General features: G+C 43.8%; 1 protein-coding gene across 1 annotated transcript; it reads left to right on the top strand.

Moving 5' to 3' along the window:
• The first annotated feature begins 15623 nt into the window (after positions 1–15623).
• On the top strand, positions 15624–121733 carry AATF (apoptosis antagonizing transcription factor). The gene is made up of 12 exons (XM_069971478.1): positions 15624–15725; positions 28618–28809; positions 39426–39716; positions 51993–52130; positions 78103–78217; positions 79858–80068; positions 80145–80312; positions 81712–81795; positions 90301–90368; positions 93173–93253; positions 98128–98199; positions 121360–121733. The coding sequence occupies exons 1-12, from the start codon at positions 15641–15643 to the stop codon at positions 121388–121390; spliced, it is 1536 nt and encodes a 511-aa protein (XP_069827579.1). The 5' UTR covers positions 15624–15640; the 3' UTR covers positions 121391–121733.
• The last annotated feature ends 8034 nt before the right edge of the window (positions 121734–129767 follow it).

The following is a 129767-nucleotide window of genomic DNA, read 5'->3' as shown; positions in this document are numbered from 1 at the left end:
AAGAGAGTGCTACACTGTGCTAGTAAGAGAGTGCTACACTGTGCTAGTAAGAGAGTGCTACACTGTGCTAGTAAGAGTGCTACACTGTGCTAGTAAGAGAGTGCTACACTGTGCTAGTAAGAGAGTGCTGCTACACTGTTCTAGTAAGAGAGTGCTAGACTGTGCTAGTAAGAGAGTGCTGCTACACTGTGCTAGTAAGAGAGTGCTGCTACACTGTGCTAGTAAGAGAGTGCTGCTACACTGTGCTAGTAAGAGAGTGCTGCTACACTGTGCTAGTAAGAGAGTGCTGCTACACTGTGTTAGTAAGAGAGTGCTGCACTGTGTTAGTGAGAGAGTGCTGCTACACTGTGTTAGTAAGAGAGTGCTGCTACACTGTGTTAGTAAGAGATGGCTACACTGTGTTAGTAAGAGAGTGCTGCTACACTGTGCTAGTAAGAGAGTGCTGCTACACTGTGTTAGTGAGAGAGTGAGGTACCAAATCCTACAATAAGAGCACAACCCCCGCCATGGACATGCGCCATTTCCGACCATGTGATAGCCTTTCATTATTGGTTCTAGAGACCCGGACAGGTTTTATTTTTGTGTCCTTGAAGAAAAAGTCCAAAATATTTAAATTTTATGGTCAAAACTCTGCGGTTCTTCTTTCTATCTGCCGTCTTTTCTTGTCCTTCTTCTTACGCCGAAGCTTGTGTGACCTCCAGTGCATATTAGACCATTCACTGTATGAAAGGAAATGTGGAGAATTTGTGGATTTTTAATAAAAATAGAAAATCTCATGTTTAGATAATTAGTATTTCATTGAGTGTATTGGCTGGCCAAGCAATGAACAATGAAGAGAATATTTCTATGGATTGTGTCTGTTTCCTCTGTGTACGATCAGCAGCTGATCCGGCTGGTGGGAGGAGGAGGAGGAGGAGGAGGAGAGGGGGAGCATTATGTATATGTGTATATATATATATATATATATATATATATATATATATATATATATATATATATATATAAAATCGCTGGTTGGGAAGGTCGCGCCGCTTTCTCTCCTGTAGACTAGTAATGTGCTAAAAGTCGCACAGACAGACTGCTAGTGTAGAAAAGTCGCATTTGTTTCATAATACAGTGATACCACGTGTGCACACATTTCTCTAGTGTTTATATCACGCGTGCACACATTTCTCTAGTGTTTATACCACGTGTGCACACATTTTTACAAGTGTTAACAGCAGACGTGCACACATTTATCCCCTGGTGTTTCTGTGTTGGTGGGTGCTGGAGGGTGTAGTCATGTGGGCTGCGGTACCGCAGCTCGATGACATGACCTACCGCATGCTGTAAGACACAGCAAAGGGACGACACGCGGGACCCGTGTATATAATGTTTCCTGATGTGGACGAGATGTCACGGGTGGATGCGAACACATCATCATTGTCCTACAAGGAATTCCGAATTAGCTCTGAAAACGCATCCTGTATATGTATATACTGTATAACGCATCCTGTATGTATATACTGTATAACGCATCCTGTATGTATATACTGTATAACGCATCCTGTATGTATATACTGTATAACGCATCGGTCTATAGATGGGCTGATATCGGAATCTGAATCTGTTCATCTATCTATGTGCACACTATGTGCGGTCTACTGCGTTTGCTCGATAAGCACATATGCTACATACTGATATACTATATAATTATCATATAGTATATCAGTATGTTATATATATATATATATATATATATATATATATATATATATATATATATTAGTGACACATAGAGATTATATATATATATATATATATATATATATAATCTCCCCATCAGCAGCCTGCCTATTCTCCTGCACACAATACACTGCAGGTAATAGGACAGAGCCCGGGAGACCGATGCAACATGTAGAGGAGGGAGAGGAGGAGGATGTATCTGCATGGAGGAGCCGGGCAGCAGAAGGTGGAGACGCTTCCAATTTGCACTTTGCTGATAACATTTGTAATCTGCATTGGTACAAGGCCCCGAGTCCCGGCCCTGAGCGCTAATCCCGCATTACACGGCGCCCCCTGGCGGTACACGCGGAGATTGCGGCGCCCGCTCCTCCTCTGGCTTTGGAGAGCTCAGCTCTGAAGGCTGCAGTAATTAATGATGCACCTCTGCCCTCTGTAGGACAATAGGCAGCAGTGAGCCGGCTCCAGCAGCCATACTCATGTCTTCCTGCTTCTATTCGCTGCTGAGCAAATTACAATTTCTCTATTTATTTCCAGACGATTTCTTGATGTAAAAGAAAGCAAATCCGACAGCAAAACGAGGACGGAGGGAGGGGATGCCTAACCTGCTCAGTGCTGCAGGTGCCTGATCCTGGGGCTGCTCAGTGCTGCAGGTGCCTGATCCTGGGGCTGCTCAGTGCTGCAGGTGCCTGATCCTGGGGCTGCTCAGTGCTGCAGGTGCCTGATCCTGGGGCTGCTCAGTGCTGCAGGTGCCTAATTCATGGGGCTGCTCAGTGCTGCAGGTGCCTGATCCTGGGACTGCTCAGTGCTGCAGGTGCCTGATCCTGGGACTGCTCAGTGCTGCAGGTGTCTGATCCTGGGGGGAGGGGATGCCTAACCTGCTCAGTGCTTCAGGTGCCTGATCCTGGGGCTGCTCAGTGCTGCAGGTGCCTAATTCCCGGGGCTGCTCAGTGCTGCAGGTGCCTGATCCTGGGGCTGCAGCTGCCTGATCCTGGGAATGCTCAGTGCTGCAGGTGCCTGATCCTGGGGGGAGGGGATGCCTAACCTGCTCAGTGCTGCAGGTGCCTGATCCTGGGGGGAGGGGATGCCTAACCTGCTCAGTGCTGCAGGTGCCTGATCCTGGGGGGGAAGGGGATGCCTAACCTGCTCAGTGCTGCAGGTGCCTGATCCTGCTCAGTGCTGCAGGTGCCTGATCCTGGGGGGGGGGGATGCCTAACCTGCTCAGTGCTGCAGGTGCCTGATCCTGCTCAGTGCTGCAGGTGCCTGATCCTGGGGGGAGGGGATGCCTAACCTGCTCAGTGCTGCAGGTGCCTGATCCTGGGGCTGCTCAGTGCTGCAGGTGCCTGATCCTGGGGGGAGGGGATGCCTAACCTGCTCAGTGCTGCAGGTGCTTGATCCTGGGGGGGGAGGGGATGCCTAACCTGCTCAGTGCTGCAGGTGCCTGATCCTGGGGGGGAGGGGATGCCTAACCTGCTCAGTGCTGCAGGTGCTTGATCCTGGGGGGGGAGGGGATGCCTAACCTGCTCAGTGCTGCAGGTGCCTGATCCTGGGGCTGCTCAGTGCTGCAGGTGCCTGATCCTGGGGGGGGGGGGATGCCTAACCTGCTCAGGGCTGCAGGTGCCTGATCCTGGGGGGGAGGGGATGCCTAACCTGCTCAGTGCTGCAGGTGCTTGATCCTGGGGGGGAGGGGATGCCTAACCTGCTCAGTGCTGCAGGTGCCTGATCCTGGGGCTGCTCAGTGCTGCAGGTGCCTGATCCTGGGGCTGCTCAGTGCTGCAGGTGCCTGATCCTGGGGCTGCTCAGGGCTGCAGATGCCTAATCCTGGGGGGAGGGGATGCCTAACCTGCTCAGTGCTGCAGGTGCCTGATCCTGGGGGGGGGAGGGGATGCCTAACCTGCTCAGTGCTGCAGGTGCCTGATCCTGCTCAGTGCTGCAGGTGCCTGATCCTGGGGGGGGGATGCCTAACCTGCTCAGTGCTGCAGGTGCCTGATCCTGCTCAGTGCTGCAGGTGCCTGATCCTGGGGCTGCTCAGTGCTGCAGGTGCCTGATCCTGGGGGGGAGGGGATGCCTAACCTGCTCAGGGCTGCAGGTGCCTGATCCTGGGGGGGAGGCGATGCCTAACCTGCTCAGGGCTGCAGGTGCCTGATCCTGGGGGGAGGGGATGCCTAACCTGCTCAGGGCTGCAGGTGCCTGATCCTGGGGGGAGGGGATGCCTAACCTGCTCAGTGCTGCAGGTGCCTGATCCTGGGGGGAGGGGATGCCTAACCTGCTCAGGGCTGCAGGTGCCTGATCCTGGGGGGAGGGGATGCCTAACCTGCTCAGTGCTGCAGGTGCCTGATCCTGGGGCTGCTCAGTGCTGCAGGTGCCTGATCCTGGGGCTGCTCAGTGCTGCAGGTGCCTGATCCTGGGGCTGCTCAGGGCTGCAGATGCCTAATCCTGGGGGGAGGGGATGCCTAACCTGCTCAGTGCTGCAGGTGCCTGATCCTGGGGGGGGGAGGGGATGCCTAACCTGCTCAGTGCTGCAGGTGCCTGATCCTGGGGGGGGAGGGGATGCCTAACCTGCTCAGTGCTGCAGGTGCCTGATCCTGCTCAGTGCTGCAGGTGCCTGATCCTGGGGGGGGGATGCCTAACCTGCTCAGTGCTGCAGGTGCCTGATCCTGCTCAGTGCTGCAGGTGCCTGATCCTGGGGGGGGAGGGGATGCCTAACCTGCTCAGGGCTGCAGGTGCCTGATCCTGGGGGGGAGGGGATGCCTAACCTGCTCAGGGCTGCAGGTGCCTGATCTTGGGGGGAGGGGATGCCTAACCTGCTCAGTGCTGCAGGTGCCTGATCCTGGGGGGAGGGGATGCCTAACCTGCTCAGGGCTGCAGGTGCCTGATCCTGGGGGGAGGGGATGCCTAACCTGCTCAGTGCTGCAGGTGCCTGATCCTGGGGGGAGGGGATGCCTAACCTGCTCAGTGCTGCAGGTGCCTGATCCTGGGGCTGCTCAGTGCTGCAGGTGCCTGATCCTGGGGCTGCTCAGTGCTGCAGGTGCCTGATCCTGGGGCTGCTCAGTGCTGCAGGTGCCTGATCCTGGGGCTGCTCAGTGCTGCAGGTGCCTGATCCTGGGGCTGCTCAGTGCTGCAGGTGCCTGATCCTGGGGCTGCTCAGTGTTGCAGGTGCCTGATCCTGGGGCTGCTCAGTGCTGCAGGTGCCTGATCCTGGGGCTGCTCAGTGCTGCAGGTGCCTGATCCTGGGGACCTCTGACTATTGCAGGTTACTCACACACCAAAGAAGATTGGATCCCACACAGGAAAGTAAAATTTAAAACAAAAGGTATCCCCATGTTAAATAAACTCCTACAATTACATGATACCCTCAAAAACATGGTTAGTAAGCTGATATCATATAATATATCTTGTATTTCATGAATTCATCACATATATTAAAATAAAACATAACAATATGAGTAGGAAGGAATGGAGACATTACATGTGCACACACACACACACACACACACACACACACACGTTGTCTTCTTATATAGAGGCAATAGCAGCTATATCTCCAGTCATATCATCAGCTGTATCAATAGTCAGATTATCAGATATATCAATAGTCAGATTATTCGCTATATCTCTAGTCATTTTATCAACTGTATCCATAGTCAGATTATCAGATGTGTCACATGCTCAGATTATCAGATATATCCATAGTCATATTATCAACTATATCCATAGTCATATTATCAGCTATATCCATAGTCAGATTATCAACTATATCCATAGTCATATTATCAGCTATATCCATAGTCAGATTATCAGATATATCCATAGTCAGATTATCAACTATATCCATAGTCAGATTATCAGATATATCCATAGTCAGATTATCAGATATATCCATAGTCAGATTATCAGATATATCCAGTCAGATTATCAGATATATCCAGTCAGATTATTCGCTATATCTATAGTCAGATTATCAACTATGTCACATGCTCAGATTAACATTGGTTTCACCATCACAATTGACTTACGCTTTTTGTTGCAAAATTGCAGAAAGTAACAACTAAAGAAATAGTGATCAGATTTTTCGTATTTTACAAATATGACAATCACACCAGGGGTTTCATCCTATGATGTAATAATATTTTATTCTATTATATCACCCAGAACATGGGTTTAAATGAAGTAGATATTTCCCGTAGAAGCTTGTTATGGCGCCCTCTCCTGTTCTGTCGATTCATCCCCAGAGTGTCCACCTGATTCTGATTGGCTGCCTGCACAATAGCTGGAATCACTCCGCTGCCCATATACAAAATGGCCCAGGCTGTCCACTGAGCATGTGTGACCGCCCCCCCGCAGTTCTGACCAGTTGGCGTTTCCCCCAGCAGGTGGCGCCATAACAAGTTTGTAAAAGCAATATCTACAGACAGGAGCATTTCTTAAAATTGTTAAATTGTGAGTAAAAGTAAACTAATTTAAAAAATAAATTATTTGGCAAGTGAGTTCTATACACGGCCCTGTTCTGATTTACAAGGGCTCCAGCACGGAACTCACCCAGCGTGGACGTATCCATGGTAACACCTTCCTTCAGCGGCAGTAACGACTGTGCGCCTATCAGGAAAAGCTGACAGGTGCATGATATAGGGATTCAAACAAGCCAACCATACACTACAATTGTACCTCTCCCTTGGGTCCTACCATAGGTACAGCACATTATGGTATACCTTTACACCATCTCCATATAAGCAGGATCAGTAAATCTGACTCATGTATTCCTTTAATAGCTCCCTGGTGGGCACGGGGTGCGGAGGTTTGTCTGTTACCTTCATCCTCTGCACTGTTTCCGTGCCGTTTATTCTGAAATCCTCTGCCCGGTAAGGCTGGGTTCACAATACAATTTTGCAATTCATATTTTTCATCAGTTTCTTGCAAAAAAAACGGATAAAAAATAAATGGAAAAAATGGATGCATGTGTGCATCCGTTTTGATCCGTTTTTCCATTGAATTCCATTCTAAAAAGAGAACATCCATTTTTTTTTTAACAGACAAAAAAAATAAGGTCGACTATGTTTTGGTGTACGTTAATACAACAGATCCACTTCGATCTTTTTTATTTTTTTAATAATGGTATTCAATAAAAAATGGATCAAAACGGATGCATGTTTTTTTTCCAGCCGTTTTTCCTCCGCTTTAGGAAAAAAAACGGGTGAAAAAAAGGATTGCAAAAACATAGTGTGAAGCCAGCCTAAGCCGTTAGGGGCACTGGGGGTGGGGCTACGTGATCCCACATGATCCCTTACTTTTTGCGACACCAATTACACTTTGCAATGACAAACATGCAGCGAAACCGGAAAAAACTATTTGCGTAATGAGATGGTGGTGGTTTTGGTGTTTACATCGTTCGCCCTATGGTAAAATGGACGTTATATATGTTCCTCAAATCAGTACGATTATAACGATATGTAAATTGTAAAACTTTTATTTTATTTGATGGCTTTTAAAAAAATTGAAATCTTAAAAAAACCCTAAATGTTCTGAAAATCGCTCCTTTCCCATCCTTATAACGCTTTTATCCCGTGTTCTATGGGGCTGTGTGAGATGTCATTTTTGCGCCATGATCTGTACTTTCTGTCGGTAAATTTTCTAGAATTTTTCTAGATTTGATGTGACTAAAAATCTGCAATTTTGCACATTGGCGGTTTTTATGCTTAAGCTGTTTGCCATGCAAGATCAGGAATTATATTTTTATAGTTCAGGCAATTGCGCATGCGGCGATACCAAATATGTTTTTTTTAATGAATGAAAACTTTTTTTGCAATGCAATTTGAAGTCTCCCTGGGGGACTTCTATTACTACACTACACTGATCTCTCATTGAGATCTATTCAGTACATATGTGCCGCATAGATCCACGAGATCAGTGATGCATTGCTCTGGGCTGTCAGATCCCAGAGCAATAGAGTGTCCAGCCGGGATCAGCGCCATTACAAGCAGGGATCCTGCCACTAGACCACTATGGATGGGGGACAGAGGACATTTAAATGCAGCTGTCAGTTTTCACAGCTGCATTTAAATGGCTAACAAGTCAGGTGCGGTGATCGGACTGTGCCTGCTAATAGCAGCCAGGAACCGTGTGATTCAGAGCGGGGTCACGGCATGAAAAGAACATTTTTCCTGGACAACCTCTTTAAACTTATTTACAGAAAATTTAGCTCATAAACTTGATAATTTTCAAAAGAAACAAAGGGGTACGTGTGCCTCAAAATGTGTTCCGCAATTTGTAACCATACACTGCTGTTTGGCAGGAGGGAAGGAGCCCCACATAAAGGACGGATGAGCTGGCTAGGTTTTTTAAGGGAACCGTATGCAGTGAAAACCCCTGCAAGTGACGCCCCTCAGAGAAGTCATCTAGGGCTGTAGTGCCCCCTGCTCGCTAGGCCTCCTGCCTGTATACTGAAGAGGAGGAGACGTGTATACATCTATATACTGTGTATACTGAGGAGGAGGAGGGTTGTATACATCTATATACATCTGTGTATACTTGTGATACAAATGCTAAAATGACTGCCGTGGCATATAAAATGGCGGTCGGAGTCCGCCAAACTACACAAAATGGCGCTGAACCATACAAAGATGGCTGTTGTGAAACAACATGGCCGGTCATAAGCTAGCTCATGTAACCTTGTTTTTTCATCCTATTTTTAGTCTTATGTAAGTGAACAATATTTTGGATCACTCTGTCAGACTTGATATGTTATGGGAAGCAGTCAGCAGAATTAGGCCAGTCTTGTTGACAACATTCTAGTAAGATAAGTAATGCCTTACAGATGTGGGAACCTATCTGTAACTGCCTACTTTGACACAAAAATGGGTATATAACATGTTAGATATAGCCAGGCCTGATGTGATCATCTATTGACAGCAGTGATTGGGGACGCCTAAAGCTGCTTGAAGTGACCTGTCGCTGAGGCTTGGTGGTATTTTCCTGACGATACCCATTTCGGAATTCATCAATGAAGTGTGACAGTGTGGTTAGTGATTTATTATATTTTCAATAAACTATGTTTAACTATTGCTGATTTGTCTGACTCTCTTCTCATGTTCTATAACGGAATCCAAAGAACCTAACTCTAAGCAAAACAATACTGAGGAGGAGGAGGAGGCGTGTATAAATTAAATTACTCTTGTGACCGCAAGCATTGTTTTGCTTGCGGTCACAAGAGCGGCTCGTCCGGGCCCCCGGCTGATGCGTGGCTGCCGGGGGTGTCCCAACCTATCCCTGGCAGCGTGGCGCATCAGTGAGCTCCCTGTGCTGCCTGGGGCCCTGATTTCCGGCACAGGAAGCGCACGTCAGAGAGTTCACTGATGCGCCGCGCTGCCAGGGATAGGACGGAACACCCCCAGCAGCCGCGCATCAGCCGGGGACCACACAGCGCCTGGAGAAGAAGAGGATCGCCGGGGGAACGGGTTGTCAGGTGAGTTTGTGTGCTTGTTTTTTTAAAATACTGCTTAGCATAAGGGAGAGGGTGGTATCTATAATGCGGGGAAGAGAAGAGGGGGGCATCTATAATGGGGGGAAGAGAAGAGGGGGCATCTATAATGGGGGAGCGGGGGGCCATCTATAATGGGGGAGAGGGGCGGCATATATAATGGGGGGAGAGGGGGGCATATATAATGGGGGGAAGAGAAGAGCATCTATAATGGGGGGAGAGGGGGGCATATATAATGGGGGGAGAGGGGGGCATCTATAATGGGGGGAAGAGGGGGGCATCTATAATGGGGGGAAGAGAGGGGCATCTATAATGGGGGGAAGAGAAGAGGGGGCATCTATAATGGGGGAGCGGGGGCCATCTATAATGGGGGAGAGGGGCGGCATATATAATGGGGGGAGAGGGGGGCATATATAATGGGGGGAAGAGAAGAGGGGGGCATCTATAATGGGGGAGAGGGGAGGCATCTATAATGGGGGGAGAGGGGGGCATATATAATGGGGGGAAGAGAAGAGGGGGGCATCTATAATGGGGGAGAGGGGGGGTATCTATAATGGGGGAACAGAAGAGGGGGGCATCTATAATGGGGGGAGAGGGGGGCATCTATAATGGGGGGAAGGGAAGAGGGGGGCATCTATAATGGGGGGAGATGGGGCATCTTTAATGGGTGAAGAGGGGGGCATCTATAAGGGGGGGAGGAGAAGAGGGGGCCATCTTCAAGGGGGGGGAGAGAGGGGGCCATCTTCAAGGGGGGGGAAAGAGGGCCATCTATAAGGGGAGAGGGGGCATCTATAATGGGGGGGAGAAGAGGGGGGGCCATCTTCAAGGGGGGGAGAGAGGGGGCATCTATAATGGGGGGAGAAGAGGGGGCCATCTTCAAGGGGGGTAGAGAGGGGGCATCTATAATGGGGGGAGAGGGGGCCATCTATAAGGGGGGAGAGAGGGGGCATCTATAATGGGGGTAGAGGGGGTCATCTATAAGGGGAGGGGGAGAGGGGGCCATCTATAAGGGGGGTGCAACATGCAGTGGGGGCCATCTATATATACTATAAGGGGGAGGCCACATAGAGTCAGGGCTACCCACTAAATGAGGGTGTAAAGGGGCCAATACAATGTGCAGTGTGTAGAGAGATGAGAATGGTGCCAGTGTGAGGAGCCATATATGTCTGTCTGGCAGATTCGGTGGATTCGTGGCTTGGAGAAGTTCTCATAACGGCCCAGGACAGATGGAGAAGAAGAAAATGAAAAGGGAAGAACTCCGATCAGAAAAGACGCCCCCTGTGAGTCACCTGATATATCTGCGCTGTAATTTATATCGTGTATACAACCTGTGTGGAGCTGCGTCCACCTCTATATGACTGGATGAGGTGATAGTGTTCTGTGTACAGTGGATTCAGTAGCAGCGGTGGTGTTAGTCAGTATGTGGCGGTGTTAGTCGGTATGTGGTGGCAATATTTGTTACGTGTTATCTGGTAGTGTTTTATTGGTCTCAGTATACTGGATTTCGTCAGTAACAATGTGGTGGTGATGGTAGTGGTTGTGGTGTTAATATTTTCCCCTTGTATACTTGTATTATTGGCAATATTGGTCTCAGTATACAGTAACAGTATGGTGGTAATATATATGGTGATAATATTTTCATTTCCTATATGCTGGTGTTATTGGTAATATCTGTCTTGGAGTGTGTGCATTATATATATATATATATATATATATATATATATATATATATATATATATATATATATATATATATACACATATATACACACACACACACACACACACACACACACACACACACACATACACCTACCAGTAGCATCACTTGGTCGTGAAAGGGGGGGGGGCCCAAGATGACCTCTCGCACCAGGGCCCAGGAGACATTAGCTACGCCCCTGATAGTGTGTATACTGAGGAGGAGGAGACATGTATACATCTATATACTGTGTATACTAAGGAGGAGGAGGAAGCGTGTATACATCTATTTGCTGTGTATACTGAGGAGGAGGAAGCATGTATACATTTATATACTATGTATACTGAGGAGGAGGCGTGTATACATCTATATACTGTGTATACTGAGGAGGAGGAGGCGTGTATACATCTATATACTGTGTATACTGAGGAGGAGGAAGCGTGTATACATCTATATACTGTGTATACTGAGGAGGAGGCGTGTATACATCTATATACTGTGTATACTGAGGAGGAGGAGGCGTGTATACATCTATATACTGTGTATACTGAGGAGGAGGAAGCGTGTATACATCTATATACTGTGTATACTGAGGAGGAGGCGTGTATACATCTATATACTGTGTATACTGAGGAGGAGGAAGCGTGTATACATCTATATACTGTGCATACTGAGGAGGCGTGTATTCATCTATATAATGTGTATACTAAGGAGGAGGAGGCGTGTATACATCTATATACTGTGTATACTGAGGAGGAGGAGGAGGAAGCGTGTATACATCTATATACTGTGTATACTGAGGAGGAGGCGTGTATACATCTATATACTGTGTGTACTGAGGAGGAGGAGGCGTGTATACATCTATATACTGTGTATACTGAGGAGGAGGAGGCGTGTATACATCTATATACTGTGTGTACTGAGGAGGAGGAGGCGTGTATACATCTATATACTGTGTATACTGAGGAGGCGTGTATTCATCTATTTGCTGTGTATACTGAGGAGGAGGAAGCGTGTATACATCTATATACTGTGTATACTGAGGAGGAGGAGGCGTGTATACATCTATATACTGTGTATACTGAGGAGGAGGAAGCGTGTATACATCTATATACTGTGTATACTGAGGAGGAGGAGGAGGCGTGTATACATCTATATACTGTGTGTACTGAGGAGGAGGAGGCGTGTATTCATCTATATGCTGTGTATACTGAGGAGGAGGAAGCGTGTATACATCTATATACTGTGTATACTGAGGAGGAGGAGGCGTGTATACATCTATATACTGTGTATACTGAGGAGGAGGAGGAAGCGTGTATACATCTATATGCTGTGTATACTGAGGAGGAGGAAGTGTGTATACATCTATATACTGTGTATACTGAGGAGGAGGCGTGTATACATCTATACACTGTGTGTACTGAGGAGGAGGAGGCGTGTATACATCTATATATTGTGTATACTGAGGAGGCGTGTATTCATCTATATGCTGTGTATACTGAGGAGGAGGAAGCGTGTATACATCTATATACTGTGTATACTGAGGAGAAGGAGGCGTGTATACATCTATATACTGTGTATACTGAGGAGGAGGAGGAGGAAGCAGCGTGTATACATCTATATGCTGTGTATACTGAGGAGGAGGAGGCGTGTATACATCTATATACTGTGTATACTGAGGAGGAGGAGGCGTGTATACATCTATATACTGTGTATACTGAGGAGGAGGAGGCGTGTATACATCTATATACTGTGTATACTGAGGAGGCGTGTATTCATCTATATGCTGTGTATACTGAGGAGGAGGAAGCGTGTATACATCTATATACTGTGTATACTGAGGAGGAGGAGGCGTGTATACATCTATATACTGTGTATACTGAGGAGGAGGAGGAGGAAGCGTGTATACATCTATATGCTGTGTATACTGAGGAGGAGGAGGCGTGTATACATCTATATACTGTGTATACTGAGGAGGAGGAGGCGTGTATACATCTATATACTCTGTATACTGAGGAGGCATGTATACATCTATATACTGTGTATACTGAGGAGGAGGAGACATGTATACATCTATATACTGTGTATACTGAGGAGGAGGAGGAAGCGTGTATACATCTATTTGCTGTGTATACTGAGGAGGAGGAGGCGTGTATACATCTATATACTGTGTATACTGAGGAGGAGGAAGCGTGTATACATCTATATACTGTGTATACTGAGGAGGCGTGTATACATCTATTTGCTGTGTATACTGAGGAGGAGGAAGTGTGTATACATCTATATACTGTGTATACTGAGGAGGAGGAGGCGTGTATACATCTATATACTGTGTATACTGAGGAGGAGGCGTGTATTCCTCTATATGCTGTGTATACTGAGGAGGAGGAAGCGTGTATACATCTATATACTGTGTATACTGAGGAGGAAGAGGCGTGTATACATCTATATACTGTGTATACTGAGGAGGAGGAGGAAGTGTATATACATCTATATGCTGTGTATACTGAGGAGGAGGAAGCGTGTATACATCTATATACTGTGTATACTGAGGAGAAGGAGGAAGCGTGTATACATCTATATGCTGTGTATACTGAGGAGGAGGAAGCGTGTATACATCTATATACTGTGTATACTGAGGAGAAGGAGGCGTGTATACATCTATATACTGTGTATACTGAGGAGGCGTGTATACATCTATATACTATGTATACTGAGGAGGAGGAGACATGTATACATCTATATACTGTGTATACTGAGGAGGAGGAGGAAGCGTGTATACATCTATTTGCTGTGTATACTGAGGAGGAGGAAGCGTGTATACATCTATATACTGTGTATACTGAGGAGGAGGAGGAGGCGTGTATACATCTATATGCTGTGTATACTGAGGAGGAGGAGGCGTGTATACATCTATATACTGTGTATACTGAGGAGGAGGAGGCGTGTATGCATCTATATACTGAGGAAGAGGAGGAGGCGTGTATTCATCTATATGCTGTGTATACTGAGGAGGAAGCGTGTATACATCTATATACTGTGTATACTGAGGAGGAGGAGGAGTGTATACATCTATATACTGTGTATACTGAGGAAGCGTGTATACATCTATATACTGAGGAGGAGGAGGCATGTATACATCTATATACTGTGTATACTGAGGAGGCGTGTATACATCTATATACTGTGTATACTAAGGAGGAGGAGGCGTGTATACATCTATATACTGTGTATACTGAGGAGGAGACATGTATACACCTATATGCTGTGTATACGGAGGAGGCGTGTATACATCTATATACTGTGTATACTGAGGAGGAGGAGGCTTGTATATATCTATTTGCTGTGTATACTGAGGAGGAAGCGTGTATACATCTATATACTGTGTATACTGAGGAGGAGGAGGCGTGTATGCATCTATATACTGAGGAAGAGGAGGAGGCGTGTATTCATCTATATGCTGTGTATACTGAGGAGGAAGCGTGTATACATCTATATACTGTGTATACTGAGGAGGAGGAGGAGTGTATACATCTATATACTGTGTATACTGAGGAAGCGTGTATACATCTATATACTGAGGAGGAGGAGGCATGTATACATCTATATACTGTGTATACTGAGGAGGCGTGTATACATCTATATACTGTGTATACTAAGGAGGAGGAGGCGTGTATACATCTATATACTGTGTATACTGAGGAGGAGACATGTATACACCTATATGCTGTGTATACGGAGGAGGCGTGTATACATCTATATACTGTGTATACTGAGGAGGAGGCTTGTATATATCTATTTGCTCTGTATACTGAGGAGGAAGCGTGTATACATCTATATACTGTGTATACTGAGGAGGAGGCGTGTATACATCTATATACTGAGGAGGAAGCGTGTATACATCTATATACTGTGTATACTGAGGAGGAGGCGTGTATACATCTATATACTGTGTGTACTTTGGAGGAGGAGGCATGTATACATCTATATACTGTGTATACTTTGGAGGAGGAGGCATGTATACATCTATATACTGTATGTACAGTGCAGTCCAGCAGAGTTCCGATCCCCGACTGGAGGAGCAATGCTGCCTCCAGGCCACAAGAGAGGCGGGGCAGGGAAGTAGGAGCTGTAGCTACCATGGTGGCAGACCACACTTTGTAGGGTGGTTTATGGGCCGCCCTGATGCATGGGCCCCGCAGCAGTTGCGTGGTCTGCCTCCATGTCACAACCCACAGACATGTGAGGAAAGTTTCTGTCAGTAGGGGGCGCCAGGCTGCAGCTCACTCTGTGATAAGCACTGTACATTGCAGAGTATGGATCTATCTGTACTATAAAATACACGGTGGTGTAGACACGGCCTCATGTCCTTCCAGTAACTGTGAGATGCGGTAAAAAGCCAAAAGCCGCAGCTGGGTCTTCAAAATAAACAGAGAAGACTTCTGACCCCACCAGGTGCTCTACAGAGAAGGGAAGGAAATACTTCTTGTTTTATATCCTCCTCCTAGTAAATTTTTAAATACCAATTCCAAAGTACAGTGAATGCTTCTCCCCCCCCCCATCTCCACAGAGAAGCCTTTCCCGCTGCTACACAGGATTTCCCTGCAGTTATCACTACTAAATGACAACTCACCCCCGGAGCAGCACTCTCTGCGCAGCCGCACTCCGACTCCTCGGCAGCCCGGCTCAGATGCCAGTGACGTCAGCTCGGGGGGCGTGGCGCCAGGGAAGCGTGACTGAGGAAGATGGCGGCGCCCTTGTCTCAGCAGCTGGAGAGTTTATTGAACCCACAGCCCCGATTCTGGGACCCCGAGGATGACCCGGATGAAGGTAATGTAGGCGGGCGGTGCGTGGGTTACATAGTTACACTGCGTGTGAGGTGTTTGTGGGGCACAACCATAGAGCTGGGGGGCAGAGTGAGCTCCACGTGTACCGGCTACTGGGCAGATGGTCTCCCCCCACAGATCACGTGATACTCGTGTGTTATAGTATATAGCATAGATGTCTGCGACACTGGTGGTCCTTACAGAGACCCTGCAGGCAGAGACCCACCATGTCTAGATGGTTACAGTAGGGTGGTCAGCAGCCCCCCCCAGTAGCCTACTCTAGTCGGTGGACCCACAGTACTAGACTTTAGTCAGGAGCTCCCCAGCAGCATGCTCTAGTTGGAGGCCCCCCCCCAGTAGCGTGCGCTGGTCGGCAGCCCCCTTTGTACCCAAGGCCGCCATCAGGAATTTCGGGGCCCCATACAACCAAAGTGTCTGGGCCCCCCACGTTAATAAAAAAAAATTGTGTGTTGGCCCCACGCCTTGCTGGGAGGTATAACTTGGTTCAGATCAATTCTAGAGAACTGGCGCATATACACCATTTTCCCCAGTGGCTTAAAATGTAACCTCTGTTATACAGTTCTATAATTGTAGAAACTAAATGTGAATAAGGTGCAATTTAAATGTCACCATACTGACACTTACTTGTATAGCTGTGTCTTGTGCTCTGTATGCAGTGCGTTATACTCACCCCTGCAACGTACAATTTATAGCGCGTCTACAAGCCCAGCGGGGCTCATTATGATGGAGACTAAAACTTATACAAGAGTGGGGTAGGGGTTCCCCTGTATTCAGAATGCTGTTGAGTGCTAGGCAATGCCCCGTCTGGGATTATTGAACTTCGAGGGTCTATGCAGAGCAGGATAAAGACACCTCTGCTGCACAAACAGGATCTCCTAGAAAGCGTTCTCACCGCCATGTATTTGCTATCACTGTCTTGGGTGAGCTAAACTAGTCTGCCTGGGGGGGTTGTGTGATTTGTATATGTTCACCAATATCCCCCCCCCCCCCGGGTATGCTCACTAACATAGAATATGTTGATAAGGCTAATATGAGGCTTTCCATGTTAGTGAGCATATTCAAATCACCCCCCCCCCCCCCGCAGGCAGACTAGTTTAGCTCACCCAAGCCAGTGATAGCGAATACATGGCGGTGAGAACGCTTTCTAGGAGATCCTGTTTGTGCAGCAGAGGTGCCTTTATCCTGCTCTGCATAGACCCTCGAAAATTCAATAATCCCAGACGAGGCATTGCCTAGCACTCAACAGCATTCTGAATACAGGGGAACCCCTACCCCATGCAGGAATACTTGTATAAGTTTTAGTCTCCATCATAATGAGCCCCGCTGGGCTTGTAGACATGTTATAAATTGTACGTTGCAGGGGTGAATATAATGCACTGCATACAGAGCACAAGAGACAGCTATACAAGTAAGTGTCTATTTGAATTGCACCTTGTTCACATTTAGGTTCTACAATTTTATAACTGTATAACAGAGGTTACATTTTAAGCCACTGGGGAAAATGGGGTATATGAGCCAGTTCTCTAGAATTGATCTCACACACACACACACAAGCACACATGTATACAGACACACACAAGCACACATGTATACAGACACACACAAGCACACATGTATACAGACACACACAAGCACACATGTATACAGACACACACAAGCACACATTGTGGGAGATTAGCTCTGTAGAGCCGGGCAGACAGCAGGATTGGCAGTCAGAGACAGGGACACAAACTTGTATAAAACAGAGATTCTCCTGTTTGTTTATGGAAACCAAAAGAAATTCAGCCTTACATACAGGCACAAAGTAAAATAAATCCTGCTCGTCTGAGCTCTAACACAGCAAATCCTAGCTATACAGGTGACTTGCTACCAGTCACCCAACATAAAACAACAACAGTTGGTACAATACCAGTGTGGCTCAAAGTCCCAGCAGAAGCTTTAGCAGCCCTGACCCTCTCCACAGCCAGGGGAGACCTCCATGCACAGCCACAGCTCTATACACTCTGTGCATCCTCTTATGAGACCTGTGATCAGTGGCCTCCAGCACCTGGGCTGACTTGGCCAGATAGAAAAACCTGGACTGGCCAGAAAGGGAATGACAGGCCCTTTTTCAGCAACTAAAAACAGTCCCATAGCAAGTAGTTTGCTATGGGTTTTAACTTTCCTGGATTCCTCCATATCTCACCCAGCTTTCCCTGGATGAGGTATGGACTTTCTGGAACCTAGTGTTCACATATGACAGGTGCCTCGGGGAGATATAGCGATTCCCAACCACAATCCCTGTCACTGTCTCACAACATGTATACACACACACATACATACAGACATCAGCACACATGTATACACACACACATACATACAGACACCAGCACACATGTATACACACACACATACATACAGACACCAGCACACATGTATACACACACACATACATACAGACACCAGCACACTTACTCTGACCAGGGAAGCTCCAGGTCCCAGGTGCTGCAGTCCCTCTCCTCACACAGCGGCTCCTCGCCCCTCCCCCTCCTTCTCCAACATCCCAGCACAAGTGAAAGCAGGAAGAGGAGATGGGGAGGGGGCCCTGTGTCTCTACTGCTTCCTGCCTGTGCGGTACAGCTGTCAGGAGCCTGTATGCAGGGAGGCTGGATGGCCGGGCCCCCCTGGATCCTTGTTTGAGCTGGGGCCCCTGACAACTGTACCAGTAGTAATGCCCTGATGCCGGCCCCCTTTGTACCAGGCGCTGGTCGACAGCCCCCTCTGTACCAGGCTTTGGTCGACAGCCCCCTCTGTACCAGGCTCTGGTCGGCAGCCCCCTCTGTACCAGGCTCTGGTCGGCAGCCCCCTCTGTACCAGGCTCTGGTCGGCAGCCCCCTCTGTACCAGGCTCTGGTCGGCAGCCCCCTCTGTACCAGGCTCTGGTCGGCAGCCCCCTCTGTACCAGGCTCTGGTCGGCAGCCCCCTCTGTACCAGGCTCTGGTCGGCAGCCCCCTCTGTACCAGGCTCTGGTCGGCAGCCCCCTCTGTACCAGGCTCTGGTCGGCAGCCCCCTCTGTACCAGGCTCTGGTCGGCAGCCCCCTCTGTACCAGGCTCTGGTCGGCAGCCCCCTCTGTACCAGGCTCTGGTCGGCAGCCTCCCAGTAGCGTGTTCTGGCCGGCGGCCCCCGTTGGACCGGGCTCTGGCCGGCGGCCCTGATCACATCTTTTACTGGGTGGGCTATTTCCACAACATGAGGCTATTCCAATCTCACTGCTTGCCCACATGACTGTGGTGTGGACTGGAGTTCACTTTCTCTATGAAATCCTAGAGACTTGTAAGGGAAGTACTTATGGTTCGCACTGCAGTCGCTGTGAGATTTGGATAATCACATAGATGAGCAGCGGGATCAGAGTTCGCAGTCTCATCTGGTAGAATCGAGACCACAGGTCATAAAGGGAACCTGTCACATTGGCACTAAGGGCAGCCTAACATCGGGATAGACTCTGTTTTCATGGTCTGTCCGCTCCACTGGCATGTGCGGTGAGGGGGAAGCCTGAATTAGTCTCATAACTGGGGTAGCTCTGGCGGTGTTGTGGCAGCTATGTGGGTGAGGGGCACTTATCATGGTAGCCTGGAGTGGTGTTGTTACCCACCCCTGGTCGGTTGGCCTTCAGTCCCGCAGGTTTGGGTAGCCCAAGTATACACTGGTGTGTTGGTGCAAGTAAAGTTACAGAGTCCAATGACCAGGATAACGTCCATTTGCTTAAAGTGAATGTACCATCAAGCCCTGGCTGAAGCACTGGAGGCAGGCCGACCCACCCCCAGTGGGAAGAAACCCCACCCCTCTATGGCGCGGCTCCATTGATTCTAATGGAGCCGCTTCATAGAGGGGCAGGGGGTTCCTCCCACTGTGGGTGGGTCAGCCTGCCTTTAGTGCTTCAGCCTGGGCCTGATGGTACATTCACTTTAAAGTGACTGTACCACCAGGCCCAGGCTGAAGCACTGGAGGCGGGCCAACCCACCCCCAGTGAGAAGAAACCCCAGCCCCTCCATGACATGACTCCATTAGAATCAATGGAACCCTATCATAGAAGGGCTAGGGTTTCCTCCCTCTAAGGGTGGGTCGGCCCGCCTCCAGTTCTTCAGCTTGGGCCTGATGGTACAGTCACTTCAAGACTTAAATGCAATATACAGAACCAGGTTTCCGCTTCAACGACAGTAGGTGCAGACAGAAGAGCGAAGAAGTGGTAGTCTGTGAATGGAAGAGAGAGGAGTAGTGGAGCATCTTGAGGGCCCTGCCCAATGTAATGCTCTATTCCTGGGAAGATCCTCATACTCACGTTTACTGAACTGCCTAATGCCCTACAGTGTCGAGGTACCCGTCCTGTGAGGGTAGTACTAGGCTCCAGGTCCCTGCACTGGGTTGAGCAGAATTCCTGAGTGGTTACTCTTCTCTGTCCACATTCTGCCTGCTTTCAGGTATAGGTTCTCCTAATCTTTTGTCTTTATTATACAAAAAATAGCCGTGGGTTTAAAATACCAGCTGTTATTTTCTGTTAAAGTGAATGTACCCAGGGTAAAGCACAGGAGGCGGGTCGACCCACCCCCCAATGGGAGGAATCTCCCGCCCCTCTATGACGTGGCTCTATTAGAATCAATGGAGCCGTATCATAGAGGGGCAGGGTTTCCTCCCACTGGGCGTGGGTCGGCCCGCCTCCAGTGCTTCAGCCATGGCCTGATGGTACATTCACTTTAAAAGTTGGCAGTCATTTCAACGGTATGTGAACCAAAAACTGTAAAGTGAATGTCTGCGATTAACACCAGATATGGCAGCCAATAGAGGTTCCAGCACTCGTGTCTTTGCGGAATGCCGAATCCTGGCGTCTATCAGTTTGAAGGGAGGGAGGGATTGCATGCCTCTCAGTTTAAAGAATTGACATCAGTAATCTGGTCTCTATTTAGCAGTTTGTTTCTGAGCTGGAAGAGTCCATTGTGTGGGGGGAGATCCGTGCGGTTCTCTTGCTGGATGACTGTATATGAGCGGCAGTGTAATATGAAGATATCCTGTGTAATATAGAGGAGGAGGAGGAGAAGACATAAGTATTGTAGCAGTAACCTCAGTCTTCAATGTGGTGTTTTCTTCAGTGTGCTATGGCTGCAGCAGGCTGTGTGTGTGCGCGCTATGGCTGCAGCACTCTGTGTGTGTGTGTGTGTATGCACCATGGCCGCAGCAGGCTGTGTGTGTGTGCGCTATGGCCGCAGCAGGCTGTGTGTGTGTGCGCTATGGCCGCAGCAGGCTGTGTGTGTGTGCGCTATGGCCGCAGCAGGCTGTGTGTGTGTGCGCTATGGCCGCAGCAGGCTGTGTGTGTGTGCGCTATGGCCGCAGCAGGCTGTGTGTGTGTGCGCTATGGCCGCAGCAGGCTGTGTGTGTGTGCGCTATGGCCGCAGCAGGCTGTGTGTGCGCGCGCTATGGCCGCAGCAGGCTGTGTGTGCGCACTATGGCCGCACACACTTACTGTGTCCAGGTCCAGTCTCCTAAAGACAGCTATATAACAGCTATACTTACTGTATCAAGGTCTAGTCTCCTGAAGACATGCTATATAACAGTTATACTTAATGTATCTAGGTACAGTCTCCTTAAAGAGGCTGTACCACCAAACAGCTTATATTGAAATATACATACCACCGTGTAGGCGCTGTAATGTATAACCCAGTGATGCGGAGCTTTTTTCAATCCGTTGCCCGGTTGCCGTTAAAATTGCCGATAAAGTAATATGCTAATGACCTGTGCTCAAGCACAGGAGGCTGACCCTGCTCCGGTTATTCACATCCCTCTCCTCCCCCCTCCGTGACGTGCCAGCTTCTCCTCATGCTGGCACGACTCCTATTCTAATGCTGAAACACCTCCTATGCCATTTCCCGACCTCCTGCTGCACAGCCCCACCTCCTAAATCTCTTCTGCCCGGCCGCGGCATCTCTTCTGCTCGTCCGCAGCGTCATCACGTGATCAGCGCCGGGATCACGAGCTCTGTCAGCAGGAGGTTGGGAAATAGCATAGGAGGCGTTTCAGCATTAGAATAGGAGGCGTGCCAGCATGAGGAGAAGCTGGCACGTCACGGCGGGGGGAGGAGAGGGATGTGAATAACCGGAGCAGGGTCAGCCTCCTGTGCTTGAGCACAGGTCATTAGCATATTACTTTATCAGCGGTTTTAACGGCAACCGGGCCATGGATTGAAAAAAGCTCCGCATCACTGGGTTATACATTACAGCGCCTACACGGGGGTATGTATATTTCAATATACGTTGTTTGGTGGTACATCCTCTTTAAGGCCGCTCTTGAGGCCCCGTTCACACTACGGAATTGGCACAGAGATTCTATGCGGAATGCCGAATCCTGGCATCTATCAGTTTGAATGGGAGGGATTGCATGCCTCTCCGCTCAAAGAAAAGACATCAGTAATCTGGTCTCTATTTGGCAGTTTGTTTCTGAGCTGGAAGAGTCCATTGTGTGCGGTGGGATCCGTGCGGTTCTGTTGCTGAATGACTGTATATGAGCAGCAGTGTAATATGAAGATATCCTGTGTAATATAGAGGAGGAGGAGAAGACATAAGTATTGTAGCTGTAGCCTCCGTCTTCAATGTGGTTTTTTCTTCAGTGTGCTATGGCCGCAGCAGGCTGTGTGTGCGCGCGCTATGGCCGCAGCAGGCTGTGTGTGCGCGCGCTATGGCCGCAGCAGGCTGCCAAAGATTTGATTTGATATTCTTTCCGTGTAAATGGACCCTTAGGGCCCTATTCCACGGGACAATTATCGTTCGCATAATTGTTAACGATAAACGATCCAAACGACCTCTATAACGAAAGACTTGAAATCGTTCACCCATTTACATGGAAAGATAATAGTTACTAATGATCTTTCTTGTGGTCAGCTTGTCGTTGCTATTGCATTCGTCACTACTGAGAATGACTTCTTATTCAATGCAAACGATTTGCGAACGAGCAACGATAAAAATAGGTCCAGGTCTTATTGAACGATCAAAGATTTCTCATTCGGTCGTTAGTTGTTAAAGGGAACCTGTCACCCCCCCCCCCCCCCCCCCGTGCCGGGGTGACAGGCTCCCGACCCCCCGCTAGAGCCCCCTATACTTAGCTGATCGCGCCCGGTCCCGCTTCTTGATCCGGTCCGGTGACGGAGATTTTAGCGCCCCAAGCCTGGCGCGTGCGCGCGCTACTGAGATGAGTCCAATGCTCATAGAGAATGAATGGAGCGTCTGACTCCCTATTCATTCTCTATGGGCATCGGACTTATCTCAGGAGCGCGCGCGTCGGGCTTCGGACGCTGAAATCTCCGTCACCGGACCGGATCAAGAAGCGGTCCCGTGCTTTGATCCCATAGACGTATTGGCTAATATGTGCCGTGATCACGTCCGAGTTAGGACATGTCCAATAGTTTTTTTCTGTTTCCCGACGTGGATCTTATGAATAGACTCAATAGATTCAATAGCCCCTAAAATTGTCTGTAGTTGCGGATTATTGACCATTTCACGGAACGTGGGAATGCAGCCTTAGGGCCCTATTCCACGGGACGATTATCGTTCAGATTATCGTTAAGTCGTTCGAATCTAAGCGATTATCGTTCGGTTAAATAGCAGTTAACGATGAACAACCGAACGAAAAATCGTTGATTGTTTAATAAGACCTGGACCTATTTTTATCGTTGCTCGTTCGCACATCGTTCGCATTAAATAAGACGTCGTTCGCAGTAGTGACGAATGCAATAGCGACGACAAGACGATCGCAAGAACGATCATAAGTAACAATTATCGTTCCATGTAAGTGGGTGAACAATTTCAGGTCTTTTGCAATAGTGGTCGTTTAAATAGTTTATCGTTAACGATTATGTGAACGATAATCATCCTGTGGAATAGGGCCCTAATGGCCAGTTCACACTGAGCAAGTTCGGCAGAATTCCCAGAATCCCATCTGCCTCAGTGTCAAATTGCGACTCTATGGGAGGACTTGCACGCCTCTGCTCTCCTCCGCTCAAAGAATTTTGAGTGGAGGAGAGCAGAGGCGCGCAAGCCCTCCCATAGACACACTGACAGTGAGGCAGGCGGGATTCTGGGATTTCTGCTGAATTTACTCAGTGTGAACTGGCCCTAAGGCTAAAGTATTTTTGCTTAGTATTTATTTATTTTTCTTTTAACCAAAACCAGGAGTGGGTTAAAAAACACAGAAAGGCTATGTTCACACACTGTTGAAATTGAGTGGATGGCCGCCATTTAAAGGGGTTGTCCGGCGATAAAAAATTATTCACATAATAACACACATTACAAAGTTATACAACTTTGTAATGTATGTTATGTCTGTGAATGGCCCCCTTCCCCGTGTCCCCCCACCCCCCACCCGTGTACCCGGAAGTGTGGTGCGCTTTACATACCTGTCACGTGCCGACCACGGTCTCCGATCCTCAGCAGTGACGTCTTCTTCGGGCGGCCAGCGGATCTTCCCGAGTGCTGGCCGCCCTCTGCAGCGTCATCCGAAGCTCAGCCGCGATTGGCTGAGCATAACTGTGCTCAGCCAATCGCGGCAGAGCGGCTGATGACGCGGCCACGTCATCAGCTGCTCAGCCGCGATTGGCTGAGCACAGTTCTGCTCAACCAATCGCGGCTGAGCTTCGGATGACGCTGCAGAGGGCGGCCGGCACTCGGGAAGATCCGCCGGTCTCCCGAAGAAGACGTCACTGCTGAGGATCGGAGACCGTGGACGACACGAGATGCGGTGAGTATAATGCACCACACTTCCGGGTCTAGCGTGGGTGGGGGGAAACACGGGGAAGGGGGCCATTCACAGACATAACATACATTACAAAGTTGTATAACTTTGTAATGTGTGTTATTCTGTGAATAATTTTTTATCGCCGGACAACCCCTTTAATGGCCATTGTTTTAAAATAGCAGTTATTTGCTATTAAATGGCAGCCATCCACTCAATTTCTACAGTGTGTGAACATTTCTTTCTGTGCCTTTCTGTGTTTTTGAACCCACTCCTGGTTTTGGTTAAAAAAAAATACTGAGCAAAAATACGGTGTGGGAATATAGCCCTTTAGGTTAGGTTACACTTGCCGGATCTGCAGCGAGTCTCCTTGCTGCGTTTTTGCAGCGAGACTCGCTGCAGATCCTGGCCCTATACTTTCAATAGCAGAGAAACTCGCAGCAGGGATGTACATCCCTGCTGCGATTTTGTCTGCAGCCCGCCCCATTAACCCCCCGGCCGCCGGACATTATACATTACCGGGTCCCCGTTCCTGCTTGCTTCGGGGCTCCCGGTGTCTTCACGGCCCGCCCGGCCAATCAGTGCGCTGCGGCGGGGCAGCGCACTGATTGGCCGGGCGGAACATGCCGGGAGCCGTCGAAGCAAGCAGGAGTCGGGATCAGGTAATGTATATCCTGCCCGCCCCCCCTGCAGCCCCGATCGCCCCCAGCCCCCGGCCGCATGATCGCCCCCCGCACCCCCCGGCCACATGATCGCCCCCGGCCGCACGATCGCCTGCAGCCCCGCAGCCCCCGGCCGCATGATCGCCCGCAGCCCCCAGCCCCGCAGCCCCCGGCTGCACGATCGCCCGCTGGGGGCGATCGTGCGGCCGGGGCTGCGATGCTGGGGGCGATCGTGCGGCCGGGGGCTGCGGGGCTGCGGGCGATGGTGCGGTCGGGGGCTGCAGGGCTGGGGGCGATATACATTACCTGATCCCGGCTCCTGCTTGCTTCAGCGGCTCCCGGCACGTTCCGCCTGGCCAATCAGTGCGCTGCCCCGCCGCAGCGCACTGATTGGCCGGGCGGGCCGTGAAGACACCGGGAGCCCCGAAGCAAGCAGGAACGGGGATCCGGTAATGTATAATGTCCGGCGGCCGGGGGGTTAATGGGGCGGGCTGCAGACAAAATCGCAGCAGGGATGTACATCCCTGCTGCGAGTTTCTCTGCTATTGTAAGTATAGGGCCGGGATCTGCAGCGAGTCTCGCTGCAAAAACGCAGCAAGGAGACTCGCTGCAGATCCGGCAAGTGGGTTTGTAACCTTAGGGTGCGTTAACACCTACAGGATCCACAGCAGATCTGCAGCAGATTTGATGGTGCAGATTTGATGCTGTGTTCAGTTATTTAAATTAGATCTGCTGTGGATCCGCAGCAGAAAATAAGCTGCGGGTCTGGTAAGTGTGAACGTACCCTTAGGGCCCTATTCCTCAGTAACGATAATCGGACGGATCGGCCCCATTTGGCCCGATTCGGCCGATTATCGTTCGGTGAAATAGAGAGAACGATCAGCCGATGATCGTGTCATCGGCTGATCGTTCATTTAGGGCCAGACCTAAAATCATTGTTCCCCCACCGCGCATCGCTACGGTTGAATAGCGGTGCGCGGCGGGCGACCGACGATTTGACAGCAGCATCATACATTACCTGTCAGGTCTTCTTCTCTGCGCTGTCTTCATCCCCGGGTCCCGCGCTCTCTATCTTCTGAATGGCCGGTCAGCTGACGGAGCGCTCAGCCAATCACAGACCGGAACCGACGCGGCCTGTGATTGGCTGAGTGTGGCCTTCCAGTTGACCGCCCATTCAGAAGATAGAACGCGGGGGACCCTGGGATGAATACAGCACGGAGAAGACCTGCAGGTAACGTATGATGCTGCTGCAAGGACATCGGTAACTATGTCCTTGCAGCCCTCGCTCAACGATCATCAGGCCGTGGAAAAGGCCCAGTAAACGAGCGGCGATCTAGCAGATCGCAGCTCGTTTACATCGTTGATCGGGCCTTCCTCGGCCCGTGGAATAGGACCCTTAGCATGCTGGAGTTGCACTCCCCTCTAGTAGATTCCTAAGGGGGCCTTTAGGCTCCATTCCCACTGAGCAAAGGTAGCGGAATTCCGCGACGGAGTTGTCCGCCGCGGAATGCCGTTAGCCTCCCGCTCATAATGGGACTCTATGGGAGGCGCGCGCTCCTGCCCTGTCCGCGCTGAAGAATGAACATGTTCATTCTTCAGCGCGTACAGAGCAGCAGCGCGCGCCTCCCATAGACTCCCATTATGAGCGGGAGGCTAACGGCATTCCGCGGCGGACAATTCCGTCGCGGAATTCCGCTAGCTTTGCTCAGTGGGAACGGGGCCTTACACAGAGAGATTTATCAGGAACAGACTATAAACTGAGAAAAGGTCAAAAAGTAAAGACTGAGATTTCTTCATTTTTCAAATCCATTCCTGGCTTTGGCTTTAAAAATCTGTCAGCTAAATCTCTCCTTGTAATAGCACCCTAAGACCTCATGCATACAATGTAGATATTCATATTTAGATTTTTTTTTTTTAAACTCAAAACCAGAATCTTAAAAGGAGCAGATGTAAGAATTTTTCTATGCTGCTTTCCGTGTGTTTCCCCGAGGATCCCAGAGAGCTGTGTGCATGAGACCCGGGGTAGAGTGACATTAATGGAGGTTATTAGACATTTGTGTTAAAAAAGTCACGTTTTTCATTCTGTCATTGTATTTTATTATTTTTTTTGGTGAAATGGAGGTCTGGGTTTTCCAGACAGTGTGATTTGTTGGGGAGACAGCATGATGACCTAAATATCGTGTATCACAGTGTTAGACAGTGTAACATGACAGATATGTACATGTTGCTGAGATTTGTAACCTTTGTGAAGACAAAAGGCGGTAGTGCAGAAAATCCCTGCCAATTTATAATATTCAAGAAAAAATTAAAAAAAATTCCAAGGTAGTAAGCCCAGATTATCCTGTGGGTAGTTAGATAGTGCTTGTGTTGGTTACAGTGATTTGATGCAGATTTACACATTGCATATCTGTTGTGGGATCCACACAAAAAAAAAACTAAACAAGTCGTTGGCCAGCTTGGTGCCAATACCTCTACCGATCGGTGACTGATAAGTTATTAAAAGGACAGCTTATCAGTATTTTCTGACCAGAAAAGCGCTTTAACCCTTTACATCATTGTGTGCAGTGTCATAACATACAGGTACGTAATAGTGATCCCACACAAACTTGTCAGCTGGGCTCCCACCACAGCTGCGAAGACTGGTGCTGGTCGTCTTAACCCTATAGATGCCATGATCAGTCTTGACCTCTGCATCTAAAGGGGTGACAGAGGAGGCCTCCCTGTCACCCATTAGAACGATAGGTGCCACTACAGCCGAACCCCAAATCATAGCCTCCGGGTCTGTTTGCTATGGAAGTCCCCCCTGTGCAATATGGGGCTATCAGCAGGTTAGATTCATCAAACCTGCTGATAGTTCCCCTTTAAGGCTATATATTCCATTGGGATTTCTTTGCTTTTGTATGAAAGCGTAATGCTGAATACTACTTTATTTTTGTGTCAAAACATTTTTTTGCATTGTATATGTATCACTTCAAGACGTTCTCCAATATATTTCAAATCTGCTTTAAAATAAACTACAGCACACTTACTACTGCTCTGTTTAAGGGTATGTGCACACTACAGAATCCCGATGGAAAACCCGTTACGGATTCCGCAGCTCGCACACTGTTTGCAGACTCTGGCGGCCGCGCGCATCTCTACCCGTGCCATAGACTCTATTCTATGGTATGGCGGATTCCACTGTCCGTCCAAAGAATAAACCTGTCCGCAAGCGGGTGCGAGCTGTGGAACCGGAGACAGGTTTTTTTTGCCAGGATTCCGTAGTGTGCACGTACCCTAACACTGGAGCCTGTGTTTACTCAACTTGGTGACACATATGGTAAGTTGGTTCAGGCAAGGTGTGCTGGAGTTATTTGCAGCCTCTTTGTTTTTCACTTGGACTACTCCTTTAGGACTGTGCAATGAACAGTGTTCATAATTTTGTGTGTTTATTTTATTTAACACTTTTCTTTTTTTCCCCAGTTACCGCTGCTAAGGTTATCGAGAAGTTTGATGAAGGAGGAATCGACGACGATGATGCTGTAATACTAGGAAACATAAAGAAAAACACAGTAACCTTCCTATCTGATACTGATAAAAAGTACTTGGGGAAAGCTACATCTCGAAAAGACCTAAAAGCCGACTTTGGCGAGGACTCTTTTTCAGAACATTCTGGTGAGTTTTAGTTGGTTATTGGTTTATTCTTTGTTTAGACAGTTAAAGAAGCATTTTTTTTTTTAATTATTATTTTCCACCTGGCAGCCTCCCTGGTATACTCACCCAGGCTGATCGATTTCCTGTGACGCAACGTTATTCTGCTGCTTTTGACACCATACAGATCCCTGTATGTGTATTAGTGAAGTATTAAAAAAAACCCTCTAAATAAAGTCCGGCCAAGATGACAAATTGGCTGCAGGCAGGGGCGGGTGGGGACATAATAAAGACGCTTTACTTACCCGTCCCCGTGCCCCTGCAGTTCTGCCTTTACCAATCACAGATGGCCACCGGATTTAGGAATTCCTGCTCGGCCAGTCAGTGACTGGGACAGGACACCCCTGAACTCTGGCTGAGCGGACTCTTCCTGATGGGTTTTGACAACACAGGAACAAGGGAGAACTGGAGCCTGGCAGCAGTCAGTGGGCCTGTAACACTGCACTCTGGGGGAACGAGTACGTACAGCTTCTTTTTTATCTGCCCACACCCCCCTGCCTGCAGCGGATTTTTAAGATACCAGTGCAGATTGACAGGTAAAATCCATTGAAGTGTTAGTGTCCAGTGCATTGTGGGGCATTATTACAGGTAACACAATTAAAGCAGGTTAGACAAATTTTAGGCTGCTCATACGTCTCTATTGCACACGGTGCCAGTCTCGTACCTTCATCCTCTGCGCCTTTCCTGTGCAGTTTTAATGTAGCGCTCTGTCCTGTAAGGTCGTTTGGAGCACTACCCCCACCCCCAGAGCGCCAATCTGGCCCCTCCAATGATTATCAGTGGATCGGGCTACTACGGCGCTCTGGGGGTGGGGCAGTGCTCAATTCTCAAGACGCTGCTAAATGAATTTTTAGTTGCACTGATAGACCAATTCACATTCTGCCCATAGAAGTTTATGAAAGGGGGAGGGGTGACGGAATGAGTTGCAGTGAAGAAGAGAAAGAGCTTTCAGTAAGTTATTTACAGTGTCAACCAAATGACTATATTACTATGGTATAATGTCCTCATTGCTGCTGTTGATGCGGAGGACAGGATCTCTACTTCTGTGTGTGTTTGTGTTTATTGGAGACAATGTAGCAGCTAGTCTTTTCTGAAGCTGGGCTCATTGGACACTGGCAGAGATGTATCCTGCAGAGGGAAAAACAGGTTAAAGTAAACAGGCAAGTAATTTCTCCTATACACACGATAGCCTATGCTAAGGATTTAACTGGGTGCCACAAAGATGAATAGGTCTAACCTGATGCCTTATGCTCAATGAAACATACTTGAAAAGTACAAGTATTCCTAAAAAATGTACTATATGAGACTTGCTCTTTAAAGGGGTATTCCCCCCAAAAGTAAAAGACGTATTAGTCTTACCGGTAAGACGGTTTCTCCGAAACCTTCACGACGGCACCACAGGAGTTAACTCTTGCCCTAGGGACAGGAAAAGCACACAGCGAGAGGTTAAAAGCCCCTCCCCTTCCCCTAGACACCAGTGCATTATAACCCAATGTTAGCACCACGTGAGTACCGTACATTAATATAACATACAATACCGGGGGGGATGTTGGTGCCGTCGTGAAGGTTTCGGAGAAACCGTCTTACCGGTAAGACTAATACGTCTTTCTCTCCTCACCTTCACGACGGCACCACAGGAGTAATACCAACAATTACCTTAGGGAGGGACCACAGCTTGTAGAACTTTCCTACCAAACGCAAGGTCTTCGTTGCGTTGTAGCTGTAGTCGGTAGTGTCTTGTGAAGGTATGTGGAGTAGACCAGGTGGCTGCTCTGCAGATCTGTTCAATAGATACACATGCCTTCTCTGCCCATGTTGTTGCTATAGCCCTGGTGGAATGGGCTTTAATCAGCAATGGGGATGGTAAATTCTGAAGACTATAGGCTTCACTTATAGCGTTCTTTATCCAGCGGCCTAAAACGCTTTTTGACACTTTTTTGCCTTTGTTTTTTCCCTGGAACTGAATAAAGAGTGATTGATCTTTTCTCCAAGGTTCGCATACTTTGAGGTATTGTAAGACTGCTCTTCTTACATCAAGGGAATGGAACTTTTGTTCTAGGTCAGTTTTTGGAGAAGGACAAAAGGAGGGAAGAACAACGTCTTGAGATCTGTGAAAGGATGTTACTACCTTTGGTAAGAAATTTGGATCTGTTTTTAAGACAATTCTGTCTTCCTGGATCAGGCAGTAGGGCTCTCTTATAGTAAACGCCTGCATCTCTCCTACTCGTCTTGCTGACACAATTGCTACAAGAAAAGCGACCTTGTATGATAGAAATTTTAGATCACACTCTGATAGTGGCTCGAAGGGACGTAGAGTTAGACCTTCAAGTACAATATTTAAGTCCCAGGGGGGAAGTAAATTTTTTATGGGAGGATTCTGTCTGACTGCACTCCTCATAAACCTTTTCACCCATCTATTGTCAGCAATGTTGGAGTCGTAGACTGCCGAAAGGGCAGAAATCTGCACCTTGAGGGTGGCTGGTCTTAAGCCTTTGTTTAGGCCTGCCTGAAGAAAATCCAGAATAAGCGGAATGTTGGGATCAGCAGGAAAAGGTGGCTTAGTCGGGCACCAGGAATTAAAGACTTTCCAAACCTTCAAATAGATTTTTGAGGTCACTGGTTTCCTGCTATTCTGGATGGTAGAAATTACTGAATCTGAAAGCCCCTTGCTTCTAAGCATCTCCCGTTCAGGATCCATGCTGAAAGTTTTAGATTCGCAAGACCTGGGTGGAGAAGTGGACCCTGACGAAGGAGGTCCGGATCTGAAGGCAGAAGCAGAGGAGGTTCCAGGGCCATCTTCTTCAGCATCCCAAACCAGGCTCTTTTCGGCCAGAATGGGACTATTAACATTACTGTCACCTCTTCCTTTAAGATTTTCTGTAGTACCTTGGGTATCAAGGGAACAGGTGGGAACCCATAGGCCAGGTTGAATGTCCAGGGGTGAGCCAATGCATCTATTCCCAATGGTTCCCCTATTGGTTGAAGGGAGAAGAAGTTCTTTGTCTTCTTGTTCCTGTTGTTCGCAAAGAGGTCCACCTGTGGTGAGCCCCACTCCTCCGTAATCATTTTGAAGACTGAATCCTTCAGCGTCCATTCCCCTGGCAATAGGACATGCCTGCTCAAATAATCTGCTTGGGAATTTTCTATTCCCCGGAGATGAGTAGCTGTAATTGAGAGGAGGTTGTTTTCCGCCCATCGGAATATCTTGTCCGAGATATATCGGAGGGAGTTTTGTTTCGCGCTCCCTTGGTGTCTGAGGTGCGCAACTACTGTTATATTGTCCGAGAGGACATGAAGGTGAGATTTCTGCAAGGTATCTCTTGCCTGTTGCAAAGACATCCATACCGCCAGGAGTTCCCTGTAGTTGGATGATCTTTCGGCTGTTTCCTGAGACCAAGTGCCCTGGTATAGAAAGGAGTCCACCTTCGCACCCCACCCTGACATGCTTGCGTCTGTGGTGAGAATCTTCTTTGGAACAGGGTTCCAATGAACCCCCTTCCTCAGATTGACTGGGTCTAACCACCAGTTCAGAGACTGACGGACTGATAGCGGAATTCTCATTATCTTGTCTAATCCCCACTTCTGTTTGTTCCAAGATGAGAGAATCTGGAACTGCAGAGGTCTGGAGTGTGCCTGGGACCATGGTACTGCTGGAATGCATGCGGTCATTGACCCTAGGATTGACATGGCTTCCCTGATGCGACATGCTCCTTTCCTGCGGAATAATCTCATCTTTTCCCTGATGGCGACTTCTTTTTCTGATGGGAGAAAAGACATCTGTTTCTCTGAGTTTAGCAGGATTCCCAGGAAGATCTTTTCTGTACCTGGGTTGAGGTCTGATTTTTTGTCGTTCAGGAACCATCCCAGCGAGAGAAGGAGGTCCCTGGTAAGGGATAGGTCTTCTAGAAGTTTCCGTGAAGAGTTTGCCACTAGAAGAAGATCGTCTAGGTAGGCAATCACGTTGATACCCTGCAGATGTAGATAGGAAATTATCTCGCTCATGATGCAGGTGAATATCCGTGGAGCTGACGAGATCCCGAAAGGGAGGGCACAGAACTGAAAGTGTTGTACTCTCCCGTCCATCCTGATGGCAAACCTCAGATATTTTTGGGAGGATGGATGTATCGGGACATGGTAGTACGCGTCTTTTAAGTCGATTGACGCCATCATGGCGCCTGTTGGGATTAGTGGAGTTGTACTCTTTATTGACTCCATCTTGAACCTCCTGTATGTCACATATTTGTTTACAGGTTTTAGGTTGATGATGAGCCTGTAAGTCCCGTTGGGTTTGGTAACTAAAAATAGATTCGAGTAGTGTCCCCTCCCCAGTTGCTTCACTGGGACCGGGATCACTACATTGGAGCTTACCAAGTTCTTCACACTTTGCGTAAGTTCCAACTGAAGGAAAGGAGAGGACTGTTGGGAGATCTTGAACTTTTCGGGAGGAGAATGGCAAAATTCTATTCTGTATCCTTCTCGGATTACATTTATAATCCACTGATTTTTTGTGATCTTTGTCCAAGACTCCCAAAACTTGGACAATCTCCCCCCGACTGGAGCTATGTCATTGTTTGTCCTTTCCATCACGGGGCTTGAAAAAAATATTTGAATTTTTGCCCCCTTTGGAATAGCTCCAACGGCCTCTTTTTGGTTTCTCTTTATATTTGTCCTGATATCTAGGACGTTGTGTCTGCTCCTGTTTCTTTTGTGTTTTTTCCTCTGGGAGAGCCTTTTTCTTGTCAGAAGATTTTTCTAGAAGTTTATCTAAGGCTGACCCAAACACATATTTACCCTCAAAGGGTAATCCGCAAAGCTTGGATTTGGAGATATTATCTCCTTTCCAGTCTTTTAGCCATAAGGCCCTTCGGGCCGAGTTAATTAGGGCTCCATCTTTTGCAGCGACCCGGATAGCTTCAGCTGAGGAATCTGCTAAGAAGCCAATGGCATCCTTTAGGAGAGGGAGGGAGTCAATGATTTTATCTCTTGAGGTATTATCCCTCAGGTGTTCCTCTAACTGATTGACCCAAACATGCGAAGCTCTCGCCACACAAGTAGCGGCTATATTGTTCTTGATTGAAAAGGTCACCGTCTCCCATGACTTTTTCAATAAGCTCTCTGCTTTCCGATCCATAGGATCGCGAAGTTGTGTAGAGTCCTCAAAAGAAATAATAGTCTTCTTTGAGACCTTAGCCACCTGGGCGTCCACCAGGGGGACCTCCCATTCCTCAGTTTCCTCAGGATCAAAGGGAAGACGGCGCCTAATATCTGAGGGAATTGACATCCTTTTCTCAGGTTTTCTCCATTCCTCTGAAATTAGTTCTTTTATTGTCTTATGAATGGGGAAACCCAATTTCTTTTTTGCCTTTAGACCCGCAAATAATTTATCTGCGGCAGAGATCTCCTCCTCCTTTTCCTCGATACTCAACGCAGTTCTGACTGCCTTTAGTAATGGGGAAATCCTTTCAGAGGGAAAAAAATATTTTTTCCCTGATACCTGGGTGTCCGAAGCCTCAGACCTAGCCCCAGAATCAGAAACCTGCCCTGATTCCACTTCGGATATTGAGGAGGAAGAGGGAGACCTGTGTCTTTTAGATACAATAGAAGACACTGAGGACCCTGAACATCCTGGAACCACCAATGCAGGAGAGCTTTCAGCCGGGGGAGCAGGAGGGTCAACCCGCGGAGGAGGGAGAGGATTTATATTTGGTTCTGGGGCAGGAGCTATAGCCACTGGCTGAGCGACTGGATTAGAACCTTTGATCTCATCTTTTATCATTTGCCTTATATCAGATAGAAAAGATGATCTATCCTCCTTTATAAATTCATTTATACAAGATGTGCAGATATTTCGTTTAAATGATGATGGTAATCTTGTGTTGCAATTAAGACATCTCCTTGCAGGTGGGGGAGGAGGTCTAGATTTTTCCTTCTCTTTCTGAGTGGCTTCCTTCTCCTAGGCATGAACAGAGTACATTTAAAATCATGGCAGGAGAAAGGGAGGAAGCCCCACACCTAGTGAATCAGCAGGTGGGCACCCAGAGAGAGAGAGGGTTGATATAGGTGGAAAATTGAATTGCACCACAACCCCCCAGTGTAGCATAAAATGGCACACTTACCGCCGCTGGCGAGTGCGAAGGCATGTCTGCAGATGAAGCCGCTGAATCCATCATGAACGCAGACCTCAGGACGGGCGACCCGCAGAGAGAAGCCTGTCTTTTAAATGCACCGCCCGGCGTTTCTCGGCGGCCGGAGCATCCGCTTCCGGCGTGTGACGTCAGCGCGCCACGTTACGTCACGTGGGGACGCACGTCGGGCTCCGTGCCTCACTTCCGGTGGAACTAGTCGTAACCGGAAGTAGGCCGCGGCGTACGCAGAGAAGTCCGCACTCACCGGAGCCCGATCTGGACGAGTCGCCAACGGGGAGAGCTGAAGACCGCAGCCCCGCAATCCCCGCTCGTCCTGTCACCGGAGGATGGCGCGCGAGCGGGCCTTCCCCTACCCCCACCAGCCGCCTCCAGGGAAGGAAGGGGATAAACCCGATCGATCCCTCTGGTAAGGGGGAATTTTTCTTCCAGGGGATCTCCTCACCTTCGACGGATCCCCCACACCTCTCGTGCCTGCCCTTCGGGGACAGGAAAAGCACTGGTGTCTAGGGGAAGGGGAGGGGCTTTTAACCTCTCGCTGTGTGCTTTTCCTGTCCCTAGGGCAAGAGTTAACTCCTGTGGTGCCGTCGTGAAGGTGAGGAGAGAAAAAAATGTAATGCCCCCAAACCTAGCTATTCTTACTCACCCGAGTATTTTGTGCCGTCTCCCATCTTTCTAGCTGCTGCCGTTCCTGAGTTACAAGTTTTTCAAAAACATGGTCTATAATCAAGATAGGAAACTACATTTCCCATCATGCAATGCTTATGTCTGATGAAGTAGCAGAGCTGAGATAGTTAATACGGTTGAAAAAAGACACATGTCCATCAAGATGGTGATGATGGCGTAGCAGAACTGAGATGATGATGGCGGCATAGCAGAGCTGAGATGGTGCAGCAGAGCTGAGTTGGTGATGGCATAGCAGGGTTGAGATGGTGATGGCATAGCAGGGTTGAGATGGTGAGGACATAGCAGAGCTGAGATGGTGATGGCATAGCAGAGCTGAGATGGTGATGGCATGGCAGAGCTGAGATGGTGATGGCATGGCAGAGCTGAGATGGTGATGGCATGGCAGGGCTGAGATGGTGATGGCATGGCAGAGCTGAGATGGTGATGGCAGAGCTGAGATGGTGACGGGATGGCAGAGCTGAGATGGTGATGGGATGGCAGAGCTGAGATGGTGATGGGATGGCAGAGCTGAGATGGTGATGGCATGGCAGAGCTGAGATGGTGATGGCATGGCAGAGCTGAGATGGTGATGGCTTGGCAGAGCTGAGATGGTGATGGCATGGCAGAGCTGAGATGGTGATGGCATGGCAGAGCTGAGATGGTGATGGCATGGCAGAGCTGAGATGGTGATGGCATGGCAGAGCTGAGATGGTGATGGCATGGCAGAGCTGAGATGGTGATGGCATGGCAGAGCTGAGATGGTGATGGCATGGCAGAGCTGAGATGGTGATGGCATGGCAGAGCTGAGATGGTCATGGCATGGCTGAGATGGTGATGGCATGGCAGAGCTGAGATGAGCCGCGGGCGGGCGCTAGTGGGCTGTGGCAGACAGACGGGTGGGGGGGGGGCTGACGGGGCCGCGCTCATGGAGGTGACGGAGCCACGGGTGACAGGGGGGGGGGGACAGTCAGCCGCGGGTGCCGGTGGAGGGTGGTTGACGGAGCCGCGGTCACGCAGGTGATGGAGCCGCAGGTGACGGGCACAGTGAGCCGCGGGGCCGCCGGTAAGCGCCGTGGCTGACAGCAAGTGAGTGACGGACGAGGGGGAGGGGGGTTGTGCTGTTAGTGAACCGAGCCGTGGGTGATGGAGGGACAGTGACCCGCAGTGGTGGGGAGACGGGGGACAGTGAGCCACGGGGGGGGGGGGGGGGGGGTTGCGCAGGGTGCTGCGGGCGACAAGGGTGACAGGGTGCTGCCAGCGAGGGGTCACAGTCAGGGGGTGAGCTCTGGGGCTGGGGGCACACACGGTACCGGTGACTGGGGTGGCTGCTGTTAGAGAAGGAGACAGTGACAGCTTCACTGATCACTGTCTCCCTCTCTAACAGCAGCAACCGCCGTCCTCCTTCACTTCAGATTGGCTGGGTTAGAAGCACTAACCCGGCCCATTGAAAAGAAGGAGGACACGAGATGCCGTCTCGGAGGGTGCGGGCCAGGAGCAGGAAGCGTGTCGGAGTGGACTGAGGTCTGATGATTCTATGCAATCCGTGGGGGTGAATGCAGCTGGATAACAGCAAAACTGTGCAGAATCCATAATAACTTTATAGATGGAAAGCTACAGGTGGGCAGCGTATTAATGCAAAAATAATTTTGGGGGGAATACCCCTTTAAGGCCTCATTCACACGTCTGTTTATTTTTGTGGCGCATCCATAGTAACTACTGTATCATTGTATTTTTTTGCAAATCTTTGAAAGTACTTGTAAAAAATAGTAGGAACAGGTAAAGTGGTGACTAGCTAAAATTGCAAAACCCTATTTTACTATTGGTGTGGATTGTGGGTGGAGAAATTATGCAGAGGTGTAATTCCCCTTTTGACTGCTTTGTTATAATGTGTTCTGTTTTTTATTCTCTGCCTTCTCCTCACCATCCTCAGGCTATCACAGACTGCAAGATGTTAGAAACCTGCTGATTATGTGGTTAAAGTAGCTCTGTACTGGCATGTAGCTGCCCCCAAACCACCGGTACTTCGTTGTAGAGGTTCTTACTCCGCGTTTGCTTTGGGTACAAGTATTTTGAAGAAAACCCTCTTTTATTGGCCTAGGGCACGGACGCTCTAGGCCACCCCAGATTAACTTCCCGCCCTGCCGCAGCAATAAAGGGAGTTTTTCTTCAAAATACCAGCACCAGGAGAAAGGCCAACCCCTGAACCAGACATGGCATGAGGACCTCTACAACGCGGTACCAGCTGTTTGGGGGAGGCTACATGCTGGTAGAGAGTAGCTTTAACCCCTTAGCGTCCCATGACGTATCTGGTACATCATGGTGACTCGGGGGGGAGTTCAGAGAGGGGTCCCGCCAGGACCCCGCTCTGAACGGCGACGCTCCCGGCTGTGATTGGCAGCGGGGAAGCGCCTCTATTAGCCGATGCAGCTGTCAAAAATGCTTTAAACTTGACAGCTACATTGAAATGCTTTATCACTCACGTCCCTTGTGTCTAGTGGGACGGATCCGTTCTTCTGCCCGTGCCGAGCCTCAATGTCGAACCCCAATGGGAATGGAGCGATTTTAAGGAACATAAATTTGTGAACAATGGTTTGAATTTTTTAAAAGCCATCAGATACAATAAAAGTTATACATGTTACATATCGCTGTAATCGTACTGATGTGAGGAACATAGATAACCAGTCAGTTTTACCATAGGGCGAACGGCGTGAATGCAAAACTCCCCAAAATCAAAACAAATTTCTTTTTTTTTTTTCGATTTGACAGCACAAATTATTTTTTTTTCCGGTTTCGCAGCATATGTTATGGAAAAATAATGCACGTCATTGCAAAGTACAAAAAATAAGGGCTCATATGGGTTTATAGGTGGAAAAATGCAAGCGTTATGGCCTTTTAAACATAAAGTGGAAAAAGCAAAAGTGCAAAAATGAAAATTGGCTTTGACCTTAAGGGGTTAAAGTGACTCTGTACCCACAATCTGACCCCTCCAAACCACTTGTACCTCTGGATAGCTGCTTATAAACCTAGATCTGTCCTGGGGTCCGTTCGGCAGGTGATGCAGTTATTGTCCTAAAAAACAACTTTTAAACTTGCAGCCCTGTGTCAAACTGCTGTGTCCTAACCACCCCTCTGTCCCTCCTCCCCACCCTATTCCTATGCAGTGAACACTGCACAGGTGTTCTCACAGCTGATGAATAGGAGAATATCTGCCTGGAGCATTCCTAATGATGAGGAGAGTAGGGAGGAGGGACAGAGAGGTTGTGCCAGCCTAATGCATACACAAGCTAGGCCACGCCAGTTTGACACAGGGCTGCAAGTTTAAAAGTTGTTTTTTAGGACAATTACTGCATCACCTGCCGTACAGACCCCAGGACAGATCTTGGATTAAAAGCAGCTATCTGAAAGTACATGGGTTTGGGGTGGGCAGATTGTGGGTACAGAGTCACTTTAAGCTCCTCCCCTTTTGAAGAAAACTGCAGTCTTCCAGTGAAATGTTGCCCTGCCCCATAGAACTTCAGATAATGTAAATTCCCTTGTCCCTTATTTTTTTTCTCTCGTTAAAATACAGTCCAAATGCTGCGTGATAAAAGGTTGCCAGACCGTTGCGCCAATGCCTCGTTTTTTTTCTATTACATTAGGTTAAACACTTACAGAAGCCTTTATGGGGTAGTTTTGCGCTTTTATTTTTGTCACACTTTTCTGATATTGATTTGTGCATTTTTATTAATGAGCTTTTTACACCAAGTTTCAATATTTTATTGTATCTTTTAGATGGAGATTTATCCCATGAAGATGAGTATTATGACAACGCTGAAAACCTTTTAAGAAGTAATGAAGATGAGGGGACTGATGAAGAAGAGGCCAATACTGAAGATGATGATGAGGAGGAGGAAGATGATGATGGTGGCATTTACAGCACACAACACGATACTGATGAAGATGAAACTGTTAGCCAAAATGACATGGAAGGGTCAGAATTTCAAGATGATACCGTTCAGACATTCTCTAAAGGAAAGGTGTCAGCAGATGTTGCGAAAGGACAAGGAATTAAGAACCAGATAGGTAAGCCATCATTTTATGTTAAAATTGCTTTAGAAAGTTTGGGTGATGTTGTATAGCATAAATCCTTCTAATCAAAACTGTATTGATACAGCACTCGCTTCACTACTGGTTGGTTAAAACGCCACTGTCTGAATTGCAGAATTTTCTGCAAAATTTGGGCAAAAATGGCGCTGTTTTAACGCAAATCTGAAAGTAATGTCAATTGTACCACTTCCAATGACACACAAAAAAATTAGCAAGTTACAAATATGTTAGATATTGATGCCTCACAATATGCAGAGTTTTTAACCCTTAGGCGACCCTGGACGTACCCTTACGTCCAGGGCTGCCTCCCCGCGCTCTGAACTGCCGCGATCCCGGGTACCTCATGTAGCCCGGGATCGCGGCTATTAGCGGGCACGGTCCGATCGCCGTGCCCGCTAATCAGGTAATCGGAGGCAGCTGTCAAAGATGACAGCTGCCTCCGATTACCGGCTGCATATGATCGGTGGTGGTATAGTGGGGAGATCGCTCCTCCGGGACGTTGTCCCAGAGGAGCGATCTCCGATATTGAAGCCGGCCGGGGACCGCTCCAAGATGGCGCCGTCCCCGGTTCGGCACTCGTTTGTTTCCGGCTGCAGCAGCCGAAAGCAAACGAGTGCCGATCTCATGGATCTCTGCAGCATATCTATGCTGCAGAGATCTCAATGAGAGATCAAAGTATATATACTAGAAGTCCCCCAGGGGGGCTTCTAGTATATGTGTAAAAAAAAAAAAAGTGTTGTTAATAGTAAAAAGCCCCCTCCCCTAATAAAAGTCTGAATCACCCCCCTTTTTCCAGGTTTTAAATAAAAGTAAACAAATAAATAAATAAACAAACATGTTTGCTATCGCCGCGTGCGTAATCGCCCGAACTATTAATTAATCACATTCCTGATCTCGCACGGTAAGCGCAAAAAAAATCCCAAAGAGCAAAATTGCGCATTTTTGGTCGCATCAAATCCAGAAAAATTGTAATAAAAAGCAATCAAAAAGTCGTATATGCGCAATCAAGGTACCGATAGAAAGAACACATCATGGCACAAAAAATGACACCTGACACAGCCCCATAAAAGCATTATAAGCCTGGGAATGGAGCGATTTTAAGTGACGTATATTTGTTAACAATGGTTTGAATTTTTTACAGGCCATCCGATACAAGAAAAGTTATACATGTTACATATCGTTTTAATCGTAACAACTTGAGGAACATATATAACAAGTCAGTTTTACCCCAAGGCGAATGGCGTAAAAACACATACCCCCCAAATAAAAGAAATGCGATTTTTAATTTCAATTTCACCACACCTTGAATTTTTTTCTGGTTTCGCAGTGTACTTTATGCAAAAATTCAGCCTGTTATTGCAAAGTACAATTAGTGACGCAAAAAATAAGGGCTCATGTGGGTTTCTAGGTGGAAAAATGCAAGTGCTATGGCCACAAGGAGGAAAAAACGAAAATGCAAAAATTGAAATTGGCCAGGTCCTCTAAGGGTTAAAGACGGTGCCCATTTATAGCATACGCTCATTCATACACTTAACATCCTCCTGTTCCTAATTCTAGTATTAACTACTAAGAATGAAGTGCATTATAGCGGGTATTAGCATTGTTCCCTGGCAGGTTGTTAACTCCACTCCGTTCAGTTTCTGCTGTCTTTGGCAGCTAACAAATTCCCACGACTGGTATAAAGTCTTGTAGTTTCTGCACCAAGCATTTGGTCATTGTGCTTGCACAGACAGTAGGAGGGCATACACCGTGTTTTTTTTTTTTTTTTTTAACCTTATTTTATTTTTTCCAATACTACACAAATTCACCCTACAAATGAAGTGTCGCAAACAGTGCCATGCCAGTAATGTACATCTTAGAATGATAATCATAGGACATAGCAAGAAAGCAGGCACAATATACATTCAACCATTGGTGAAGTTGCATTAGGGGGTAAAGAAGGGGGGGGGGGCAAGGAAGGGGGAGAACTAGAACCCTATTTTTCTGCGTATAAGACCACTTTTTAACCCAGGAAAATCTTCTCAAAAGTCAGGGCTCGTCTTATACGCTGGGTTTCATCTTATAGGGCAGGTGCTGAAAAACTTCGGAATTGAAGCCCAATCATCCTCGTGCATCACTTACAAAGAAAATCCATCCAAAATCCTACACTTGGTATCATACCACAGATTTATTGCATCGCCTCTATCCAATAACCACTAAGGAATGCTGGAAGTGCAGGGAAGGGTTGGGGACACTCCCTCATATTTTGGGATTTGCCTCTCTTGAAACTGTATTGGTTAGGTATACAAGGTCTAGTAGCAACTGTTTTTGGGCAAGTTGTATTGCTAACACCGCTCGTGTACCTGCTCAATGTGCCCCCTAAAACTATGTGTCAACACCCGACCAGGCTGTTCCTGTATAAGTGCCTTCTTGCCAAATACTGGAAACAATCCCTCATTCTATCTGCAGTTGAACTGATAAACCAAATACAAGATATTAGACAACTCGGACAGACCACAGCAACCCATGAAGATTGAGAAGTTCCTAAAAATATGGGCCCCTTGGGATGCCTATTATGAGCTCTTTTGGTCTACCTGATTATATGGAACACCCCTTATTCTTGCTCTGTATTGGCTCGGGCCCTTATTTTTCTGTTTTGTCTGCGTCTTCCCCTTAGCCTGTTAACATAGCGAGTCTCTTTTTCTTGTTCTGAGTTACGAGGACACTCTGTTTTGTCGCCCTCCAGATGGCCTAGTAGTAACCATTTCATTTTGTTAACTGGTTACCTCTGTTGGCTTCTCAGAGTTAAATAGATCTGATACGCTACTCCTAGTCTGTAATGTACATGTGATCATACATTATGCTTTATTTTCTGTGTAAAACTTTAAAATCTATGACATGCTGTACTTTCTTTAAATTTTATAAATCAAAATAAACAATAAAAATAAAAGTATAGCATCTTATATAAGATAAGAGACTTCAGTATAGCATCTCTTATATAAGATACTCCAGTATAGCATCTCTTATATAAGCTGCAACCTTCTACAATTACACAATAACCTCAGCCCTTGACTCTGTCGCCCCTCTCACAAAAAAGAGAACATGATGCATAAACAGACAGCCCTGGCACACTGACCTAATCAAACAACTAAGGCGAGTGTCCAGAGCTGCCGAGCGGCACTGGAAGAAAAAACACTCAGAGGAACACTTCCAGACATACAGACGAGCACTCCTTGACTTCAAATCTGCCCTCACCTCTGCTAAACAGGATTACTTTTCTTCCCTCATATCTTCCTTATCTCACAACCCTAGGCAACTGTTTAACACCTTCAACTCTCTTCTCCGCCCCCCACTGTCACCCCCCATTTCTCTCATCTCTGCTGAGGACTTTGCCACTTTCTTTAAGCAGAAAATCGATGACATCAGGGTAAGCTTCACCTTACAGTCCTCTCAGTTCCCCCTCATGCCTGTCCAGTGCTCATCCCCACTAACTCACCTCTCCACCATCACTGAAGAACATCTCTCCAAACTACTCTCCACATCACATCTCACCACCTGCGCACTTGACTCAATCCCATCCCACCTTATCCCCAACCTCTCCTCAGCACTTGTCCCAGCACTAACACGTCTCTTCAATCTATCACTAACTTCTGGCATCTTCCCATCTCCATACAAACATGCAACCATCACACCCATCCTTAAAAAGCCATCCCTTGACCCTACCTCCTTATCCAGCTACCGCCCCATCTCATTTCTCCCCTTTGCCTCTAAACTCCTGGAACAACATGTCTACCATGAACTATCCTTCCACTTTTCAACCAACTTGCTTTTTGACTCCCTGCAATCTGGCTTTCGCCCCCAACACTCCACAGAAACTGCCCTGACCAAAGTGGCTAATGACCTGCTGACTGCCAAAGCCTCACGCCAATACTCTGTGCTCCTTCTCCTTGACCTATCTTCTGCCTTTGACACAGTTGACCATTCTCTCCTCCTACAAATTCTCTCATCCCTTGACGTCACTTGCTCAGCTCTCTCCTGGATCTCCTCTCACCTCTCCAACCGCACGTTTAGTGTTTCCCACTCCCACACCACATTCTTTCGTCGTCCCCTTACTGTTGGTGTTCCCCAAGGCTCTGTACTTGGGCCTCTTCTCTTCTCCATCTATACTTCTTGCCTGGGACATATCATATCATAGAATCCCACGGCTTTAGGTACCACCTCTACGCTGATGACACTCAGATATACCTCTCTGGTCCGGATGTCACCTCTTTGCTATCCAGAATTCCAGAGTGTCTATCGGCCATATCTTCCTCCTTCTCCTCCCGCTTTCTAAAACTCAACATGGACAAAACAGAACTTATCATTTTTCCCCCATCTCGCTCCACCCTGCCATCTAATCTGTCAATCACTATCAATGGCTGCACTCTGTCCCCTGTTCCTCAAGTCCGCTGCCTCGGGGTCACCATTGACTCTGTCCATTGCCCTGTCCTTTAAACCCCAAATTCAAGCCCTGACCACCTCCTGCGGCTTTCACCTCAAAAACATTTCCAGAATCCGATCTTTTCTCACCCCTGACTCTACCAAACTGCTGGTACATGCTCTCATTATTTCCCGCTTGGACTACTGTAATATCCTCCTCTCTGGCCTTCCATCTAATTCCCTTGCTCCCCTCCAGTCTATCCTAAACTCTGCTGCCCGACTAATCAACCTTTCCCCGCCCTTTGCCTCTGCCTTTCGACTCTGCCAATCCCTCCACTGGCTCCCCATTGCCCAACATATTCACTTTAAACTGTTGACCATGACGTATAAGGCCATCCACAACCTGTCCCCTCCGTACATCTCTGACCTGATATCCCGCTACCGTCCCTCACGCAACCTTCAAACTTCCAGTGACCTCTGTCTGCACTCCCCCCTTGTTCGTACCTCGCACAACCACCTCCAACACTTTGCCCAAGCCTCCCCCATACTCTGGAACTCACTATACCAACACATCCGGCTCTCACCCACCATTAAGTCCTTCAAAAGTAACCTGAAAACCCATCTCTTCAAACTAGGCTACAACCTATTATAACTCTGCATCACACTTGACTGGCTGCACTTTACCTCCTGTTTCTCTCCCTATACCCTATAGATTGTAAGCCCTCGTGGGCAGGGTCCTCTTCCCCATGTACCAGTCTGCAATTTGCCTTCATGTAATGTGTTTTAATCTTGTGTTGTTTCTGCTCGTTACTCCTATCGCTTGTATAGCGCTCTGGAAATAATAATAATAATAATAAAATACTCCAGTATAGCATCTCTTATAAAATACTCCAGTATAGCAATCCTTAGAAAATCCTCAAATACTTTACCCACAGTAGATGTTAGACTTACAGGCCTATAGTTTCCAGGATCACTTTTTAACCCCTTCTTGAAATTTCGGTACCACATCAGCTATGCGCCAGTCATGTGGAACAATCCCTCTCCTTATAGAATCTATTAATATTAGGAATAAGGAATACTGCAAAACTCTGGCATGGATGCCTTCTGGGCCTGGTGATTTATGGATTTTAATGTTTTTAAGACGGCACTTCACTTCTTTTATCTGTTACAGGTTTCCACTTTAGTGGATGTGGTGCCGGATAGATGAGCTTGGCCGTATGTCAGAACGCTGCATGTAGCGTTCTGACGTGCCGGCTGTCCGTCGGTCCGGCGGCATCAGTTGTGGAACGGATCATCTGAACTGTCCCATTGAAAACAATGGGATCAGTTCAGAGATGCGTTCCCCTCCAGTGCTTCTCTTCTGCGCCGGAGGAAAATGCCGACGGATCTACGCAATTATGTAAACTAGGCATTAAAGGAAACCAATCATGCCAAAAATCCATCTTAAGATAAGGAAACGTGCTGACACATCACCCAGCACGTTTCCTAAACATCCCCCTGTAACCTCCTTGCCCCCCTCCATCAATCAGTAATCTTACTTTGAAGTCCCGCGCTGTATGTAAATTTCTGGCAAGTAGTCACGGTGGGCGGATTTAGTTAAGGTGGGCAGAATCAGTCACAGGTCCTGGGTGTCTGTAATGGCTGTAATCACGCCCAGAGGGGCGTGCTTGAGGTCTGCCCTCCATCCATGTGACCCGGCGGCTTGCATTTCACGTCGTCGGCGCGCTGACATCATCCGCACGCATCGCAGACGTCTTCTGTAGTCCGCGCATGCGCAGTACGGCGGGAGACGCCGCCGACGCACTGCGCATGCGCGGACTCTGGAAGACGACGGTGCTGCGTGCAGATGACGTCAGCGTGCCGCCGACGTGAAACGCAAGCCTCCGGGTCACGTGGATGGAAGGCAGACCTCAAGCACGCCCCTCTGGGCGAAAAACACATCATTTTTTTAAACTTACACAAAAACATGGTCGATCACATTTTTATGTGCGCTGAAAGAAAAAGAATGCGTTTTGATCTTTTTTTTTTTTTTTTACAATGGAAGTATATGGAAAAACGAATGCACACAAATGCATGCGTTAATTTTTTTTTTTTTTTTCATATAATGGATGAAAAAAAACATATTGGAAAAACTCAGTGTGAACTCAGCCTTACAATCAGAAAATGGGAAGAATTAGAACTAAAGAACTTGTTCCAGTATCTGGCTCTGATCGTTGCGAACAAACCTGGGTGGTACATTCCCGAAATATTCTTCAAGATATATCTACGTAACTGTTTACAACAGTGAACGCTCTATAGCTCCCTGAGATCCTGCACAGAGTGCTGCCTCCATGGTCGTCTGCACAGGAAGCAATGCCTCCGGTGCTGTCAGTGTGCAGCTCTCCAAGCACCAGCAGGTAGTCACAGCCGTCCACCTCTTCATTAGGCAATGAGGTTGGGTTGTGCAGCTTAGCCAGCTTGTAGCTACTAAGATACTTGGAGTTTTCTGTTACAGCCACAGGTCTGTATGACCTTGCATAGAACGGCTGATGTACAGGAACTGGGCTTTTTGCCATATGTGTCAACAAGTTTGTGTTTCCTTCTCTTTCAAGTACAATGAAGTGTCTCCTTATTTTGTCTTGTTAAAACGTAACAGATTTATTCTTCTCCTAAAGCACTCTCTCTGTATGAGTTGAGCGCCGCGTTGGCTAAGCTGTCTTAAATGCTACTACATTATAATGTGTAAGTTAAAGGTTTTGGTAAGGATCAAGATAATGGATGAAAATGTGAGTTACTCAAAAGGTAATCCTTTTTATTAGTTCGTTTGAAGGTGTCTTTGGGAGGTAATTGTTTTAAAGAATGAAATCATTAATTTTCTGCAGCTAACACATCCCGGCAGGTTTGACAAGTAATCCTGCTGGCTCACCATACATAATGCACCGCCCCACGGTTCAGACGCACTCTCTTTAATTATGTGAATTCTAATTTTGGCTACTACCCAGATGTGACTGTCTTTTGAAGCTGTAGGAGATCACATGAACCGACAATCCAAGAGCACCACTATCCCTTCTCTCTTTTGAGAATGTATGTCATCAGCATCTACGTAAAGCGAGCTGCCTATTAACCTTCACTGCAGCCAGCACATGCGACTTGCTTTACTGTTGCCTGCCCATATTGTGGAAATTACATTGCCTCGTGGCCGTCTAAGAATATTTTGTTCCCTCTTTTAAAAATGGCTGACTGAGTTATGTATGAAAGGTAGGGGCCTGCCAGAGCAGGAGATTCAGTTACCCCAGTGCTTTTTATTATGGCTAATAGTGTGTGTGCAGGCGGGGGGTTTGAGGATCCATCTTAGGGACGATACTTGGTCTGATGGTCTGTGTAAGCAAGCACCGATCTGTCAGATTGGCGTTCACTTACATCAGTACACTTGCTTTAAGTTTCGCACATGAATAGAACGGCGCCAGTGCAGTGGTCTTTTTTTTTTTTTAACTGCGGCCCCGTTCCCGCGTACGGCACTGTTCTATTCCCGGGAAGCGGCCCGGCCTGAAGCACTGGAGGCGGACTGGCCCACCCCCATTGGGAGGAAACCCCTGCCCCTCTATGACGTGACTCCATTAGAATCAATGGAATCAAAGAGGGGTGGGGTTCTTCCCACTGGGGCCGCGCCGACTCAGTATGTGGGAACTGGGCTGCAGTTTATAAGAAGGACTGCAGCTTCCCCGCGCCGACGCCGTTCTATCCATGTGCAAAACTTAAAGCGAATGTACTGATGGTACATTCACTTTAAATGCCAGGTACCCTTGTGACAGTTTTTTAGTGTAAGTATAGAAACTATATTAAGAAGATAGAGAGAATAAAGTAGATACAGTGTGAGTTCAACCGCTTAATACCCAACGAGGTTAGCTTTAGGATCCTCTAGCCCAAGAGGATGGAATATAAAAAATGAGAAACAAGCGGGTTATTTGGAGGACAGAATTCTGGTACCGACACATTAGTAATCTGCAAATTACCATACCCACAGTGACGCATTAGGGGCAGTTTCTTCTTCTGGGGTCTTGATCAAAGTGGAGGGAATTGTGAACCGTCCCAAATATCAGTAAACTTTGGCCCCAAACCCTCAGGCCTCTGCTAAAAAGCAGAAGATTAGGAGGAATTAAAGAGGACTCCAACACTTCTTTTTCTTTCAATTCAAATGGTGTTAGAAAGTTATATAGATTTGTAATTTACTTTTATTTACTTTCAGTATCTATCAGTTGCTGTGTGTCCTGCAGGAAGTGGTGTATTCTATCCAGTATGGAGAGCAGGAGCTGTTTTCTATAGGGGTTTTCTATTGCTCTGTACAGTTCCTGACATGGACAGAGGTGGCAGCAGAGAACTTTAAGTCAGACTGGAAAGAATACACCACTTCCTGTAGGACATACAGCAGCTGATAAGGACTGGAGATAAATAGAATTGCAAATCTATATAACTTTGTGACACCAGTTCATCCTGAAAACAAAAAATCACCGGAGTTTCCCTTTAATTTAATCTTTCAGTCCAACCATCACCTAAAGTATGCCTCCACATCAACAAAAGAATAGCTTCACCTGAAGATGATTAATGTTTTCCAACGGCCCAGATGCCCTCACAATCTGACAGATTTGGAGTGTTTCTTCCAGGAAGAGCGGGCAGATATTGCAAAGTCTAGATGTGCCATGCTCCGACCTAGGGCTGGGCGATTAATCAAATTCATTTGATTAATTCGCCTAGATTTTGAGAATCTATTTCAATTTCTTTGAAAATTGTAACTTTGATTTTCAAGGGAAAAAAAAAAAAAGGTCTCCGACCTGCAGGGGGAGCAGTGGCGCTCTGGGCAAACTGTTCCTCCTGCAGATCAGAGCAGGACCACCCGCCTGGCGCTGTCCTCCGCCTGCACCCAGAGCACCGAAGCCGCTGCCCGTCCACACCTGGAGCACTGCAGCCGTAGCTGGTGCCCGCTTCATGGTGTGATTAGTCGCGCTAGTCAGTGCAGCCGATACTGCAAGACTACTGCAACCCCCAATACTACTCCTCATACTGCTCTACTACTACCCCCAATACTACTCCTCATACTGCTCTACTATTACCCCCATTACTGCTCTACTACTACCCTCAATACTACTCCCCATACTGCTCTACTACTACCCCCAATACTGCTCTACTGCTTGCACTACCATTGCTGCTACTACTTCCCCCGATACTGCTCTACTACTACCCCTACTACTCCTGATACTACTACTACTACTCCCACTCCCAAAACTGCTACTACTATGCCCACTACTGCTACTCCCCTTATCTAATACTACACCCCTCATCATCTATGCTTCTACACCCCTTATCCACTATGCCTCTACTACTACACCCTGCATAAAATAAATAATAAAAAAAGAGAGGTTTAAATCGAGAATTGAGAAAAAAATAAAAAAAATAAGAGATTTTATTTTTTGGCCATATCGCCACGCCCTACTCCGACCTAACGAGTCGATGCTATCATAGATTAAAAGTATTTTTTTAAATGTTATTACTTATTGAAAGTTAGATAAATTCCTAGTGTACATTAATTATGGGAAATGCACATATACTGCTATTTCCCTTAATTTAGTAGATCAGGCAGGGTTCAGATTCTGTAAAAAAAAAAAAAAAAAAGTGACGTCACAAATCAATTGTAATTCACTATATGTAGAAGTCTATAGCACTGTATTGTGCCCATAGAAGTGTATGTAATGTACAGTATGTACACTTTGCTTTATTGATTGAATACATTTATGGAATACTTTGGGGAGCAAGTGTCCTTGAATGGTACAAATTGTTGGTAATAATTTCGTTATTCATATAGCACCAATGTATTCAGCAGTGTTGTACATTGCTTGTCATCTCAACTCCATCACTGTCCCCTTTAGTGCTCACAATTTAGTTCCACGTTGACAAATTCATGTGTTTTGAGGTGTGGGAGAAAACCGGAGTACGCTGAGAAGTCCCATGCAAACTCTTTGCTGAATTGTGATCCTGGCCATAATATGGTCAAAGCATTTACAGGGACAGTGGGGGAAGCTAAGGGAGGAGCATGGTCACATAGTCCTCCATGCTTGACCGTCTTATGCACGGTTTATCATATGTCTAATATCAGCACTATCGAGCACACAGGGAGCTATTGTCATTATATATATATATATATATATATATATATATATATATATAATTTATTTATTTTTTACTAGAAATGGGGCTAACTCCTTTAACCGGTTAACAACACAGTCCAAGCATGCTCATCCTGGTAATGTCTACACTGTTTAGAGCAGGCTTAGGGCTTGATTCCGCTCCATACACATGCCCTTTCCGGCTACTATGAAAACCCAGGGACCGCCACTAATAGCTGGCACAGAGCGATTGTCCATGCTGGCTATTTAACGATTTAGACATTTAGATGCTGCTGTCAAACTGATGAGCTTGCTCATCATTGGTGTTGCAATGGTCTGGATTGGCTCCCCACAGATATTACGGTGTGTGTGTGTGTGTGTGTGTTTGTGGGGGGGGGGGGGGGCATCGATACATTGATAGTGTAACCTGAGGCCTCCCAGGCTCCCTGTTATCGGCAGGCTGAAGCAACCAGGTGCAGAATCTATAGATCAATGCAGTTCATATGTACTGCATTGATCCCTATGACCAATCGTAGTATTGCTCATGGAAGTCTCCTAAGGCCTTATTCACACGTCCCGTAAGTTAGTGCACATTGATGTCTATTGGGCTATTCACAGTAGATGAAACGGATGAAAATCAATGCCGAAAAAAAGGACATTTCCTTGTGCGGACCCAGTGTGGTCCCAGATTTTTTTTTTTTTTTTAACAGATTCTCTCATTAAAATCAATTGTTTACGGATTGTTTACGGATTGCAACGTGTTTGGCATCCGTATTTCCGTATTCCCTTAAAAAAATATGGATGACTCATAGGTCACAAGGTTCTGTTTCTAAGCAACCACAGGCTGACAAGCGAACATGTGACTTATTTTAGGGGTTGGGCAAACTGGTGCTATTTTTTTTTTTTTTTTAACCTACTCAACTTTATTAACTTGTATAAAGCATGCAATGCCGATGGACTACGGACTAATTTTTTGCGGGTTGTTTCAGGACTAGTAAATATTACTGAACGTGTGAATAAGGCCTAAGGAGACTACAAAAGTATATTTCAAAAAAGTTTTCTGAAACATAAATTAATCCATCCCATAATAAAAGTTTAAATCTCCCCCTTTTCCTTTTTTTTTTTTTTAAATAAAATAAGTGAACACAAATTAAACATATATACATATATATATATATATATATATATATATATATATATATATATATATATATATATAAAATATATATATAGTATTGTATTGGTTAATGTGTAAGCAAAATGGTCCATCCCAGTAAGGATTTAATCCTATCCTCCACCCCGCCACCAAACATCCCACCTCTAGCCTGGTTTGATGGACCTATATATTTTTCAATTTTTCTTTTTTCAAGCGTATTATGTAGCTGTATAAATGAAATGGACAATGTGATATAAAGGTCATGGAAAGAATATTGAAAACCATCTGCCCAAACAGAACGACTGCATAAAGTAGAACTGAGATTGCAACCAAAGAATGTGCTCAGTATTTTCTAATAACATATTTTCCATCCCAGTTAGAATGAGTGCGTCTAGATGCGTCATTCACAAGAATAGCCTATTCTTAGCAGGTAGAAGTTTCTGTTCCTTCTCTCTATAATATAATGCTTATGAGTCACATAGATAGAACATTAGATTTTACGAGTGTTTGGAGGACAAAACATTCTACTAAGTTTCATAGTTTTGTGTTTGGTTTTTCCAGCTCTTTGGGATCAGCTTCTGGAAGGACGAATAAAACTACAGAGAGCACTTGCTTCAGCCAACCAGCTTCCACAACATGACGTTTTTGCATTGTTCAAGAAAGAAGGCGGAGACGAGCTTTTAGCTCCATTAACAAAGAGTAAGTTGTGAAAAAACTACAAATTTCTGTCTTGTGAAAATTATGACATTTTTCAAAGTGGTTAAAATTCCCAGTACCATTCAGAGGGGTAGAAGTTATTAGCCCCCAAGCTTAGGAGCCAACTTCAACCAAAATCAAAGTTTTATATGGGCCATTCCATCCAAACTGAACCTTTTCGTAACACCCGTAACACATAGTTAAACATTGTTTTTTAACAGCTAATAAAAAAAATGCAATTTAACCACAAAAGTTATAAATATACATTAAGAGTCTTAATGTATATTTATAACTTTTGTGGTTAAATTGCATTTTTTTAATTAGCTGTTAAAAAACAATGTTTAACTATGTGTTACGAAAAGGTTCAGTTTGGATGGAATGGCCCATATGTGCTTTATTAACCCCTTCATGATCCATGACGTAAGGGTACATCATGTCAGTAGGGGGGTTTAGGAGAGGTCATGTTATGACCCTTCTTTGAACTGTGCCATTCCCCGCTGCTATCTGGCGTGGCTGATCGCAGTGCCTGGCTTATTAACTATTTAAATCCCGCTCTCAAAACTGACAGCTGGGTTTAAATACTGTTAAAACTCATCACCTGGTGGTCTAGATCCGTTCGTGGTAGAGCAATCCACCTTTTTTGTCGGGCTGGGCCTCAGCGACGCAATGACGCTGATCCCGGCTAAGCAGTTGTTTATTTTGTGCTCCAGCAGCCCATAGTAATCGAGTACCGATTACATAGATCAATACAATACATATGCATTGCATTGATCTCTATGAGCAATCAGTGCTTTGTTCATAGAAGTCCCCTACGGTGGACAAAAAAATTACTGTAGAGGGAAAAAAAGTTTTTTTTTTCACAAATTAATTAATTAAAAAATCCCTTTCCCCTAATAAGTTTAAATCACCCCCTTTTCCCATTTTATAAATAAATAAACCCATTTAGTATGGCCGCATTCGGATTCACCTGTACTATTAAATTATCACATTCTAATCTTGCATGGTAAAGGCGTAAGCACAAAAAAAAAGCCAAAGTGCTGATTTTTCTTTTTGTCACATCAAATCCCGAAAAGGTGTTTCCCTTCACTGCACATGTGTACAGCTGCTGCGCGTTCACATTCAGTAGCAGAGAATCTTGGGGGTGCTCGCATTGTATCATCAGCTCTCCTGACACACATCAGCAAAACCTCTGTAACCCACAGTGACATTATACTGACTGAATTGTTACATAACACAGAGCTTGTCTCCTGGTAAGCTGCAGAGCTGAGAATAAAATTAGTAAAAGTTAATTACCCTCAGGTGATATACAACCTGCATGATGAACAGGTGTTTTTCCTTGTGTGAGCGGCAAAGGACTGGGACTTCCTGTGTTTGGTCTCTTTTTTTTAAGAGCAATAAGACCAAATATCGGCACAGAGGGAGCACAGAGCACAGTTTGTCCATATGTATAATGTTAAAGGGGTAGTGCGGCGCTAAAAAAATTATTCACAGAATAACACACATTACAAAGTTATACAACTTTGTAATGTATGTTATGTCTGTGAATCGCCCCCTTCCCCGTGTCCCACCACCCCCGCCCGTGTACCCGGAAGTGTGTGGTGCATTATACATCACCTGATCCGTGTCGAGGCCATCCGCCATCTTGTGCCAAACGTCATCTTTGGACGGACGGCCGAATCGCTGCCGCCGCCCCCCCCCCCCCTACTCCGCGTCATAACTGTGCTCAGCCGCGATTGGCTGAGCACAGTTATGCTCAGCCAATCGCGGCTGAACGGCTGGGTTCACGCAGTGTTTTTGCAGTTTGTTTAATTTTTCCTTTTTTTTTTTTTTTTTTTTGTGCGGAGGGGGAAGGAATGGATGCAATTGTGTGCAGTCCATTTGGATCAGTTTTTCTATTGACTTCCAAAAAGGGATCAAAACGGATGCATTTTTTTTTTCCTCTCTTTAGTGTGCACAAAAACGTAGTTGACCATATTTTTGTGTACATTGAAAGTAACCATTTAACAATGGATCTATTAAATGGACTGCAAAAACACAGTGTGTATCCAGCCTAAGCCAGTTTGTTGTTGCAAATTATTCCAGTATTCTGGCTCACTTGTAATAGTGGTTCCACCCCACACCAGCTAGCCTGCAGTAGCCGAGATCCATCCTGGAGGCAGTAGATGGAGCCAGATTCGCAATAGATGGAGCCAGAGCCAGGACCAATGAGGAAAATAAAGTGGTGAATTTGAGGCCCTTGAGCCTTCCTTACAGCGCTCGTTCCCTGCTTCCAAATCCCACACCTGCACGCAGTTCATATGCTCAGCACAAGAATGAAATGTGAAAGAAGTGCTCAGCTTCCATCTTCCTATCAGAGGATAGGGATGGGAGGGGGAGTAAGGAGATGCTACAGCACTCAGCACCTCAGGGGCTTGGGAATGCCTCTTTGTTGATCAATTACTGCAATAAAATGGTGCATTTACATTGCATTACTGCACGTGTGAATACGGCCTAAAAATGTCAGCATATCACACAACGGAACTGTTTATGCAATGCCCCATTAGGGTTTGTGCACACTACGGAATCCATGCAGATAACTTTCAGCGGATTCTACCATTTATCATTCTACCGTGTGTGTGTGTGTGTGTGTGTGTTAACATTGTATTAGATGATCTTGGTCATTTTGCCTAGAGTTCGTACTGCCTCTAAAAAGTGACATTGTTCTGTCAATGACAGGTATGGGGTCTTTCTTGCAGAAGAATATCCAAACACTAGGCTACATTTACATGTTCCATGCGCAGTCTGTAACTACAGACAATGTGGAACAGTGTTTGGAGTTCCCGGCTGTTCCCGTACTATACCGGCATGCTGTAAATGATGATGCCAGGGACTCCGAAGTCCATTCTGTATTACATCATCCGTAGTCCCAGATTGTGCACAGAATGTGTAGATGCAGCCTAAACCTGGTAAGGAATTGAACCACTGGACTATCTCATTTCAAATTCTGTTTCCTTCGTCTGATCTCCTCTTCACTCCGCATTGCTTACTGACACAGCCTCCACTTCTACCTATAACCTACCCCTATGTATATACTGAGGATACCCAGAAGTGGGTCATATAGCGTTGTATTGATACCCTTCCCTTATTTATATACTGGCGATACCCAGAAGTGGGTTATATAGAGTTGTATTGATAACTTTCCCCTATGTATATATACTGGTGATACCCAGAAGTGGGTTATATAGCGTTGTATCCATAATCAACCTTGGTGATACCCAGTAGTGGGGTATATAGCGTTGTACTGATTGGATTGTTTAGAAGATTACTTGGTAAAAGTCCTAATTTGAACTGGACTTTAATTAGTTAGAACTGGTTATGTTTTTCGTATGGCGTCAAGGTGTCCGAAGAGATGATTTCCATTTCATTAGGAGACACATTATGTCCTCTTATCCACTCTAATTGTTCCTAAGGAGGTGAGATCTAGATGGGGATGCAGACGCAGCATCACCACCACACTGGTGAGTTCTAATTATACATTAAGAAAGTAACTATGATAGGACACTGCAGATTAACCCCAATTTGCAATGAAGATATGAGAGAGAAATCGCACGCTGTGTCCATGCTGTGTTGAGTAATGAAAATGTGTATCCACTAATTATTACAAGTCAGTGGTAGCATGGCTTCATATGCTGCTGGAGGAACTCCGGCTGCCATCCGGGCTGCACATACAGCCTTCATATTCATTGTTGTTTGATGATGATCAGTTTCTGACCTGTAGCTTTTTCTGATTTTACTGCAAAGCGCCCCATAATCCCAACATTATCATATTCCACAGATATCTGTCTGACCATGCCCGGGTCTTATGTAAAAATACTCGGGAAATGTTAATGCAATTCCTTCTCTAGGAAACAAAGAATTTTACGTGTTTTTCCCAGGATGCATTTTCCCTATTTTAAATTGGGAAAAAAAAGTATATACACTGTAGTCTCTTCCTATTTAACATCAGTACCCTATAAATATGCATGCTGGGATCACTGAAATGTATTGAATGTGCAATAAATAAGAATAATAAGCCATGGCTAGGCACCCCTGTATACTTACATATCTCCTGGATGACATAGAATCGGGTAGGATTCAGGCGGGATCTACAAGGATCATTTCTTCTTTCTACTAAAAGCAGCTATCGGGCTGCCCCATATACATTAGGGTCCTATTAGACGGGTCGGCGGCGACCTGATCAATAATGTAAACAAGCATGGATCTGCTAGATCGGCGCTCGTTTACTGAGCCTATTTCACAGCTCGATTATTGTTTAGCAAGGGCTGTATATATATCGTTAGTAATGTCCGTGCAGCCCTTGCCCTAAACTGTTATACCTTACCTCCCCACCCTCCTGGTCTTCTGCCCTTTGCTTGCTTCCCGGTGCTGCAGAGCGGTCTGAGCGGACAGGCTACTCACTGGCCAATCACTGGCTGGGACCGCTCCAGACAGTGATTGGCTAGTGATGGGTATTACACTTAGCTACTATTAGACATAGCAATGCGCGGTCAACGGACGATAATTTTAGGTCCAGATTTAAAGACGCGATCAGGTGATTATTATCAGCCATAATTGGCTGAATCAGCTGATTATCGCTGTGTAATGTAGCGTTTACACGGAACGATTATTGTTTGAATTTTCGCAATAACGATCGCATTTGAGCCATAATCGTTCCGTGTAAACACAGCAAACGATAAAGCGACAAGCGAGAAATCGTTCATTTTCATCTTTCAACATGTTCTCAAATCGTCGTCCGCTAAAAATCTGCAGATCACTTCGTGTAAACAGTCTTTCAAAGAAGGACTTAAGCGATCATAAAAACGATCGCAAGAACGATTTTTCTAACTATTTATTTGTCTAAACGCTGATCGTTACAAAAACCAAATTGTTGCTTCAAAATCTTTAAACGATCGATTGGGCGAATTATCGTTTCATACAAACGCAGCATTATAGGGCCCTTAGATCTTTCGCTGAAGTCTATAGCCAACTGAAGTCCCATTGTTTGCCGGGCCCATTTACCTTGTATTACTTTTAAGATATATTTTAAAAGAAGTGTCATTCTACCCAGAGCAGCAGCAGCACTACACTAATGCTAAACATCAACAATTCCCTTTTGGTTACACTGTTGTTTCCTATGTGCTATTTCTCTTTGTACTGATTTTATTTTTATTTATTTTTTATTAATTTTCTAATTCATTTGTTTTCTGGATGCAAAATGATGCAACTGTCTAAATAGTCTATATAGAAAATCGTGCAGGCTGTGTAGAAGAAATGATGGGAAATTGTAGAGGCTCCAGAAGCAAAGTATTTATGGAAAATGTGTTGTTGTTTTTTTAAAGTAGAAGTATAAAGTGTAAACTAAGAATAAAAGAAATGCTTTCCAGGTGTGTGGAAACCCCTTCATGTCACGGCTAATTCTTTTTGCATTTTAGTTTTTTCCTACTCATTCTTAAAGCAACTCTGTACCCACAATCTGACCCCCCCAAACCACTTGTACCTTCAGATAGCTGCTTTTAATCCAAAATCTGCCCTGGGGTCCGTTCGGCAAGTGATGCAGTTATTGTCCTAAAAAAATACTTTTAAACTTGAAGCCCTGTGCCCAACGAGAGTATCTGTGACCTAACTTTGCACACCCTCTCTGTCTCTCCTCCCCACCCTCTTCATCATTAGGAATGCTCCAGGCAGATTGTCTCCTATTCCCCACCTGTGTCAGCCCGGCACATGGTCTGGATCGTTAAGGACCTGTGCAATGTTCAGCATGGAGAAAATGTTTCAGTGGCATTCCTAATGATGAAGAGGGTGGGGAGGAGGGACGGAGGGGTGGTGCAAAGTTAGGACACAGATTCTCCCGTTAGGCACTGGACTTCAAGTGTAAAAGTATTTTTTTAGGACAATAACTGCATCACCTACCGAACGGACACCAGGACAGATCTTGGGTTAAAAGCAGCTATGCGAAGGTACAAGTGATTTGGGGGGGGGGGGGGGGGGGGAGTGTCAGATTGTGGGTACAGAGTCTATTTAAAAGGCCATAGCGCTTGCATTTTTTCATCTACAGACCCGTATGAGCTTGTGTTTTTTTGCAACACCGATTGTACTTAACAATACAGACCTAATTTTTCTGTTATATATGCAGTGAAATCAGAGGAAAATTATTTGCGCTGTAAAATAAAAATAAAAAAGGAATGTTTTTCATTTATTGGGGTTGTTCATTTTTCACCCTATGGTAAAACTGACATGTTATAAATGTTCCTCAAGTCAGTACGATTACAAAGATAGCCAACTTCTAGAACTTTTCTTATATTTGACTGCTTTTTAAAAATTTAAATGTTTTAAAAAACACACTGAATGTGTTTCAAGATTGCTCTATTACCATCCTTTTTATTTTTTGGTCTATAAGGCGTCCTTATTTGCGTCATGATCTGTACTGTTGGTGGCTTGATTGCATATATGAAACTTTTTGACCACTTTTTATTCCAATTTTTCTGGATGTGACCATAAATCAGCAACACAGTGTGACCCTTCTTTCTAGCTCCTTAGGGACCCATCGGCAGACGGTATATCATGGGTCCTTAAGGGGTTATAGTGAATCTGTACCTCCCGGACAGCCCTCCCAAACCGCTGGACAGTCCACATATAGGCATTTCTGTTACATGGGGGCTGCCTTCCTCTTAGGGGGGGACAGTATTCAGGGTCAAATTTCGTTCAGATGGCACAACAATGAGCCTGGAGCAACTCATCCAGCCCAGGGGCCAAAAAATAAGGATGAAGATTTCCTGCTGGCCCAGCATGGATGCTCTAGGCCTCACCTCATTGACACCCCGCTGCCCAAATGAAACGTCAGTTCGTTCCATAAAGGAAAACCCTTTGTACAGCTCTGTCACTGATAAAGTAAAGTAAAGTAAATTCATTGACCACTATAATATATATATATATATATATATATATATATATATATATATATATATATATATATATTTTAATTTTTTTTTATATAGTTTTTTTTTTTGTGTGTAAGTTTTTTAAGGCTGGGTTCACACTCATGTGAACCGGCTCAGTAGCTTTGCTACTATGCCAAAGAGAAACAGATATTTTAACTCATTCTATTCATTTGAATGGGACACTTCAGAGCATGCAGGGCTTTAATTGTGCCGCCGGATCACTCGACTGGCCGAAAGGAGGAATGCAGCTTGCAGCATCTGCCTGGTAGTCCGGCACCCCACCCATACAGATACAAGCTTTTTGCATTGTCCAGCTTTAGCCTCTCTTGTCCTATATAATAGAGTGGGGCTCTGGGGAGGAGGAAGGGGCTTGAAAAGGATAATTAATTCCACAATAGCTAGAAATAGATTAGAACTAGATTGATAGGGGAAAAATCATAGCTAGCTAGATGTATAGATTTTGTACAAATAAATTGTACTGACTTGCAGAATAAATGAAATGAGATTTCGAGGTAAATGCTTCCAAATATGACAGAAAAAGAAATCCAGTTTACTCCGAAATGGCGATGTTGAAAATGCAACTCCTACAAACAAACCGGCCCCTATGATATGCTCAAGGCCCAAAGTACCCCTTAAAGGGGTTATCATAAAAATATCAATAAATAAAAGCTCCCACTGTGACGTCATCCCATTCCACATTTGTCCCTACTTCCAAGATGTACTTTGTCCTGCAGGAAAGGCCTGCTCAGCCAATCACAGGCTGTGACGGGACACCACTGCAGCCAGTGATTGGCTGAGAGGGCCAAGACCCGCCAAGGCCAGTCTGCCTCAGAAATGGGGAAAGTGTGTATATATGTATGTATGTATGTGTGTATATATATATATATATATATAGATATATATATATATATATATATTAGGGCTGGGCGATATGGGCCAAAATCAATATCGCGATTAATCGCACATGTAGCCGCGGTAACGATAACTGAACGATAATTATGACACGCCCCTTTTTGCAAACCACACCCACTTGCTATGAAAAACTGTCAATATCAAAAAAGTAAAAAACTCACTGAGCATGACTATACAGGGGTGGCGGACAGGGGTGTATAACTATACAGGGGTGGCGGACAGGGGTGTATAACTATACAGGGGGCGGATAGGGGTGTATGACTATACGGGGGGGGGGGGGGTGGACAGGGGTGTATGACTATACAGGCGGGGGGTGGACAGCGGTGTATGACTATACAGGAGGGATAGGGGTATATGACTATACAGGGGGGATAGGGGTGTATGACTATACAGTGGGGGGGGGGATGGGGGTGTATGACTATACAGGGGGGACGGACAGGGGTGTATGACTATACAGGGGGGATAGGGGTGTATGACTATACAGGCGGGGTGGGCGGACAGGGGTGTATGACTATACAGGCGGGGTGGGCGGGCAGGGGTGTATGACTATACAGGGGGGACGGACAGGGGTGTATGACTATACAGGGGGGGGGGGACAGGGGTGTATGACTATACAGGGGGGGGGGGACAGGGGTGTATGACTATACAGGGGGGGGGGACAGGGGTGTATGACTATACAGGGGGGGGGGATAGGGGTGTATGACTATACAGGGGGGGGGGGGACAGGGGTGTATGACTATACAGGGGGACGGACAGGGGTGTATGACTATACAGGGGGGGGGGGACAGGGGTGTATGACTATACAGGGGGGGGGGATAGGGGTGTATGACTATACAGGGGGGGGGACAGGGGTGTATGACTATACAGGGGGGGGGACAGGGGTGTATGACTATACAGGGGGGGGGGGACAGGGGTGTATGACTATACAGGGGGGGGACAGGGGTGTATGACTATACAGGGGGGGGGACAGGGGTGTATGACTATACAGGGGGGGGACAGGGGTGTATGACTATACAGGGGGGGGACAGGGGTGTATGACTATACAGGGGGGGACAGGGGTGTATGACTATACAGGGGGGGGACAGGGGTGTATGACTATACGGGGGGGGGACAGGGGTGTATGACTATACGGGGGGGGGACAGGGGTGTATGACTATACAGGGGGGGGGGACAGGGGTGTATGACTATACAGGGGGGGGGACAGGGGTGTATGACTATACAGGGGGGGGACAGGGGTGTATGACTATACAGGGGGGGGACAGGGGTGTATGACTATACAGGGGGGGCGGAGAGGGGTGTATGACTATATAGGGGGGGCGGAGAGGGGTGTATGACTATACAGGGGGGGCGGAGAGGGGTGTATGACTATACAGGGGGGGGACAGGGGTGTATGACTATACAGGGGGGGGACAGGGTGTATGACTATACAGGGGGGGGACAGGGGTGTATGACTATACAGCGGGGGGGGGGACAGGGGTGTATGACTATACAGGGGGGGGACAGGGGTGTATGACTATACAGGGGGGGGACAGGGGTGTATGACTATACAGGGGGGGGACAGGGGTGTATGACTATACAGCGGGGGGGGGGACAGGGGTGTATGACTATACAGGGGGGGGACAGGGGTGTATGACTATACAGCGGGGGGGGGGGGACAGGGGTGTATGACTATACAGCGGGGGGGGGGGGGACAGGGGTGTATGACTATACAGCGGGGGGGGGGGGGGACAGGGGTGTATGACTATACAGGGGGGGGACAGGGGTGTATGACTATACAGCGGGGGGACAGGGGTGTATGACTATACAGCGGGGGGGGGGGGACAGGGGTGTATGACTATACAGAGGGGGGACAGGGGTGTATGACTATACAGGGGGGCGGACAGGGGTGTATGACTATACAGGGGGGGGGGCAGACAGGGGTATATGACTATACAGGGCGGCGGATAGGGGTGTATTACTATACAGGGAAATGTAGTTCCCTTAGTAACAGTACAGGGCTGTAGCATAGGAGGAATGAATGGGCTGCAGCAGGATGTCTCCTATAACTTATCCTGCCTGCTGCAGCCCATTCATTCCTCCTATGCTACACTCCTGTACTGTTACTTACAGAAGTACAGGACAGCCGCCCCAAAATGCTGCTCCTCCAGCTCTGACACGCCGGCGTCCCTGCACACACAGGAAACATGGGCAGTGTTCGCCGGCCGGGTGTGTGGGGGAGGAGCCTCGGAGGGGAGAGGTGGGGGGCCTCGGACAGGACGGGACCAGTGGGGGGCATCGGACGGGACTGGACCGCTGGGGGTGGGGTGGTATCGGACAGGTGAGGAGCCTCAGACGGGATCGGACGGGTAAGGAGGGCGGGCGCTTGGACGGGACTTGCGGGGGGCGGGGCCTTCTTACACTGCTGCTCCTCCACCACCTCCCGCTCTGATATTAGCGCCCCTGCACATAATGTACAGCGCTAATGCCAGGCGGCGTGCGTGTGTGCGGGGGGCGCTCTCACAGGATGGGCGCAGTGAGGGGGCATTCTGACAGGGAGATAGAAAAGCAAAAATACCGCAGATACCGTCCTGGCTAAGTTGAGGTCGGTTAACCGACGCCAGTGACGGTATCGGTATTTTTGCGGTATACCGCCCAGCCCTAATATATATATAATGTGTATAGTGTACTGATTTCCATTTTAACTATTTAGGTGACTGACTGCAGGTTACCTTACTCGAAAAGATTAACAAACGCCAAAATAGCTCTTAATAGGATGACCTTTACTTTCAGTGCAATCCATTAATGCGTTTAATGGGATATGTTGAAAGTAGCGTAAAGCACACTTTAATTTATGGGTAACAAATACAGTATGACCGTAGGTATTTAATAGAAACAATAGATGACATTTAATGCTTTAAATAAGTACATGCTTTAAGTAAAGACCCGTGGAAACCAGCCAATTACTTTCTTTTAGAAATCCTTGTGGATAAGGAGCTGTTTACTTAAGGACGTTGCACACTCCGGACTTTTTTTTCCCCCCCCTCACTATAATATTGGTGGGCAATAGAGATGAGCGCAACTCCAGCGTGCTCCATTCCAATCATGCAGCATTTGATTAGCGACGCTGCCCATGCCCACGATAACAGGCGTTATAATCATATTATCCGGTGTATGTGAAATGCCCATAGGAACCACTTCCAGCCTTCATTTCACCAACTCTGGGCACTCTCACAGCAGTTTTTTTAATTCTTACTCTTTGATAAATCTGAGCTATTATTATTCTGTAGAAAAACTCTTTATAATATTTTCCAAGACCCTTTAATTTCTTTTCTTTTTTTTCTAATGAAAGGTAAATCATAATCTGCTATGTCTATAGAGGCCATTGAAATAGAGGGACATCTCAATATATATATATATTTTTTTTTCTATTTGTGACTCTACAAGGTTTAGCTGTCCTATAAAATCTGAGATCCTAAGTTTAGCTTGATGATTTACTGCAAAATTGCTTCTAAATTGAAGTAGAAAATGTTTTGCAGACCTGGCAGCTTTCAAGCCTTGCACCCATTTGTCACCCAGCATTTCCCTTTGTGTATGGAACAAGAATTAATTAGGCTCTCGGCAGGAAAACTGTATGGCAATAATTTATATAGGAAAAATATCTATTAAAAAGACAGTCTTGCTTTGTTGAAACCTTTACTTCACCATCCCATACTGATTAGGAAGATTTTATTTCCTTACATGTGTGGAAGTGTATTTCCTCCAGCTCAGATGAACACCCAGGATTTAACTGCGGATGGAGAATTAAAGGGCTTGTATATGTAAACACGCTCCGCACAAGGGATTTTACCTATATGTAATGTGCGTAGGAATTGCTCAGCAATAAACTATAGGGTATACAGTGTACAGCTGGGATACATGGCAGGGATCCTGACAGTAGGTTTATACATTGTGTGTGTTAAAGTCCATACTTTTTTCCGCACTGGAGGAATACACACTGGGCATATTTAAAATGTATATTGAAAAAAAAAAAAAAAGTACAGTTTGCATTTGACATTCATCCAAACAAATACATTAGAAGATACACGAGTCTGCACTACTTCTCTTGTGTGGTCGTCAGAGAGAGATGGCAGGCTCTGTAAGTTCTCAAGATGGTGGTGCTCACTTTCTGAGATTAGATACACTTGACAGTATAATACGGAAAAGAAAAGTTCCAAGGGCACTCGCCGGTACAAATGGGACTTTTATTTTCAATAAAATAAGTCTATTGTAGCTGTAACAAATAGTGAGGGTGTTGGCGTCCTCACTACCCTCTATTCCAATACATATGCCTTTCACTGCGCATCAGAAGGCTATGCCGCACTCCTGCGCCAGCATTGCAGGGGGTCAGCTGTCAGTATGACGACTGATTTCCCACTGTAACTACCGCTCCAGGTAGTTTAACTGCAGTACAGGGCATGTAGTATCACACTATACTGTAGAGAGGAGATGCTAGACACACACAGCAGTACAGGACATGTAGTATCACACTGTACTGTAGAGAGGAGATACTAGACACACACAGCAGTACAGGACATGTAGTATCACACTGTACTGTAGAGAGGAGATACTAGACACACACAGCAGTACAGGGCATGTAGTGTCACACTATACTGTAGAGAGGAGATACTAGACACACACAGCAGTACAGGACATGTAGTATCACACTATACTATAGAGAGGAGATGCTAGACACACAGCAGTACAGGACATGTAGTATCACACTGTATTGTAGAGGAGATGCTAGACACACACAGCAGTACAGGACATGGAGTATCACACTGTACTGTAGAGAGGAGATACTAGACACACAGCAGTACAGGACATGTAGTATCACACTGTCCTGTATAGAGGAGATGCTAGACACACACAGCAGTACAGGACATGGAGTATCACACTGTACTGTAGAGAGGAGATACTAGACACACAGCAGTACAGGACATGTAGTATCACACTGTCCTGTATAGAGGATATCCTAGACACACACAGCAGTACAGGACATGTAGTATCACACTATACTATAGAGAGGAGATGCTAGACACACAGCAGTACAGGACATGTAGTATCACACTGTATTGTAGAGGAGATGCTAGACACACACAGCAGTACAGGACATGGAGTATCACACTGTAGTGTAGAGAGGAGATACTAGACACACAGCAGTACAGGACATGTAGTATCACACTGTCCTGTATAGAGGATATCCTAGACACACACAGCAGTACAGGACATGGAGTATCACACTGTACTTTAGAGAGGATATATTAGACTCACACAGCAGTACAGGACTTTCGTGCTTGCTTGCACTGTCTTTATAAGGCATGATAAATCATATATCCGGGCTGCACAAACAATCACTGGCATGCATTGTTATCGGCCGCACATCTTGTTTCCTGTTGAGAGGTGTATGACCAATAATGATAATTTTGAGTGCAAAAAATAAATCTGATTTTGAACACACAAGTTCATAGCAGACGAAAAGCGAGCGTTTGCTCATTTGCTGATCTGATACATTTGCTGATACAAGGGCTTTTTACACGGCCAGATTATCGGCAGGGTTTGTTGGTTTGCTGCGGCCGTTAATTGGCCTATGTAAAAGAGACTCTGATCAGCTGAGGTTTGGGAGAACGCCCAATCCTCAGCTGGTTGGGTCCTTAGAAGGCTAAATGAGTCTTTCTTGTTGGTCATAATTGGCCTGTGTAAAAGGGCCTTAAGACCCCCCCCCCCCCCCCCCCCCCCCCCCCCCCCCCTTAATTTTATATAACACTGTGCCGGTTTGAATACCAGTGGTGCCAGATGGATTCCATTGACCTACACTGTGGTCTGTGAAGGTTTCATCATTTTTTTTTGTGGAATATTAGACCTGCGTGCAGTAGTATGCCTCCCCTGAATTTATTACCGATTTTCAGAACAAAGCCTGTGATGCAAGCGTGAACCTCATCTAGTGTGTTTTTCTCCGGTTGGTAACATTATAGCTGGAGCCTGTATAACTTATGTATTCATATTGGCTAAACAGATATTCACATCTTAATGAGCCAGGCTGCATGTGGTATTCATGTGTTAATAAATCGGCTGCGGAGGGAATTAAGGTGCTATTGAGCTAATCTGATGCGGCTTCTCTGCAGGGAAGTGAAGCTCTCCTCTGGCAATATCGGCTGATCACAGGGGTCTGAGCCGCAGGATCCTCCCAATCTGCTTATCTCCACAAACCTGCCTTCTCCAAGCCTTGTCCACACTACTCATCCCCTTTTCTATATACCGGTTACATATCGCTGCTAGAAAGGAGATGGCTTTAAGATGCTTTACTTCACAAATCGTCGATTTGATATATTGCCGGTAAAACGGTGTGCCGCTCCAATGCTATATTTTTGTAACGTGGTATTAAATATGTAGTTCTCACCTGAATTGGTCTGTGTACGTAGTGGATTTAGGTGGTCCAATATGGGGCCATGTATGGACGCAAAGGAGGGCCGATCAACGAGATGCCCTCACAAGGCGCCGTTAATTGTACGGCCATTTACCCTTTCACGACCTGGGGTCATTTTAGGATATCAGATTATGGGATCGTAATGATCCCATAAGCTGATGTCCCTGTGTCTGCCCCCTCTCCTCTTTCCCCTGCCACTGTCAAAATCTTGTAACAGAGGCCGGGGAAAGAGGGGAGGGGGCAGACCTCACGGGCGCCCCGCCTTGCCTCCCTCCCGCCGCCAGCCTCCGTAGCCAGGAAGCCTGAGGCTTCCGGTTTCCATGGCTACGATCATGGCTCTGCGATCACTTCGCAGAGCCCCGATGGACAGTATAGAGGGAATTCTCACTCTGTAGAGGGAGAATTCTCTGTCAGAACCCCCTTAGATGCTGCGGTTGTGCTAGGTTTGCCTCGCTCCGGTGCTGAGAGTTGCTGTGGGTCTCTGGCTATCACTGATAGCCGGGGCCGGCCACGGATGACACAGGCGCAGCTCCTGCGCCTGTGTCATCTCGCATCGTAAATAAACCTTGCTGCAGCATCAGGCATAGGCTGCAGCGACGTTAATTTACAGTGCAGCGGCGGGAGAGGGTTAACATTCATTGTTGTCCGTCACACATCTCCTTTTTACACAGAGAGTTGTGCAGCCGATAACCATAAAATTTACGGCCGCACAAAAGATCTGTTCCGGATCTTTGCTCGCTCATCAGCTGATCTTTTATGACGCGTTTACACAGAGAGTGTTATGTAACAGATTTTTTAAGCCAAAGCCAGCAATGGTTTTCAAAAGAGGAGACATCTCAGTCTTTCCTTTATGAACTATTTATAGCCTGTTCCTGGCTTTGGCTTTAAAAATTTCTCCGATAAACCTCTGTGTAAAAGCCCCCTTAGGGTCCTAATAGACCAAGCGATTTTTAATGATTAACAATAAACTATTAAAATCGCGATTGTTTATCATTAAACCTGGAATTGTTCACCATATTACACAGAACGATAGTCGCTCGTTACGAATCAACGAAAAAGAAGCAGCGATTGGTAATTAAACTGAAAAATTACTGAATGAATGCGGAATTACAGTGAACGATTAATGATGATTTTAGGTCCAGTTCTAGATTAACGACACAAAGATTTTTCGATCGTTGCCTGCAATTACACAGAGCGATTATTGTTTATATTGGAACTATTTAATGATTTTCCACACGATAATCATCCCATGTAATAGGGTCCTTACTTTGGTAAACAGTAGGGCATATTTATCAACTTTTTATTTTTATTTTTTACTTTCAAAGTATTTTTTTTTTTTTTGGCTAAGGGTCCTTTTTAGATATACTTGTACTTGATGTATTTATCTTTAGTTTTGTCAGCTTATTATGTTGTTCATTACAAAAAATGCAGAAAATAAAATTTCAGTTTAGTCCATTGGAGCTTTTGCGGGATCCCAGCTCTAATTCTGCAGCGAATAAACATTTACGAATACATATACCATCACAAATCATCACTTCTTTCCTATCTGCCAGGTATCTGTTACTCAGTCGGTGTACATACTCTTCCAAGCTCATTGCTGGATTCTTCTGAGTTGCCTTGCTAGTAGATGTAATGAGGGCAGAAAGGTGTAATAACATGTTTTTTGTGCACGCTTCCAACCACAACTCATGTCATGTTTTGTCGGGGAAGGGACATTTTCAGGCTTTTTCCTGTAACGTCTCTCCAGCTGGGATAATTTATTTAAATCGAATAAAGCAATTTTGATTTCTTTTACTTTCTCCAACACAAGAATGGTGTTAAGATGACTTGTTTTGCTGTTACTTTATCTTTTATTGTAGTTATTTTTTCCCCCCTTTATTTTCTTTTAGCAGTAGATTTAAAGTTTTTGCGTGTGGCATTGTGGTTAATAGCAGTTTATACCTTGCCTACTGTCTTGTGGTAGAGATTGCTATGAAAATTTTTTAATTTGGTCATGAAGAATTATAGTTTGAATGCCCTTTGTTGCATACATGATTAAAGTTTTTTGTGAACACCTGAGCTGAAACACCTGAGAAGTTTCCTTCCAGTTTTTATTTTTTATGTGTGGTCTAGTCCAACTGAAATGTAAGCTGTGGCATAGTTGTCTGTTGTCCAACTGTATGCAAATGCTGATGGGGAACCTTTGACCCTCGACCTGTTGCAAAACTACCATCTTTACAGCAAGGGGTGTAACCAGAAATGTCTGGACCCAATAGTAAACTTATGAGTGCCCCCCCCCCCCGACTGACCACTAAGCCATCATTTCTGGTGATAACTGCATTCACTTGTCAGGGGTGCTTGCAGTTGAAGGGACATTTGCAGAACCCGAGAGGCCCACCTGGTGCTGCAAATGATGACAGCTCAGGAGGCTCATTGTAATGCAGGAATGGGCAGCGTGGCCCCCTGATGTGACGGGCCCCATAGCCGCCGCTATGGCTGCAACAGTGATAATTATGCCCCTGTCCCAGCGGACGCGGATGACACTATCTTGTCTTACTTTCACTTAGATTTTTTTCGGCCCCCTTATGTCTGCACTTAATGGTCTTCTGAGGTTCTTGCCACCTACATTAATGGAGGCTTAGTTTGCTTATACAGAAACATGGAAGTCTATAGACAACAATGCTTCATTGTTATCTTACTGCTTGCTTGGCCACTAATCAGTTTTAATCTCTTCTTTATATTTGGGTTGGGTTAGTTTGGGGGTTGTTGTGCTCACATGGTTTGATTCTCCCATATATTACTTTCCTGTTATAATTCAGCTATGCTTATGTTACCTTAGATCACCACGCAAATGGGTGATGATCTTACCCCATCTTAAGAAGTTTAAACCGGACTTGGCTCTGATTTTTGTCCTGGCTGATTTTTTTCTAGACTCAAAAGCTATGGGATAAAGATGTTTTTAGATTTCCTGCAGTGGACCACAAGGCCAAGGAATAATGTTGGTTAATAAATCTTTTCAGGGCGAGATACTTCGCTTGTCCCTCGATGACATTGGCAGATAATGGACGCTCCATGTCCGCACATTTTCAGATTATCTAGCAATTAGTGTTAAACGAACTTGCAGAAAATTTTGGCACCGTACGTCTGAATGCTTGGCATTTGACTCCCGGCATTTGGAGAAGTTGGATGCAGCCCTAGTGCTGTCAGAAAAACATGGATACAGCTGTATCCATGTTTTCTAGGGCTCCCTAGGGCGGCATCCAACTTTTCCAGCCACCAAGAGTCAAATGCCAGTCGTCCAGGTTTAGACTGAATGTTGCCGAACCTACTAGTGATCTTTCGGATGTGGCCTAATGGGAATAATACACCTTTCTTTCAACACTTTGCCAGCCAGATACTATTAATCCCTACCCCACATACAATAATAGCAGGTGATTTCTTAAATGAGGTCATGCTCCCAATAAAGGACTGTTCACCTTCCCTGTGTCCCCCTCCCTCTAACCCCAAACTCGCCCCTTGGCTTCCATGTGCCAGGTAACTCGCCAAACTGACACCTGGAGATATCTTAACCCAGCTTCCCGTGAGCATTGGATGGGAGGGAGGTGGAAGTTTTTTTCCTTGGTTAAGGAATATTTTAAGGGACCATGGAGCTCCTGTCATCCACATTTATTATGAAATGGTTTAAGTGTGTCAGTACAGTAGCACAAAGATTTAAACAGTTCCAGCACTTCGGGCATCATGATGAATCCTGGTGAGCGCTTCGGTCCACAGAATGCTGTCCATGCACTTGGCAGTATTTTGCAGACATGTAAATGACCTATAACACTTCACTTTTAAGCTAATACAATGACTTCTATATGTATCCACTTGTTCTAAATGATATTATGCAAATCTTCATGATCTCAGAAAGATGTAACAAAAACTGCATTGTATCTTTACCATATGCTATGTATGAAATAACATTGTCCCATTAAGCAGTGCAAAAGGACCATGTGGATCTGCCTATAGCTTTCTTATTTTTATTATGGCTGGGCAGAAGCATTTACGACTTCCATGTGTTCAAAGTGGGTTAAATTTTCATTGAACATTCTGCAATATTTTTTTAACAATAAAATGCAATGTTGAGATGGAAATTAGACAATTGTAGCAAACAAGTGTACAAGCAATTTATAAAAATAAGGTATTCGCTCTAAGCGCAGTGTGTTCTCTATGAAGGTCTTTAAAAAAAAATTTAAAAAAATGAGCACGCTCTGTGACCTGTGGAGAGATCATTCCACAGGGAGCGTCTATTGTTTCCTCTATCTTCTGCTGTCACATGACGCTGCAATGCTGTACAGATCACTTCACAGCAGCCTCCTCTTATCACCACAGACAGAACTGAAAGGGGTAGTGCGGCGCTAAACATTTATTCACAAAATAACACACATTACAAAGTTATACAACTTTGTAATGTGTGTTATGTATGTGAATGGCCCCCTTACCCGTGTCCACCCCGGAAGTGTGGTGCATTATACTCACCGCATTCGTGTCGACCCCCGGCCACCATCTTGGGACAATGACGACATCTTCGAGAGGCCGGCCGAACCGCTCCAGCTGTCCCTCACGCCGGCCCCCCTCTGCCGCGTCACCAGCTGCTTAGCCGCGTGCCAAAAAAGCAATGTGTGACCACAGCCTTATGCAGCTATATTTCCCAGACTTCATTGCGGGTTTTTACTTATCGTATATGATCTTATAAAGCTAATCACATGCAGAAAAAGAGGTAAGATGGTCCAGCAACCATTTGGTTAAAAACTTCAGCTTTATTTAGTAAAATCCATAAAAAAGACTGCCATCTCACAAAGGTTTGCGTGATGCGTTTTGGCCGCGTTCAGAGTTGATCACGAAATAAGCATTCTCAAAATATTACAACTCTGTATACCCATAAGAATATCAGCAGGTGAAAGGTAAAAAGGATAACGAGAAGAAACAGCAAAAAAAATCTGGAAACAAGAAAAAATGGAAAACCTGAACTGGAGTTAAAGAATAAAGGCAAAAAGAATGAATAAAACCAAGATGTATATTCAATGTGAGTTCTCTATATTGAATATTACTACATATAACATATACATGTATAAAATAACAAAAAGTATCAAAATACATAGTATTGCCTTCACTAACAATATATACATGTATCATGAGAAGGACAACTGATGTCCAAAGAAATAAATGCTAACCAACAAGAGATATAGGAACTATAAGTTCTAGGATAAAAAAGTGCAGTGACAAACGAATAATATGTTATAAAATACTAGATTTCTTTTTGGTTAGCATTTATTTCTTTAGACACCAGATGTCGTTCTCATGATACATGTATATATTGTTATTGAATTCAATAATTTGGCACTTTTTGTAAGTTATATGTAGTAATATTCAATACGGAGAATTCACACCTTGAGGCCTAGTAAACACAACGTAAAAATAAGAGCACAATACGTCCGTATTTGGATAAATACAGCCTGAAATAAAGAACATGATCATTATTTCAGGCCGTATTTATCCAAATACAGCCGTATTTTGCCATTATTTATACGTTGTGTGGTCATGGCCTGAATATACTACTTTGTTTTTATTCATTCTGTTTTCCCTTATTTTTCTTACTGTTGTTTTTTCTTCTTTCTTTTTTTTTTCCTTTACCCCAGTTCAGATTTTCCATTTTTCATCCAGATTTTTGCTTTTTTGATTATTCTTTTTTTTTTACTTTTCACCTGGTTTTCTTACGTGTATACTGAGGTTAATAAATCTCAGAATTCTTATTCCATGATGTGCCCGACATTTGTCTGTTTTTTTTTTTTTTTTATGCATTTCACCAAACAAAGCTGAAGCTTTTTTAACCGAATGGTGACCGGATTTTCCTACTTTTTCTGCATACAAAATCCCTGACCTGTCTCCAGGTGGTTATCCTTTACAACACCTGAACGGGCACACAAGAAGCTCCCATTCTGAAAACCTGCCTGATCATGGTGCTGGCGGCACACCACGTTGTGTCAAGTTTAATGCTAATTAATAAAGCTGTAAACAAAAAAACACAACAAAACTGCCACTATGGGAACTTAGTAACGTAAAGTGCTAGAATGATCCAATGGTCCCTACTAGATAAAACGTTACAACTGTATTTAGCAGAGAGCATAGACCCGTATTGTGGTGTAGGTCAGTGCCGCCAGATGACGGTAATCCCAGCCTAGAAGCACATACTCTCATTTGTAGAACCTTTATATATATTTGCTTCATTTTTATTCATTTAAGCTTCCATGTCTGGTGCACCCCCCACCATTTTATGTATTTTAAGGAATATAAAGGCCTAAATGTTAAAAGCTTATTGTTATTCAGAGTTTATAATCTCTGTCGTGCTTTAATAATTTTTTTCTTATGCCTGGATTGGCCGCAAGTTGCACAATAATCACTCTCACAGCTTTGTAATCAATGCCCACAGTAATAGGATTCCTCTGGCCACTGGCAATTAATAAATTTGTGTCTTTTCTTTAAAAAAAAAAAAAAAATAGCAAAGTCGGATCTGAAATACGACTGACTGGCTTTCCTCATTTGCATATTTATTGCAGTGGAAAAATTCTTACCGAATGATTGATGTCAGCCCTGCCTCTTGAATTCCAAGCAGCACATTATTATGAAATGAAAAATGCCGGCCCTAGAGTTGATTAAAGTTGAAGACGGTGGAATCTGTGTTTTTTAAGATTGTGGGAGAATTAAAGGCATATTTTAATGGATGTTGACAAGGAGTGAGCCAACAAAAGCAAAGCAAAGGATTTGCCTGAAAAGATTTAATCAGATGTTTCTTGGGGGATTAATTGCTGGGGATGACCAGTGCCATTGCTACTCCGCGTGGAGTCAAATGATTAGTTTTCTCAGAGAAGAAATAGACATAGGAAGGGCGACCAGATAGATGGGCCGGACATGACTTAAGTATGATTTTCTAGAGAATGTCTGTTTATTAGGCTGAGCGACATAGACGCCCTATTTTGGTTGGTTTATTGTGTCATTTAGAACCTGATAATATGGCCAGGCTCTCTGCTGATCTGCTGTAAGAGATACATGTATTAAAGGATTAGTTGACCCAAAATGTTTTCCTTTTAAATCAACTGGTGCCAGAAATTTGTAATTTACTTCTATTAAAAAATCTCGTGTCCCAGTACTTATCAGCTGCTGTATGTCCTGCAGGAAGTGGTGTATTCTTTCCAGTCTGACACAGTACTCTCTGCTGCCACCTCTGTCCATGTCAGGAACCGTCCAGAGCAGGAGAGGTTTTCTATGAGGATTTGCTACTGCTCTGGACAGTTCCTTACATGGACAGAGGTGGCAGCAGAGACTGGTGTCAGATTGGAAAGAATTCACCACAACCTGCAGGACAGACAGCTGCTAAGTACATGAAGACTGAAGATTTTTTTTAATATAAGTAAATTACAAATCTCTTGAACTTTCTGTGACCATTTGATTTGAAAGAATTTTTTTTTTTTGTGAACTAGCCCTTTAAGGTCGTTTTACACGGGCCGAATATTATGCGATAAATTGTTTGAATTTAACGTGGCCAAGATTAATCGACCAACGAAAATTTGTGTGGATGTCTTTGAGCTGACCTAAAAATCATTGTTAATCATTTGCAAGTCTTTCAGTGTAAACACCCGATGTTTGGTCGTTCGTAGTGATGATATATTACGAATGCATTAACAACTTTTTTGTGTCGATTTCTTTTCGTCTTAATGCCTATCTTTTAAGAGAAAACAAATCATCGCTTGTTGTTTACTATAGGAGTGCTTAAGCAATTTATCTTTACGTGTAAAAGGACCCTTAGAACGATTATCGTGCGAATTTGCACGATAACGATCGAATTTGAACGATAATCGTACGTGTAAACGTAACGAACGACAAGCGAGAAATCGTTCATTTTGATCTTTGAACATGTTCTTAAATCATTGTTCGCAAAAAATTCGCATATCGTTCCGTGTAAACAGTCGTTCACCTAATTTACCTATGTGCGAGATAGGATTAAGCGATCACAAAACGAATTTTCCATACGATATATCATTCCGTCTAAACGCTGAACATTATAAAAGAAAAATCGTTACTTCGAAGTCGTTAATCGTACGATCGGGCGAATTATCGTTCCGTGTAAACAGCATAACGAGAAGTTGTTAGTCGTTTGATAGAGTTTTGACCTATTTTTATCGTTGATTGTTTGGATGAAATAAGACAACTTTCGCTGTAGCGACAAACGCAATAGTGACTACAAGACGACCGCAAGAACGATCATAAGTAACAATCATCGGTCTGTGTAATTGGGTGAACGATTTCAGGTTGTTAGCCATAGCGGTCATTTGAGATTGTTTATCGTTAATCATTAAAAAATCGCTTCTTGTAATAGTACCCTTATATTCAGAGTTTGCAGCCAATGTAGCGGTGTAATTTATTCTTTAGACTCCAAAAGGTGAAATCCACATAGAAAATACTTAGTATTTCCACAGCAGAATAAACCTACTGGAGCAAACCTGCCACATGTTTGAGTGTCTGTGTCTCTCTCTCTCTCTCTCTCTATATCTATCTATCTATCTATCTATATATATATATGCGCACACACACACGTCTTGCTGGGTTGCACACGTGTATATACAGACGCCCCATTAAAGAAAAAAAAAGCGCTCAAAAGTTACTTTTGCAGAAAAAAATCTTGCTCTTCTAATCTGACAAAAAACCCTGGGGTTTTTCAGATTAGAAAACATAGCTGCTTTCTTTCAAAAACAGCACCACACTTGTCTTCTGTCCAAGCACGGTATTGCAACTCTATTAGTTACTGTGAACAGTTAAACAAGTTGGAGGTGAAATGATCTCCAAAGGGCTTCAACAGTTTAAGCAATATCAACGTATTTTGGTTTTGTACAATTTTTTGGCTATGTTTCCACACATTTTTGCTCAGTATTTTGCAAGATACCACCCGCTAATGGCCATTAAATGACGGCCATCCACTAAATTTGAACAGTGTGTGAACATAGACCTTCTGTGTTTTCAATCCACTGGTTTGGGATCAAATAGAGCGGAGCATGCAAGACAGCCAGGAGTCTCACAGAACTGGAGGACTATGATAAAATGTTTGTAGATGAAATTTCTTAAAGGGTTAATTCACAAAAAAAATTCTTTCAAATCAGTTGGTGCTAAAAAGTGCCAGAGATTTGTAATTTACTTCTATGTGTGGTGTATTGTTCCCAGTCTGACACAGTGCTCTCTGCTGCCACCTCTGTCCATGCCAGGAACTGTCCAGAGCAGCAGCAAATCCCCATAGAAAACCTCTCCTGCTCTCCAGACTGGAAAGAATACACCACTGCTGCAGGACACACGGATGACTATTTGGGGGCTCATTTACATACAGCACGGGTCTTTACTAAAGTAAGTTTAGGCATTGCATTAGTGTGCTACTATTGCATTAGTGTGCTGGGTGATCTATCGGCCTGTTTACTTAGTTTTACATGTGATTTGGTTCCCCATAAGCTCAATATAATTACAAAAGTCTTGATGTCACCATTCATTATTTTGATTTTTTTTTTTTTTTTTACTTATTTATGCTGATTTTATTTTCAGCTTTATTGTATTCTTGGCAGTTACAGGCAGACAGTCTATTCTACCAATAGTCTCGGTAGAAATGAGTCCATATCATTTAGTAATATTGGGATCAGAAGCGTAGTGTAGTACTTGGTAAGCAGCCAGTACAAGGTATCACTTTAACTGTGCGCTTTGTACTTTCATTGCATAGCTAAATAGGTTGAAAATGCAAGCTTTAGAAACACATTAGGCATGCCTTTGAGACCTAAAGCTTTCATTTTCAACCTATTAGGTTAGCCAATAAAACCACAATATTTCTACTATGGCAAAAGTTTAATCTCCACTACTAGAGTAGGAAAAATTGCCTCTGCATGTATGCATACTTGTTACGATGATTTTTCCTGAACTGGAAATAAAGCTGTTTGTATGGCCTGTGTAAATGATGATCGTGCTGCCGGGAAACCAGGAGACGAATAGAAAGTTGTCAATACAGTATACCTGCCGCATTTTACAATATTGGTGCATGGTTATTTGTTTGTAATTTACTTTTTGTTTATACTGTGTTTCTCCGAAAATAAGACCTGCCCCGGAAAAAAGACAGACGTTTTGGGGTAGACTTTAATATATAAGCCCTACTCTAAAAGTAAGCCATAGTTATAGTCATCTGACCAGATCCATGACACTGGGTGACCGAGCGTCATCCAATCAGTGCCAGAGGGCAGTATACAGTGTGGGGGAAGAACTACAGAGGGGGCGGGGGGTATACATTGTGGGGGGAAGAACTACAGAGGGGGCGGGGGGTATACAGTGTGGGTGAAGAACTACAGAGGGTGCAGGGGGCTGTACAGTGTGGGGGAATAATTACAGAGGGGGCGGGCGGTATACAGTGTGAGGGAAGAGCTACAGAGGGGGCAGGGGGCTGTACAGTGTGGGTGAAGGACTACAGAGGGGGCAGGGGGCTGTACAGTGTGGGGGAATAATTATAGAGGGGGCGGGCGGTATACAGTGTGGGGGAAGAACTACAGGGGGGTCGGGGCGTATACTGTATGGGGGAAGAACTACAGAGGGGGTGGGTTGTATACAGTGTGGGGAAGAGCTACAGAGGGGGCAGGGGGCTGTACAGTATGGAGGAAGGAATACATAGGGGGCGGGGGGTGTACAGTATGGGGGAACAATTACAGAGGGGGCGGGGGGTCATACAGTGTGGGGGAAGAACTACAGAGGGGGTGGGGGGTATACAGTGTGGGGGGAAAACTACAGAGGGGCAGAGGGTATACAGTGTGGGGGGAAAACTACAGAGGGGCAGAGGGTATACTTTCAGGGGGAAGAACTACAGAGGGGGGAGGGAGGTATTCAGTATTGGGAACTACAGGGTGGGCGGGGGGTATACACTACTGTAGGGAGTCCTAACTACAGGGGAACTTGCAGTATGAGCCTAACAAGAGTGAGACATACAGTATAGCGACTAACTACTATAGAGTGGGGCTGCAGTGTAGGGGCATAATGCGTTTTTCTTCTGTGCCGATATTTGGTCTTTTCTCTGTTCAAAAAAGAGACCAAAGAGAGAAAGTCCCAGTCCTTTGCCACTCACACAAGGAAAGACCCCTGTCCATCATACAGGTTGTGTATCACCTGAGGGCAATTAACTTGGGCTAATTATATTATTACCTTTTACTAATTATATTCTCAGCTCTGCAGCTTACCGGAAGACTCTGTGCTCTGTGTTATGTAACAATTCAGTCAGTATAATGTCACTGTGGGTTACAGAGGTTTTGTTGCTGTGTGACAATAGAGCCGACCATACAATGCAAGCACCCACATGGATTCTTTGCTACTGAATGTGGATGGGCAGCAGCTGTACATGTGCAGTGAAAGGAGACACCTAGTCGCCATATGTATAATGTTACTTGAAACATAGAAAGCTTTAAACAAGTATATTGCAAAACTGCTTGCAATCACAAACCCTGTAGATTTCTTTTTTTTTTAAAAAATTTGTGACCGTACCCTTTTAACCCATATTTTTTAGAGCTAGTTATTATGGATGTTTTTTAAATAAATGTGTATATATGTATTTTTGAATGTATATTTTCTTTTTTTGTTTAAGGTTACAAGGCTCTAAAGGAATTAATGAGATCTCTGGCCCACTTGCAAGATGAACTTCTTTTTCAATTTTCAGAAACGCGCTACTTAATAGATGGAAAGAAACGCAAAGTGGATAGGTAAATAACTTCATTGAGGGCTTTTCTTTGTCCCGATTTATTTAAATAAATTTTTTCAAAGCTTTGTCAGTCATACCACCTTCCCTCTGTCCACCAATCTCTTACAAGCCCATAAACTATAAGTTAGCAAATGGTGGAAAAGAGAATCACTAGAATATGTAACCACACAGTTTGTTTGTGCAGACTTCATAACTTTTTCGCAGAGTTGCTTCATTTTTCCTATTGGAAGATGGTGGGGAGAAGGGGAATATAGCCTCCAAATTATTGGGGCAGATGTACTATTAGTGGTTCTGCTTGTTCATGGCTTTGTCATTGGCAAGATATGTGAAATAGTGTTTGATTCAAAAAGAAAAAAAAAATGGCTTGTGTCAGAGGTATCAAAACGTATTCGGCCGATAATCGTCCCGTGGAATAGGAGGCAACGATCAGCCGACATCGTTCATGTCGGCTGATCGTTGAAGTTGTTTATCTTTCAACATGTTGAAAGACAAGCGTCTTATATAGCAACAATCTGCTGCAGTATCCTATGGACTGCCCGGACGATCAGTGATCACCCGGGCAGCCATCCCCAGACTCACCCGCTTGTTGCTGCCGCGTGGAATGGCGACGGCAGAGAGCAGGGAAAGCTGACAGCGCTTGTTTGCTCCTCACTGTCGGCCCTTGGAATAGGGCCTTACACAGTTCCTCCTAGCTAACCAGCTCCTAGTATGCATCTTATTTTTAGAAAAAGATTAAATGCCTAATTTTAGATGTTACATAATATTTAGATTTAGTTGGCTAATTTCCATATTACATGGCCAGAGATGCAGTGTAAATGATCTAGCAGATAAGTGCTTTCTTACTTGGCTTCATGAGGCAGGACTACATGAACATCGATGGCAGTAATCGCCTGTTTAATCGGCTGTTGACCTCACGTCTCCTATTACAAGGAGAGATATGCACCCAAGGCAGATTGTCTTTTTGGCAGGTGTAAAGTAAGCATCATCAACTGACCACTGGTTCTGTTACATGGGGTGATATCTTCTTCATTTGGCAGATAATTTCTCTGTATTACATGGCCTGATAAGAAGTGTAAGCCAGCGCCAATCTGCTAGATCAATGCTCGCTTACCGAGCCTATTAAAGTGTACAAAGTGTAATGTAAAAAAATAAACATACTTACCTCTCCAGGTTCTCCCCGTTGTCCTCCTGCCTTTTTCGAACATTCCACCTCCCCCTTTCACCGCAGTTGCCGCTGACACTGCTAAAACTGTCACCGAAGTGACATATAGTATGTATGTGAGTCAGTCGGCTAATCAGTGGCCCTGCGACCAGTGATGGAACAGGCAGCATGACACTGGGGAGCCTGGAGAAGTAAGTATAAAGTTTATTATTTTACTTTACACAATCCTCAGCTATTGGCTGATTATTTTTAAACATGTTAAAAGACAACAATCAGCCGACGATTTTCTCTTCAGCTGATCATTGTCCTTATTACACAAAATGATAATCGACAGATTATCACTCCATGTAATAGGGCCTTAGGGTGTGAGCGCAGATAACATATCTGTAACGTTTTGCCAAGTTTGGGTTAAACAAAGTGAGTTGTTTACAATTGTGGTTGCCCTCCATGACCTAATGTATACAATGCTGTCCCTCTAGTGACGAGGAAATCCCAAGTAGTGGTGATGACAATGAGTTGGAGGAGGAAGGTTTGAAAATGGAGAAAAATATTCGCCCTCTCAAGCGAAAACTGGAAGTTAAGGATTATCCAGAATTCATGGAAAAACGCTTTGCTGATTTTCGCACCTACAGAAATAACACTTTACAAAAATGGCATGACAAGACGAAGCTCACTGGTAAAATAGGCAAGGTAAGGGTTGTATCCTCTCGAAACATTATGTAGAACCAACATACATTTTAATGTTTTTTTTTTTTTTTTTGAATAGGGGCTTGCTGGTTCTGATCATTCCATATTGATGCAAGTAGAGCAGATTATGATGGACAAGGAAAGATTATTAAGACGCACCCAGACTAAACGCTCACTATACAGGATTCTAGGAAAATCTCGACAGGATTCGGAACCTGAACCGGAGCGCGTTCCTGATGAAAAAATGGTACCGTTATTCTTATTGCTTAAAAGAGGTTTATGTTACGATGTAAATCTAGTTTCTAAGTGTTCAGAGGAAGAACTCTTAATCTCTGGCTATGGAAAATTGTGACCACACTAAAGCAGAATGGTTAAGGTGACTCTGCATCCACCAACTCCCCCCCCGCCAAACCGCTAGTACATCCGTTTGATAGGAGTAAGCCTTTACTGGTTGTGTCTTTTAAAATGTGTCTGGTGCCTTGGTTAGAGCAAAAAATAATATTTTTAATCTGCATGGCTGTGTCAAACTGTTGTGTCTTTGCCCCGGGTCTGCAACGCCTTTCCTTTATTCGTCCCCACCCCCCTCTTCATTAGGAAATTTTTCCTAGGTACACTTGTCTAAACAGTGCACATGTGCCATAGCGACAGAGATGTAGTTTTTTTTACGAGTGATGACTAGAAATCCTGCCTTGGGGTGTTCCTAATGATGAGGAGGGTGTGGAGCAAGAAAGGAGGGGAGCAGACCTGGGGCACAGACACTGTAGGACACGCCAGTATGACACAGCGATACAAATTAAAAGATCATTTATTGCTCTAACCAAGGCACTGGGCACATTTTAAAATACACAACCGGTAAGGATTTACTCTCAGCAAACGGATGGTACTGGCGTTTTGGTGGGGTAGGTTGGTGAAAACAGAGTCACTTTAAATAATGGTCTACTTTATATGAACAGACAGGCATTCATCATAATAAGGTCTGCACTCCGTGCATGCGGCACAGCAATTCCTAGCCAGTATCTCCAGAGCAAACCATGATGAAGGTCTGCTGCTCTAGGACCCGAACATAATCCTGTGGATTACTATAAGAATAATTATATTATTGAGTTCTGTTTATTATATATTAATATATATTATTTCACTTGCATCTACTAGAGCAGAGTCCTAGGGAACTTGACTACATATCGGTCTATAAAGTATAAAGCAGGACATACACGGCGTGCTTTTAGAAAATGCTTCTTTGTTTAGAAAATCATTGCAAGATACAATAAATCTTTGAATGGAAATAAATCACCACAGTGTTGCAGACGAGAGGCTGGTCTTCACGCCGCAGCTGCGGCACTCTTCATATTCTCGAGTCCATAGAGGCTCTCACCCTCCAGGCGAAACAGGAAGTGACAAAACATGCTAAGTTTCGGGATAGACCCCTTCTCAAGCGTATACAGACATGTGACCTATTATACTAGGTGGAGTGAGCCGACCTTCAGATCAGCTTATTGAGACGTGTTTGCTTGTCATGGACTTGCAGTTGTCTGTGTGTTTTTTTTTTTTTTTTTTTATTTTGCTGAATCATTTTTTTATTTTGGCATTCATTTATGTTCATTTTGGCAAGTCAATTGATATCAGAGCTTTTGTGTTTTTTTCCACAGGAAGTCCAGACAGAAAGGAAGTCAAATTCTCAGGTTAAAGAATACGACGAAGAGATTTTTGATGATGATGATTTCTATCACCAGGTAAGGAGAAATCTTAGTGAGCAGTAAATTATTTGCCATTTTCAGGCCATGTTTGTTTGTAGAACAGTCAGACAGCCTCTCGGTATCACCACCAGTGTAATTGTGACATTCTTTATAAAAGTAAATTTTCCGCTGTTTAGCAAGGATCGGTAGGAATACATTTACGAAGCCATCTCTATTTTTCCTAGACCAGGCATTAGAAACCACTTAGGCTGGTTTCACATATATCTGGAGCATCAGGTTTAAAGAGTCACTGTTGTGAATTATTATTATTATTTTTTATTTTTATTTTTTTGCAGAAATCAATAGTACAGGCGATTTTGAGAAACTTTGTAATTGGGTTTATTAGCCGAAAAATGAATTTTTATCATAAAAAAAGCAGTTTGAAGCTCTCCCCCTGTCTTCATTGTTCTCCTATGGAGAGAGGGAAGTAAAACACCAAAATAGCATAACAAAGAGTTAATCTACAAATACATTACGGCTATCTCCTCTGACAGTCAGCACTGACCTTTCTGACCTCTGAGTACAGCTGTCACCCAGCTCTGTGTTTGTGTAATCCTTTGTTCTCAGCTCTCTGCTGCCGACTCATCTCCCTCCTCCCCCCTCTATAGAACAGACAGGGTTGTGTGTGATGCAACAAGTCACAATTTCCTGATTTTTTTTGCAGAGGATGACAGAAAGGAGAGGAGGGGGGACCTGGGAAAAGTCTTTTTAAATGCATATAATGGCATATTTGCTTAATAAACCCAATTACAAAGTTTCTTAAAATCGCCTGGACTATTGATTTCTGGAAAAAAAAAATTCATAACAGTGACTCTTTAAAGCATTATTGTCATTAGCAATCTGATGACATGTCAGGTTACTAATCACATTGGGTATTAGCAGTAAGACCCTGCTAATTCAGAGATACAGCTGGGGGCTGCTGGGCAGCGCATGTCTGTGTCTTCTGCGGCTGTCTAGCAAATCCAACTTGCTCACTCATTTACAGTCTATGGAGTGAATAAGTGGGATTTCATTGACAGCCAGGGAGAGATGCACATTGCGGCACTCTCTCCACCCAACGCAGGTCTCAGGAGTGAGATCTGGTGCAATCAGTAACTTTGACATATCTGATGAGAGAAGCTGCTGAAAGTTCAGGTTTGCATAAACCTGAATTCTTGTCATTTCAATCCCACTGCCTGGGGAGGGTGGATGCAGCCTGGGAACTGCCTGCCAGATTCGCTTATCTCTACCGATGGCAAAAGTTACTACAAATGACGGTTATCATTTAATATTTTTTTGGAGCACATTTGATGCCTCATCTGATGCAGAAGGGTCAAAAAGTGGAAATGAATCTTTTGGCATTTTCAAACTTAATGTAGTTCAGATAGGATAGCTGGATAGGAAACCCTGCTAGATGCATTCTGTTATCTGGCATCTGGACAGGTCCGGTGTTACAGCTGACACGGCAGATTCCTGGAAGGACCCTATTGAACACTTTAAGGTTTGTACTGGCATTCTTTTCCCTCCAGTAATTTTCTACCTTGCTGGAGGGAAACTGAGCCTGAAGACTCTTGTCGTGGTTTTACCGTTAGGCAGCATTACCCAAAACAGTTTGGACACAAGGGGGGACATTTATGAAGTCCTGTGTTTTTTTACGCTGGGCTTACAAATGTCCCGGCAGCTCAGGGGATTTATGTAGAGGCGCATTGCCTCTACAAAAATCCAGAGAGCACGGAGCCGGTTTGTGCGAAAAGGTTTTAGTATAATTTTTCCGGCAGAAAAATTATAAATACGGCGCACACAGAGGCCACACCCCCTCTACGTGCTGCAGCACGACCCCAACCCTCCCCCCCCCCATAACGCCCCCTCTCGGCCCCACTGTGTTTGTGTTGTTGCTTACTGTTCCCTCCTGACTCTGGACTCCTGCCGCATACAGAGGAGGAGATTGGGTCTGGGGGAGTTGTCAGAAGCCGGACCCTCCTGTCCTCTTCACTGTGATTGGTCTGCCTGTACGGACGGACCAAACACATCGATCGCCAGACAGGCTGTGTGATGAGAGGTCGTTCATGTACGTCGGGTTGCGTTTAACAGCAGCAAATCCCGGAAGTATATGAATGTGAATTTGCAGGAAGGGGTTAACAATGTCTTAAGCTACTTCCCTTTACCCTTTACATTACTTTAAAAAAAAAAAGTTCAGTCTGTTCAGTGTGTATTCTACTTTACAGGAAACAGCGGGCGAAAGCCTCCTCCTTGATCACAAATACCATGATTTTTGATATTCTGTGTGACCGGACTCAGATCACTGGGTTCACAGAAGCTTTAGTGACAAATGTCATTGAGGTTTTTATTCACAAGAAAGGCAGCAGGTCTCATTCTACCATGTTCAAGAAAGAAATGTTAGCTTTTTTTCCCCCTAAAAACATGGTTTGGAGATGTGCGTATTCGGCCTTAACCCACGTAAAAATTCTGACACACATCAACTCCAGAATAAAATTAAAGAATCTAAAAAACTGCAGCCATTGCTACTACTGCTACTACTATTCCCAATACTACTCCCACTCCAGATACTACTACTACTCCCTCTACAACTACTATTGCTGCCACTACCCCTACTACTACTCCCACTACTGTTACTCCTCTTCTCTACTTCTACTTCTACCCCTCATCTACAGTGCCTCTACTACTACACCCATCATCGTTAGCAAAAAAAAATAAATTGAGATTTAAATCCGGAATAGCCCTACTTGGAATGTAGCATTTTTTTGTTTGTTTGTTTTTAAATAGTTTCTATTGCACCAAAGTGGTAATGGTTAAAAAAAAAATAATAATAATTGGTATTGCTGTAATCGCAGTGACCCATAAAATACATGTTTTGTTTTTTTTTACTACACACTGAGAAGTCTGGCAAATTTTTTATTACAGTATTGTTTTGTCCCCTAAAAGTTATACAAATCACCAATATACACTTATTACGGGGAAATGCTCACAAAGTGCTTTTTTCTGTGCACCTTCTACTGCATCAAGGCTTCACTTCCTGGATAAAATGGTGATGTCACGACCCGACTCCCAGAGCTGTGCGGGCTGTGGCTGCTGAAGAGGATGATGGCAGGGGGACACTGAGGGACACAGGGCACTGGAGGGACACTGAGCATCCCTCTGCCATCATCCAAACTTATGTGCATTTCCCATATTAAGTGTATATTGGTGATTTGTATAACTTTTGGAGGGAATACAATACTTTAATAACAATTTCCGCCGGACTTCTCCTTTAAAGGGAATCTGTCACTAGGTTTATGCTGCCTTAAATGAAGACTGCATAAACTAGTGACAGAAATGCTGAAGAGATAAGTGTATTACTTACATCATTGTGTTCTGCCGTTCTCCTAATATGCTGGAGAGTGGGATTCTTCCCACACCCCTCCCCCCGCCCTCCAGCTGCTGACTGAAAGCTGATTGCCTAGCATAGATAGATAACTGCCAATAAGCAGTTTACTGCTTCTCATGAATATCCAGGACTACTGGGCTTATGCACGTAATGGAGAGGACTACTTATTGTCCATGTTGTTGAGGAGGATATTTGTGAATGAGCTGCACAGAACAATGTAAGTGTAATAGTGCTAGTTAGGAGGCTGCCGCACAACACAGTGATGGTGTATGGCAGCCTCCCCCCTGGGTACTGTATATAAGAATATACAAGACATAGAAATGGGGCAGCACTTGATCAGAGCAGTGGTTCAGGAACTGCAGGGCTTAGACAGCCCTGCTGTTCCCAACACAAATATTGGTGGCAGAAGGGCGGCCCATGGAGCCCCCTTACTGCTGACACTCAACAGTATTTGAATGGTAGGAGTTATATTACAAAGTAATAAAGCACTGTATTAGTAATATCGCTCTAGTAAAGTGCTGTATTAGTAATATCACTCTATTAAAGCACTGTATTAGTAATATAAGTAATAAAGCACTGTATTAGTAATATAAGTAATAAAGCACTGTATTAGTAATATCATTCTAATAAAGCACTGTATTAGTAATATCACTCTAGTAAAGCGCTGTATTAGTAATATCACTCTATTAAAGCACTGTATTAGTAATATAAGTAATAAAGCACTGTATTAGTAATATAAGTAATAAAGCACTGTATTAGTAATATCATTCTAGTAAAGCACTGTATTAGTAATATCACTCTAATAAAGCACTGTATTAGTAATATCACTCTAGTAAAGCACTGTATTAGTAATATCACTCTAATAAAGCACTGTATTAGTAATATCACTCTAGTAAAGCGCTGTATTAGTAATATAAGTAATAAAGCACTGTATTAGTAATACAAGTAATAAAGCACTGTATTAGTAATATAAGTAGTAAAGCACTGTATTAGTAATATAAGTAATAAAGCACTGTATTAGTAATATCACTCTAGTAAAGCACTGTATTAGTAATATACATTTATTATTTATTACCAAAAAAAATAGAATCCCTCTTAAAATACAAATGTTTGAATTGCATATAAAAATAGGCACACCGTATCTATCTAGTATTTTATTTCAATTCATCTTTATTTTGTCACATATCAAAGCGTAATTTCCGGCTTTTCTGTGTCCTGGCGTTCGTTGGTCACGTGACTTCTCTGTACCTCTACCACCTGTACCTAATTGATCTGTAAAAATAGTTATAACTGACCCCTGTAATCTGTCCTCCAGGACTCTGTGTGTGTGTGTGTGTGTGTGTGTGTGTGTGTGTGTGTGTGTGTGATATATATATATATATATATATATATATATTATATACTCGCTATCACAGGTAGATGTATAATCTCTAAGCTCACACCTAAGTAGCAATTTTTTTTTTCTTTTTAATTTACCCTTAAGTGATGAGTTCAGAGACAGATAGCGCCGGGTGACCAGTCTCTTATGGCGCTTCATAATTTTTAACTCTGATAAATTCCAAATTCGGAGTTATGAGTAGTCACATCTTATCTCTTTTCTCCGTGACTGGTTAATTGGGGTGGCGGGGTTAATCTAAATTAAAACTTAAACTAATAGAGGTCAGTAAGGCAACAGAAACACCTGAGTAAAACAAATGAGGCTGCCAGCCGCAACTTTATCTTGGCCGGCTCCCAGGAGGCGATTGGCAGAGAATTAAAGTCGCTCTGGCGTTCTGTAAAGGTGAATAATGGGCGACACTTGTCAGCACGCAGCGTCTCCACAAATGTTCCAGATTGCAGAACTTCCGTGCCAACTGCTGCCATCCGTATAGAGGGAAGGAGCGCAGGAGCAGTTGTCAACATCTGGCAGCACAGCAAGGAATGGGTGCAAGGCTGGGGAACCCTGCAGATTCTAAGTATGGTGCTTGAAGCTGCGGAGGCTTTAATCACTTACCGCTCCTTGGCAGCCGGCAGCAGCAGATCCCAGCCTCGTTCATCACATGCGGACATCTGCTGAGCCGTAAGGCAGCTACACATTCATTTTCTTTTCTTCCCTCCCAACCCCCTTGGTTGTGCAGCCGCCCCCACCGTCATTATACACACACACCACCTTGACTTTCCCCTTTGACCGGCTCCTCCTTCTGTTCCATTCCCTCACAAGAGTATTTCTTGGGAAAGATGATCTGTAAAGATTACCACTCAAATGTGTGCCGGTAATTGTAGGGAGCCGGGCCCTGACAGACACCGTACAGCACCTGTTCAGATGACCGGGTTAATGTCTTCTGCTGAGTGGGATTAGGCAGAGATTCAAGTTGAAGCCAATTCAACAATACGGATAAAGAGAATTGCTTTATGTTTTCTGTCACCTCCTACATAAAGTGATGCTGCGCTTGCTTTATGTCAGGACAGTCGCTTTGCGGTGCTCCATTTACATACTGTACAATACATACAAAGCTTTATATGGGGAGATTAGGACCATTGCATTGCACGGAGTATGTGACACGCAGTTTATTAGGAAGCTTGCTCATGCATTGTTATTAGGTAACGTTACCGTATGTGGTTTTGGACTTGTTTCAGGTTCAGCATTTGGCATACGCAGGGATTATCTGGCGTAGATTTGGCCATTTAGGAGTTAAAACCGTCTGCGTTCAGTGTTCACACATCAGAGCTTAATGCTCAGCGTGATTTACTCACACTTCCTAGTTAATTATTAGACATAGGGAGACATCATATATCACTCTCAAAAGAATATATTGAGTTTTGACGAGAGATATTTCTGTTTTGACTAATAAATTCAGAGCATAAAACAGGATGATGAATGGAGCGTCTAGGTGAGGAGGAGGGGGGTGGGAGATTACCCTTCAGCACAGGTTCGGAGAAAACCCTCTAGAAGCCTTAGATGCCTTATGTTTGAGATATGTGGTAGTAGGTCGAAGCTAAATATATATATATATATATATATATATATATATATATATATATATATATATATATATATATATATATATATTATATATAATATATAATATATCCGTATCCTGCCATTCTGGTTATTACATGACACCAAAGCTGTAATACAAAGAAAATGTAAACTCTGATCCCTTGATGTTTGTGCTTCTATTCTGCCCAAGTGTTCTAGATACAATGAAATATTCAGGATCCGTTTAAAGGGCCGGTTCAGAGGGCTACGTGACTGCCGGACGCTTTGTGGACCTTTGCTCCAGCAATTAATTAAATGTTGATAAAACCTCTGTATGTCCGAATTACAACACCTTCTGTTTAGGGTTCATATCTTACATTCTGTGTGTGTTACACCAATGTGTAGGCGACATTCGCCGGCTTATGTAGACTGTACAGCCATACTGCATGCAGCCTGTTCCACATGATAGGAGATGTGTGGTGCAGGGAGCTCTGGGAACTAAACAAGTCAATAAATACAAAAAGTCACTAGACAGATCTCTTAAAATTAGAGTATGGATTCTACAACCAATAAATTCCCTTAAAGTGTCACTGTCGTTTTGATTATTTTTTTTTGCAGAAATCAATAGTACAGGCAATTTTAAGAAACTTTGTAATTGGGCTTATTAGCCGAAAAATGCATTTTTATCATGAAAAAGCAGTTTAAAGCTCTCCCCCCTGTCTTCATGGTTCTCTTATGGAGAGGGGAGGGGTGGAGGGAGATGAGGCAACAAAACAGGACAACAAAGATTTAATTTAAAGCTACATCACCAGGCTATCGCTTCTGAAGTCAGCACTGACCTCTGAATACCGGCTTTCATACAGCTGTGTAATCCTTTGTTCTCTGCTCTCTGCTGGCGACTAATCTCCCTCCTCCCCCCTCCATAGATTAGACAGGGCTCGACTCATGTAAAAGAGTCGAGATTTCCTGATAATGAGCAGTGAATGAGAGAGAGGCGGGGGGGGGGGGGGGCTGGGGAAAGCCTTTTTAAATGCAGATAATGGCATATTTGCCTAATGAACCCTATTACAAAGTTTTTTAAAATCGCCTGGACTATTAATTGACTACTATCATTTTGTTTTCAGAATGGACGAGCATCATACTTTGCATGTATCATGTTGAAGGGCAAAAGGAACTGAGCGGACTGGTATATAGTTTAGTTAGAAAAGTTCCAGTATAGCTTCTCATTTCTACATTTACATATCTGCTCATTCTATACTTGGGAAACCATTGCACCAGTGAAAAACATGGTTGCTTGGACTAAATTTTCTATGTTTTGGGGCGATAGTTGGATATAATATTCTGATTGCAGGGTACCGAAAACTCTTTATTTCTTAAGTTTTTGTGTAAAAGCTTGGCCATGTCATTTGGACTAGATTTATTGTGTATTATCTATTGTAGATATAAGTTATGTTCACTCACCATCAAAATGACGGCCGTTTTTATGCGGTGGACGTCATTTAACGGCAAACAACTGCCAATATTTGTATAATAACAGCCATTGTTTTAAAATAGCAGCTGTTGTTTGCCGTTAAATGACGGCCACCCCATAAAAAAGGACATCATTTTAACGGTGTGTGAACATAGCCTTAAAGGGGGTACCCACAATTGGAAAAAAAATATAGCTACATTACCTTCTGATAATTTTTGTTTTCACTTTTTGGAGGCACTGTGACCAAAATCAGCAATTCTGATGTGTGTTTTTACAGTGTTCACCTTTCAGGATTAACAATTTATAGGAGTTACCCAGAAAAAGAAAAAACACAACTACTTTCACAACAGTGCTACCCCTTTCCCCAGGTGCTGTTTCTGGAAATTAGCAGCAATGTTTTTCTAAGTCTGGATGACCCCATTAAAGGGTACCTGTCAAGTTTGCACACTATAACCAAGTGCAGTCGCTCCTGCTATTGGAAGGTTGGGTAACTATGGATATAAACACGCCAGGTTGATTCCGTGCACGAACCCCAATAGGGCTTGTGCACGGATCCGACCCAGCATGGTCACATCTCTGGATGACAGATTCATAATGGAGCATTTATACTAACAGTTCTTTGGTATCCTTTGGTATACTTTTTGATGTTATTAGTATAGAGGGGTTTTATTTGTGACGAGTCATAATCATGTGTTTTAATCTTCTTAGTTGTTGCGGGAATTGATAGAGCGTAAGACAACCTCTCTGGATCCCAATGACCAAGTGGCCATGGGCAGGTGAGTGTGAGAAGCTATCTGATGAATGCTACAGTCACTTGTCTGTTTTACAGAAAAAGTAGTAGTAAAGCTCAAAGGTCAAGCACAGTTATAAGAGCCTTAGAGACTGGATAAAATCATTCTTTTAGACATTTCTTCATGGTCGGTAAAGTTTCCGATGATATCACAGCCATTATTTTTCAGGAAAAATCTTATTCAGTCTCCCGTTTCATATGTACAATAACTAATGCCCCCTTCTCCACCTTTCTTTTGTGCCGAGATATAAAAGCACGACGCCCCTCATTAATATGAACTCTAACATAGTGAAGGATGCCATCTGCTGCCAGAGACCAGGCTGTTGTTTTGGGTTGTAAATTTATACTGAACGTTCTGTGATGATTAAAGGGGTTATCCAGCGGGAAAGAATTTTTCTTTCAAATCAACTGGTGTCAGAAAGTTATATAGATTTGTAATTTACCTCTGTTTAAAAATCAGAGGTATCCCAGTACTTATCAGCTGCTGTATGTCCTGCAGGAAGTGGTGTATTCTTTCCAGTCTGACACAGTTCTCTCTGCTGCCACCTCTGTCCATGTCAGGAACTGTCCAGAGCAGAAGAGGTTTTCTATGAGGATTTGCTACTGTTCTGGACAGTTCCTGACATGGAGACAGGTGGCAGCAGAGAGCACTGTGTCAGACTGGAAAGAATACACCCCTTCCTGTAGGACATACAGCAGCTGATAAGTACTGGAAGGCCTCAGATTTTTAAATAGAAGTAAATTACAAATCCATCTAACTTTCTGGCACCAGTCGATTTGCCAGAAAAAAAAATTGCTGTAGTTCCCCTTTAAAGCAAATAAAATTGAAGTATGTGTGGCGGTTATGAGCATAAACTTAATAGTATTCTAATTTTATGTAGCATTTTTCTAAGCTCCTATGACCTGTAGTACAGCTCTTTAGTGCTCTTCAGGTTATCTTAAAGTATACCTGTTGTTTTAAAAAAACCTTTGACGTGTCATAGAGAAATGTCAGAAGTTTGGATTTGTGCTCAGACTACAATGTATGAGCGTCCCAGGTCCCATATGATAGGTGGTCAGCAGGGCTGCCGTGCAGGGCAAATGTCAAATGGAACTTTGTGCTTTCGTTCTCCAAATTGTCAGGGTTCTTAGAGATGTGACACTCGGTGATGTAATATTTGACGCCTATTGGTATTATGTACCATAAAATTATGAGGATAGAAATACACCTTTACTGGCAAGGGCAGGGGAGAACATCAAAGGCACAACTACTTTGCTCTCCCCGCACCCGCAAATCGCTGTCCGAGAAGATCTGGGACCCCCTCCAGAAGTCTTTTTGATGTCACAAGTCGGGTGGGGGTGGGGGGGGGTCTGTGGGGGGGTTTGGGGAAATGCCCGACTCGGCTGATGGAGAGCCCACTCAGCCAATCAGTAACAGGAGTGGTGTCCCACCCCAGCCTGGTCGTGATTTTGTCGTGTCAATCAGCCTGGTCATGATGTTGGCTAAGATGATGATCCCAGAAACACCACCGGGGGTCCCAGAGCAGTGATCCGCGCTGGACAGGCACGAGGACGGGTGAGTAGTGGTGGTTATTGTGTGTGTCCACCCCCCCTTTGGACTTCTCCTTTAACTTGCACTTTTAAAGGGGTTATCCAGAGCTACAAAAACATGGCCACTTTCTTCCAGAGACAGCCCCTCTCTTGTCTCCAGCTTGGGCGGGGTTTTGCTGCTCAGTTTCATTGAAGTGAATGGAGCTTAATTGCAAACCGCACCTGAAGTGGAGACAAGAGTCGTGTTGTCTCTAAAAGAAAGTGGCCATGTTTTGGTAGTACTGGATAACCCCTTTAATTTTAATGTCTTAAAGCAAAAGTAACATCAGATACATTCGCTTTAAGTGTTGCACATGAACAGCGCTGGCACAGGGACGCCGGTGCCGCGGTCTTTTTTATTGAACTGCGGCCCAGTTCCCGCACATCGCGCCGTTCTATTCATGTGCATAGCTTTTTTTTTTTTTTCTCGTTTTATTTGACAATTGTGTAAGATTTTAAGCAAAAACTAGAATTGTCGGACTTGTGGAAAAATCAATTTTCAGTGCTTGTTTTCCCTTTTTAATCTACTCTGCTACCACAGTAAAATATGTATCCATAATAGTGTTTGGTTCACACGGCGGAGTCGCTTTTCAAACCTTTTGCTCTTTGCCAGGGCAGGTAGCTATACACTGTATTGATTAGCCATTGATCATCTCCATAATTATTATTTAAAACTCTAGCTTCAACTGTACAGCCAAAGTCCCTAGACGGAGGTCAATTATTACTGAAGTGAAGATCACTTGTTTATGGAGCAGGCATTGGCTGTGTGTTACTGCGCATTCACAGCCTGTATAAAGAACAATGCCATGTACACTTCAAGTTTACAGGATTTCAAATACCGGTAATCTGACTTGAGATGGCAGATCATCATGATTACTTATCAGCTGCTATATGTCCTGCAGGAAGTGGTTTATTCTCTCTGTCCATGTCAGGAACTGTGCAGAGCAGGAAAGGTTTTCCATGGGGATTTGCTACTGCTCTGGACATGTCCTCACATGGACAGAGGTGGCGGCAGAGAGCACTGGAAAGAATACATTACTTCCTGCAAGACATACAGCAACTGATAAGTAATGGAGATTTTAATAGAAGTAAATTCCAAATCTATATAACTCTCTGGCACCAGTTCATTTGAAAGAAACCTAATATGCATTGCTTTCTGTTACAATACTGGAAGCTTTCATAAATATTGCTGTGCCTTCACCTCTTGTCCTGGTCTTCTAGGCAGTGGCTTGCCATTCAGAAACTGAGGAGCAAGATCAAGAAGAAAGTAGACACCAAAGCAAGCAAAGGGAGGAAAGTGAGGTAAGCGCAATCTGACGGCCAAATTATGAACCTTGAACAATTCGGGTAATGGAAAAGAAACGCACAATATTAACTGTACGTTACATAAATAAAGTAATTTTAAAAAAAAATCACTCAAAAATGCTCCTCCTCATATGTTTGGTTTTCTCTTGTCATAACTGGAATCTGTAAGAGCGATTTGCTGCTAAGAGCTCTAAACCTCACTGGATAGAGAACTGTAATGTTTCTGGAGCTGTTGGTGGTCGCCACATTTCTAAAGTTGGTGAATTGAGATTGTGAGCCCTGATGGGGACAGAGAGCAATTTGAGTGATGTGAAGTGCAGTGGAATAAGTAAAAGTGGCATAGGAAGCAATATGATGCTGCCCATGGTGAGACTAACATTCCTTCCAATACTTGTTATTACCTATTGCTTCCCCCAGTTCTGAACTGCTTCTTTCTGCTGAAAACACAAAAAATCTGTGTGTGAGCTTTTCACTCCCCCTCCCTTCTGAGACAGCTAATGTAAACAAGTCCCTGACTGGCTGTATCTGCAACATTGTAGCTTATTCCCAAGTCAAGTTGCTGATAAACTAACCCTCTCAGCATTACAAATTTGCTACAATAGGCATACAGGGACTTGTTTACATCAGCTGTCTCAGAAGGTGGGAGGAAAGGGAGGCAGAGAGAGAGGCTCACACACAGATTTTTGTGTCTTCAGCAGAAAGTAGCAGCTCAGAACTGGGGAAAGGAGACTGAATAGATAATAACTATGTAAGGAATTGTTAGTCTCACCATGGGCAGCAACATATCAAAAGTTATGTTTGAGTGGAATACCACTATAAATAAATAAATGATCTTATAGTGTAGGGCACTTGCACTTTACAGGTAGACTCCTAAAATCACGAAAAAGAACATTGTCTACTTTGATGTCATAGTTTGTGCTTCCATATTGACACAATGAAAAACGATCTCTCCTATTTCCACCATTTCCTCTGGGCCCATCCTGCTGTGACAGTCTATGGGGGGGCATGAAACCCCCATACTATACATTCGCTACGGAGAAGCCATCCTGTGTTATTTATTTTTTTCTCAGCAAACTGAATGTTGTTTTCCCCTTTTTAATGCGAACGAGAGAAGTGATAATTAATGCGAGACATTTTGCCACTGAAATATTTTAGTACGTCTTGTGGAGCGTCCAGACAGCCTTCAAGTAGCACTAATCATAGAGATGTGTCTTTCTGATAAAAATGATGACAGGCAATGTCAAAGTCTCTCCAGCTCATTGAAGCCGAGGCTTTTTAGCAGAGCCGCCTTCTTCCTACCACTTGGTCTGCATACGGGTGGTTTTCACTGTGTCGGCAGCCGCCATCAATAATAAATTTTCCTAGACGTTGCCGCACTTCTCTTGAACCCTGAGCTACGCCACCATGATGGTTCTGCACGCAACTTTTAAGGCAATGTTGATGCCTAATATTTTATTCTAATCCATTGTTGAGTATTGTGTTCTAAGCGGTTACTATTGTTTAATCCTCATAGAACACATTTATAAGCCATTTACTATAAAAAAAAAAAATAAAAAAAAAGCTTAAATGTGTCCACGATCATCCTTGGCTGCAAACACATCAGATAGAAAGTCATGCGAGTCAGTCTGGGTCAGTTGTGGCATAGTAATTTTTAAGATTGATGTTCTCAGATAATTTATTAAAAGAGGAAAGAGCTGCTTTGTTGGCCTGAGAAGCCTGTAATTATTGGCTATCAATATTCTTTTCTGTCAGCATCACACATAATTGGATGTATTCATGATTCAGTCAAAAGCCGCTGACAACATCACACCACTGAGTCACACTCTCAAAGCCTTTGAAATAATGCAGACCATCTCAGTGCATGCGACACGGGCTGTACTCGTTCACCGCCAGATCAAGGCCCCTACCATGGCAATCTTATTACCCGGCTTCAGATAACAATTGAACAGTCTGGGCCAGATCATCAGTAGCAAGAGAGGTGAACAAAATGTTCAATTACAATTTAAGCGAAACATCCTTCCTCTGTGAAAAGTTTAAGCATGTTGTACTTCATAGCCAGAAAGATGCAAATAAAGGATTTTGGAGGGAGAATGTCATGGATTTACAGATCTCATTTTGCTGCCTGTGTACATGAAATTGCATTATAGTGTTTGTTTCTGCACAGAATTAGAAAATCTCACGGCCGGCGGCGTTATTAAAACGAGAAGAAAAAAAAACAAAAGGAGATTTTATCACAGTAACAAGCGAACCTTAGTGAACCTTATAGCTGCCGTTGGGATGACTGGGAATCATGGAGAAGAACATAAGGATACATTGTAATGTTTCACTTAAAATATGGGAGGGGCAATTTATTAAGGCCGCCCCACCCCCATGCACCTTGTTTTTCCCGTAAATCTGAGGGGCTGGGTTGTGCCGCACAGCAGGTGTAGATTTTTGCCATAATTTACACTTGCTAGCAGGCATAAATAAATCGGGCGCAGGAGGAGGTTATGCCATCAGGCGAGTGGCAGGCCGTACGTCGGGAAAGGCACAGATTTTGCCAGGATCTGAGCCTTTTCCCTGGTGTACGCCAGGCATGTAAACGATAAAGATGTGAAAAGCACAGTCCCGTGTGGTAGATATTGAGCAGAGGATTTTGTCAATAAATTGTTCAGACATCAGGCGCCTGTGGGCATGGTTTCATACTGGAGATGCACGAATCTTGAGCAATAAAATATGATGGTGTTCCACATCTTTCTTCCTTTTTAAAACTCTTCATGGGCACGTTCTAACACTGCAGTTATTGCATGCGTATTAAATAGAGATGAGCGAACCTTGAGTATGTTCTGGTTCGTCCACATGCAACTATAAAGGCCATATTAGAGGCCCGATATTTTAGCAAGCGAGCACTAACCTGTCATGGCTCACTTGGTCCTTGTTCCCCACTCGCTGTCAGTGCTATTACATGCACCAACAGCAAGTGGGGGGGGCAGAGGGATGGGAGGTGCGGGGGAGGGGGGCTGCCCAGACGAGCTTTAGTTCTTCTGGGTAGCCCATAGAAGATAGCAGCGGTCTGCTGTTGCTGCTCCTATCGGTATCAGGATTTTGGTTCATACAGAAAGGCATCGTACATGTCGGCATGTAATCGGCCAAGTACGGCGGATAATCGATTCGTCTAATACTACCCTAAGGCTACAGGGAAAACATGGACACAGCCATAGACCAAAAGCTGTGTCCACCAGAACTCCCTAGGGCGATATCCAACCTCTTTAGCCACCGCTAATCAAATGCCTGAGTATGCTGGAGTTGGACTCATCTCTAGTCAGCACTCACAGCTAACATTGACTTATTTTAGCAAAAACTTTGCAAATTGGAAATGAGTCGTAAATCACATGTATGTCCAGGCAGATGGAAATTTTTGACTGTTTGGACACATGACAATTGCTTCTCTGTTCCTCGAATATTTCTACTTTGCCTGTTTTTGTCCTAAAACGACAATGGCATTCAACACTTTAATGTAAATCCAATACAGTCAACCTGTGCACATTGTTAACAATCCCATGTGACTTATCACCTGCGCACCCTAAAGCTCTCACAGAAATATCCCACTCGCCTTGACATAAGTAACAGACTAAGGGTCCTGTTGGACTAAGTGACTCTTTTTTCTCCGATTGTTGTTTGCAAATTACCTGAAAACATTCACCATAACCACCATTACCACCATCACTTTAGTTTCCAGAGATTTCAAATTTTAAAGCATCTTTCCAGCATGAGTACAGCGTTAGATTTCACCTGGAACTGTGTATACACACTAGCTGCTGGTTTTTGTTTTTTTTTTTAACATTATTCTGAAACCCAGAAGTGTTTAGAAACTACAACAATTACGGTGCTTATTCACTAACTGGTTATTTCCCACTGTACCCGATATTGCTATGGTAGTAGCACAACTGAAAGTATTTTTTGGTGTTGACAAGATAGACAGACACAGAGAGGCATAAAGACTCTAGAACTAAGAAGTTTTTTAAGAAATGGAGACCCTTTATTTTAAAACATTATGATTTACAAGCAATCCACGACATTGTTAGACCATTCCAATTCACAAAATGGTATTGTACAGAGTCGCTGAAGGGAAATTTGGGAGCTTTGCAACTTCCATGATACATTCCATTTTACATTGTTCTTGTTGTTTCATGGTGAAGTCACAAACTTGTTTTGTGTGCTATACAGTTATTGTGCCGTGCATGGCACTATTTGTCTTATATGAAAATTTTATAAAAATATTTGGAAAAAAAAGAACTACAACAACCCAGCCACAAAGTGCAGACCATGTAGCGTTCCAGAGCCGACTCACCGAGTACTAGGACGTGTAGTGCATAAAAGCACAGTCTGCAATAATCCATGAGATGCAAACTGCATTTGTTTTAGTGAATAGGCCATCCACCTCGCAACAGCTGTTGTGTGCTCAGGGGCGCATTATACGTTATAGAGACTGTGACATTATATATTGGGGTATATCCACCACTGGTGGTAGCTTTTCTTTCAGTAACTTGTTTGAGATGAGGAAACCGCCATTGCTGCTTCTGCCTACTACTTCCCTGATATATTCTCACTGGAGGGGGAATGTTTTGCGTTTTCCATAAGTTTCACCAGATGGACTCCTAAGCTTGTACATTAGGCGTTTATGCTGCTGGTTTATATTATGTCCTGACCTTGAGGTCACGTCACACAACAAATGATAATTCTCACAAGTGCGACGATCTTTGTATTTATTAACTGACTGCAGGCATTTATGATAAGCTGCCTCTCCCGCACATAATGTAACTTGGAATATAGGAAATGGTGATATCTTTGTTACTTCTTAATAGATAAGATGTTTTTGTTGCTTCCTGCAGGTACCACGTTCATAACAAGTTGGTGAGCTTCATGGCTCCGATTGGCTCCAGCACAATGAATGATGAGGCCAGGTGAGTAATAGACCAATAATGTTTATCAAATGGCCGCCTGACAGCGTGACATTGACTTGTTCTTCATTCTGCTGTCCTGTTTTCTCTTATCGTTTCAACATTAGTCACAAGTGTCATAGCAAGGCATTGTCTGTACATCCGCCTCTGTCTTATATTCTCATATTTGCATGTATTACTCATATTAAGTAAAACCCTGAAACACCTTCGCATGTTTACCCTTAACCCTTTAATGCCATATGATGTAAGTATATGCCAGTATGTCATTAAAGGGATACAAATGGGGAGAGTGTTACTCCTATCAGCAGCTGGGTTGCGTGGCTGTTACTGTAGCTTGCATGTACCAATTGTTCCTGATGGCTAATTAACAATTTACATGCTTCTGTCAAAACTGACATTGACATTTAAATGGCTTGTAAAAGCTATCCGTGGAAGTCTAGTGGCCAGATTGACTTCCCACGTTGAGAAGCCTATCTGTCATACTTACCAGCCTCAGCAAAGTAATGCCGCTGGTCATGGCTTGGCGATCACGAGAGGCTGCCCCCAGCATGCCCTAGTATTCAAGGGCAATTACATCGATCAGATGTACTGCATTGATACCTATGAGCAATCATGGTATTGTTAATAGAAGTCCCATGGGGGACTTCTAAAAAATAAAGTTTTTAATAAAAAAAAAAATCCATTCTCATAATAAAATTAAATCACCCTCCTTTCCCTATTTTATAACTATAAACATAGTTGCTATCGCCGTCCACAGAATCACCTGAACTATTAGATTGATCTTGCACGGTAAACAGTGTAAAGATAAAAGCCAAAGTGCAAAATTGCTGACCTTTGGTTATATCAAATCTGCGAAAATTGGGAAAAAAGTGATCTAAAAGTCAAATATACGCAAGCAAGGTACCAATAGAAAATACAGACCATAGCATAAATATTTTTTTTATTTTACAAATTTGTCTATTGTTGCAATTATACTGATTTGAGGAACATAAATAATATGTCAGTTTTACCACAGGGTGAACGATGTAGAAACAAAACCCCTCAAAATGTTACATTTTCCGCTTCACTGTGCAAATAATTTAATTTTTTTTCTGTTTTACTACATATTTTATGGGGAAATTAAATGTGTAATTGCAAAGTACAATTGGTGTTGCAAAAAAATAAAAGCTCATATAGGTCTGTACAGGAGCATGGCCTTTTAAACGCAAGAAGGAAAAATCAAAAGTGCAAATATGAAAATTGGCTGTGACATGAAGGGGTTAACCTAAAACTATAAAAAGACTGAAAAAAGGACTCTTTATAAAAAGCATGAATTTTTATTCAGTGCAGGTTTATTCCGAATACAAATACAAAACATTCTGTTCCATGTTGATGTAATGAGATCATTGAATTGTTACAGATCTGTCAGAACATAGCAAGCTCTAATGCCTAAGTTTGGGTAAGTTGGGTGTTTCTGATAAACCTCTTGAACCTGTTGATCAGCGATTCAAGGTGGTGGTATAATGATGAGAAGATATTGTCTTGGCATTAAACCCTTTAAAAGACGATTTGTCAGCTAAAAATAATTTGCAGTATGTACTACATCGATGGGGAGAAGAGGAAACTGTACAGCATTACAAAAGCAATTAATGGGGACCATGTGAATAGCTAGTTTTGCTCAGTGTTATCAGCAGGAGGCTTTTACAGTCACAGTATAGTTGTACACAGCATTGCCTCCAGTTGTGAGGCTTCAACTCCAGTGTTTTCAGAGACTGATGTTTCTGAGGAGCTTGTGCGTTTAAAGTTGAATAAGATGATGGGTCCAGAATGGTGTCTACCCCAAGGTACTTATAGAATTTCGATCTGTGATTCATGCTCCCTTACGGATCTGTATAACCAGTCAGTCCTAATAGGAGATGTTTCTGATGATTCGAGAATGGTTAATATTACACCCATCCCCAAGAAGGAGAGTAGAGAAGAGCCCAGTGACTACAGGCTGGTTAGCTTGACATCTGTAGTAGCAGAAAAAGATAATTACCTAAGACTTAACAGTTTAATAGATCCAAACCAGCACAGCTTTACTGGGGGCAGATCATGTCAGACTAATCTCATAGATTTTTTTTTTTATTAAGTCAAAAAAAGTGCTTGATGAGGGTGGTGCAGGGGATATTGCCTATCTGGATTTCACCCAAGCCATTGATACAGTTCCTTATAAAGAGCTCATAGAGAAGTTATAGAATATGTATCTAAATCCCTGGGTTGTTCACTGGTATATAAAGAGCAAATATTATCACCATACATATTACCAAAAATATTACCATATTGTTAATGTACAAATCCTGTATATCGAGACTGATACTACCAATAATACCAGTAGACAAGGGGCAAATATTACTGCCACACCATAAGCACTACTATTACCACCATACTGATATTGACGTCATCCAGTATACTTAAAGGGAACCTGTCACCCCCCGTGCCGGGGTGACAGGCTCCCGGCCCCCCGCTACAGCCCCCTATACTCACCTGATCCCGCCGGGTCCCGCTTATGGATCCGGTCGGGTCACTGAGATCAGCCGCTGCAGCCCGGTGCGCATGCTGAGAGATGAGTCCAACGCTCATAGCGCTGGACTCTCCGTCACTCTCTATGAGTGCTGGACTCGTCTCTGCAGCGGCTGATATCTCCATGACCCGACCGGATCCAGAAGCGGTACCCGGCGGGATTAGGTGAGGATAGGGGGCTGTAGCGGGGGGTCGGGAGCCTGTCACCCTGGCACTGGGGGTTACAGGTTCCCTTTAAAGAGACTCTGTTAGTATATTGTTATTGTGTCCTATCTAAGGGCAGCAAAAACTAGTGACAGAGAAGCTGAACAAAACTATGTATCACTTACATTGTTCTGTGCAGCTGCTCCAGAGATATTCTTCTGTATAACATGGACATGGACTCTGCCCACCAGCTGCTGATTGCCAGTTATCTATCCATGCTGTGTATAGGCAGTCATCCGTCAATCAGCAGCTGGGGGGGAGGGGTGTGGCAAGAATCCTCTTCTCCTGAATATTAGGACAACAGACTAACAAAATGATGGAAGTAATAAACCGATCTATTCAGCATTTCAGTCACTAATTTATGCTGTTCACAATTAAGGTGGAATAAACCTAGTGACAGATACCTTTTAAATGAATAGTGCCAACAGTACAAGATTACAACTGACAAATATTGCCACATAATTTTTAATACCATCACAGGACTAATGCTATTGAACAAAATCCACTGTACAAAGACCAGTGTCCATATAAAGGTAGATACCAGCTGTAAACAGTTTTTGTAGACCATAAGTGACTACAATGCAGTTACATTCAGTGACTCACTGGGGGCTCAATCCTCCTTTCTTCTCCATCTGCCTGTGCCATCATAAGGACTTCTCCTAGGCATGACTTGTTGCTACAGAATGTGTCAGACAAGCATTTTAGGATCCTCAATCTTCCACCATCCTCATATCTATATAAATTCCTCATACGTATTTGCCGCTCTGTGCCAAATATTGTCGTTGCACCTAAATGCACAGTTATGAAAAATACAAATTTTGTGATAGTCCTTATCTATTTACAGTCTCCATTTTTATTGTAGTCATACTTTCTCATTTTTGCTGCCTGTTGTATATGGATACCATCTGATTTCCCACCATACAGTCTAGTCACAGTGTTTATCTGTTGCTTTGTTAGTGCAGCTCATTCTCTGGATGATTTTTTGCGATTTACCACAAATGGACCAATGCGTCTTCCAGCGTTGTCAGCATAACTGAGAGCCAACATTCCACTGCAGAATAGAGAGTAACTGAGGTGCTAATGATCTCTGTTCTTTATAGCTGTGTGCAGCCTTCTCACTCACCCGGAAGCTACAATCATTATACAGTCAGGGAGACACAGCTCCCGCTAACCTGACAGCTCTCACAGAGCTATTGGAGATGGAAATTAAAAAGTACAGATAAGACTTCCAAGAATACATTTACTGGGCAAACATTTTATACAGTCCTGTCCATATTACAGTAACATATGGATACACATGGTCATTAATACATAAGCCAGTCGCCAACATAAAATAAATTATATATTAACATGTAATAAATAAAATGTTACACTGCAGATTCCCATTGTCCTTGTCAGATCAAAATGATACCGGTTTGTCAAAACTAACAGGTTTAGTGAACTACAGTATAAATAAGAAAGATGTATACTTTGGCAAACATTTGGCTGGCTTATTTTGTGATACAGTTGCCTTATAGTGTCGCTGTAGTTCTAACTTTGAAAAGGTAAATCAGCAGGGGATGTTATATAAAACATGTCTGCAATTTACATTTATCATATTATCAATAATATATTTATCAATTTACATTTATCATATTATATAACAGCTATACTTACTGTATCCAGGTCCAGTCTCATTAAGACTGCTATATAACAGCCATACTTACTGTATCCAGGTCCAGTCTCCTGAAGGCAGCTATATAACAGCTATACTTACTGTATCCAGGTCCAGTCTCCTGGATGCCATAGTATACGAAAAAGGAAAAAGATCCAGAAAAACAAGGTCTGCACCTCCACAATATAATAAATATTCTTTATTTAAATCAACTCCAAAAACAAAGACACAAGATTAAAAACCATAAAAACACACAAATGGTCCTAACACTGGCCCCAATAAGGCACAGTGAGAAACTGGTCCACCCCACATGATAATACAGAGACAGCAATAAAATATAATGAGCAATAATAGTTATGATATAGTGCAAAGAGAATAATATATATGTAAACTATCTGACCCTATAATTAAGTGCCACAAAGTGCAAGTGCATGTGAAAAGAATGCAACAAATCAATATCCTAAAAGAAGGAAGAAATAAATATGCCAAAAAGTGAAAAACACCAATAAAAAGTATAAATAAATAAATAAATAATATATACAATAACAATGGCTGTCTCACTGGTGGATCAGGTAGATTAACCCCACGCGTTCCGTCACGTGGACTTCGTCAGGGGTACTCATCTCATGTCCTAATGGTACTATATATAGTATATACTAGATAGACATCTTAATCAAAGTAACAAAGTGGCGCACAAAACATGGATATCCCACTCAATATCTTACATTCATAGTTAGGCTCTCCAGGTTATCCGGCCATGTATTGTATGCAGCCCGAATAGATAATGGCGCCCTATTCACCTGTGCGTGCGCCAAGCGTCCAGACCGCCGGTGACCCCGCCGGATATGCGTCACCAGAGGTTTCGGATAGTTCCGGTCATGTGACTGATTACGTCACCGGAACCTCCGTGTCATGTGACAATCCTGAGTCACATGTTACAATCACATTATGGATATTCACTCATAACTCCGTGGGAGGTCCTCTGACCCGACATGTGATCACAATGTCCGGCCCTCATGACCACCCAGAGACGTCAGTTGTGGGAACTTATCCCTAAACAGAGCCAACACTTCCCCCTTATTTGCAATGCGCGTGCGTCCTAAAATAAGCATATCACACAGCGCATGCGCCACTTGTTGCAAGTAAATTCTCCATGCGCCTGCGCTCCCAAGCGTAAATTAGTCCTACCCCATCTACTACGCATGCGTTCCAAGTTATGAATCCTAAGAAAAACAAATCTATATAAGTATCATAATATGAATAAACATTAAATAGTATGTCACCTAATGGTGTATACATGGCAATATGAACAGTGTGTCCGAATTGTTCCCCATCACCAATGTCATGTGATCCAATGGTACCTTGGACCAGATGACATAGGCAAAGCAGAGGGCATGACCGAGGGCACGCAGAATACAATAATCTCTCCCTTGGTGCAAATCGTATGTATGCACCCCGACATGTTATCACAAAAGTACATCACTAGTATCGAATGCCTGATCATAATGAAATATTAAATAATAATTAAACAATAACCTCGGTATCTGAATAACACACGATAATAGACCAAATATGTAAATACATCTTTAAATAAGGGCATGAGAGAGAGTATGGGAATATAACTCTAAGGGGGAATCCATGTCTAGAGCAAACAAGGGGGGGGGGGGAATCAGCTCCATAATTGTTCAGAAAAAGGGGCTCACGGTCCTGCTCATCCCATAGAGTCCAGAGCCCATATATAGGTGGAGTCCAATATAAATCCAGTCAGGTTCAAAGGGTGAAGTAGCCTGGAGGATAGTTCTTCTATATTTACAAAAGCCTGTTTTCCAAGTCATCATTTAATCATGGCGAGTCTGGAGTCCCAGTCATATCTCTTCAACCTTCTAGAGCCAAGATGATGGCTACTATTAGTATATAGGCTTCCTTAGGAGAAAGTGGCATATGATTATTTAGCCCCGATCACTGGAACAAGGAGGCCTAACCGGAAAAAACAAATAACATAATCACTAGCAAAGGATCATAAGGGACAAAAAGGAAGAGAAGAAGGAGGCGCGCGGCGGGAGGGGAGGGGGGGGGGGGCGAAAGAGGAGGAGGGGGGGGCGAAAGAGGGGGGGTGGAATTAAAAATTATTATTATTTTGTGGATGTGTACACAAATACCCGAAAAAGAAAAAACGTGCAACAATCGTGTTAGATAATTAAGGAATTACTAATAAAAATATATATATGTAAGGATTAATATACAAATAAAAGTGATGTACCATGATAATATAGTGATTCGTTATTTTAGTGAACATGTATACAAAAATTTATATCTACCATAATCATGACCCCCCCTCCCTCCCCCCCCATTAAATAACCCCCCCAGCACACACACACATCATGAAGTGCACACACACCCACACAAAAACCACCCATCCCCCCCCATATACGCCTCCCCCCCCCCCCAACACCGCACACAAGGCACGCCCCCCTATTCATCCAACGACCTCATGTCCCATAGAACCCTGTAAACAAAAGCTCTTCATTTATACCGTATGGAGTTTTAGAATTTAACTGGTAAATCCAGCGAGACTCCCTGCGGAGAAGAAGAGGAACCAAACTACCTCCTCGGATATTGCCTTGTACCCTCTCAAGTCCACAAACCCTCAAATCATCACACTTGCCTTGATGAAATTCATAGAAATGTGCAGCCACTGAAGTGAGTGTCCTTCCCATTCTCTTGTCCCTTTCTGCCAGAGATATTGTTGAGATATGTTTTTGGACCCGCTTTTTCATCTCTTGGGTTGTCTGTCCAATATAAATTTTGGGGCACGAACAGGATAAAACATATATCACATTTTTTGATCTACAGTTAATAAACTGTTTTATGTTGACCTGTTGGCCATCTCCTGGATTTACAAAAGTTCTTGTGGGCTCCACATGCTTGTAGATACTACAGTCGCCACATGGGAATGATCCAATCATAGGACAACCTCTTCCTAATTTCTGTGATGGCCGGACAAAATGGCTGGTCACCAACTTGTCCTTCAAATTAGCTGCTCTTCTGGATACAATTTTGGGCACAGTGTGAATATATTTGGCTATCCTTTGGTCATTTAGTAATATGTCCCAACGAGATCTTATAATGTGGTATACATCTTTCCATTGATTATTGCATGTAGTCACAATTCTAACCTTATTGTCACTTCTCCGTTCCCTTTTTCTCAGAAACTCGGAACGGTCTCCATCCCGGGCTCGTATGTATTCACGTGAAATTGTTCTTTGTGTATAGCCACGTTCTTTCAGTCTGTTAGTCAGATCACGGGCAGAATCCCTAAAATCGGTCTCCTCCGAACAAACCCGTTTAATTCTAGAGAACTGTCCAATTGGAATACCACTTTTAGTATGTGGTGGATGGAAACTTGAGAAGTGAAGTAAACTGTTCGTTGCGGTTTCCTTCCGGAACAGTTTTGTACAGATCTTATTGTCCCTCATTTGTATCTTGAGATCAAGGAAATCCACCTCAGATGTTGAGATCCTGTAAGTGAGATGGATATGCCAGGGGTTAGTGTTCAAACGTTCCAGGAAAGAAATACATGCTTCCTCCGCACCTACCCAGAAAAACAAGATGTCATCTATATAGCGGTACCACCGCAGCACCCTCTCCTGGAATTCCTGCGATGGGTACACGTGGGCGCCCTCCCACCAACCCATAAATAGGTTGGCGTAGGAGGGCGCACAACGTGCACCCATTGCAGTCCCGGACACCTGTCGGTAAAACGTTCTGTCAAATACGAAATAATTATGGTGCAATACGAAATCCAATAAATCCACAATAAATGAGTGGAGCATTTCTTTACCTTCCTCTTGTTGTCGTAAAAGTATTCCACCGCCTGGACTCCATCACTGTGTGCAATATTGGAATACAAAGATTCCACATCGCATATAACCATAAGGACTCTGTCTGAAGTAGTTAGGGGCAAATTCTCAAGCTCCTGTAGCAAGTGAGACAAATCCTGTAAATAAGAGGGGAGGTTTGTCACAATTGGTTGCAAATGGACATCCAGATAGATGCAAGCCTTCTCACAAAGGCTGCCAATCCCAGCCACAATCGGGCGGCCCGGTGGTTGGTCCAACCGTTTATGGACCTTCGGTAATAAATAAAATGTGGCCACAATTGGTTCCTCTACCCAGATGAAGTCAAACTCCTTCTGGGCAACAATGCCATAATTTTTAGCAGATGTTAATAGCCGCTTTAGTTTTTCTTGGAATACCCTGGTAGGATCTGAGGGCAGGGGAATATAGAACGTAGTATTGGCCAGCTGACGTCTAGCCTCTCCAGTATACATATCAATAGGCCACAGAACTATGTTCCCCCCTTGTCTGCTTCCTTGATTACAAAGGAGGTGTTCCCACGTAGGCTATTAATTGCTTTCTGTTCTACGGATGTAATGTTACGCCCCCTAGTGGTATCAAGGACCAAGTTGTGTATGTCCTTACATATTAGATCAAAGAATACTTGTAATGTTGGAAATAGATGCAATGGGATAGTTTTAGTTGAAGGTTTATGAAGTTGGAGGGCTCTCTTACCTATACTTGGTTCATTTTCTTCCAACAATTCCAGAAGGTCATGAAATAATTGACGGTCTTCCATATGTATGTCCGGTGTAGTACGTGGTTGATCATACAGCAACTTAAATGAAAGTTGCCTACAAAATAAACATCCTTGATTAGAGTGAATTTGTCCAACGGACACATTGGAGAGAAGGTGAGGCCCCTCTCCAATACTGACCTTTCTGTATCTGTTAGTTGATAGGTAGAAAGATTGATGACTTGTAAACCAGAATCTGTATTGTTAATTACCGGAATGATTTCCTCTTGTTGCGGTTGTTGTACACCGGAGGACGGTGGTTGGCTCCTCTTTTTCTTGGATTTACGGCGTCCCCGCCTGGTTTTCTTTCCCCCTCGCTTGTGTCCGATAAAAAAACGTCACTTTGACTTGACTCTGTGGCACTTAATGTTGGATTTCCTACATATGTGGCCCCACGGCCATTTCCATGATGTTTCCATCTAAATGCTCACTTTTTGTCAAAATCCATCTTATTCCTGGAAAACTTATTTTTCTTCCCGGACACAATCTCCTTCTCATATTTGTCCATTATCTCTCTTAATTGGTTTTGAAATGGTATGACCAAACTTTCCCTATCAAACGTGTTGATCGTGGTTTCTAAGTTCCTTATTTTAGTTTTGGTCTTTGCTAAAAGCTCCCTATCATGATTTATCAACATGCCCATCATAATCTTAGAGCATTGCAACAGACCGGTTTCCCATGTATCACGGAATTCTTCTGTCACCTCCCATGCCGGGAATATCTGGACTCTCCTGGATGCGGCTATATAACAGCTATACTTACTGTATCCAGGTCCAGTCTCATAAAGACATACTATATAACAGCTATACTTAGTGTATCTAAGTCCAGTCTCCTGAATGCGGCTATATAACAGCTATACTTACTGTATCCAGGTCCAGTCTACTGAAGACATGCTATATAACAGCTATACTTAGTGTATCCAGGTCCAGTCTCATGAAGGCTGCTATATAACAAAGCTATAATTACTGTATCTAGGCCCAGTCTCCTGAAGGCAGCTATATAACAGCTATACTTACTGTATCCAGGTCCAGTCTCCTAAAGACCGCTATATAACAGCTATACTTACTGTATCCAGGGCCAATCTCCTGAAGACAGATATATAACAGCTATACTTACTGTATCCAGGTCCAGTCTCCTCAAACTTTTTAGTTTTGTGCTGGTTGAAAAAAAAGGAAGCAAGTCCCAGTCATCTGCACTAACAGAAGGCAGTCATGTGACTGATGGATGTATTGAGCTGCGACACTCTGTCCTGGCCAGGACTTCCTTATCCTCATCCTGCTGGGGCTATGGGGAACATGTGAATAATGTATACTTACCTGTCCCGTTCCCTGTTGCTGACACTGCTAATTTGCTTTTGTCCTTTAAGGCCAAAATTAGCCCGATCCTTGAAAGGATTAAATATGCCTCTTGCTTTTATATAAACAAATATATATTCCAAGCTTTTCTCAACACATAGAATACATCTCCATGCTTGTCATACAATATTGGGGATGCATGAGATCCATGATTTATTTCCAATGGATAAATCCTTCTTTTTTAAAGCAAACTTTTTTTTGTGTGTTAAATAAAACCACATTGTGTGAGTGGCGGCATCTTCAGATCTTATGGATAGACCATTATCCCCATTTTGGTTGTAGATTATATATAATTATATAGCTAAAGCTATGTATAAAACATACATGTAATAACAATGAGGCAAGATGTAATGGAGTATAGAAAGTGCGATGCAACACAAAAAGCAGCACGGCACAGCACAGTGTGTGTATTGGAGTGTATATATCTTTAAATCGCCCGGTCACCTAAAATTTATTGTGTAGCATCAACGTGTGTGTGTGTGGGGGGGGGGAGCTTTAGATCAGTCGTCCAAGTGCTTTTCTCTTTCTCCTTGTCAAGACATAACTCTATTATACTGCAGCGTGTCCTCAGCTCCGTCCATCAAGCCTCTACATCCCTAAATGATTCCAATTTCCAGAGTCTTGTACAAATGCTTATTGCAGCTGTCAGCATTATCCAAGTTAATTTCTCTTCCTCTCCTTTGTTGTAATGTATCTGGATTTATCCCAAGTTGTATTTTTGGACCAATATCAATACCTAGTGGAACAGGAAGGAATATTATAAAATACAGCCCTTTGGTAATGTAGGATTGGCTCCAGCCTTGTGTCATTGTAGAACGCACAGAAGATCATTATTGTATATTATTGTATTGCACTCTGCGTTTAGATGACATAAATGGAGATGTACAGGTTTTGCCTTTATTTCATTTTGGCAAGTTTTTATTTAGCATAAAAGGATTTTTTTTTGCATCCAAGGTTTTTTTTTTTTTAGGTTTAGTTGTAAATGTATACAGTTTATTCCAGATAAAAAGTCTGTGCCATAATTATCAATAGATTTTTGTAGTTAGCTAATTCCGTATTTGTTAAAGCCAGTGTACCATCAGTACATTCGCTTAAGTTTTGCACATGGATAGAATGGCGCCAGTGTGGGGATGCCGGTGCTGCGGTCCATTTTTTGAACCACGGCCCGGCTCCACCGTACGGGGCCATGCTATTCCGGGGCACTGGCCGGGGATGAAGCACTGAGGGCGAGCCGGCCCGCCCCCAGTGGGAGGAAACTCCCTCCATGATGCGGCTTTATAGATTCTGTATCTGCTGTTCAGAGAATGGACATCTGCGTAGAATTGTTGATAGTGGTGTCACTTTGACCTTTCTATATGGATACTAGGAGGCGTGAAATAATTATTAGTTCGTGAAAATAATTATAATTATTAGTCAACGTTTACAGCATTTCCATCCACCCTGGGTTGGTTTAATTGTAGTTCCTCGCTTTGGTATAAATGCTCCAGCCATTGTGTACATCTTTATACTTCTCCTGTAAGTCAGAAGTTGATCATATGTGTTTCTTTTGTATCCAGTCCTGGTTTTGACTTTAAAAATCAAAGGGATACTCGGGTGACAACCCCCACCATCCACCCCCCACCCCCCAAATCAACTGATGTCAGAAAGTTATATAGAATTGTAATTTACTTCTGTTTAAAGACCTCATGTATTTGAGTACTTATCAGCTGCTGTATGTCCTACAGGAAGTGGTGTATTCTCTACAGCCGTACACAGTGCTCTTTGCTGCCACCTCTGTCCGTGTCAGGAACTGTCCAAAACTGAATCAAATCCCCATAGAAAACCTCTCCTGCTCTGAACAGTTCCTGACATGGATAGAGGTGGCAGTAGAGAGCCCTGTGTCAGACTGGAGAGAATACACCACTTCCTGCAGGACATACAGCAGCTAATACTGGAAGACATGAGGTCTTTAAACAGAAGTAAATTACAAATCTGTCTAACTTTTTAACACCAGTTGTTTAAAAGTGTCACTTTCGTTATAACTTTCAAAATGTAAATCAACAGTAGATGTGATATAAAGCAAGTTTGCAATTTACATTCATTAAACGACACTTCCTGTTTTCTGACTGTTTTGTTTCTCAAAAAACAGGAAACCGTAAGAAAATAGGAATTCCTGTGTATCTCAGGCCATCTGAGCACTCACAGAGAGAAGGCAGTCATGTGAATCACCGTGAATCACTGTACTGGCCGGAATTCCTGTGTTTAGTCTGGTTTTTTTCAACCAGCACAAGTCAGAAAATCTGCCTTTAGGAGACTGGACCTGGATTTCTGGTAAGTTCAGCTTTGTTTTACAGCATGATAACAACAACAAAAAATAATGAATGTATATTGCAAACTTTATTTCACATCTACTGTTGATTTAGATTTTGAAAGTTATAACGACAGCGACACTTTAAAAGAGAAAAAATATTCATCAGAGTTTCCCTGAACATAGGGCTTTGTGAAATATAAGTTTAATTTAAAACGTCCCTTGAACAACCAGACGTAACATTGTAAACCAGTAAGTTTAAGTTGGCAAGTATACTGGAATGAATTGGTTAAATTTGTTGAAGCGTCAGGGAGTGTTATCTCGTGAAGTCACAGGTTAGTGTGACAGGTAAGACAAGACGGCAAATATGCAACATTGATTTAATCGGTTGGAACAAGAGCCATATTTTAGCTGGGGCTACCTTTTAACAGCATCATTAAGGCCTCTCATTACTCTTTTATTAGAGGCTTGCTCTGTTCCTTATCTGATTACAGACGGAACATAACTCATGGCACTGATTTGATCTCTTGTTAAAGAGGATTACAGCTTTGCATTAACTCAGATTGACACGGTTTATAATTCGATTGTTGATACCCAGCCCAGCACTGTCACATGTTTGACCCCCTACACCTCTTCCCAGTTGAGCTATAGAAAAGGATAGCCATATATCATCATTAAAGATGGCATGCAACACCCGGACAGGAGAGGCTCCTTCTGCTGGAATTACTCAGAGGACTGGGGAAAAAAGAGACCTGTTCTATAAAAGGAAAGAAAATATGTTTTTATACCGGATAAAACAGAAGTGGCGGCAGCCCGTGATAAAAGTATAAACTGCTGATGTCTCTAAGCTGGATGTGTTTCTTCAGTATCACCACCTTGCTGAAAGACCTGCCGACTATTACATAGGAAAGCTTAGATACAGACCTAAAAATGTTACATTGTGGTGACCTCATAATGCTTCATCTCGCCCAAAATGTCCAGTTGCTCCAGTACTTATCAGCTGCTGTATGCCCTGCTAGAAGTGTTGTATTCTTTGCAGTCTGACACAGTGCTCCCTGTTGCCACCTCTGTCCATGTCAGAAACTGTCCAGAGCAGGAGAGGTTTTCTATGGGGATTTGCTGCTGCTCTGGACAGTTCCTGACATGGACAGAGGTGGCAGCAGAGAGTGCCGTGTCAGACTGGTAAGAATACACCACTTCTTGCAGGACATACAGCAGCTGATAAGTGCTGGAATACTTAGTTTTCAAACGGAAGTAAATTACAAATGCTGATTTTTAAAGCCAAAACCAGAACTGGATGCAGTTCCGGACATGGACAGAGGTGGCAGCAGAGAGCCATATGTCAGACTGTAAAGAATACACCATTTCCTGCAGAACATGCAGCAGCTGCTAAGTACTGGGAGACTTGAGATTTTTTAATAGAAGTAATTTAGGCTGGAAACACAAATGGCCATTTTTGTGTAAAAACCATAAGTGGAATCAAATGGGATGGAAAATATAAAGGGAGGATTTGTGCTTTTTCTGTTGGATCCTCCTCTGGTTTTGGCACAAAAACTGTAGTGACTGTTTTCCAAAAAAAACTAGGCTTTCCAAATGGGATGACCCCTTTTACTGACGGGAGTTTTACTAATGTTACATGACCTTGAAGTAGTATAAATCGTTCTTGTATCTCTCTGTAAAAAACACCAAAAAGACCAAAATAAAACCGAAAAATATCCACTAAAATGACTATGGCCACATATATACTAGTGTGCGGATATTCTCTAAAATTTACCTTAAAGTGTTATTTATAGAATTAAAATTGATTCCAGAATTACTGAGATTTGTCTCTCTATTATTTTTTAGTAAACCTGGCAGAGCATTCTCATCATCACGACAATAAAAGTTTGGTTTTCTTTGCGAGATGCTTGAGTAATTCATGACTTTCAACAGCGTTCTTTGGTGAAATAATGTTCAAGGTTATGTTCACACGCTGCTTGTCCCACAATCAACACTTATCACCCATCCGTAAAGGGGTGTCCTTCATTTGAATGGCGTGGAGGCTGAACACACTGCTGCCCAGTTTAAAGAGACACTGTCTTGAAAAGAATTTTTAGAGAAGACAGCAGGTTATTAAGTTTTCTATGTTTAAATTCATGTTATACATATGGCCACTAGGTGTCTCCCTTCACTGCACATGTGTACAGCTGCTGCACATCCACATTCAGTAGCAGAGATTCCTGGGGGTGCTTGCATTGTATGGTCAGCTCTCCTGTCGCACATCACCAAAACCTCTGTAACCCACAGTGACATACTGACTGAATTGTTACATGGCACACAGCATTGTGTCCTGGTAAGCTGCAAAGCTGAGAATATAATTATATTATTAACTTTTACTAATTATATTATTTGCCCTCAGGTGATATACAACCTACATGATAAACAGGTGTCTTTCCTTGTGTGAGCGGCAAAGGACGGGGACTTCCTGTGTTTGGTCTCTTTTTTTTTGAACAGAGAAAAGACCAAATATTAGCACAGAGTGAGCATAGTTTACCCATATGTATAACGTTGATATAAACATAGAAAACTAAAATAAATAAAAAGCAAGTACATTGCAAACCTGCTTGCAATCACAACCCGTTAATTTCTTGTAAAAAAAAAAAAATTGTTAGGGCTCAGCCACACTAGCGTTTTTCTTTTTTTCTAACGGATCCGTCCATATTTACTAAACGGATGAGCATAAACTGATGAGCAGACTGATGCAAACGGATTGCAAAATGTTCATCTTTTTTTTTAGTGGTCCGTTTGTATTTTGGCTTAAAAAAACCTGACTTTTGTACATCAGTTTGCATCAGTCAGCATCCGTTTTTCTATCCGTTAATTTTTCTTTGGTTTCTTGCTGCTTCTGCGCATGCTCAGTGCAAAAACGGATGAAAAAAAACAGATGTGAACGGAAATACCGTCCTCATTGACTACAAGGAAAAAAAAAACAAAAAAAAAACGGAAGTGAACTTTCCGTTTGTGATCCGTTTTTTTAAAGCGTAAAAAAAAGTACTATTTTTTCTTCCGTTCAAAAAAACTGATCTTGAACGGATTGCATGCAAACGGAGCACACTAATATATCATGGGAATCTATGGGGATTTTAACGGATCCGACAGTTTCCGTTTTGCTTACTCCAAGATGGAAAAAGTAGACGGAATGGTGCCGGATGGTCAAACACTGATGTGAACGTAGCCTTACTGGTATGCTTTAAAGTCTTATTAATAGTTAATTTGCACAGCAGAAGACGTTATGTAGAGGCATTGCCATCTCCAGACCCTTCCTGACAGCCGTCTATCACATCTCTACATTGACAATCATCACTACAAGTAATTGTTAGTAAACCTGCATGGTATAGGCTGCACTTACACAGAGATTTATCTGACAGATCTTTGAAGCCAATAGGAACAGACTATATACAGAGAACAGGTCACAAAGGAAAGACTGAGATTTCTCCTCTTTTTAGACTCTTTCCTGGCTTTGGCTTAAAAAATCTGTCAGATGGATATCTCTATGTAAATGCACCCTTAGTCAAAAACACCAGCTTGTAGAGAGGCTATTGACCTATTTATATAAAGATATAGCCCTCTCCTATTTTGGATACATAGGGGGAGATTTATCAAACATGGTGTAAAGTGAAACTGGCTCAGTTGCCCCTAGCAACCAATCAGATTCCACTTTTCATTCCTCACAGATTCTTTGAAAAATGAAAGGTGGAATCTGATTGGTTGCTAGGGGCAACTAGGACAATTCTACTTTACACCAGTTTGATAAATCTCCACCATAGGTTTTATTTTGGCATGTTTTTTTTCACAGATTTTCCCTGCATCTTATTTATTCGGTCCTTTAGCTGTCTTCAACTCTCTAAAATCCTTTTTTATGAACTACTGCCCAAATCTTGGCTGCATATTATCTATTGCTTGTCGCCAAATGGGATACTTTTTGATGGACAGTCTGACATAAAAGATTTTGTTGCTTTGGCATGTGGCATGCTTCTGCATATTAAGACTAAAGTTATGTTCACACGTTTTTTCAGTTCCATTTTAAATTATGTCCGTCATTTTGAGTCTAAAATAACGGACGTCATTTAGCTGTCTGGCCTCCCCTTAGTACAATGACGGCTGTTTGTACATTTTTGTACTTTGGGATTACTAATTGGCCTTTGGGTGCGGCTTAATTGAAAAGTCCATTGAATGCAATAGCAAAAACCGAGAACGGTGACAAAAGAAAAACAGTGTGTGAACAACTAATAAAAAACGGCCGCTGTTTGCAAAAGACGCCCGAAAATAATGATCATGTTCATTATTGTGACGTCCGCGGTAAAAACGTCCCTTATTTAATACATTGTGTGCATTGGACGTCCGTCTTTCCATTGACTTCAATGCATTGCTATTAGTCAGTTAAATTGCGGCAATAACGGCCGTTATTTTAAATATCAAAATCAGACGCCTTTTTCCTATTTTTGACGTTGTGTGAACATAGCCTAATGGTGCCTTTACACAGAGAGATTTATCTGACAGAGGAAGGGTTTGAAAAGAGGAGAAATCAGTCTTTCCTTTATGACCTGTTTCCTGTTTATGGCCTGTTCCTAGTTTTGGTTTCAAAAATCTGTCAGATAAATCTGCCTGTGTAAACCCACCATAAGTTTAGGGTAACTATTAATTGGCTTGAGCTGCGCCAGAATTTTGCACTTTTTACAAATTTATTCGGCAAAATTATTCACTGCTCCTTTCCCGGCCCAGCAGAAATGTATCTAGAACTTATGGCACTCTTTTTGTTTGTTAGTTTGGTTTTTTTTTTGCTTAAGGCTGTGTTAACACTGATTTTCTGTCAGTTTTTTCATCCGTTTTATGCAAAAAAAAAAAAACAGATGCAGATTTGTGTGCATCCGTTTTGACCCACTTTCCCATTGACTTACATTATAAAAAAAAAGGCTCAAAAACAGATTAAAACGCATCTTTTTTTTTTTTTTTTCAACATACACAAAACGTGGTCCATCATGTTACTGATACTTTTTTTTTTCTGTCCCATAATAAACCTGGGTCTGTGTCCGGCAGTGTTTTTCCAATGTAAGTGACTGATCGGACGTCTCAGTGTCTGTGCGGCTCCTTCCTCTGGTTCTACATGTAGATTCTATATTTCCTCGTTGGAGTGAACCTCCGTCATACTGCATTTCCTGCTACCAGAAATTTACCTTTGATGTGTTCCCCTCGTAGTCGGGATTTCTTTAGTAAAACCTCTTATTTAATAAAACCTGTAAAATGTGACTTCTAACAATGGGGAGAACCGTTTGTCTGTTCCAATGAATATTTCGGGCTTCAGCATTACAGCCAGTATTTCAGCTTCTCTCCTACCTGCTGCCATCATTCTTTCCCTGTGTCCTGTTGTTTAGGCCAATAGTGACCTCCTTAAATATTTATAAATCTTCCAGCTGATCTCATGAGAGGCAAGGCACAGGTCACATGTCATCTTTTGTAATTTAAAGCCGCAGGGCTAAAAGCATTTGCACAGGCTTAAAGTACCCAATCCTGACCTGAGCAAAAGAGAGGGAATTGAAGCAGACCTTTCTGAATCTCTTCCAAGCGCTTGGATGATGGTGATGATGATGGCTGGCTTACTGTGTAATTTATGGCCTTAAGTTGCAAACATATAGTTTTCTAACCCCTCTGGAAATGAATGTTGCAGTGCCACCTTGTGACTACGCAGCTAAAGTCCAATAGGTTTTTCTTATGTTACTGTAAAACTGCATTCGGATTGTCATTCCATGCTTCATTGTGACTAGAGGATCTTAGTGATGCACTGCCCATGTTAATAGGTGAATAAGTGGCATTTCATAGTCACGCAGAACATTTGGGGTCTTTTTTCTGTCAATAGACGGTCACCTGCATTAGAATTTTGCAAGAGGTCTGTGTTTCTCCATATATTCAGGAATACAACAGTACCTGTCGGTATATTTCTTTTCTCAGATCGGCGGCAGTATTGGCCAAACCATAAAGGGGATCCAAAACACAGAAGAGATTCCAATTTTGTTTTTATTATAGCTTTTCTCTATTCAGGGATCAGCTCCTAAAAGGGCCCATCACAGACTTTCAGATCTGCACATATTCCATACAGATATCTGTGTCTGATCCACTGACAGTCATGTGAGTTGTGCTGCTACAGTCCAAGAGAAATCTGTCTGCATGGAAAATACTGAGGATTATCAGCTTGAGATTCATGAATTTTTAGGGACTTGTGTCAGACATGTCAAGTTTTCATCAGTCAGTGTCTGGGTGTTCGTCTCTATAGCAGTCATGTCAAACTCTGGCCCGCGGGCCAAATCTGGCCTGTGGTGCCATTATTTTTGGCCCGACAGGCAATTCAGAGTTTGAATTACATCTGGCCCACCATGGCTACTATGTAAGAGACTATGGGGGAGTGCTGGCTACTATATAAGAGACTATGATAGAGGGCTGGCTACTATATGAGACTATTGGGGAGGGCTGGCTACTATATAAGAGACTATGGTGAGTGCTGGCTACTATATAAGAGACTGATAGAGGACTTGCTACTATATGAGACTATTGTGGAGGGCTGCCTACTATATAAGTGACTACGGGGGGGGGGGCTGGCTACTATTTGGTCACTATTGGGAAGGCTGGCTACTATATGAGACTACAGGGGGGGTTGGCTACTATATGGGACACTTGGGGGGCTAGCTTCTATTTGGGCACTATTGGAAGGGTTGGCTAATATGTGCGGCAATTTTGGTGGGGTTGGCTACTACATGGGGCAATATTGGGGGGTGGGGGTGGCTATTACATGGGTTGGGGTTTATTCATATCATAACAATTTATCGACGCACACCAGGAACGCCGCATTCGCACTTCAATAATTATCATGGTTGGCCCGCGACTTTGTCCCGTTTTTTAGTTTTGGCCCACTGTGTATTTGAGTTTGACCCCCCTGCTCTAGAACAAGCAGGGAGAAGCTTTTGGCTGAGCACTTCACTTGTTGGCACACTAGAGTCTCCGCCATACCGAGGAGGACCGGCTCCGTAGACGTCTTGCTGCAGGGGATGGCGAGTGAAATGCTTGGCCACTATTTAACATCTGAGCCCAATCATTTAAAACTTTAGAATCTTAAAGTTTTTTTTTTAAAATATACAATATATAATGAATATATAACTAAGAAAAGGTTACTTTTTATGTAATAAGTTTCACAAAGCAGCACAGCACGATGGTTACCTCTGTTGTCTTGCAGAACTGGGCTCCTAAATTTAAATCCAACCAAAGGCGTCATCTGCACACAGTTTGTATACTTTCCCAGCAGGGGGTTTCCTTCCACACTCCATAATTTTGCAGGTTAATTTTTGTCATGTCTGTTGGGATGTGTGTTGGTGACGGCATTCATCTGGCATTGTGAGTGTATTCAGTCAATGGGGCTGCTGGATAAATTCCGTCCTCGGTGGCCGTCTTAACAGACATGCTAGCATATCCTAACGCAGTGATGGCTAACCTTAACACTCCAGCTGTTGCAAAACTACAATTTCCATCATACCTGGGCAGCCAAAGCCATATCTTTGGCTGCCCAGGAATAATAGTCTAGGTTTTTTTTTCCATTATTTTTTTTAAGATTACAATTATAGAACATTAGTATCAGATTGATATTTTTACATGTAATGTTTATTTAAGGAGACTCTGTCAGTAGGTTTATGGTGTCCTATCTAAGGGTAGCATACACTAGTGACAGAGAAGCTGAACAGAATGATGTATCACTTACATTATCCTGTGCAGCTGATCCAGAGATCTCCTCCTGAATAACATGGATAATAAGTAGTCCTCTCCATTATGTGCATGAGCCCAGTAGTCCTGGATATTCATGAGAAGCAGAAAACTCCGCCCACCAGCTGCTGATTGGCAGTTATCTATCCAAGCTGTGTATAGGCAGTCACCTGTCAATCAGCAGGCAGGGGAGGGGTGTGGCAAGAATATTATTCTCCTGCATAGTAGGAGAACAGCTGAACAAAATAATGTAAATAATACACCGATCTGTTCAGCATTTCTGTCACTAATTTATGCTGCCCTTATTTAATGCAGCATAACCCTAGTGACAGATTCCAAGTACACATAAAGTAATTTATATATAGATACATACAGCTGTGTCTAGATAGATATGAGTATGTAGTTTAGTGTACGTCCATTGTTAAGGGCTCTTCATTAAATAGATTTCCTGTTCTAATTTTTACCATTTTGGCTTTTCAATATACACATAGTGACCTAGAGGAGTTCTATGGGTTTGAGAGTAGTCAGCCTTTCACTGCAGCTTGACATGAGAAAAACTGCATGTTCATCAGCCTTGCCCACCTGTGTGTGAAATGATGCTCTGTGAAAAGACTGGTTTCAGCGTTTCAGTGGCAGCTGCTGACATGTGAACCCTGCTGGGGACAGTAAGTGCTGCTTACAACCTAGGAATTACACTTGGCATTGCAGTGCAAGGAGAACATTTGCTATGAAAGCAAGATACGCCGAGCAGAAGTAGGGAATCCTAATGGCTATGAAATGACATATTCCCTGACCTCTAATTGTTTTCTCTTATGACTGTTTAATCAATATGGAGTGTTAGTGGTAAATGGCTGAGGACCCTAAAAATACAATAAAATCTACAAAGACTATGGAATAAGATCACTCTATTGCCGGCTGCTCAGTACAGGATGACAGGCAGGGCTGTAGTGATGGACAGGTCACTCTGTAAGGCAGAGAAAATAGGGGAAGAGAATACATTTAGTTACACAATTATAAGACTGGTGTATGTGTAAGACTGGTGTATGGTATATGTATGTATATATATATATATATATATATATATATATATATATATATATATATACACACACACGTTATAGAGGATCATTAGGAAGAATTGATAACATCATTGAATGACACAAACTGCAGGCATTACATCAGCGTAGAGTAGACAGGCATATTCCTTTAATATAACCATGATACTATATGGGGTGAAATCCATATGTAGTTGTGACTGTTTAACTCCTTAGTGATCGGCCTATTTTAGGCCTTACTGACCAAGCAATTTCCATACTTTTTAGTTGCTGCCAACGTTGTTTTTATTATTGCCCATATAGCCATATGAGGTCTCCTTTTTTGTGGGGCAACTTTTCATTGCTGCCATTTTCAGGTTCATGAAACTTATTGATGGATTTTTAGTAACCCTTTTTTGGGGAGATAATATCAATTATTTTTCGCTATTCGTCTTATGCTATTCAGCGTGCCGTAAAAGTAACACAATAAATGTATTCTCTGGGTCAATAAGATTACAGCGATACCAAATTTGCATATATACCATGTTTCCCCCCAAATAAGACTGTCTTACATTAATATTTGCTCCCCAAGATGCACTATGTCTTATTTTCAGAGGATGTCTTGTTTTTCCATGAAGTCACATTTATTGTTGAATAAAAAAAAAAGATATACTGTATAGTTTAACCACAACTTAGTGGTGATGGGTGGCAGCAGGCTCTTTCGGGGGATGCCTTATTTGCGGAGAAATAGGATGTACATATATTATTTCTAACTATTACTTTGGCAAAGTAAAAACTATTTTCTTGAAAAAAAAAAAAAAAACGACAAAAACTATTTTAAGATCCATAGTGGTGTATTTTTATTGTGACATAGCTGTTTGCGGGTTTATGTATAGTTTTTATCAATACAGATTTTCACACGTTTATATGATCTCTTATGTTTTTCTGAGGCAAACTGACAAAGCAATTCTGGCACAGTTTTTTTAAAAATATTTTTTACAGCATGAACCGTGCGGTATGAATGATAGTAGCATTTTATAGCTTAGGTCCTTATGGATGTGCCAATAACAAAGTATTGTTTTTTGTAACAATTTATTTTGTATGGAGAATAAAACTGTCATTTTATTATGGGAGGGGTTGACTGCAGCATTTAATGGGCTAAACTACCCAGAGGGGAGTTTTCTCTGTTTCGGGTAGTCACAGTGGGAGTCTAGCTGTCACAATGACAGCTGATCTCCCATGATGCGGTCACAGTAGTGCGGCATTTACTTATTCCAATAGGTCAGTAAAAAGGCGTATAGGTGGACACTAATGGGTTTGGCCAATGTGTAGGGCAGGGACCTTCGGCCCTCCAGCTGCTGCAAAACTACAATTCCCATCATGCATGGACAGCCAGGGCAAAGCTTTAGCTGTCCAGACATGATGGAAATTGTAGTTTTGCAACAGCTGGAGGGCCGAAAGTTCCCCATCCTTGGTATAGTGGATTCAAGGGAAATATACTGGATTCACTTGTGCCTTTAGCTCAATGATGGCCCCTCAGACTGTATGAATATCTGCATGTTTGTCTCCAGCCTTATAGGGTTTATAACCGGAGCTTCAATGGTTACTACAGTACAAGTAAAAGAAGCAGAAGTGCTTGGCTTTATTAATCCTTTATGTTTTTGCTTTCTGCAGGAATGAGCTGTACCAGTCATTATTCGGATAAATAAAGCCTTCCTAATCTGAAAGGATAATATGAACACACAGGATATGTACAGAAGATAAAGGACACTCGCCGAGAACCCCAACCAGTGTTGTAAAATAATATGCTGCAGTCCATGTAAAGTAAATTGCTGTTTATCTATAATTTATCTGGTTTTTATTCAGAAAAAAAATAAGCTTACAGTATCAATAAAACAATGGAAGCAAATAATAAAGAGGTAGCGACACCTTCACGAGCACGCAACAACGTAACTGGGAAAAGCTCGGCATCATATGGATATGTGGTAACACTTTAGCTGTAAACGTTATTATTTTATATGTAAAGAAAGGAAAAATAAAAAAGGAGAAAGAAGGAAAAGTAGTTTGTGGTCTACAGCTTCAAACTGACATCAAATCTGTCAGGATATCCAATGTTCTAAAACTATTACTATGTACTGGCTGGCAGCGGGTTTAATAATCTAGGAAATATTTTACATTTATTTAAAAGGATTTAGTTTCCAAATGTTTTTAGGGCTGGCTTCACAGTGCCTTAAAACTTTGGAAAAACACCAGCGGCCAGATGTTAGCTGAAAGTTTATTATCGGCTGTTTCTGGTAGTTATGCTAAGGGTGTGGTGTTTTTTCTCCAATAGACTTCAATGGGATTTTTCTGGTTGTCTCAAAAAACGTATGTTTGTTTTTGTTTTTCTTCTTCTTCGAGTTTTTGTCACCTTTTGTGGTCCAGCAGGTAGAGGTCATGTGATGGCAGAGGGACAAAAAGTTCAGCACACACAAAAAAGCCTAAACCACAAACAGGATCACTTACACAAAGTCAAAAACACTAGAAAAAATGCCAATAAAATGCAATTGCATTAAAAAAAAAAAAACAAACACTATTCAGCCTAGGTAATAGGCTGAATCCCGGAATTCCAGGCGGTACCCGGGCACTCTCCTCCATTCGCATAGACCGGGAAGGCACCAGCAATTAAATGCGGAAGGTCCGGCTAGGTTCGTGTTCAATCGGACCTAGCTTTTTCCACTGTTCGATCAAGCCTAGTCACGAAATTAGTTTTTGCATTTGGTTGGCCTTTTGTTACTTCCTTTACACAGAGGAATTTATCTGACAGATTTTTGAAGCCAAAGCCAGGAACAGACTATAAACAGAGAACAGGTCATAAAGGAAAGACTGAGATTCCTCCTCTTTTCAAATCCATTCATGGCTTAGGCTTCAAAAATCTATCAGATAAATCTGTGTGTGTAAAGGCACCCTAACTTTAGATCTAGAGATGCTGAAAATGTTACCCTTAAGGTGTCACTTGTCAAAATTGAAATCAACAGTAGATGTGAAATAAAGCAAGTTTGCAATATACATTAATTTTTTTTTTATCATGCTGTAAAACAAAGCTATACTTACCAAAAATCCAGGTCCTGTCTCCTGGAAGCAGATTTTTAAACTTCTGCTGATTGAAAAAAAAATAAACACAGAAAGTCTGATCAGGACAGTATGTCACGGCCCAGTGTGTCCATCAATCACATGACTGCCTTCTCTGTGAGCGCACATGACCTGGGAACCAAAACAAATACCTGGGAAAAAAATTGCAAACTTGCTTTATATCACATCTACTGTTGATTTAGGTTTTGAAAGTTATAAACGATCGGGACACTTTGCTATAAGAAAGTCGTTCTTTAATTACCTCAGCTAGAAGAATAGGTGAGATCTTGGCTCTATCATATAGACATCCATAAACGCAGGTTCTAGACAACAAAGTTGTCCTCAAGCCAGACCCCTTCTTCCAACCTAAAGTATTCTCTAAAGCCCCTATTACACGGGGCGATGGAGAGGAGCAAATAAGTGCTGTCAGTGCTCGCTTGCTCCTCGTTCCACGCTCGCTGCTGGCACAGCTGGAGCTATGGGTGAGCTGCCTGGGTGATCGCTAGATCGTCCGGGCAGCCCATAGAAGATAGCAGCGGTCTGCTGCCACCACCCCCACGCCACGGAGCGGCGGCAGCAGATCGTTGCAGTCGTTGTCTTTTAACATGTTGAAAGGCAAACGATCAGCCGACATCGTTCATGTTGGCTGATCATTGTCTAATCACGAGGTGATTATTGGCCGATAATCGTTTAGTGTAATAGGGCCTTTACACTCTCTCTCTCTTAACTCAAGAGATTATTCTGCCTACCTTGAGTAACAAACCCTCTAATGACAAGGAGAGGGAATTTCACAATCTTGACGCATATCTTGGTGTGTACCTTTTAAGGGTAGGTTCACACATAACTGATCCACAGCTGCCCCACCATAGCGCACGAATTGGCTGAGCGACAGGAGCCCCCGAAGCAAGCAAGAGCGTGGAACCAGTAATGTATGTACCGCGCAGCAGGGGGGGGGGGGTGTTAAGGAGGATGACTTTTACATACTGGCATCGGGATGACAATTCTGCTGCGAGTATGGAATCTCATTGAAAATGACAGTTAAAGGGGTTGTCCAGCAAAAATATTTTTCTTTCAAATCAACTGATATCAGAAAGTTATATAGATTTGTAATTTACTTCTATTAAAAAATCTCAAGTCTTCACATACTTATTAGTTACTATGTGTCATGCAGGAAATGTTTTATTTTCAGTCTTACACAGTGCTCTCTGCTGACACCTCTGGCCAAGACAGGAACTGTCCAGAGCAGGAGAGGTTTTCTATGGGGATTCATAGAAAACCGAGACAAGAGTTCCTGTCTCGGCCAGAGATGTCAGCAGAGAGCACTGTGTCAGACTGAAAATAAAATAACATTTCCTGCATGACAGATAGTAGCTAATAAGTATGTGAAGACAGAAGATTTTTTTTTAATAGAAGTAAATTACAAATCTATATAACTTTCTGATATCAGTTGATTTGAATGAAAAATATTTTTGCTGGACAGCCTCTTTAAGGATCCCTTGTGTCTGAACCCCCCCTAAAGCTTACTCTACCAGAGCGATGGCGACATCATGGGCAGAGAGAATGGAGGCCAGATATGTAGGGCAGCTACCTGGCCCTCAAACCTTTTTTTTTTCACCATTATAGATTGGGCTGGCAATTGGAATCTATCAATCTCCTCTTCTGCATCTTAGTTTTTTTTTTTTTTTTTAAACCTTCTCCCTTGGCCTATTAGTATAAACAGAAGGATATGGGAACTCGCTCGATCTAGTCAACTCTTCTCTGGCCACAACATCCTTTATAAAAAATACTGATACAGAAACCTGCAGGCCATCAACACCCAACAACATATAGACACTTCTTGTCCTGTTCCAATCTGGCCACTAAACACTACCATAAGCGGTTTTCCCTGGATGAAGCAGCACCCCTGACAATCCCCATTCACAGCACACGCCAAGAACCCACTTTCTTAAACACGGCTCTAGGTGTGCTGAACATCTGTGGATGAAATATTAGCAGACTTTCTATTATAAAGTTCATACTAAGAACCTGCTACATTGCCAAACAAACCTACTTCACCTCTCATCTCTCTCCTTTCCAATAAAACAAAACTCTTTGACACCTTCAACTCCATTCTTAATGTACAGTGCAGACACCTATTACTGACCAATGTGTCTCCACCTCCTACTACCTGCTTTAGTGACCCAGTTCCCTTACACCTCCCCCAGTCTCTTTCCTCAGGACCATACCTCTCCGTCCTCAAGCTACTGTATCCTGATCCTCTTGGATCTTTCTGCAGGTGAGTAGGGTAACCCTATAGAAAGAAAAAAGGGTTGCTTGTCCAAATATAGGTTATTACTAGAGATGAGCGAACCGGGTTCGGGTTCGAGTCCATCTGAACCCGAACGTTCGGTATTTGATTAGCGGGGGCTGCTGAACTTGGATAAAGCTCTAAGGTTGTCTGGAAAACATGGATACAGCCAATGACTATATCCATGATTTCCACGTAGCCTTAGGGCTTTATCCAACTGTATCCATCCAGCAGCCACCGCTAATCAAATGCCGAACGATCGGGTTCGGATGGACTCGCTCATGCTCGCAGTTCAATCAACTCTAGATCTAACATAACAAATGTGGTCCATTCAACTGTAATCATACAAAATGTATCACTCTCTTTGATGGAGCCCACAGTGCCAATATTAGATGGTCCATGATAAAGTAATACTTTTAATAGCCAGTTGTATGATTTATTTCTTAACATATATGTAAAGCATGTAGTACCAAGAGAAGAATCTGTCACAGACGACTCATGCAGTGCCAATTCATATAGTCCAGGATGATTGGTAAGTGTGGTGCTCAATTGGGAGGGCAAATGGTGACAGTCTGGTCATCAGGGGGGTTAAATTAACCCCCTGTGGGTCAGACTTTCGTTGAGGGAGGGGAAAACTTAAACCAGTGCTTACAGCATCAGCGTCTGGTGTAATGTCCCTGATTGGCTGATCAGAGATTTTATTAGCCAGAGCCTGGTGCACTTCAAGCTCAGTGAAGAAAGAAGGCGGCCAGTATGGGGCATCCATAAATTGCATGGCGTATCAGTTTTTGATTCCCCTAAATTCTATTATCTCCCAGGTTAACCCCCTTAAAGGGGAACCAATATATTTGGGCATGGGGTCAATAACGGAAGGTATGGAAATATATATCGGCCAGATCTTGAGAGTTCACTACTTACTGTGCTTCTTATATATGTGATACAATGAACTAAAAAAAAAAATCCAGAGGATCTCTGTCAGAAGCACTACATGGCTGGCTAGCATAGATTTGGAGGCTCTGTACAGCCCCAAGAGTGTCATGGAGATTGAATATTAAGAATACATGGGAAAACCAACATGCAGCCCATGATACTTTTGTTGCTACCTTTGTTGAAACCTTACCATCAGTTCAGGGGGACTGAGATAGGGGGCTCTGTGGAAAGGGTATACATATATTACCTTTCATTTTGCGGTCTGTGAATGTAATCTGCTAAAAATGCTGTTTTATGATGCAGTGAAGTACAAAAAAAAAAAAAGGCATGGCCCCATGGTTTCAGAACTCCAAAATGTATTGGAAACTAGAGGCAGAGACAGACTGCAAAGGGCCCCTACATAACCTAATTGTAACCCCACCCCCTTCCCTATATAAGTGATTGCAGCACAGTTACATTCAGTGACTCACAGGGGGCATCTGCAACCACAGGTGATGATTTCTCTGGACGAGTTCACTTTTTTTTCTCTTCTCCATCTATATATGTCCCCTTTGTGTCCCCATGAAGTATATAGGCCGTCCTCTGTGTACCAATGGGGACCACCGGAGCATTCTCCGGCCATCTGTGCTTTGCTGCAGTCGGAGCAGCCCGTCCTGCCCCTGTGGGTCACACCTCTTTTGCACTTCACTGCAGCATGAAACAGCAAAATTAAAAGTAATATGTGTATTCTTTCCTGAAGACCTATAAACACTGTCAGCAGTGTGGTACTCAATTTGCAGGTGACAGAATCACTTTAAGCTCATTCAGCAGAGCAGTTACTGTTGCCCCTATGATATACTAAGAATAAAGTGTGTTCTGTATTATTATATATTGTTATATATTCATAGCATTTTCTTTAAACCAATTTTTCACCCTTTTATTAAGATGCTGTGTAGTTCTTCTCACCTGTATAAATGAATATGAAGTATCTTGAACACGCCGTCCAGAGCCAGAAATAGTGATAAATAAAAATGAGTCCACGTCATTATTTTGATATAGAAACAGAAATCCAGGGACTGTGACATTTAGTAACTTTCTGCACGGCTGGATCTGGCCACTCGCAGAGCAGAACAAAAAAATCAATACTTCGATACGGGGCATTCAGAAATTGTTGTTTAGCTGAACCAGAGAAACAGGCAAGAGACACATATTTGTATGAAGAAAAGTCAATATTCAACCTTGAGCGTCAACAGCTATTGATATTTGCACAAAGCATGAAACACACCATGTTTGACAAACGGTTCTTCTCATGACTTTAAAACAACATGAAATGTCACAGTGTTCAAAGGGAAAAAAAATGTAAAGACGGTTCACTTGCCTGGATTACACGATTCCAGGGGGTTGAAGCTGTTAATGTCTACTCATTCCTGACATTGTCTACAGAATGCACACGGAAGACGGAATGATTATTCGAAGGATGAAAAGAACAGAATGTGTCAGAAGAGAAGGAACTTGATCCTAACACTTATTGGTCCAAACACTGCAGGAATCTGTCACCGGCCGTGGTGCATTTGGTGGTACATTCTAGTTTATGGTTATGTCTTATTATTATATCTGGGCTTTGTTAAGGTTCGTACGAAGGCGAATCATTGGCTTTTAAATCTTGCTGTCTGCCCGCTCCGTGGAGAAGGTGGAGACAGCCCGAGGACTGCCTGGAGAATATGCATACAGCCTATGGCTTACCAAATTATGAGTTTCCATTTCCAGCATATAATTAAAAAGTTTTTACCAATACAAGATAATTTTCCTATCAGTCGCAACCTATACAAGGGGTGTGGTTTCTTGCAGAAAAACTTTATCCAGGGTATAAACAAACACAGTTCACATGAAATTCTTAACATGTATAGCAATAATTGACGCTTCTTTTTTAGCTGCTAATGTAATAATGGCATTTAACTTCCAAAAAGTTTTCTTAGGCTGGGTTTACATTGATCAGTTGCATCCCTTTCTGTTGTTGTTGGTTTTTTTTGACAACTGATGCCAAAAAGGTATCAGTTGTCATTAGGTTTTCTAGCCTTTTTTTTTTTTAATAAAAAAAAACCATCAGTTGTCATAATGCCCCCCCCCCCATTCTATGTTCATTTTAATCATCTTCTATACATAAAGCAATGTAATAAGAGGCACTAATAGAGCGGGACTTCTATTAATATAGGGAAGCAGCACAGGGGGCCATCTATTATGGGGGCAGCAGCACAGGGGGCCATCTACTATAGGGTGACAACTACCGGAGTAGCATCTACTATAGGGGAAAAAGTCAGGAAGCCCTCTACTGTAGGGTACTGAGCTGCCTCCTCTTATCTTATTCTGACTCAACAACCTGGCTATGAGCAGGTGGGGTTATAGATAGTCTTATATCTGTGCTTCAACCAGTACTCACACCAAGTCACATATTGTCAGATAGCGTCAACTCCATTGTAGAGGCATGTAGGAAGATTCCAGCTTTATTTGGTGCAGAAACCCTGTAGAAATGCTGGTACAACGGGGTGAAAAGGATATAATATGCCAGGGGTAGCAGGAACATACAGGTACATGCACTGTCTTAACATGAAAATGGCTGCTAACATGAGGGAGAGGGGAGGAGCTACAACACTGCAGCTAGAGGACAGGAAGACAGGAGGGTCAAAAAGCAAAGCAGAATAACACATATACATGTCAATGAATAGAAACCAGTCTTGGGACATGACACTCCCCGTCTGAAATCTTTAGATTTCACAATATATTCCAAATCGGAACAATGTCCTGAAAGTCCAAGGTTGTTCTTGAAACCTGTAAAACAAGAGAGAAAAACAACGTGCAAACAATAAACAATAAGTCCAAATCTTGAAGTTGAAGATTTGTAATCCCGAAGAAACTTCAAATAAACCCATCTTCGGATTGGGGAAGCTGCGGACTGCAAACACTTCCACCAACCCACACTGTAATCCACAGGAGGAGGTTATCAGTGATGACACAGCCATAGTCCATGGTGGTATTTTCCCCGCCATAAGCTGTGTCGGTGTCCAAGTCACTCATGTAACTTCTTCTTTTGGTAGAAGGAGCACTAGTTCATGAATTGGACGGAAGAAAACCTTTGCTGAACCTCCCTTTGTTACCTTGACTTCCACTTTACGAGTCTTTCCATCGTCGCTGGGGATGACCTTTGTGATGAGACCCATGGGCCATTCATTACGATGGGCTTCTTTATCCTTCAAAAGAACAAGGTCGCCTTCCTGGAGGTTAGGTTTTGAAGTCTGCCATTTGTGACGGCTTTGGAGCATGTGAAGATACTCACTCTTCCACCGATACCAAAACACATTAGACAGATGTTGAACCTGTTTCCATTGGCGTCTGTAGATGTCACTGTGGTCAAAGGTGCCTGGAGGAATATCAGAAGTTCCAATCTTCTGGGTAAGAAGTGTTGCTGGAGTAAGGATGATTGGAGAATCAGGGTCTGAGGAAACTGGAACTAAAGGCCTTGCATTGATTATAGCAGATACTTCAGCAAGGAAAGTGACCAATGTCTCATGAGTAAGCAAGGGAGACTTGTTGTCCATTAGCATTGAGTCAAGTATTCTGCGGGCAATACCAATCATGCGTTCCCAGGATCCTCCCATGTGGGATGAATGTGGAGGGTTAAACACCCAAGTACACCCATTGTTAGTTAAGAAGTTGTCAAGTTGTAGTTCCTTGCAGGCTCCCACGAAGTTTGTGCCGCAGTCGGACCTCAACTGTTTGA

This window comes from Dendropsophus ebraccatus, chromosome 5, assembly GCF_027789765.1.
Source record: "Dendropsophus ebraccatus isolate aDenEbr1 chromosome 5, aDenEbr1.pat, whole genome shotgun sequence".
Taxonomy (NCBI): domain Eukaryota; kingdom Metazoa; phylum Chordata; class Amphibia; order Anura; family Hylidae; genus Dendropsophus; species Dendropsophus ebraccatus.
The sequence above is the reverse complement of the archived record's forward strand: the minus strand, read 5'-3'. Positions and strand labels throughout refer to the sequence as shown.

What these genes read in the sequence shown, in the direction of transcription:
- AATF (XM_069971478.1), top strand. Translation starts at nt 15,641, where the DNA reads ATGGCGGCGCCCTTGTCTCAGCAGCTGGAGAGTTTATTGAACCCACAG. An exon ending in AAGAAACGCAAAGTGGATAG is followed by an intron (nt 78,218 to 79,857) that starts GTAAATAACTTC and finishes CTGTCCCTCTAG; the next exon opens with TGACGAGGAAATCCCAAGTA. An exon ending in ATGATGATTTCTATCACCAG is followed by an intron (nt 81,796 to 90,300) that starts GTAAGGAGAAAT and finishes TAATCTTCTTAG; the next exon opens with TTGTTGCGGGAATTGATAGA.